General features: G+C 44.9%; 2 protein-coding genes and 1 pseudogene across 3 annotated transcripts; 1 reads left to right on the top strand and 2 right to left on the bottom strand.

The window, feature by feature from the left end:
- The first annotated feature begins 8,725 nt into the window (after positions 1-8,725).
- On the top strand, positions 8,726-103,019 carry LOC134610317 (zinc finger protein 239-like). 2 transcript variants are annotated; one of them, XR_010090849.1, is made up of 3 exons: positions 8,726-8,761; positions 10,380-12,218; positions 103,005-103,019. XR_010090849.1 is itself a non-coding variant. In XM_063453263.1 (2 exons), the coding sequence occupies exon 2, from the start codon at positions 10,445-10,447 to the stop codon at positions 11,573-11,575; it is 1,131 nt and encodes a 376-aa protein (XP_063309333.1). In that variant the 5' UTR covers positions 8,726-8,761; positions 10,380-10,444; the 3' UTR covers positions 11,576-12,545. The 2 variants fall into 2 exon arrangements, 1 of the variants encoding a protein (XP_063309333.1); XM_063453263.1 differs by lacking the exon at positions 103,005-103,019 and having other exon boundaries at positions 10,380-12,545.
- On the bottom strand, positions 28,660-66,266 carry SAMHD1 (SAM and HD domain containing deoxynucleoside triphosphate triphosphohydrolase 1). Its single transcript, XM_063453262.1, has 16 exons — positions 66,021-66,266; positions 59,727-59,793; positions 58,747-58,819; positions 56,491-56,651; positions 51,588-51,703; positions 46,051-46,121; positions 44,737-44,916; positions 43,593-43,693; positions 39,300-39,408; positions 39,013-39,104; positions 38,389-38,504; positions 37,506-37,645; positions 34,009-34,104; positions 29,827-29,931; positions 29,089-29,226; positions 28,660-28,991 (listed from the first exon to the last, which is right to left on the bottom strand). Exons 1-16 carry the CDS (start codon positions 66,220-66,222, stop codon positions 28,848-28,850), a joined length of 1,911 nt encoding a protein of 636 aa, XP_063309332.1. The 5' UTR covers positions 66,223-66,266; the 3' UTR covers positions 28,660-28,847.
- Positions 73,392-85,444, bottom strand: LOC134612255 (zinc finger BED domain-containing protein 5-like; annotated as a pseudogene).
- Positions 103,020-121,736: the final 18,717 nt, after the last annotated feature.

The following is a 121,736-nucleotide window of genomic DNA, read 5'->3' as shown; positions in this document are numbered from 1 at the left end:
AGTTGTTCTGGTGAGTAGAATCATTGCCTTCAGGCATTTCATGCAAACACAGCCTTTTCAGAGAAAATATATTGTTTACATTGCCCCTAGGGACACCTCCAAGTGGCCACTGCTCTGCATCTCTAAGGAAAATTCAGCGTCCCCATGCATTGATTCAATGCATCTCTGTGAGGAGGTGCTGATTGGCCAAAACAGTGTTTGGCCCCGCACCCTCGCTGATTTTAGCCAATCCAATGCTTTCCACATGGGAAAGCATTAAATTGGCTAAAAATGGTCAATTCTGATGTCACCAAGGGGGTGGAGCCAGTGCCGGCAGACCCATGGCGAGCTGAAAATAAGGTGAGTTTTAACCCATTCTGAGGGGCCTAAAGGGGGAGGAGGATCTAAATGGTGGGTTTTTACTATAGGACCAGGAATAAATTTTTTTTTGTGTTCCTGACCCTATAGAGTTCCTTTAAATACTTTTTTCAAGGACAACTTCCTTGCACAATATTCACTACAATAAGCTGTATTGGTTATGGTGTTTGCAGTGTCCATTGAAATTTTAAAGTTGCCAATGTGCCTTGTCAGCATAACCAGGTGCCAATTTTGTAATTAATCTTGGATTCCTGTGCAAGTAGACACTGCTGGTAAGTGAAGTCCAGCTATGGCCATTCTAATTGATGCCCTTGGTGAAAGTCCCTAGATGCTCTTATACCTTTAATTCCTTTAGTCTATTTATTAAAACCAAGTTATGTTGACAGAACCAAACTTCACAAAACCTTACCTTGCGTTAAAGAGGCAGAGCCATCTTTTGATTAGTGACCACTCCAGACTTACTCAAACCAGTAGGCAACCTTCGGCACTCCAGATGTGGTGAATGACCTCTCCCATAATGCTGGCAAAGCATCAGGGGGGTGTAGTCTTCAATATCTGTGCCCGCGGTTGCTTATTCCTGCAAGTAGGTCACTATTGAAACCTACAAAAATACACCACCTGGGTTTTCTCAATATATGCTTTACTTGCATGCTCTTAATGCTCTTAATTTCCCCATAATTCCCTGTGAAAGCATTTTGAGATCATAAACTGCTCACAGGAAATCATTGGAACTTTTTAGAATTTGCATCATGTGCCAGACTGTGCCAGAGCAACTTTCACTTTGGTGTACAGTGACATAAAATAAGGATTTATTTTATTTTCATATTAAAGAAAAGCACTGTGGCGGAACCAACCTCGCCACTGTGCACTGGAGAAGCCTGGTTGCTAGCCTCCTGCCCTGCTACTATGGCCCTGGGATGTATTAACCCTTTAAGAACTGTATTTGGGCACAATGGATGTGTATAATTCTGTTCCTGGTCCTTTAATTACTTTGGAGCAGTGTTACAACTTTTAAACTGGCGCTTCGGATGCAGCCGAAGTCGTCGAAGTGGCTGCCATTCGACAAACAAACACGTGGTGGCGGCCATTTTAACTTATTCGAACGCGGTCAGCGGTGTGTGCAGCCAAATCTATGGAACCGTTTGCGGCTACCCAATTGCACGAACACCGCTGACCCGTACCTGCTTCGACACCGCGGCTTGAGACTAAGTCCTGTTCGAAGATTCGTACACTCGTTCGAATGGGACTTAGTCATTTTCCCGGTGTAAAATAGACTGACCGCACAGCCCAAATCCATGGAACGGTTTTGAAAATGTGCTTGCGGTCGGTCATAAAGGACGTATACCTATCTCCCGAACGGCTGAACGGAGTCGAATGATTTTTGGGTATGTTTGTATTTGGAATGTGCTGATTAATAATATGTAACTGTTATTAATATTGGATGTATGGTTTTAGAGTTATGAAAGTTGGGTACAAAGTATGTTTAAACTGTATAAATGAAACCTTAAGAGACCAGAAGACAGGAAGGAAAACCTCAACTCTGTCGCCGACTCAAAAGGTGAAAAATGGTCACCTAGACTAGGTAAAGAGGGGATAACCCTCGGGAAAATGGCACAAAATATAAAGAAAAAAATCTCCTTAGGTTGTCTAACTAAGGGACAACCATATGGAGAGGTACCCAGTCCAATTCCGTAAGTATGATAAGAAAAAAATAATAAATAACTTTATTTGGTAAATTGTATATAAAAGTACAAGTCTAAGTAGATAGAGAATTGCCCACCATCAGAACATAGAAAAAGTGGCTAAAAATTAGCCTACTATGACTATATATATAGTCCTTCTAACCAGAAGGAAAAAATACTGAATAGTACTCGGGGTACTCCTGGAAAACCCACAGGGGTATATAACTCAGGACTCTATCTAACATAGAGAAAGGCACACAAAATTAAAACGTAATAACTAATGGAAAACGATCTCAATTAAAGGAGCCAGAGAGAACAGTGGGGAGACCAGGCACCATACAAAGGGTGGCTAAAGTAATAGCCTACCATAGAAAGTACTCACTTGCAAGACTCAAAAGGGAATGAGTACACTGGTGCTGGGACTAATGTCAAAGTAATAAATGAATAAATGACTAATATAAAGCAGTCATGAAACATATATACCTCTCCCCCCCACTTGCCAACTCCCACACAACCATCTCTGTGCTTAAGCCCTATGCTCCTCAGATGACACCTTCGAGGGTGTCCTAATCTTAGCACAAAGCTACAGGAATAATGGAGAAACCAAGCGAAAGAATAGACAGTGGCTAGACCGCCTACTAGAAAAGCTGCTACCTTTCAAAAACGAGAAAGGAGATTAACTCACTAATGCTATGGTGTAGGGTATATAGAAAGACAGTGAGAGAGTAGTAGGAGAAATAGGGGAGAGAGGTTAAGTGAGGACGATAGGTATAAAACGACCAAAACTAATAAACCTCTCCCACCACTTTCAAACTCCTGACAAACAGTCTCACGCTGTGCTAAACCCTATGCTCCTAAGAAACACCTTCGAGGGTGTTCTAATCTTGGCTCAAGCTAATAATAGAGAGGGTCCAATAGTTAGAAATAGTGTCAAATCATTTGTGCAGGGTGCAGGGTGCTCAAGCGTGAGTAAAGTGAAGGCTAAAACCCATGTTTAAACTGTACGGATAATTGGGTTACCTCTCAGGCTAAGGGGAATCTGTGGGATGTAACCATTGTGTGATTGGGTAATGTATAATTGTATGTGGGCGTCTCCCTTCCAGGGGAGAATTGCATAAAAGCAGAGTGTGTGCCATTAAACCTGAGTTCTACTTCACCCTCAATTTGGAGTGCCGTCTATTATTGGGGGAATCTGCTACAAGTGATTGCTATGCTTGTCATACTCCCTTGCTACATCACTGTTAAGCTCTTTTAATAGCTGGTTCCGTTTTTGCTCTCTGGAGGAGTCTACGGTGGTTATGGTGTCTGCTGCAGTGCTTGGAGTCCTCGGGAAGCGCTAGGAGCATCCTTCAACGGAGGTACTCAGTCGGGGTGCCCGTCGATCCGTTACAAGCACAACTAATCGTTAACTGCTATTACAATGTGTCTTTTTGGCACAATGGTCAATGACCTGCCATAAAATGGTTTTTTTTTGTTTTGTTTTTTAGCCGGGTCTCATGGGAAAGTTGTATACCTTGATTTATTGTAATCTATCAAGTTAAAATATGGTTTAAAGATAACTTTTATTGTTGCAATAAATCCATGTTTTCATTATATTCTAAATATTTTTTCAACGTTATCATTTCACCAACACAGTTATTGAATGGTATAACTCGTGAACAAATCCCATGTCTGCTAATGGCTGGACAAACGATGGATACGTTCGTAATTTGCCAAATGAATATATTTGTTTGTCCAACGATTAAAAGGTATTTGATTTGTTTAGCACAGCCGAATAGAATTTGTGCAGAACGTCATAATTTATAGGATATTTCATGCACTATAAAGACCACTATCTGTTTAGTTTAGTGTTTTTATGTCTATAATGGCTTTCCATAGGTTGGACAGTCAAAGGAAATACTACTACTTCTAAAACAAGGGATTTGTCCTTTTTGTTACAAGATAGTGCTTTGGACTTGTTAAAAATATATTAATTCTGTTTGAAGCTCGAGTTGGTTTTTTAGTGGTATTATTTTTTTCCTATTTTGTGAACCTTTTATTATTTAGTCATGGAAATTGTGTCAGTGTTCTGTGACTATAAATGTTGAGGATAATGAATAGGTTTTGTCATTCGGTCAATAGGTTTTTGACTAGATCAACCGATGAAGAAATGGTTATGCCTCTTTATTTATTAAAGGAAACATTCCAAGCACCATAACCACTATAGCGTGCTGTAGTGGGTATAGTGTCAGGAATGCCCTGGCTTCTTGCCTCCACTACAGGTTTGTGAGAGCCAGAAGTTCTCTGTCTGGGGTAAGCCTGGCTGGAGAGCGATTAGCTGACACTTTCAGCCAATGCAGGATCATTTATAGAAGATCCTAACAGGGCCTCCCACTTCCACCCACTGGACTCCAATTAAGTATTTTAAAATGGTTTAAACAATTAAAGGAACACTATAGCATTCGTGATATAAACATGTATTTCTATTGCTATAGTTTTATAGTGCATATTTAGATTTAAAAAAAAATTCATTTTGGAGGTTCTAATTGCCTTATTGTCCCTGGCACGCTGATCTTCGTCCAGCTGCCCCACCTATCGTGATGATCTCAACTAATCTGTTTCTCTAAAGGCAAGCATTGAGAGGCTAGTGCAGATGCACATCAAATTGACTTGCTGCGCCAATCTGAAACTCCTCGAGGAGATGCATGGAGTCCATGCATCTCTTTGGGGATCATTCAGTGTATCCATGCTGAATGTTGTTTCTGCAATCTTTGCAGGTCCTAACCTAGGCCATCACTGGCATCAAAACCACTACAGTACAGCACGAGGGCATATTCTACAGGTCCCATACTTAAAGGACCACTAATAGGAACCAAGACCATTTCAGCTCAATGAAGTGGTCTGGGTGCCAGGTCCCTCTAGTGTTAACCCTGCAGCTGAAAATGCTATGTTTAACTGAGGGTTAATCCAGACTCTAGTGGCTGTCTCACTGACAGCCGCTAGAGGCACGTCCGTGCTTCTCACTGTGAAAATCTAAAAAAAAAAAAAACACTTCTTCATAAAAGTGTATCAATTAAACTGTTAATAGCTCCCGACTGCTTCCTCTCTTGCAACTGTCATTAGTCTAATACTATCCTTACCTTTTGTGTCACTTTACCCCACTCCCTCTAGCATGTAAGCTCATTGAGCAGGGCCCTCAACCCCTCTGTTCCTGTGTGCCCAACTTGTCTGGTTACAACTACATGTTTGTTCATCCACCCACTGTAAAGCGCTGCGGAATTTGTTGGTGCTATATAAATAATAATAAAAAAAAAGATAATCTAGCTGTGTCCCCCATGCTCACTGTGCCAGAATATAGTCCATATTTACTGGGCTGATGTGGTCTTTGAGTGGCCAAAATGATTATCTGGTTTTGCTGTCTCTTGTGTAGAGTCTTGCCTGGCATATTAAATATGGACTTTCACTACATCTAGTTCCAGTCTGATAACTGTATATTAAATTTTTGTTCTGCAATGGAACGAGGGAGATTAAACTTAAAATCGCAACCCCCGCCCCTCCCCCCAGCCGTATACCATATATAATACACTGCCTTAATGAGGTTGTGGTCGTGACTTAAATATGAATATTAATCTCTTAATACATAATTAAGCAATACGGAACAACATTAATATTTTATAGTTCATGGTATTATGGTCGAGTATGTGGATAGAAAATACACAAAAACGTAATATTAAATGTATATTTAATATAACTATAATAAATAAACAGATGCTAGCAGAATGTCAATTTACCACAATAATTATACAATATTACTTACAAAAGGTTACTAAATGTTTTACAAAAGGCTATTACAATTGCTAAATGTTACAATGGATTTATATTACTTACAAGGCCCCAGCCCTTTGGCTGGGGTTAAGTCAGAGCTGGTACTACATCTTAGGTCCAGTCAGGTACAGGCAAAGAGACAGAGTTTCTCATACATCTGGTTTTTATTCAGTGTAAGTAGGCTGGCCTGTGATGTCACTGCCAGAAGCACATGTCTTCCTACACACTGCCCCTAGTGGTGCCTCCAAAGCATTACACTAAATATGCTTTCTTTATGATGTAAAGTCATTAATTAATAGATACCATTACAATGAAAAATGTTTTTAGAGCACAATCAGAGATATTTACTAAACTGAGAACAGTCATGAATGCAATCTGTAACTCAAATGTAAGGCAAAAGTAGCTGCACTGGAGCCATACAGCTACTTTTAAGAAATTATCTGTGAGTCAGAGCCAGGGAAGGTGAGACTAGGGCTGTCTAAACAAAGTGGTTTAATTCATAAATTGCAGATAATTGAGCAGTGAGACTGTAGGGGCATAATCTATACACCAAAAACCATATGTAAATTTCACCCAACAGGTTAACGACACACATCTGAGTCAGAAAAACTAGGCCAGATCATTCCAAGATAGTTCCTTTTTATTAACGTCATGATCTCTGAGGATCAGTCTTGAGGTTAACTAATAAAACAAAGCATAACTTAAAGGAACAATTCAGGCAGCAACAAAATTTCACTGTAGGGGGCAGGGCCTGACTGTCATGGAGGAGAGACACGTTTAGCTCAAGCTCTTCTCAAATCTTGGCAACTAGGTGCAACTCTACAGGCTCTCACTAACTCGTTCTGAGCGACAGCCGGCAACACAGCAGCCCCTCACCAGACGGGCACCTATTGTGGCGGTCAGCTAATCATTTAAAGCCCACTTACCACCTGTTGAAGCATGCAGCCTTGTACGCACCAGGCGGGAGAGGCGGACGATCTATTAGCCCGGTGGGGCTTGACAACTGCTCACAAGCAGGTTCCCCATTACACCCCCCACCCCACCCCGGAACTGTTGGGGGTGATCACGGTCTACCCCAGGAAGGCTGCCACGACATGAGGGAAAGGCGAGATAAAGCCGGACAAGAAGGCGACTAACGCAGAGGTGCACCCATCATGGCGACCACCACATGTCCTCCCAGTCCCCAAGGAACATCATATTTGTTATCCAGGCTGGATGCCATCTTTGAAGCCTTCTGGCGAAAGCTAGAGAACAGAACTAAGGTCAGCCTCAACCCTGGTCATCCCCCCTCTCCCTCAAATCACATTCCCTAAAAATAAAATGTTTCTCTTTTACCATATGAAATGTTGGAAGGTATGCCAGTGTAAGTTAAAGGAACACTAAAGAGTCAGGAACACAAACATATTCTTGACCCTATAGTGTTAGAAACACAAACTAGCCCTCCTTACCCAATAAATATAGCAAAATCTTACCTTTATTGCAGTCTGCTGCTGGTTCTGCCCCTGATCTGCCTGCTTGCCTGACATCATGGCTCAGACGTGTTGTTCTAAGCCAATCACAATGCTTTCACATTGGATTGACTGAGCTTGTCAAGAAGGCATAGCAGGGGCAGAGCCAGCACAAGTCAAACACAGCCCTGGCCAATCAGCATCTCATCATACAGATGCATTGAATCAATGTATCTCTATGAGGAAAGTTCAGTGTCTCCATACAGAGGGTGGAGACACTGAATGTCAGCACTGCTCCAGGAAGCACCTCTAGTGTCCATCTGAGGAGTGGCCTGCTCGAGCTATCCCTAGGCTGTAATTTAAACACTGAAAAAAACGAGAATGATTCTAATGATACAATAAGCTGTAGTTGTTCTGGTGACTATAGTGTATCTTTAAAAAAAAAAAAAAAAGCTGTTTTCTAATGGTTTGGCTTCTTACCTGGGATCAGCTAGATTGCTGCAGCTGGAAGAGCTCTCATAACTGAGCTAAGCCTGGCGGTGCAGGGGTTAGCCTGTGGCTGAGAATGATCAGCTGGCCCTCTCAGCCAGGAGAGGTAGCAGGAGGTACCAGCTGCAGAAAGGCAGGGGGCAGTGCCTGGCAGAACCAAGTTAAGAAATAATTTGACTACTTACATGGGGAGAGGGGGCTGCAGGGAGCCAAAGCACTCAGCACTGTAACTACTACTGCGTAGTGTAGTGGTTATGGTGCTTAGAATGTTCCTTTTTTCATTAAAAAAAATCTCTTTCTGACAAAGTTAAATGTGATAGCGCTGCTTTAACGGATCTAAAGATGGCTATATTTTCATTCACATCACAGCAATCAACAGACAAACAGGGTTATTCAGGCGAGCGAAAATTCAAAGTGAATTTAAACTTTAGAAACATTTTTTTTTTTTATTAACATATTTGAATTCTACAATTTGGGTTTAAAAGTCCCAGCAAAAATTCCTAGATTCAAATTAGTCAAAAGTAAATGAGGAAACCCATATTTGAAGTTCCTGCATTTCCTAATAATTCCAGGCTTAACAGCTGATTGGAAATATGAAATCAATATTTTTCCCTTCTAATTCACAAGACTAAAATTTGGCACTAGAATAAGCTTCCCATGATGCTCAGCTAGTCATGGCTGGCTTAGAGTCATGGAAAAAGTAGTCCACAACAATGCCAAATTTTAGTAAAATCCTGCAAAACACGAGTGGTCATTCCTATAAAATCACCTATAAAATCACCACTAAACACACATTTCTCCTAGCCAAAGCAGGATTCGCGTTGCATCATGGTACTTGAAGTTCTATCATCCCACTCGCTGCTGGCAGGTATGAGCAAATTAACTACATATCACAGGCACCAGAGAGTGCCGGTCATGTGCAGAGGACAACCAATTACCATAGAGTATCAGGCTGAGCTCAGGCTGCTGATCTGGTCCCAGGTAGGCCACTTCTGGGGAAACATGGGTTAATTACATATCATGCTGCTGTCATGGCCTGTGTGATGTAGGTTACTGTTATAAAGCACACAGGCTGCACATGTAAAAGAGAGATCATATTCTGCATGTTTGTGAGTGTTTAAATATATGGGCATTATAATATAGATAAAATGCTGTGTATGATATAGATATAGAAAGACATATAGATGCACAACAGATTTTACACATAATATATAATAGCAGAGTCTAATTTATACATTTACACCCACCCAACATATGTGGTTTTATGAACACAATAAGTAGTGTTAGTCACTAAAGAGTGAATTGTTTGTATTTCAATGTCAATATTACATTTAGGCTAGAATGAGGGGAAGGGGGGTGATATCTCTAAATCAACAATGTATTCAATTCATCTGATTTTCCTAAAAATATGAAATTCACTTGGAAGTATTGACAACTCACACCTTAGTGAATAACCTGTAGATTTTACGGGAGGCTGCTGCATTCTTTGAAAACCACACGGTTATTATTCTTCTTCTTCTGATTATTATTATTGGCGTTTATAAAGCGCCAACACATGCCATAGTGCAATACAATATTATAGGAGGTGGAGATTTAACAATAAATGAGACAATTACAAAAACATACAGGAACAATAGGATGAAGAGGACCCTATTCAATCGAGCTTACAGTTATTAGGCAGCCACCAGTGGATGACTTTTTTTTCCCTCTTGGCAAAGGCGGAGAGTTAAAGGACAACTTAAGTCACCCAGAACACCTTATCACAGTGAAGCTCACCGATTCGAGTGGACCTGTCATTTTAACTGTTCAAGGTAAAAATACATTTAAAAAAATTTACTTTTGAAGAAACGGCAGGGTTTACCTTGAAGGGTTAAACATACCTCCACTAGCTGTCTTCCACACAAAATGTCAGCAACCACGCTTAAAACCCAATATTGCTCTTGTAAACCAAACTTGTCTTATTAAATTGACTTTAATAATGTCTGGTCTAACTATTGTACAGCAGCGCAGAATATGCTTGCACTTTATAATAATAATAAACATTTTTACATTGGTTTGATTATCATCGAACAATAGCCAACATTTTTGGTGGTTCCCATTTTTTTCACTCACCCTATAGTGTCCTTGCTACGTTAGTTTAAAGGGTCACTATAGTCACCAGAACAACTAGGCTTAATGAGCCTGTCCCTGCAGGCTTTTTCATTCAGAGAAAAGACTGTTTGCCTAGTAACACCTCTAGTGGCAGTCACTCAGATGGCCACTAGAGGAGGTTCCTGGGTCAGTGGTGCACAGTGTGCAGCACTGACATTCCACGTCTCCACACTCAGTATGGAGAAACTGTACACTCCCCATAGAGATGCATTGATTTAATACATCTCTATATTTGGCGCAGCATTTTGCCATAATGGGCAATAGCCTCTCAATGGGGGGGGGGGGTATCTAAACAGCGCATTGAAAACTAAAGTATAAGCAATACATGTTTGTATTCCTGACTCTATAGTTTTCCTTTGATGTTGGAGATTTGCACCATACTGAAACAAGTTTTAAAATTGCTTTTATTGTATAAATAACGTTCTGTTATTCTGTATTATCATTTTAGATGAGTTTCTTAGTGCCATGATGCCCGAGAAAGGATAAGGTTATAGTGTCCAGATTATATGTAAAATGGAAGTGGCTGTGACTGGAGAGACTCTTGGAGAAGAGACACTAAGGGCCCAAAATGTATCAATCAAAAACAGCACAAGTTCCAAAGCAATTTTGCCAAATGTACGTTCCACACGTGCGGGTCAAGACTTTACAGCAGACCACCTGTATGACTCTAGAGCAGATGTTGTGTGCCAGCCTATCTCTGCTCTGGATGACAGTTGCCAAGATTGGGAATTCAATACAGCTGAACTCCAGGCCCAGTTACAGTCTCTGGCATTTAAGATTGGGGATTCTGAAGCACCAAGGCATAAGAGAAAATACAGATCCCATCACGGTCCAAAAGAATACGTCTGTCAAGACTGTGGTAAGAAGTTCACTCACAGTTCAACCCTTGCAACGCATCAACGAACACACACAGGGGAGAAACCCTATGCGTGTGTTGATTGCGGAAAATGCTTTACTCGTAGTTCAACTTTAATCACACACCAGAGAATCCACACTGGGGAAAGGCCTTACGGGTGTGCAGAGTGTGGTAAAAGCTTTATCCAGAGTTCCCATCTTGTGTTACATCAAAGGACCCACACAGGGGACAGACCATACTCATGCAGTCAGTGTGGGAAATCTTTTAGTAACAGTGCACACTACGTCATACATAAGAGAACTCACACTGGAGAGAGACCGTATTCTTGCGTTGAATGTGGTAAAAGCTTCAGCAGCAAGTCATATCTGGTAACACATCAAAGGCTTCACATGGAGAACACAATTTACATTTGCAATCAGTGCGGCAAAAGCCTACGTAACCATTTAACCTATGCAAGCCACCTGAAGACCCACACCGCAAACAAGCCATTTGCGTGCAACGATTGCGGGAAGAGCTTTGCGCGCAAGTTACAGCTGGTTTTGCATAAGAGAGTCCATACTGGAGAGAGACCATATGCTTGCGATGACTGTGGGAAAAAATACACGCGCAAATCGTATCTCAATATACATCAGAAAATCCACACGGAAGAGACGCTGTATGTTTGCACCTGTTGTGGAGATAGCTTTGAAGACAAGCTTGCGTTACAGTCCCACCGAGTAAGTCATTCAGAAGAGACAGCTGATAAGAAATCTGAGTGCTCTGTGACCAAAGACTTACTAACTTCTTAAAGTAACACAGCAATCATCATAACCAGTACGGTACAGTACATCCATTTTAGAATGGTTTGACATCTTGGGTCCACTGGTTGCCACTCCCATCCTCTGTTAAGCAGCCAGGACAGCCGTAAACTCCTGTTTTGGATCAGTTTATTGCACCCAGCCAATGAGCTCAGCCTTGCACCATTGGGCTTAGTTCAGAGAGCTTTCAGTTCTCCTATAGGCTATAGTGGATAAAGAAGACCACACAAGAAGTCAAACTGCTTCTAAAATGGTTAGATCAGGAGTAGTTATGTGGGATGTAGTGGTTATGGTGCATGGGGGCATTCCTTTATGAGGGAGCGGTCGTGAACACTAACTATATATGGAAGTAAAATTTCCACTTTGTTTTTGTTTGATTGTTATCTGCCAAGGTTTCTCAATGAAATGTTTCGTTTTTCTTCCACTCATTTTACAGAGCATACAACTTTATCTATACTTTGTGCTTGCAGAATCGCTAACACATGTATAGATTATCAGATATTTCTAATTTAAATATTAAAGTTCCCTCAATCATTTCTCAGCATACAGGGCTATCCTGAGGGTTGAGTGACACGAAAGAAGCAGGAGAACCCTTCTTACAGACAGGGACAATCATGTTGAGGATGATAGGTTTGTGGAGCCTGAGTGGCTCGTATATTAGTCTGATCAGTGCTAAATTATATGTTCATGGTTTGATAAAATATTAGGGCTTAAAAGTTACATCATGACAGGTTCACTTTAAAGGAATGCTTCAAAAACATAAAGCATTTTAGCTTGCTAGCATGCTTTGTGTGCCTGGAGCCTGTGCTGTGTTTTTTCTTCTTCCAGTTTATTAAATTTTTAATAGACTTCGCCGCAACACCTCCCTAGCTGTCAGTCAAACTGTAAGTGGGACTTTCATCCTCTGTGGAGTGAATGGATCTGGCAGGGGTGCTAAACAAGCCGTATCCCGTATACTCACGAAGAAAACATGCATGCTTTCTTTGAGGATGTATCTACTAAATGGTGAAAAGGAAAAAAATCACGCTAATTCTGTTCCAACCCTGGAAAGATATTAACGGAGGTCTCCATGTAGGCAGAGATTTATGAAAGTGCAGCGTTCTGTAAAATAGAGCAAAGTAGTAAAAATGAGACAATCACCGTAGAAAACAATTAGAGCCAGGAGGAGAGGAACATACCATGGAGGAAAGACGAGACGGGGGGGGGGGGGGTATGATAGAAACATTTAAATACATAAAGGGAATCAACACAGTAAAGGAGGAGACTATATTTAAAATAAGAAAAACTACCACAACAAGAGGACATAGTCTTAAATTAGAGGGACAAAGGTTTAAAAATAATATCAGGAAGTATTACTTTACTGAGAGGGTAGTGGATGCATGGAATAGCCTTCCAGCTGAAGTGGTAGAGGTTAACACAGTAAAGGAGTTTAAGCATGCGTGGGATAGGCATAAGGCTGTCCTAACTATATGATAAGGCCAGGGACTAATGAAAGTATTTTAAAAATTGGGCAGACTAGATGGGCCGAATGGTTCTTATCTACCGTCACTTTCTATGTGTGACACCTCCTCTTCTTACAATTAAAGCATGGTTTTGTGTTCCACAAATTACTGCATGAAGTCCATCTTTGTGCTACGATGTTCCTGCCCTCTATCATGCTTTTAATACAACATCAGTGCCTCCAACCCAACAGACCCTTCTCCCAACCTCTATCATCAATGGCCAAAGTGTAAAGATGTATTTTACCTATGTGAAGCAGGAAAGTGCTACACTTGGACCAAAGCATACGAATGACAGTGACATATTTATGGGACTATCCCCCTCGTCAGACCAAAGTGTATTAATGACATTTAAATTTTCCTGTCCTGTCTTGGGCCACAGTGTACCAATGACAGTCATCTATTTAAAGTATCACACTGTAACAAGTGACACTTTAACTATATTTATGGTTCTAAAATAAATAAATCTTATAAAAACGGCTGCAGTTCTATAACATTTCTATTTGTGTGTGAAAGTGATATTGTTTAGATATGTGTGTATAAGTTAAGGTACCTGTAGTTATGTACCACCATAGGAAGCTGTTGGTTGTTCAAACTTTTAGTTGACAAGCCCACAAAATCTCTATCTTCCGACCATTGCCTCTTGTAGCGGAGCTCCATGTACCGTGGCTGGGTACCTACGCCAAGGACTGCTTCCTAGCTGTAACCAGGGAAAACCTCAGCGCTTCTACCCCAGTTGCCGTGGCTTGACTGGGGTCCTCCTGGAGCCTCTGTCCCAGAGCAGGATAGTGGACTAGCTCTATTCCCTCCCAGGGACTGTACGACAGACAGTCCTGGGAGCTTTAGCCCTTACAAGGACTTTCCCCGCTGAATCCTCCACGAGCTGGAACAAGGTGCTGAGCAGTGATTAGCCCTTTCCCTTCCCAGTAAGTAGAAGACAAATAGTTCTGGGAGTACAACTGGTTTTAATTGGTCAAACCCAGCCTTTTATGCACAGACCACAGCAGGGGGTCTCTATTGTATTCAAAATAAGCTCCTCCCAGGAATCTCTGGGCCTGGGAGATAATTGCGTTAAAGGCCGGTCAGCTAATTATCTCCCAGGAACACAGAGCCAAACACATAAATATAAAAACATTAAAAGTACCCCAAAACATAATAAAAACCATAAAATAACCCCACAAATAAAACATTTAAATAGTCCTGATCTGAGCGCCCAGGTTTTCCAAATAGCACTCAGATCCATGCAGTGTAGGGGAAACGCCGTGTTAAAGTTCTGACCAGCCGCACACGTGGTCCTATGCCCAGAATAGTTCCAGGGCATTTAGTGCTTTTGCCAGTTAACTTACGGGAGCTCCTACGGCCGCAATACTGGGTGCTCTGCCTGGCTATTAGGTAGCGTTTGTTCCCCTTAGTCTCAGACACCTTCCCTTCAAAAAACGATGATCTGGCGGATTTCAAAGTGGTTTAAAACCGCAAACCAAGTTGTCCGGGAACGGGACGGTCACCTAATGCCGAAAACAGTTCCATAACATTCGCGGCTAAGACCCCCAGAGGTGACCGGGAACCCACAAAGTTCTCATGCCAAAATTAGTTTCATAGTGGTCGCGGCTGAGGACTATTCGTGGGTTTGTTTTATGCAAACGGCCGCCAGAGAGCTACCGTTTCGGTTCCAATCGCATGAAGGGAAAGTGCTGAACCAGGGGCACCCAGGGAAAGCTGCTAAAGGCGGCTGGGCAGGTTAACTCTCAAACAGTGTTCCAGACCTGGAGCATAGTTAGAGGGCAGGAGGCCGGTTTCCACACCCCTCCAGGAGTCTGTAGCAAATATTTGTGGGAAGGAGCGTTTGTCACACCTTTTTTATAGGTTTAGAAAGGAGGGGTACCTCCATATCATTTGGGCTGCCTTTTGGAGTGTTCCAGCCAAAGAGGAACCAGTCCCTGGGTAAGCTAGGCATGACCTTTTAGAAAATGTCCGATAGGAAGGTAGCCAAGCCTTCCTTCTAAATTATTAGGGAACTATTAGAGAACAGTTCTAGCCGTTCTCTGTGTCACAGCAGGGCCGTTGCTACCGGACAGGCAAACCAAGCAACTGCTTGGGGCCTCGATCTGGCCTAGGGCCCCAAGCAGAGCCAGTGCTTCCTATAAGGCTGCAGCCGCCTGAGCACTCTATAGAGAGCCTCAGGCGGCTGCAGCACTTCTCGTCATTACCTCCCCTTCCCTGTAGCGTGGCCGAGCTCTTCTTCCTCCTGGCTGTCAGTCTGGCCAGGTACTGTGCGGTACAGGAGATTAAGTTTCCTGTTCCCAGCCAGACTGACAGTAAGTGCACACTGAGTGCTCACTTCCTTTCAGTCTGGCCGGGAACAGGAAATTGAATCTCCTGTACTGCGCGGTACCCGGCCGGACTGACAGGAGGAAGAGGAGCTCGGCCACGCTACAGCCAGAGAAGGGGAGGTGAGAAGAACATGGGGCGGGGGAGGGAGTAAAAAGAACATAGGGAGGGGGAGAAAAAAAAAAACATAGGGAGGTGGATGGGGGAGTAAAACAAACATAGGGAGGGGGAGGGGAGTAAGAAGGACACGGGGGAGGGGAGTAGTAAGAAGAACATGGGGGGAGGAGGAAAACACAGGGATGGGGGAGGTGCAGAGATGAGGAGAACACAGGAAGGGGTGAGGTGGGGAGAGAATACGGGGGTGGGGTGAGAAGAGACTGGTAGGGGAGGGTGGGGGGAGAGGAAAGACCACTAAGGGGCAGGGCAGAGCTCTAAGCAATATTTGCACTGTAAACCTTTTATTTATATAAAGTGTGGGTGAACTTAAAGTGTATGGCTTTGCGTCCGTGTGGGGGGGGGGCCTCCATGTCCATTTTGCTTGGGGCCCCCAAATTAATTCAAACGGCCCTGTGTCACAGCATGATGAAATGAGATTCATTATGATATTGAATTGAATATAGTGATATAAAAACTAGAACTTTCAGAACTTATTGATCTAAATCAAATACAACAAGAATGCAAAAGAAAAAAATAATTGTACCTCATCAAATTTTGACATTGCAAGTCCAGATCCTCTGTGCTGATTAGCATTGTTCCCAAAATGGCAAAATATAAAGTTAATAAAAGATGAAACGGGGGAGTGGGGAAACACACTCGGGAGTACTCTCAAAAGTATCCAGGAAGAACTTTTGCCAGTACAAATTTATTAGTACAAAATAGAATATGGCAAAATGTACAGATGCAATATACATGAATAGACCAAAAAAAAAAAATTAAGAAAAAGAAAAAGCGCTATGAAAATACCGGGTTTCGAGTCTACAAACTGAAGCTTCCTCAACACTTCGCCATGTTCATTTTTCATTTTGTACTAATAAACTTGTTATAACAAAGGATATGCCTCTTGGATACCTATGGGATGGCTCCAGCGTGTGTTTATTATTTTATTTTATTCACCTTCTATGATATTGAATTGTTTCAACATTATCTTTGATGTCCAGTGTCCTCTAGCCCAAAGCATGGATTTTGTTAGATATAGTTTGAGAGTATTTAATCAAACATTACCACAGGCTAATACAATCAAAAAAACAAACAAGAAAAAAAACACACATTAATTATCACTAGAGGTGGCTATAGAGTTGATAAGGTCTTCGGCAAAACTAAAACAACCAAAAAAAAAAACAATTCCCTGGTTGATACTCACTGTGACAGCAAGGATACAAGAGAGGAAAGACTACAGCATGATGCCTTAAGAGGTCACCTAACTAATCGAGAGGTAGCTCTATAGTTAGGCCAGGGCACTATTCAATCTAAGCATTTGTTGGCCAACAATCCATATATTATTTTGTTCCTATTACAGGAAGACTTAGGGACAAGAGAGGCAATAGTCCAGTATTATACAAGTATATGCTTGGGCCAGTGCCCCTGATTGCAGGTCTCCCCAGGCCTGTACAGGTTCACTGGACTGTTTCAGTATATAGGGCAGTCTGGGCAATTAAAGTATAACATATCTCCTAACATTGGTAGGTATGAATTATCATAACAGTGGATGGGCAGGCTTTTTGAGGTGTACCAGTGGCACTAGGACAGACCATTCACAGAGCTAGATTTGTACTTGGCCCCAAACCAAAAGTAGCTATTCACCACCCACCCTTTATGCGGTTACAGGATGATCTCCAGTACCTTTATATTGCCACATGGTGGCACTAACTACTGGAAATTCAAAGCCAAAACTGCTTGCATCAGGGAGCCTATTTCATTGGCATCTCACTGTCATCCCTTTCCACAGGAGTGATACTGGGACAGGTTGTTTCAAACTATTAAATGTTGCAATGTCTCCCTCACCACTAGAACTACAATTTCCTAAAATGCTTCTGAGTTATACTGCCAGTTTCCTATTAGCCAGACTCCCAGTAACAGAACTGCAGCCACACAGAGATCCAGGTAGGTTATTGATGCAGTAAGAAAAATGACACTATACCTTTCCTTAAGGCAGGTGTGCCCAAAAGGTAGATCCCCCAGATATTTTAAAACTACAACAAAATTAATTAGCACAGAAAAAATAGGGGGGCTGTCACCCCCTGATGGCGGCCCTGGTCATTAATAATCCCTTCAGTCACTTACCTGGGTCCAGCACAGATGTCCCTAGGCGCTGGCTCAACTCCACCCACGCTCCTCAATGGCTGCACTTGCATTAGGATCTCCCACTAGGAAAGCATTATTTAAAAAAAAAAATATCTGACGCTGGAGGTCCTCATGCAGAGTGTGAGAACGTCCAGCATCAGATAACGGACCAAAAGTCCATTTGGATTCAGGAAGTTCCTCTAGTGGCTGTCTGGTAGACAGCCACTAGAAGAGGAGTTAACCCTCAGAGGTAATTATTGCAGTTTATAAAAACTGCAATAATTACCACTGCAGGGTTAAGGGTGATGGGAGTTTGAGACCAGAACACTGAGGAGCCGAAGTGGTCTGGGTGCCTACAATGTCCATTTAAAGAAGAATCCTGCAACCTAATTAGAATGAATGCTGGGAGGTAGAAGGTTAGATCACCCCGCTCAGATCTCATCTTTCTGGTCAAACCAAAATATAAGGGGCACAGAGCTTTTAGGTCTACAGGGATTTGAGAACTCTGCGTTACTCCTTTTATACCAATAATTCTTAATGTTATGCCTTTACTTGGTTTCATTAGAATTACCAAAATGAATACCGCACACTCCTGCATCTCAGGGTACAACCGGGCCCAAGGTTGGCCAATCCTCACAATGTGATTTGCAGAAAAGTAATAATGGTCCAAGCACTCAAGTTAAATCTAGTGAGCAGATTTATTGGAGCAGTTGCAAAGCAATGTTTTTAGCCCACAACAGGGCCTTTGTCAAGCTTGATGAAGGGCTTGTGGGCCTATAATATTGTTTTGCAACTGCTCCATTAAATCTGCTCACTGGATTTATTTGAGAGTCTGGACCATCATTACTTTCCCACTTATTTACCTGGTTTCATGACTGCTTTGATGGATTGATAAAGGTTTTAAAAATTTACTCACATGGCAGGACAAAACCACAGATGGCAGTCTATACATGGTTACCAATGAATTTACAACCAATGCATTTATTTCCTTCAAATAGTTGATTGCAACAAGGTTTTCAAGGTTATATAGACCTTCTCGATTCCTAAACCATCTCTGCAAATGAAGGAATTTAATTCTTGGGTCGAAATCACAAAGGTCTTAAAATACTCATGGTGGAATCCAGGAGATCAGGCAACAAGTCATCGGATGACTCCTACTCATTAGATGTAGACAGGGGTGGAGTCCTGCAGGAACGCGTGGGAACGGCGTTCCTGCACTTTTTTTTAGAGTAGGAACGCCATTCCCGTTTGTGGTCCTGCAGGCACTCGGGGCGGCAAAAAATGCCGCCCCCAAATGCCCCCTGCGCTCACAGTCATGCGGGGGCCCAAGAGGTGGTCTTATGGCCACCAGTTTTGTACAAGGTTTTCATCAACCTGAGCAAAATAAGTAACTAAAGGCACCACAGAAACATCCAGCCAAGGTAGATCTGCAAATAGAAGTTTGCCGTAGCCGGTTTATTATATCTCCGTTGGCTACCACTTAAAAAATCACTTTTGAATTACTCACATACCATGATTGATGCTGAAACAGAAATTATTCCTTTTAAAACCAGAACCAAGGGGGCGGGACTTGAGCTCCATACTGGCAGGTTGCACATAGTTTAAGAAAGATCAGGCAGGAGCTAAAGCTATGTTTAAAATCAAGCTGTTCAAGACGAAAATTTCTCAAAGCGTGGCTCAGACCTACAGAAAGCAGATCTACACCCTTCACACACTGCTTCTGGCCTGGTTCTACGTGAGCTTCTGCTGAATTTATTATTACCCGCATCTGAGGCGTACTGGGGTAGGTGCACGGAAGGTCAGGAGAAGCGGCCAGTCTTCTGGTTCTGAAAGCCCTCCTCACAGCGGACGACCCACAGCCCCATTAGGACTAGTGGGTGATATCCTGGTCCCAACTGGGAGAGCTAGTGTCCCTGCCATAGCTACTTGCTACACTATCATGCAGCGTGTCCAATATGGCCTCTGCACTGAAGCCTTCACAGATCCAGGGAGGGACCAACATGGAAGGAAAGATTTGAAATTAAGTTTGAGATGCTTTGCCAGGTATTCTGGCAACACAAACAGCCGATCCACCACCTCTGCCTTGCCTGTTGCACTACTAACCCAAGCCAACGACTCGACGCACAGCATGTTATCTGGGCCGGGGACCCATGTGGAAGTACCTCCACCTAAAAAGTTCTTTGTGCACAGAAGCTTTTTCAAGTCCGCGATCCTGCCACCGTGAGTAGGGGGATCCCTGGACAAAAGGCTCCCACCAAAGCCTGGGCTAGAGGAGAAGCGGAGTTGTGGCATTGCGGATTTAGTCCTATACGCTTAAATAGAGCACAACAAAATCTCAGGCATGGTGTGGAGATGGAGAGAAGAAACCTACCTGACAGACTGGATTAACCCAACCATCTGGCCTACCTGTGGTGTCCGATGACTCCGGGCATCTGTGCTCATTTTGGTTTTTCACGTTATGTCTTATAGTTTCTACCCAGTGGTATCACAGCTTGTTGTTATTGTTATTTGACCTAGATGTTTTAACCCTTTTATAATGCGTGGCCTTTCCCAGAAGCTACAATTATTATAGCCCAACATTGAAAATCATACTTACCTAGAGGCTCCTAGTCTGAAACGCGATGTCTGAGCAAATGGCCTGAACATCTTACTACTTACATGTTAGCATGGAGTTATTGGCATGTCTATCATAAGCTAGATAAAAAGTGAAGCATGCTATTACTTTTGTTTGACCACCACACATGCCAGTTTAACACGACCTTTTATTACTAACCATACTTACCTTCTGGCATGAAAAGCACCATATCCTGTTCACTTATAAAAAAAAAAAAAAAAAAAAATGTGCAATTTATTCCTGTCATGATACAGTTTGCTTTGATATGCCTGTTACTGCTATCATGGCACGGCAGGCTTGTTTGTAATCCCTTTTGCACACAAAAAATAATGAATCTTTTTTTTTTTTTTTTTTTTTAAACCAAACACCAGAGCCAAATCATTATACAAGCAACAGCCTGATGCAAGTAATCTATTCTATTTTGACCAGCAGCCAACCTCAAATATATTAATTTTGGCACAAAATTAAGATTTTCATCATATCAAGTAAACAGTATTATACACATTGCTATATTTATCTAGTCGATTACAAGGCAAAATATTACTGGCAATATTTAGAGCAATGATACCGCACTCACTCAAATATTATAACAGTACAACTCATAAGATGCACTAAAAGTTTTTCTTTATTTTTGTGCAATAAAAGCAAAAGATAAAATTACAAATAATTCTCCCCTCCCACTTGGGGAATATGCCTAAATAAAGGGCGATTCCAATAATATCAGTGCCTACAAGTGCCACAATGAATCCAATGTTCCTAATGTGATAATATGTACAGATATAATATTTGGAAGAATTGCTCCAAATCAGATATTAACGTCTCTGCATTTCTCAGGGAATGCGATTCCAAAAAAGGAAGTTTTTATCTTTCAAAGTTCTTGGTATGCCTTTATGTACTCCACGGTAATAAATATACTTAACCAGCACAAAATGGAAAACAAAACATTTTGTTGGAAAAATGCCTTGTTTTCATTATTTTGTACAAAAAAAAACCCCAAAAACAAATGCTGTGTGTACACTCTTCAATAAGAAATTAACCCCCCCCCCAAAAAAAACCCAAAACCTGCCAGCTAGCATATATGTAGCTTACAAAAAGGTTAACAGTTTTACGAGTTTGTATGATAAAGTGTTACTTTAACCCTTTGGAGCAGGGTGATTTTTCTGCCCTTTTGGGCACTATGGAAGAGGTTCCCTCACTCCAATTGCACCAAAATCTGAAAACAAACTTACCTGGAATCCAATCGTACATAGAACCAGAAGCAATATAATGAAACATATTAAAGCAACATGTCAGTCAGTCTTGTAAATCAAGAGTTAAATTTGAATGTAAGTAAGTCCTGCGTGAGGCTGCTCCACATGGTCATGTTACCCCAACAAGGTGCTACAGGAGTGCTTCTGAACAGGAGAAAACATTTGCAGCAAAACTACATGCAGCATTGCTTCAAAGACTTAAAAATGTAATCAGTAATTTTACAAATCTTCACACCGTGATTGTATAGTTGTATTTGCACCCCATTTCCATAGCTCTCCTTTATTCACTTCTCTCATATGTTTACATATGGTTCTTCCTGACATAGCGATGGTTAAGACCTGACTTATGGGTCTGTGAGAAGTTAAGACATATGAATAACATTAATACACAGATGGACATAGAAAAAACAGACTAACCTTCCTGAAAATGAAAAACTCAAGTACAGCTCAGCTACATGCCCTTATCTACAATGCATACATACAATATACATCTAGAGTAAACAATGTGATATAGGACTTCTAAAAGAGCTGTATTGTTTGGATAATATTATAAAATCATACAATACCTTTAAGATAAAAGTTAGAACAATTATTAACCTACACTACTGTATACTAGGACACGTTGCAGACAGTAGTAAAGTGAATGTTGGTGTCATTGAGAACACAGGCATTCCAATTCAAGAACAATAAGTGCTCTATGAGGTCAGCACTGCTCTACGGAAAAAGTTAATCATGAGAAGCAAAATGCCACCATGATTCATGGGCAACATGCACCTTCCTTAATAACTCTGCGTGCTCTAAATAACTCATACTAAATCTCCCATAATGTTTGCAAAGCATCATCTACTGCACTAAGAGCTTATTGATTGAACTTAAAATTGTGGGGAATTGAAAACTGGCATTACCCATTTTAGGATCAATCACAAAAATTGGAAGGTTATCTGTATTTTACAAAACAGTTCTAAATCATACAACATAAAGAGAGGAAAAAGATCATATAAAAGCTTTCAACATTTTTATTTGCCAATCTTAAACAGTGTTTATTCTATACAAATATATACTATATAAACAGCAAATGATAGAAAATTGCCTAATTGTTATATTTAGTATAGATCTATTTTATGGAAAAAACAAACATGATTTTAAAGGTGCACTGAAGCACCATAAACACTACAGCTCATTGCATTGGCTATGAACGCATAGCCCAATCCCTCTACAGCAAAATTACACATATTTGCAAGCTCAAGTATGTCTGACCTTGTATAACATCAACCAGAATGCTGAAGGTGAGTTATGCCAGCATTCCCATCAAAACGTTTTGTTTTTTTAACTTTACCAGTGTATTTGCAGAGGAGTGGGGCAATGAATGCTACGGCCATCCACTTGTTTTATCAAAAAAATCCCAAACAGACTACAAAATAAAATAAAATCATGAGAAGCACAGCCTGCACCCCAATAACCCCATAACTACCAAAATGCGTTGTAGTGTTGATGGTACTTCGATTACTTTGTTAAGCACAGCTTCAACAATGATTACATAACTCAATGCAGTGATCAATAAGCCCGTTCAGATGTACTCTGTACATTGTGATGGACGCCAACTGGACATTATTGTAACTTGACAATGATAAATTATACAGGTTACAGTGTGAATCCAAAGTACGCCTATTTGACAAGAGTAAACTGTACAGTAGAAAAAAGGTCCAGGATCTCAATGTTATCCTACTGCAATATAACTGGCTCTTCATCATTACGACCTTCACTTTAGCCTGTTTGGCAGCTCACTGGGCTATTAAAAACCAGTGCTAGTCCACGCATTGCTTAAATACTATTGCTTGTTCAGAATTACAGCCAACACAAGCCAGAGATTTCCAAATAAACATTGGACATTAAGTAAAATAACTTGAACACAAAACATTTAAAACATTATTTATGACTGGCTACAATGCAACTGCCAACTAGAGTTCAAGGAGAAAGTTGTATCCATAAGGTCATAAGACAATATAAAGCAAGTGACCCCGATTTTTCTTGCAGTGAAAGATTATGTGGGGGGGGGGGGATATTTACATTTAGCATTCCAACAATTGTAATACCCATTGCAAATCCTCAAATCAAGAGTCTCTTATTCAGTTAAAGGTTTTATCCCCCCTAAACCAGCAGGACATATATAACATTGCATATATACAAAGTTTGAGTTTGTAAGTTCAATGGGAGGGCAATTTCACATTAAGGTCACTTATCCAAGTCTTTCTTTGTAAAGGAACACTCAAAGCACCAATGACACTACAGTGCTCTGTAGTGCTTATGGTGCCTGGACTCACTCCCTGATTAAGTAGACAAACCATTTGCACATGTTTTTACAACTTATGTGGGGTTTGTTAGGCATAAACACCTGTGTAGCTGGAAGCTCCTGCAAAGAGCTATCATTTGCAACAATAAAAGCCAAGTCCTGCTGTGCAAGGTTGGCGGCTCATTTATTGAAAGTCAAATGATTGCGCTCAGCCAATGAGAAGTTCTGCAACACTGGACAAGCTCAGTGCAGAATATATCCAGCAGCCCAGGAGTAGGTGACTGGCAGATCACAGGCAAGCTATCGAATCTCTGCATTTAGTTTGACTACTTATCTGGAGAGGGAACCAGGGCAACCATGGCACCACATTGACTACAGTGTGCTGCAGTGGTTAGAATGCTCATTTAAGGTTTCTAGTATAGCATGTTGAAGAAGTGTTAAAAGTGAAAAAAACATTTTGTCTAGTCAATAGCAGGCGAAAAGATCATATATTAAGAACTGGAACAAATACACTGAGTGGGTATGGTCAAAAGGTTATAAAACTACCAATTTTAATAGAAACTAGCACAGAAATCCATCCCCATCTGCCACTCAGCCAGCCAGGAAGGTTTTCATCCACTTCTGTCCCCACCACAGAGTGAACTGAAGTGGCAGATGCACTGCCTACAGCTCACTGACAAGCATTGTAAAGCTAGGATTGAGTGCATGTGCGCAGCAGCAGCAGCACAGAGGCTTCTGACTGGTCAGCTAACTCGAACAGACAAAGTCTGTGCTGGGGGAAAGAAAGGTGGGCTTGCAAAGGCTACAGACAGCAGGTCTGCATTCTTTGCATGTGGTTTCCACAATTACCCCGCCAAGAAAAATCATGTACGTGTACACTTTTTTGTTGATCTATCTATGAAATGGTTAAAGGAGGACTACAGTGCCAGGAAAACAAACTTTTTCATGGCACTATAGGGTTATTAAGGTCCCCCCCCCTCTCCCCCTTCAGCCACTTACCTTAATCCAGCGCCGGGCTCCCACGACATCTCCTCCCCATGCAGACATCCGCTCCGAATGCGCAACAAGAGTTGCGCATGCATTCAAACCACTATAGAAAAGCATTACTCAATGCTTTCCCCTATGGACATCCAGCATCATCTCAGTTTGATTTTCACACTGAGAATCGCAGAAGCGGCCTCCCTGGCTGCCATGGAGACAGCCACTACAGGCTAGATTAACCCTCAATGTAAACATAGCTATGTTTACAGCTGCAGGGTTAAAACTAGGGGGACCAGGCACCCAGACCACTTTATTGAGCTGAAATGGTTTGGGTGCCTATAGTGGTCCTTTAAAATAAAAAATAAAAATTGTGAAAATTAAAGGAACACTCCTTTGATTTTCACTGACATTTAAAGACAAACACAAATATGGGTATACACATTACTGCCTTAAAAGATTATCAAGCAATCTCTCTCGTTACTGACAACAGTAGTATATGGGTATCAAACATTTGACTACATTTCTATTGTAGAATATGAACTAATTTGGCAAGACATATCTCCAAACGGTCATCTATTGTGCAACAGCACATGACTCTTGGGAATTTGAAGAGACATCCAAGGTTTCTAGATGCGTAGTCTAACTGTAAAAACTATTTTATAACTTTCCAAATAAGCGAAAACCAAACATTGCACAAAACACTTTCATGTAAACAATATGACTGGATGTCCGCTGATCTGAGCAAGGCATTCAAACAAGTATATTTTTATTAGCCACTTTAGCTACTCAGGTTACAAAATTAAACTTGCACGCTTGTAGGCTTACTCCAAGCAGCATTGTCACTTCAGTGTGATTAAGTGGTCATTTTGCTTGGAGTATTTACGTGCAGCGTTTCACAGAGAAATACAGCATCCTGCTGCCGGAGATGCAACTTCTCCTTCAGCAACATCATTAGTCAGCCTGGAAGTTCTAATTAATGTGAATTATCTGCATAATTGGGCATCGGTCCTCTTACCCATCCTACTTTACTTCCCCAACCCATCAGTAAGGGGAAGTGACATTACCAGAGGACTGGGCCCCATGGAGAACATTGCTATGGTGCGGGAAATGGAACCAAACCGGAAATTTGTTTTCAATTTCGCTGCAACTCTACCGTTTATGAGCTACTGAATTAGGCAAGTTTTGAGATTCAACAGATTTGAAATTTAAATAGAATTACTGAATTTACAGTTTGTGAGTAGCCGAATGTTTAACGTTCACCAAGGCTGAAAGTTAAAGGGATTTCCATTCTTGCCTTTTCTATATAGCACATAATCTACAAATACTAAATCAAAAACAAAAAATGACAAGGTGTCACTGGAGATGGAAGGAAGTTCTAAAATGATTGACAAATGTTCTGAGGAACCATGTTGCCGGATGTAAAAAATAAAATAAAAAATTATATATATATATATATATTCTAGGGTGAAGCATCATCCACAATGACTAGAGTGCAGCATTGTAATTTGCACTATGGCACGGGGTAAATCTATACTTCTTTTGCAGCCATCATTTTTGAAGAGGTAGAAGTAAGCTTTAGGCAACTAAAAAGGAACTTGTATCCAATACAGCTCCATACTTCCGGGAAACAGAATCAAGCTTCAATGAAATAAAATAACCAACTATACATTCTTTGTGTTAACACTGTTCACTTTAAGATGTTCCAACTTGAACATCAGGAAAGCATGTTAAATCACGGCTATACACTGGGTGCAAATATGGATATAGGAGTACAGAGCTGTGATTTGTTGCCATAACTGAAAACACTTTGGTTGTACCTCCAGGGGCTTGATTTGAATCTAGTGAATTGTTCTGTATAAGCTACCAAGTGGACTTATCCCTGGCCACGTTTGGTCAGTCCCAACCACTATACACTATATAAATAAGATCAGTTCTAGTGATTGAACAGAATTTGATTTTAATCCTTCCATTAACCAGAAATAACTTAATTCTGATATTTGCAGGAGTGAAAACCAACTTAATAAAACAAATTTAACTTGCCCTATAAATTATTTTTTTAAACCCTAACGTTTGAAAATAGTCAATACTGTTGTATATAAACAAACATCTAGCACAGTGGTTCCCAAACATTTTAGGTTTAAGGCGCCCGTAATACTTCAATATTTTTCCAAGGCGCCCCAAGTCAAACAAATTTCTAGGTTATATACATGTACAGCATATACTGGGCCCCTGTTCAGCAGAAATATTTCCCTGTCAAAGGCAGATCCAGAACCTAATCTTGGGAGGGGGACTGGTAGATTACTTAAAGAAACAATCCAGGCACAAGAAGCACTACAGAACTCTGTAGTGGTTACGGTGCTCGTGTGTGTGTGTACACAGTACGTGTCTATGGGGGCAGTGTGTGTGTGTGAGGGGGTACAGTGCACGTCTATGGGGGGCAGTGCGTGTGAGGGTTACAGTGCACGTCTATGGGGGCAGTGCGTGTGAGGGTTACAGTGCACGTCTATGGGGGGCAGTGCGTGTGAGGGTTACAGTGCACGTCTATGGGGGGCAGTGCGTGTGAGGGTTACAGTGCACGTCTATGGGGGGCAGTGCGTGTGAGGGTTACAGTGCACGTTTATGGGGGGCAGTGCGTGTGAGGGTTACAGTGCACGTTTATGGGGGGCAGTGCGTGTGAGGGTTACAGTGCACGTCTATGGGGGGCAGTGCGTGTGAGGGTTACAGTGCACGTTTATGGGGGCAGTGCGTGTGAGGGTTACAGTGCACGTCTATGGGGGGCAGTGCGTGTGAGGGTTACAGTGCACGTTTATGGGGCAGTGCGTGTAAGGGTTACAGTGCACGTCTATGGGGGCAGTGCGTGTGAGGGCTACAGTGCACGTCTATGGGGGGCAGTGCGTGTGAGGGCTACAGTGCACGTCTATGGGGGGCAGTGCGTGTGAGGGCTACAGTGCACGTCTATGGGGGGCAGTGCGTGTGAGGGCTACAGTGCACGTCTATGGGGGGCAGTGCGTGTGTGTGTGTGTGTGTGTGTGTGTGTGTGTAGGGAGGGCGGGGGGAGGGAAAGAGTTATTGTGGGTCTGTGGGGGTAGGAGGGGAGACTAAAATAAATATAAAATATATATTGATATATTGCAGAGGAAAGAGAGGCATGGTTCCCAGTGCTATAATCAGATGATCATAGCACCATTGAGAACATTTCGCAGCACCCCTGTGGGGTTTGGGAACACAGTTTGGAAACCACTGATCTTGTAAGATTATATACCCAAGTGATAAGTAAAGCCGATGTAGCCAAACTTACGGCTTAAATTTGACATCCACTTTGATTCACAACACTTTTCACTTTAGTAAATAACTGTGTAGATGTTTCTAACAGCCTATAATTTGACAGTTGTTCGTGAACTGTCACAATTTACACATAATATTGAGACCTGGTTGTGCAATTACAAAAACAAAAAATAGAAAAAAAATTAAAAATAGATTTAAAAAAAAATGAGAAATAAAATGAGTCTTCATGATTCAACTGCCCAATTTTAGCCCCTCATATACGAGTATGCAAAGCCTTTCACCAGCAATTTGCATACCAATACAGGAGCTCCAGGTTCCATTAATAGATACATTCACAGTATGCTCTAGTGCAGAATTAGCAAACATTTAGCATGAACTATATTTTCCCATGTTCCATCAAGGTCAACGATCACTGCACTGAGTAACCAAATGGGGGATGGATACCACAATCTGGTATGTGTATGAAAATACACAAAATTATGTGGTTTTTTAAAAAAAATCTAAAAATATATATATATATATATATATATATATAAAACGTTTTTGGTTTGTTTTTTGGAAGCATTAGCAAGTCTTTTGTCACAATTCTTAAATCTAGGAGACTGAACGAGAAAAATCACAGATATCCTGTTACAATGTCCACAGTACTCCTGCAGAAGGCTCTGTAGATCATGGTTGAAGGAACAAACTGAAGAACCATAACATTCTCATTCTAAACAATTTTCCTGGAGGAGTATTACTTTACAAAAAGTTTGGTCCTAGATTTCATTGCATCTGCCCTCCTCTGTTGTAGTTCATGGCCATCCTCTTCATCATCATCATCATCATTGACCCAGCTGGCCTTCAGTGGAGTCATGTCTGGAGCAATTACATCTCCATCCTGCAAAAACAAATGGTGGTCCTCTCAGTTGTGGTACTCCTGTGATCCCTGGCTTCTTTTCAATTACAGAAGGCTACACACAATTACAGTAACAAACCTGAGGTTTTGAGAAGTCCCTGTTCATGCACCACTGGATGAAATATCTCTTCGCCGCTTCAAGGCTCTTTTGATCGGCTAGCTTGCAGTAAACACGTATAATTTGCTCAGCAAATTTCTCTGGCAACAGCTGTGAGACCTTTTAGAAAGTTACAAGACATTTAAAATATTACTATTTTAGTATAGGCTACAAATATGTAGAAAATAGGACATTCTAAAAAAATAGATGGAAGTAGTATTTATAATGATAGCAAAACAAATATAAAGTTCAGCTACCTACATTTTTTTTTATTATCATCCGGTTTATCAGACATAAGGTAAAAATCGAGAAACAGCCTAATTCCATGTAGATTGTATTTATTATTTTTTTTTATATAAAACAATTCCAAAACCCATAATACCACTACCACACATTAGCCTATGCTCAACCGAGAATTAAAGGACTTATGGACAATATGGTTTAATACTACTCTACTTTGTGCAGTGCACAAAATACATGCACATTCAGAATAACACTGGCACAAAGTTAGTCTATCGGCTTAAAAGGGCGTTTCGTGCAATCACACACTAGGTGCAATGTTTAGGCTGGATTACATATAGGTATAATGGCTAGTAGTCCATTGCTTATGTTTTTACTTCTGTATAATTGTTCTTTACATTACAAACAGTAGGGTGTAGCACATACCCCCTTTTTTCTCCCTTATCAATAGCCGCTCATTACACAGCACCTTGCACTAACCTGATCTTTTCTTATCTTTATAGCTTGCAGTGGGTCAGATTTGCAGTAAAAGCGCACGTTGTTGATGGGATTTTGCTCCTTCATCCCATAATCCATGTGAATCACCTGTATTTACAAACACAGCATCAGCTACATCTGAAGAAATTCAGCATGAAGATGATTTAAAGAGGTCTGGCAACATCATGGGCAAGACTGTATTGGTATACTTTAAAAAGGTGAGATATTCCATCTACACATTAAGCTAACCAAACCGATCTGCATAACTCGAACACAGTGAAATAGGGTTATAGAACCAAGTGATGTCTATGTTGAAAAGTTCGAATAACGTACGGATGGGACGGTAAATACTTTACCCTTATGTTCTGTACTCAATATACTGTGCGAGTATGATTAATGTATGCATTCCCAGGGTATTTCAAAAGGCATATTTTGAACCTTAGTGGGGGATCATTTTTCCGCTAGCTTGTACCAAGTGTAGGGGTAAGCATTTTTTCTGCTTTGACACACAGTGAGTTTGTACTGTGTATTTTGCAAACCCTATGTGTGCTACGGCAGTATAATACTTCCTATCTTGCTCAGCTATGTCGTCTGAGCACAGCAATACCCCCATATGTATCTTTGCCAGGTATATGCGGACATTGAAGGGGCACATATGAGACACAGCCATTTAAGTTTTTTCAAACTTTACATTTTTACGCTGTGTCCATATCCCACTTTGAAGTTTTTTTTGTAGGTTAATTATTCCAGCTACCCCATAAAGGCATACAATTTCTTAAAGAAGACACCTTAAGGTATTTCAAAAGACGTATTTTGAACCTCAGCATGAAATAATTTTTCTGCTTCCTTATACCAAGTGTAGTGGTAATAGGCATTTTTCTGCCTTTTTTACATACTGAATGAGTTTGTAATCTATATTTTGCAAACCTTATATGTGCTACAGCAGTATAATACATCATATGTTGCTCCGCTATATCATATGAGTACAGCAATACCTCCGTATGTACCTTTACCAGGTATATGACAACGTTGAAGGGGCACATTTGAGACACAGCCATTTAAGTTAGAATTTTTATGCTGGATCCATGCCCCACTTAAGTTTTTTTTTTTTTATTATTCATTTTCGTGCATCAGGATCACATTTTTATACATTTGTGCATTAAGTTTAGAGAGAATTTCGTGTGATATTTGCACCATTTTGGGTCAAGCATTAAACAGTTTGATACAACAGTAACATTTTTAAATATTTTTAGCGATCTAGGCAGAGATGTTCGACTGTTTTGTGTCATTGGGTTTCAGGTAAGGCATGGCTTGTTCTAACAATAGATATATTCAGTAGGCTTGGTGGTGATTGTAGAGGAGTTGGGCTGTTCGTGAGGGAGCAGGTGTGTTAGAGTCCAGCTCTGTGGGCTAGCCCTATGTGCTGAATTATGCATGGGTGCTTGTATGCCTTAGCGAAGTGGTGCTTGTTGTCTTGAGTGGTTATCTAGCTTGGGTGCCCCTGACCTAGGGGGCGGCATGGTGGCGTGGCGGACGCCAGGTGTTTGGCTTTGTAGTGTGTATGCTCTTGTTGCGTTGAGTTGCATGGGTCCCTATGTGGTTGGGTTGGTCATCCACTATCCTGTGTGTGTGTGTGTGTGTGTGTAGATCCTATATAATGGGGAGAAAAGAAAGAGGAAAATATGCGTTTGTACATGCAAACGCCTGACTATAAGTTAGTAAACATTAGGAACTCAAAGGCACGCGTGTGCAACAGTTATGTTGGCTAGTCTTGTGGCAGTTCACATCATTTATGGATCTGGGTGTTGCGACCCGCTGGGTCCCGGTTCAGACTGGGTGGTGCTCTCAGTGTCCAGTGTTGCCTCGAGCAGGCTCCGTTGTGGTGTAGTCGTTAGGTTAGACAGTCCCAGGGTGGCCAGGAGGGGAGATGCTTCTACTGAGGTCAATATATGGGTAGATCCCTCATGAGGTACCTCTAGGGTCCCGTTGGCGCCCCATCTGTAGGCGATGCCTGCTGATCGGAGTCGCGTGGTGAGCGGTCCATAGGATTTGCGCCATAAGAGGGTGGCTTTTGAGAGGTCTTGGAAGAACGTTAATGAAGAACCTTCAAACATTAGCGGTGTCTTTCCTTTCAGGCTCGCCAGTATGTGTAACTTGTCCTGCACTGTGACGCATCGGAGGAGGACGTCTCTGGCTGCTTTGTTCTTTAGGTGAGGGGGTCCTGGCAGACTGTATACCCCATCTATGATAATTTTCTTTACTGTTGCCGGTCTTCCATGGTTGACATTTTGACTGATAGGTAAGTTTGTTGTTGTTGTATTTGTTTAATAACTTCGCCCATCGTGTTCATGTGAGTGTGGACCGACACCACCTCCTTCTCCGTTAAGTCCCTTTTAGTGGTTGGAGCAGAGTCATCTGCCATTTCTATTAGTGGTGGCAGTTGTACTTGTGAGTGCCTGGGTGAGTCAGGTCTGGGCTGCGCTGGGGAGCGTGTCCCTTCAGGCTGTGCTGCTCGGGGGTGCCCCTGCGGGTCGGAGCTTGGCTTTGCCAGCGTGTGTGGCCTTTCAGGCTATGGCATTTGGGAGTGTCCAGGGTGGTCAGGCCTTAGCCTTATTGCTCTTGGCGCTGTGTCTGGCTGTCTTGTGGGGGGCTCCCCGTTTAAACTGGACACTGCTGGGTGAGGGCGGGCGTCTGGGTGTATTCCAGCTGGGCTGCTGTGGAAGCAGGCCTGGGTTAGGCTGGTTTGTGGAACATGGTTCCTATATCTCTGTCCCCGTTCATACCTTGCTGCCTTTGGGAGCGGCGCCCCATAGCTGGAGTGTGTTCCGGAGTGCCGGGTAGTTCCAGCTCGTACGGGTATTCCGTGTGTGCTGCAAGATGTCCGCACAGGATCTGCTCGAGGCCTAAGCATGGAGGTGTGCGGTAGGCCCCGGCTTTGCGTGTCCGCTTCTGCAGCCTTTGCGGCTGAAAGAACGGCATCGACCGGTGCGGCTTGTTCAGCTGCTGTCGTCTGGGTGTGCGTTGTGGCTGGATGGGTACAGGGTAGTTGGATAAATCGTGGATTTGATTTGTACGGTTAGGGAGCTATTGGAAATGGCGTCCGTTCATGTCAGGTTGCAGGCTCCGCCCCCCTTTGGAGTTTTTTTTTTTTTTTTTTAACTAGGTTGTGTTTTCCAATTACTTCACAAAGGCATACCATTTCCTAAAGAAGACACCCCAGGGTGTTTCAAAGGGCATATTTGAAACCTTAGCAAGGGATCATTTTTGCGCTAGCCTGTACCAAGTGTAGAGGTAATATGCATTTTCCCCCTTTTTAAAACATTTTTTAAACTTTTCAAAAGTTTTATTTAGCTTTTAACAACTTATTTTACCATTTTAAAACTTTGTTTAAACTTTTCAAAAGTTTTTTTTTTTACTTTTTATTGTTTTTCACTTTTAACCCCTAACTAACCTAACTGTAAATCCCCCAATTTCCCCACTAACTTCTACCCACCCTAGCTAAAATAAATATTTTTTAATATTTAAATGAATTAAATAAAAATTTAACCCTGGAGGACTCAAAAAAAAAAAAAAGTTAACATTTAGAGGTTAAAAATTGTTTTGTTTTTTTAAATCAGATAACAGTATTTTGATCACTGCAGGTGAGGGAGGGGGATTTTGTAACTTTTTTTTTTTTTTTTTTTTTACAGCCAGAGACAGATCAGCATTGATCTGTCTCTCTGCAGTTCACAGCTCACATGGAGCTGCAGGGAAACAGATCAGGTTTCACTGCAGCACGTGTGATCGCTCTGACTCCCGGTTGTAAAAAGTGAAACTGCCCATGGTAGTGTGCGCCTCCGATATGGAGACACACACTACAGGAAGATTAACCCCACGATTGCAGCAGTCAGGGGTTAATTTTCATTTTGAACTGAAATTTCCGTCCAGCGTCCTTAAGGGGTTAAAGTCTTCTGTGAAAGCCAGGACACAGGATGTATCTTGTGGTTAAGTTTGCAGCTATTTTATATCCAAGCGGTTTGGCAAATTATGTTATTTCTCATCTTAGAATAGTTTAACCCTTTCGTTGAATGCAGAAAAAACACACAGGCACCATTTGGTTTGTATGCTAGAGGATGAAGCTCTGAAAATTGGACAGTCTTTCAACTGGCAGCCAAACCCCATTTTGTTGACGTGTGGCATACTTACATCTACAACAAAATCTTCTGGATTAAGTTTAACATCACTTATGGATGTTTGTGGAATCGAATTAGCCAAGTCACCTGGTAAAGAATCATATTCATCCTGAAAAATAAACAAATAAAAATGTGTATATATATATATAAAAAAAAGTTCTAAAGAAATGGGGCAAAGTCTAAAAACAATCCATTGGAATCAAGGCGAATTGTTGTTTTGCATTCCATTTGTTTCCATGACGATTGTTCTGTATTTAACACCTTGCGCTCCAAACTTTCACTTTAAATATATGGTCAACTGTATTAATTAAATGAATACTCTTGTATCATAAAACATTTTAAAAGGTATAAGAAGACTAATGCACTACACTACACTTTGAAAGCTAGCTGGTTTAAAGTGAAAAAACGTTAGCGGTGTATTTTATAATTTGTGAACATTGGTTTTATACTTTTTTGGGATTACACGTTTTCCTACCTACTCTGCTCATTAATATCCTTGGTGGGGATGGTACCACCTATGCCTACGGAACGGAGCACCAGAGTGCTCAGCACACTGTAAGAAGTTTATGTGCCATTTATTTAATACGCTACGCTCTACAGCGTAGAAATAGCAACGGTCAGAATGATAGAAATACGGATAAAAGAACAAACAAAAGCGGGGGCGGGGCCGGACCGCGAGGCTGAATGGTAGCACACTGGCGTGGCTCCTGCAAAAGTCTCCAATTTTAAGCCCCTAAATATCACCCAAACGCTTACCTGGAGACCGGCAGCTGTCACCCGGCGTGAGAAGCCACCCCGGTCCCGGGGAGAGGCTCGCTGCGAAGTTCCAGTCCCTCGGAGGAGCGATCCCTGTCGCACAAGATGGGGGCCGCTCGGGCAGTGGGCTGGGTGGACGGCCGCCGCCCAGCTATCCTGCCCACCGGTGGAAGGCAGAAACGCGAGGCTAGGCGGGCCTGTCCCTGTCCCCCCCCCTCTGGACCGGCAGGGGTGATCCCGGTCCTCACCCTGAGGCCCATCGGAGTGCCACAACATCGGCGCTCTGAACAGCGATGGAACAAACCCAGTACATGGAGGCCGCTTCCAAAATGGCGGAGACCTCATGACAAGCGCTGCATGCACCCATCTACCCTGACGCCACACAAGCGGATTGCAGACTTGATCCCAGCGGGAGCAGCGCGTAAGTGCCGAGACCTCACTTACTTAACTTACTTAACCAACGAGCAGCAGCACGAACGCCTGGCAAGCCGGGGACTAACAATAACAGCGACAACCCTACCGCACACCGGCCTAACCTGCCACACTGCACAGCTCACCACAAGGGGGCCGCAACAAGGACTGACCACACGTAGCCGCCATGCTGCTCCTAGCAAACTGCTGGGACATCCCAAAGCAAGCACCCGACTGGACTACCCACAACGAGACCAGCTCCCTCCTCCAGCAGTACCCAAAGTACTACAAGTCTACAAGCATTAAAGCAGTCACCTACTCGTTGATCATGGAACAGTTACCCTGTATATGAAAAAGGAAGACCTGGCATAGAAACGCTGATCCTCACCTGGCTGGCATGGGATCTCCTTGGGGTGGACACTTTAAACTAACCTTTAGAGCTTATTATCTGTTGATACTGCCTATATGTCTCTCACATGTTTTTGTGTAATTTACACACTAGCATAAATGTAACCTAACATAACATGCAACGTTGCCAAGCATAACATGAACCTAATTGAATAGCTAAAATTACGATTGCACATGTCCTGTCTGCACCCTTTGTCACTCCTCTGCATATTCTTTCCTGACAAGTGCATTATGTTAACCCTACAACTTAACTTAACAATATGTGCAGTAACTATCTAGGCCATAAGCCTGTTAAACGTTGCTTTCTACCTTGCTTGTTTCTGCGCTAAAGTAAGACTTCAAACAATTATACTCCTTAAAAATTGTGCATGTTTTCTCACTGCCCTACTGCTTACAAGCTGTGTATTTTTTGTCTCCTGTCACAAGCTGTTGGGGCGTGACAAGTTGTATGTAATTATCTGCACTTCAAAAATAAAGAATTAAAAAAAAAAAAAAAAAGAACAAACAAAAGCAAAGTCAGGATTCCAGAAGTTCCCCAAGACAATAAACAAGCCAGGGTCAATATCATAAATTCAAGAGAGACTTACTAAACGTACTATACCAGTATCAAGGTAGATACCACAATAGGACACTGAATAAGGGCCTAAATAATCATTATACATGCTTAAAGCGGCACGGTCATGCCGAATCCAGTATTTTTTTAACCCCCCCTCCCGCCTCCACTACATCCAATTGACCCCCTAGTCACCCCCAAAGGCCCCTAAGCCCCCCACATTACCTATTTTTTATTCTTTATCTTCTGCCCCGATCTTTATTCAGGGCACGGCCATCTTTGTGTGGGTAGGTGAAGTCCCTGTGGGACACGTCATCTGCCCACACTAGATAGACTGAGATTCCCGCACATGCCCAGTGAAACACCTGGACATGCGAACGGGAATTTCACCTATTCATTCATTCATCAGACAGACGAATGAATGAATAGAAAGAAAAAAAAAAAATCAGACGAACAAACTAACACCGAGTATCAGTGTTCATTTGTTCGTTCAGTTTATTACAAGGAGGGAGCTACCGGCGTGCAGCTCCCTCCCTGTAATATGCAACTATAGAAGCGGCAGGGAGCAGTGCTCCCCACCACTTCATAAGCCCCCCAGGTCCCCCCCTCACTCTATGGGGGTCAATATGAACCGCATAATAGCACAAGGGAGATTAAAATCTCCCCAATGCCCCTACTCGCTATACCGCGAGTAGGGGCATGTCCACTAAACAGTGAGCAGCCTGTGGCTGCTTACTAAAAAAAAAATGGTAATAAGGGGGGGGGGGGGGGGACGGGACACGACCTACTGTCCTCCCCCCCCCGGCCCCCACCCCTGCGCGGTGGGTGGGGTCCCTAATAAAACAATAAGGGGGGGGGACCTACTGTTGAATTTTTTTCCAGAGTATATAGAACTGCATCTCAATTTCACCTTAAAAACTTAAAGTAACTTATCCTATATTCGTACATATACCAGACACACACCAATTTATTTACTTTAATTCACATAATTTTAAGTACATTCAAGGCTGTACACCTTACAACTTCTCTGCACGTGGACTCACGTTTTGCAAAACACACTTGCACTATCCTTTCCATTGACATAAAAATATAAGGAGTCAACTGCACCTTGGGTGTTCCCGTGTTAGTTACCACAAGACCAGGAGCCCAATATCCATCCATTGAACTGCCTCTCTGATGATGTGGAGATTAGAGCAATTTAATTATAATTGCAGACAATCTGGGGTGCACCCATTAATAATTTCAGTATACAATAATAATAATAATGACACTTCAATATGTGGAAGGCAAGAATAAGTGCCATTGATTTGATGTGAAGAACCAAAATATAAGAAACATGATCAAGGATGTAATTTCATGGGTGACACTATTTATTGCCTTACCGGTTTTATCCTGTTGCTAGAAGTAGGATGCGTCTGCCCCACGTACTTGTACAACTGGCGGAGTTCTACTTTGCGCAGGATGTCTCTGGATTCGGACAGTTTGGGATCGCATGAGTAAAGTATCTGCTGGAGAATGTTATCTGGAAATAGTGCAGTTAACCAGTTACAAGCTCATCTTTACACTGCACACTAAAGATAATTGTTACAGCACCGACAGACATTTTGGTCCAGGTAGATTGCTCTCTGAAATATACTCAATTATATTGGGTTTCCTTATTCCCTCCCTCCCCCCCTGAGATGGTATGGGCAATTAGAAAAGAAAAAATTAACCTGGAAACAAATAATGCATTGTTGGCAATTAAGGATAAGGTTGGGGTTAATTTCAGTCCAATTAGCAGTAAGTGTTGCCAGAACTCTAATTTTAATATTCACACTGATGGGCCTCTGCAGTATTTTTTGTATATTCATCGTTCTAAAAATTCACCCTCGGTAAACTGATCTAATTTCTGCAGCATTTGGATTTTAGTTATTGCAGGACAGCACTTTACATATTCTGATCATTATGTGCATCAATGAAAATATGGTGTATACAGAAATCCTATTTGTAGCTCACTTGATGGGGCATGTATATTTAGCTTAACTCCTCAGCTAAAACCAAAACCCATGCAATTTCAATACAAGCCCAATGCAGGTCCCAGGCAACTGGTCATAACACAACACACTACATCATACTGTAGATTTCATATACAAAAAAAAAAAAAAAAAAAGTGGTTTTCCAAAATAATGAATGCGCAGACAAACAAGGCAAAAAGCCACAAACCATTGCATTGTGACTCTGTATAGAACTGTAAACCTGGTAATTGTGATATTTTAAACAACCGACCTGTGAGCTTAGTATATGCCTCCATGTCGTCCACAGACCCAGAGATAGTATAAAATTTGCCGCCTGAGCCCTCTATTTTGAAGTGTGAGTCAGCTTTTAGGAAAGCATCTGTAATCCTAGTAAAAACAAAACAGAAAGAGTCAAGGTAACTCCTGTAAATCGACTCATTGTAGGTAAAATTGCAATTAAAAAAACCACATAAAACATCTAAAAATTGTAAAGGAGAACAAAGCCAGAATATTGATTAACTCCGGTCTCTCATCATTACATCTGAACGTTGGTTAACAGTTTATTACATTAAATAATCTACAGCTACAATGCAGGGATGTTTTGTGTACACATTAAGTCAGCAGCAGGACAGCAGTGGTGAAGATTGCTTCAGCTTTCAAGTACATGACACCAAGCAAACTCCGAAGACATACTTCAGCTTCTCTCTATCACATTGTAACCACAGGAAGTAGGCTGCAGGTTTATCTAATCATGTCGGAGCGGGCTCGCTGGTGAGCACTACACCACCAATCTAGATTATTGAATTGTGGAATGTGGCTCTTACATTCAAGCAACTGAAGTTTCACTAACCAGTGTTGTAAAATATGTCAAATAAAAACCTTTATTTCCACTTACATTGTTTCTATGATGTTGCCAACTTTGTGCTGGTATGCCCTTCGATGCAAACAGTTGCGCGTGTGAAACATGTCATACAGGTTCCCAACTTCCTATTGCAGGAAAAAAAAACTAATACATGAAATTGGCAAAGCGCATTTGAAAGACAAAAAAAAAAAATTCATTTAAAAAAATATGTGTGTATATATATATATATATATATATATATATATATTTTTTTTTTTTTTTTTTTCTCACAAAACAGACAAAACACATTTAGAAAAGGTGTTTAAATGAAAATATTTTACCTTGTCTCGGGTACAGATGTGTTTCTTGTTTCCAACTGCGCAAACACGGGCAAATTTAAGAAATCTGTTATAATCAAAGTTATTTTGAATGCCTAGGTGATGGCAGTCCCTGTTAAAAACACAAGAGTGCAACTCTAGTTAATTATTTCAAAATTTTACACTTTTAGCTTATTCCAACAACTGATTTCCGGCTCAAAAGGTGAGCTATTCAAACGGTCATAAGAAAACCAAAAACATAAAACACACAATTATATATAGTAAAGACTAAATATAAACATTTTGCACAGTGCTTCAACAACACAAAACCACAAAAGCTTTTCTGCACTTTTACGATGTTCTGTCACTGCTTATACTGAAATAGACAGAAATGTCGCCTCCTAATTTCCCTGTAGACATAAATGTTCTAGAGATATGCAAAGCAGTGCTGCAAATCTAAGTGCACTTGCTGTTCACTGGAGTATGGCTGAAGAGACTTTGACACTTTTCCCAGCAGGTTTCTAGGGCTTTCTAGCAAGACCTATTAAAGGCAGTTAATCTTGCCCTGGAGGTAAAGTTGCAAATGGTCTCTGTAATGACCATTTCTCAGCTTTGAAACACAATTTAAGAAAAGATCCAAAGCCAGTAAACCACTCATGGACAGCCGTTTCATTGTTAATGCATATTATCAGCACGAGGTTGGTTACAGTTTTGCTTAGAGGCTTGGTAGTGCTTGGGAAGCGAAAACCAAAAAGGTTATGGTGGGGAACAAATTGTGAAAAATAAAAAAAAAGTTGTGTTTCAAAGCGGTTGTATACAGCGCAAACAGACTCAAAAGGAATCCATGTTTAAAATTGAATGATGCAAAAATGTGATTCTTTGTTAAACTAATTTGCATATGCCCACCCAGAATCCTTTGCGGTAGTAACATCACTGCAAGTTAGTGATTTCTGTGGGAAAAGAAAGTCTTATGGCTTGACTGTTGTGCCGATTTTTGTTTAACATTGTGTGTGTGTGTGTGTATATATATATATATGCAGTTATTTGTATTTATTTATATAGAAAGTCATTCTAAGTGTATTTTAATACTAATATATCTAATTATATTAATAAAATACACTATATATGACGAGAGAATATATATATTCTCTATCTACACATGTAATTTATTTTTACATGTTTAATGTTGTGTTTTGTTTTTTTAAGCTCTTTAAAAAAAAAAAAAAAAAAAAAAAAACACGTTTCAAATCACTCTGCAAACTGCAGCCAGACACAATAACAAATGATACAATATTAAGGGATCACCATATTCGTGCACATCTGCAAAAACTGGCCTTGAGCTGCATCTCAGAGTGAATCTACACAGACAATCAAGAACCACAAGTAAAACAGATATTGTACCCCTGGTGGTCATCACTTCACCCAGACTGGTCACTCCATCCAAAACATCAGGGTTAAAATTCTTAAAAGGGAATTTCAAAGACTCTCATGAACAAAAGACAATTGAGATGAAAATGATCACACATTTCAACACCAGAAACGAAGGACTTAATGTAAACTCTGGCTTTCTGACAAAGTACAAACATTTTTTATAAACACATCTTAATGTCTTCTGGTTCTTTCAATATTCGCACTTCACCTTTATTGGAACTATCTATATAGATATATGTGCAGCTATATACTTGCATGCTCTTGTTTTCTTTTTAAAATAGCTTATTGACTACTCTGTTTATTAACTTTTTTTCTAGCTATTCTTAGCCAACCTGCACCTTTCACTTTTCTGATAGAATTTATCTTGATTCCAAGGCTCAAGCTTATAGGTGTTGATAAGGGAATCTTTTACGCAAACAAAGAAGTTTGAATGACTATCTGTTCCTGTCCAAATTAGAGATGTTTAAATTGCGTATACGCAGAAGTAAATTCACACGGACACACGGAGTTCAGGTTAAAAGCACTTCAGGAAATTTATTAGCATCTGGTTAAAAGCAGGCTTGCAAGCCCTTTTTAAAGGTAAAATTACATCATTGCAAAATATCAAGATATAAGCAAATAGACATTGTCAATTGGCTTAGAGAAGAAGGGGTTAGTTAAATGCCCTCCCTGTTGGGTGTTACGTCTTACATCATAACTGACGTCATAAAGTTCTCCTCCAGATTTCAGCGCCATCTTGCTAGCACGAGGAGTTCTCTCGATGGGAGGGGGCATTTTGGCAGCTATCCATAAAGAGTAGCTGGTACCTTTAGTCTTTCAAGGTTAGTATCCTCAGTATTCTCAAGGCCTCTTTGGCAATTATACACTATCAATACTATCTGCTACAGTGTGTTCTTTGAATCAGAAGATTCTAGCATTTTCTGCTGACATGCTGTTTCTACGAACAAAGGAATCTTGTAAAGTTTAAACTATGAGGCCTGAGAGCTGAATATGAGAATATAGTATTAAAAGGGGCCCAGTAAGGATTATATCGTTTATAAGGGGCCTAATAATGGATATAAGTTATAAGGTGTTAATAATTCTACAACAGTGTCATAATGATATCCTATATTAAAATTGGCTAACTTAGACTCAGGAAATGCTTGATGCTTAACACGACACTTAAGACCATATAGGTCTAGTTCGGGAGCAGAGAGCCCCCACCTGAGAGGTCTCTTCTCTAAATCTTTTTGTTCTCCCTTTTTCTTGGAACTTATTTGTTATGTGTACATGACGTTCATCCCTATGTCTTATCTGTACTCCCTTCCTATTACTGTTCTATGAGTATTTGCACGTAAGCACTTACTTTTTAATGTATAAAAACCCAGCTGATGAATAAGACGGAAGAGACTTATTTTGAATACCAACAGGTGTCTGGCGTCTAATTCTCGCTTCTCCAAGTGCACTTGTAATAATAATTTGGGCTTCCTCTGAATATAACAAAGATCAACATTTGGATCCACAACACTTTCAGGCACATCTTCGGCTATTTATGACACCCTACTCAACCCCACCCTTCTGTAACATCAGCTGATTTAAAGTGTTAAACTCTATCAGATTGATCAGTATTGCGTCACATCTGAGGAAGAGAGGATAACTCTTGAAAGCTTGTCTGTGAAATATTCGGTTAGTCCAATAAAACAAACAAAAAAAAAAAAAGGTATAATTGCATACCGCAATACTCTGGTATTTTGGCATCTTGACTACTGGACTAATACGGCTAATCCAATCTATTTATATATTTTTGTAACAGTTCAATATGAAAGGGAGGGGGTGGGGGGGGGAAGCAAATAACACTTCTGTTCGCTCTGACATAATGGCAAGAAAAAAAAAACCCTGTTTGCAGAGGTAAAATGAAGCTGCAAACTGGTGCCATATATTTGGGGGGGGGAAAGTGTTGATTAATTTGTCCCTTCCACATGACATGCTACATAGAGCTTTTGAGAAAGATTGCTACCAAACATGGGGTGCAGTAAATTATTAATGTGTGGGGCTTTTGTTTGCTAAAGCCATTTTGATTATTATTATTATTATTTTTTTATATAGAGATGTTTATTAACAAAGGGAGTATTATTGTGGATTAAATGTCATGGTACAAAATACTTTTCAAGAAATAAAAGAAAATAAATGTCTGCATGGTGTTACAAATAGATTCTGGCAAAATTATGGATATTTTATCGTTAAAGAATGGATATTTTATCGTTAAAGAATGGATATTTTATCGTTAAAGAATGGATATTTTATCGTTAAAGAATGGATATTTTATCGTTAAAGAATGGATATTTTATCGTTAAAGAATGGATATTTTATCGTTAAAGAATGGATATTTTATCGTTAAAGAATGGATATTTTATCGTTAAAGAATGGATATTTTATCGTTAAAGAATGGATATTTTATCGTTAAAGAATGGATATTTTATCGTTAAAGAATGGATATTTTATCGTTAAAGAATGGATATTTTATCGTTAAAGAATGGATATTTTATCGTTAAAGAATGGATATTTTATCGTTAAAGAATGGATATTTTATCGTTAAAGAATGGATATTTTATCGTTAAAGAATGGATATTTTATCGTTAAAGAATGGATATTTTATCGTTAAAGAATGGATATTTTATCGTTAAAGAATGGATATTTTATCGTTAAAGAATGGATATTTTATCGTTAAAGAATGGATATTTTATCGTTAAAGAATGGATATTTTATCGTTAAAGATATGATTGTTGGCTCTTGAAAGGAACCTCAAATTTCTGTGGTCCATACAGGCTATCCAAGAACCCTCAAATGGGAAGTTGGGAGGTTGCTCAAAACACTAAGAAAGCAGGAAGCAAGAAGGTTTGCAGGTACCTTGCAAAGTAGTCCCATTTGTCCACATCAATGCCATTTCTTTTATTAGCGACAATCTCATAAAGGAAGCATTTCTCTTCTGTTCGTCCTCGATACGGCCACTGCAAGATGTGAAATATTAACCTGAATTCATACTCAATGAACCCACATAAAACTGTATTTCAAGGCATAAAAAGTACATTAACACTGGTAACCAGCCAAGTGCACCTAATATACAATTATTAACCAAATTCAATTTCATATTTAAAATTGATTGGTTAGACCAGGCTTCCCAAACCACGGCCCTCCAGATGTTGCTTAACTCCCATGATTCTATGAATGAAGTTGATCGGCTGAGAACCATGGGAGTTTTAGTTCAGCAACATCTTGAGGGCCGGGGTTTGGAGAAGCCAAGGTTAGACACTGACCAAATAAAGAACTCCTTGCCAGAAAATTTATTTTGACTTTGAGACCAAGGTGAGAACCACTTTGGAGTACACAGCATGATTCTCGGCATAGGTGATGGCAGATCAAAACCCTTTAAGAATCAATACCATACCTCGTGAGATGTTTATTTGGTGACCTCATGGTCACTGTTAAATGATGTCCATGACCTTGTTATGATGAAAAGAGTTTTATTAGATATTTGTTAGTTTTACTTATGTTACTATGTTAAATACCAAACTCTGAATGTAACTGTTTACGTGCACTATTAACACTGCCGTTAATCTAGAACTCATTTACTGCTGTTGATACTATGCACAAGTCTTTTGTATGTTGCATTCACAATGAAAAATGGTCTTTGGAAAATAAAAAATAATTTAAAGGTCAAAAAAGCCAAACTGAAAAATAATTCTAAGTCAGCTATGCTTTCAGTTCAGCAAGTCTGGCATCAATTTTTAAATTCACTTTTATTTATTACTTTAATATTTGAATTTTGAATAAACCTGTTGGTCTACAGGTGCTTAATATTATGCTACCGAACCAGATATTCTCATGTGATGTGAAAAACAAGAATGACTACATTCTGTAAAAAAAAAAAAAAAATACATAACCCCACACAGAATAACATCAAGCACCCAGATAAATTCCAACCACATGCAAATATAGAAACACAGGATGCTAGTAGAACCAAAAATAAGAAGAGTGCAAGAAAAATACTTACTGAAGAATTATTCTGACTGGAGTCAAATTGTTGTTCTTCTTCTGATGACAAAGGTCCTGCAATTTGCTCTTTTATAAATATTAAGTCCTCAGGCAAGCAAAGACCATATTTCGTCATTATACCCTCCAAGTTATTGGATTCAATGAGATGGTCAAACATTTTTACAGAAGCAGTTTCATGCTGGGGGTAAAGAAATATCAAACAAAATTCAGAACATTGAAATGTATGCAGTGCAATACTGAACAATTGAACGTTTTTTTTTTCTCTTGACATAGGTTGACAGAAAGCAGAAATGGAACGGATGAATGAGGCAACCAGTCTGCTTTACAGGCACTACTGCATAATTGCAGAGACACATGGCTTAAAGGAACACTCAAGCTTGATTAAGTGCTTTGGGCGGGTGTTTTTTTTTTTTTTTTTTTTTAAAACAAAATCATAGTAATGCTAATTTAAAAAAAAAAAATTGGCAACTTTTATAGTTGAGGGTAGAAACACCTGCATGTGTCACACAGACAACCGAGGAGGTGTATACCTGCTTTTGTGAGATTCATAGAGCCAACGGAAGTGGCAGGTACGCTAGTGCTCATTGAGAAGCATTAGTAAGCGAAGACTGCAGTTTTTTTTTTTCCCCCAATGAGAAGCGTTGATTGGGTAATTGCCTGCCACAGACTTCTCGTCTGTGCAGGGGATAAATGGGAAGGCCCGACAGCAGGTTTGTAGTTTTTGCAAACTATTTCTTTCCCATATATAAAAAAAATTTATTCATGTTTTCTTTGGGTATATATCTACTATACAGTGAAAACAATCCAGTGGAGCGTTCCTTTAAGTTTATTATTTCTTAAAGGGATACACTAGAGCAGCGGTAAACAACCTCTGGCACTCCAGGTGTTGCAGACTACATCTCAACAGACACTGTGCCAGTATTATTGCTGCACGAGCATTGTGGGAAATTTAGTCCAAAACATGTTGCCTAGCCCTGCATTATTTTATTTTTTTCCTTCTATCACAATATGTAGTACGACAAAATAAATGTGTGGGGTGGGGGATAAATCCAATTTACAATGTGATAATGGATATGAAAGCCTCTTTCTAAGCTTTTAAGGTCAATGTTTGAGTCAATAGTTATATTAAAAAATTGTGCCAAATTTGCATAAACATATAACACTGACCTAATTCGCCGCATTATTAGGACAATACTAAGATCTCAGATTTTTTTTGTTTAATTATATGTACACAAAATGATACACACTGAAATTTGTAACAAAAAACAGACATATAACTAATAAAAATAACTAAGTATAGGGACACACACACCTTAAAATTCCTCTTTGGACAGGCAAGTGGCATGAATCTCCCATCAAACATATGGGAAAATGGCCCATGACCTGAAAGGGTGACAGAAATATAAAGTTTCAATTAAAATGGACAAACATAAGACACGCAAACCATGTTAGCCATTATTGGTGTATATTCAAACATACAAAAATCGAGGATCATAAAATGTAACTTCCTGGATTTCTTTTAAAGCTTGAAAAAACATAAATTTTACTTACCGTAAATTTCTTTTTCCTGAAGATTAGAGGCAGTGCTTATACCACAGGGATATCCAATCTGGAGGGAAAAAACAGGCAGGCAAATCTCCAAACATTTAAACCCTCCCCTAATTACCTCCTTTCCCATAAGTAGCAGCTCCTCCTGATCATACCCAGAAAATACATAAGCCAAATAGCTGCAAAATTACTGAGTTTATTAGAAAAAAGGGGCGGGAATGTAGCACTGCCTCTAATCTTCAGGAAAAAGAAATTTACGGTAAGTAAAATTTATGTTTTTCCCTTCAGATTAGAGGCAGTGCTTATACCACAGGGATATAATAAAGCAGATCCTGAGGGCGGGTTCATTTCACTACAGCTTGAAGCACCTTGCGCCCAAAAGCAGCATCCTCCGAGGCCAGTATGTCCAACTTGTAGTGTCTTGAGAAAGTATGGAGAGAGGACCAAGTAGCAGCCGAACAAATCTGAGAGGGAGATGCAGCTGCTCGGAGAGCCCAAGACGTCGAAACCGCTCTAGTAGAGTGGGCCTTTATAGGGCCTGGATGTTCCATGCCATTCTTGGAATAAGCCAACAGAATACAATCCTTCAGCCATCTAGCCAGAGAACTCTTCGAAACCTTCATGCCTTTCCTAGTGCCTCTGAATAGGACAAAAAGACTATTATCCTTCCTGAAGGATTCCGTAGATTTTAGGTATTGTAACAGACATCTCTTTACGTCTAGGCAGTGAAATTTGCTTTCCAAGGCATTAGATGGATTCTGACAAAAAGTCGGTAAGACCACTTCCTGGTTGACGTTCGAAACCGAAAAAACTTTAGGTATAAAAGAAGGATCGAGCTTTAGAACCACCTTGTCCTGATGGAAAACTAAAAAAGGAAAATTCGCCCGAAGAGCTTGAATCTCACAAATTCTTTTAGCTGATGTAATAGCCACCAAAAAGACAGTTTTTAACGAAATAATCTTCAGGGAAGCTTCCTCCAATGGTTCAAAGGGCGGCTCACAAAGCGCTGAAAGAACCAAGTTAAGATCCCAGGGAGGATAGGTTTCCCTAACATAGGGCACCAAACGAGTTAGAGCTCTGAAGAACCTCGAAATCAGAATATTAGAGGCCAAGCATCTGAGGGAGAAGAAACTGATAGCAGAAACCTGCAATTTCAATGAAGCAGGTTTAAGACCTTTAGCAAATCCCATCTGAAGGAAACTTAGAATCTTCTGGATGGATGCGGAAACAGGGTTGACTTTAAATCTACAACACCACTGACAGAATATCTTCCAAATTCTAGCGTAGATCTTTGAAGTAGATTCCAGACCGTTGCTCTCTAGAATCTGGCGTTCAGAAACCAGGCCGTCAAATGGAATCTTCGAAGGGTCGGCAGAGGCACCATGGCGTCCTCTAGTATTTCTCTTGAAAGTGGGAGCTTCCAAAATGTGGCCCCTGGAAAATTCAGGAGAACCGAGAACCAACTTCTTCTTGGCCACCATGGAAGGATAAGGATAATACGTACACTTTCCAGTCTTACTTTTTGAAGTATTCTGGGAATAAGCACTACTGGCGGAAAGGCATAAGCCAGGTTGAACTTCCATGGAACTGACAGGGCATCTATGATATCCGGCCTGTCTGTTGGATTTAGGGATGCAAAACGTCCTGTCTTCCTGTTCATTCTGGAAGCCATCAGATCTATCTCCGGAACCCCGAAGCGGTCTGTGATGAACTTGAAAGTTCTGCATGACAGGGACCAATCTGCTTGTTTCAAATAATGCCTGCTCAGGGCATCTGCCACCACATTGAATTTCCCTGAAATGTGAACTGCTGAAATTGACATCAGGTGCACTTCTGACCACAGCATGATCATTGAACAAAGGCTTTCTAACTTTGTTGATCTCGTACCTCCCTGTCTGTTCAAATATGCCACTGTCGTTCGATTGTCTGAGCGGATTTGAATATGTCGATCTTTGATAAGCATCTGAAATGCCAAGAGTGCCATCCACACGGCCTTTAATTCCCTGAAGTTCGAGGAATTTTTCATATCCTTCTCTTGCCAGGACCCCTGCTTCTTGATGTCTCCCAGATGGGCCCCCCAGCCCAGGGCAGAGGCGTCTGTCGTAATTATAGTGAAGGACTTCATCCGGAATGACAGACCCTCGTGCAGGAATCGAGAAGATGTCCACCACTGCAGACTTCTCAAAGTTAGCTTGTTGAACCTCATAAGCCCATCCAGGCCGAGTTCCTGTCGATTCCAGACTTGCAGAATGTTTCTTTGTAGAGGTCTCATTCTGGATTTTGCCCAACAGACTGCCGGGATTGAGGCTGTAAACAGACCCAGTAAGCCCATGGCTTCTCTGATTGAAAACACAATTTTTCTTCTGAGATTCCGAATTAATCGCTTGATTTTTAGTTTCTTCTCTTCTGGCAGGAATATCTTCATTGCGATAGAATCCAAAATCAGACCCAGGAACTGGATCCTTTGAACTGGCACTAGTTCCGATTTGTTGAAATTTATTAGCCAGCCATGCTTTTCTAGCGATTCTATCGCTGTCCCCAGGTCTAGCTGTAGTTGACCTTGGGACTCTGCAATCAACAGCCAGTCGTCCAAATACGGAATGACAGAGATGCCCATACCTCTTAGAAAAGCTGAAACGACTACTAGCAGCTTTGTGAATACCCTGGGTGCTGATGACAGGCCGAAAGGTAATGCTCTGAACTGGTAATGTTTGATTACTGATCGGCAGCACACAGCGAACCTTAGAAGACTTTTGCTGGATTCTGCTATGGGCACATGAAGATAGGCATCTTTTAAATCCAGGGACGCAAACCAACTTTTTGGATGAATAAGCAGAGTAGCGGACTTTATTGTTTCCATGAGGAACTTCTTTTTGATAATCCACCTGTTTACGGCTTTTAGATCTAAAATGGGTCTGAACGAACCATCTGGCTTTGGAACCAAGAAAAGTCTTGAATAGGTGCCCCGAAAACTTTCCTTGAGAGGAACTTCTTCCACCACTCTTTTCAGTAATAGAGTCGATACTTCTCGCATCAGAGAGAGTTCCATCTCTAGAGAATGAACCTCGGAACATAGAAACATTTCCATTGGGGCTTGTGATAATTCTAGAGCGTATCCGTGTTTTATCACTGTGAGAACCCAGCGATCTGATGTTGTTCCTTTCCAGTGCTCTAGGAAGTGACTCAGCCTTCCACCCACAGGCCTGGAGTCATAACTTTATTTCTTCTGTCAGAAAATCTTTCCTTCTTCCTATAATCAAAGGCTTTTTTATGCTGACCCCTGAAATAGTTTCTACGAAAGGAACTTCTAAATGAGGGAAGCGACTCCGCTTTACGTCTTCTAAACTGCTTCTTAAATGATTCTGGTAAAGCTTTCCTTCCTTCCTTCATCTGTTTTAACAATTCATCCAGTTTTGAACCAAAAAGTCTTCCTGGTTCAAAGGATAGGTCACACAGTGAATTCTTAGATGCTGTATCTGCTGACCAATTTTTGAGCCAAAGCGCTCTTCTGGCGACTGTTGAAGTACCTATACTCTTGGCCGAAATTTTTAGGCTTTCTGCAGACGCATCTACCAAAAAATCAGATGCCATCCTGATATTCTTTAATAGCTTTACCGGGTCTTCCTTAGTTTCTCCCGTATAAACTTTTTCTAGTTCTTCCAACCAAAGTCTTTGGGCCTTGGCAACAGATGACCCCGTAATCAAAGCTTTAGCTTGGGCTGCAGAAGATATGAACAACTTTTTTAAGGAGGAGTCAATGCGTTTGTCCATGACATCTTTGAGCCCGCTTGTGTCTCCAATCGGTAAAGTAGTTTTCTTAGAGATTTGAGCAATAGGAACGTCCACTACAGGGACCGTATCCAGCTTACAGTCTTGTTCCGATGCTAAGGAAAAAAGAGTTTTAAAATGTCTAGACAGAAACGGCTTGTGACTAGGGAATTTCCACTCTTTTAAAATCAATTCCTTAATCTGTGGGAGAAAAGGAAACACTTTGGACTTTTTCCCTGTTTCCTCAATTCCAAAAATGCACTGCACTTCTTTAATCAATTTCCCAATTGCTTCATCTGGGAAGGCAAACTCCTCATCTGAAGAATCACCACCTGAAATTTCCTCATACTCAGAACCACTAGTTACTGAACTAGTATCAGAAGCTTCCCAAGATCTCAGTCTTTTCTTAGCATGTTTTACAACTTGCGAATCTTGGGCAACCGAGGCCTGGACTGACTGTAATGCAGCCGACTGCATATCCACAAATGTTTGCTGCATACTATGTTGCAACCAGCTGAGGAAAGTAGACATTTCTGTTCTTTTTGCTTCCTCTGAAGCTTCTTTAGAACACACTGAGCAAAGTTTCTTTTTATAACCATCTGGCATAGGTTGGCTACACACAGAGCAGATTAAATGCTTGGCTTTAGATGAACATTTCCCCTTTTCAGCAACTTTATCCAAATTTTCCGGATTAGACATACTGAAAAGAGAAAACAAAAAAAAGGGAAAACAATCAAATTTTTCTCCTTATCGATTCAGGCTAGGACCCATTTAATTAAAAACTTAATCAGTCTTACCTTAAATGGCCTGAGAGTGTGTTGGAGGGCAGGTGAGATAACACTCTTTACAACCGATCTGAGAGCTCCTGGCAAACAGAGGTTGCTGCTGGTAAATGCTCATATAAGTCCTGAAACCAAAGAGAACGCCCAGTTCAAATTTGGCGCCTGAATCAAGGTTCGCATTGCGCATGCGCATAGCGCTCCGCGACTCCCTAGTGGAACGCAACGCAACCTGTGTGTGCGTTCCACCGCAGGACTTCCCAGCCGACGCACGCCTGCGTCCTTCGTCAGACCGGCACCTGGCACGGCATTTAGACGGCAACATAAAACTTGAGGGACCACGCCGTCCGGCGTGTTAAAGGCTACTTACCCGGACATGAAGGAAGCAGTGCCCCCAGAGCCTCAGCCCTTCTCACCTGCTTCCTGGAGAACCTCCTGTCTAACCTCCCCTGCCGGAGGCAGGCAAAGAACTGGGTATGATCAGGAGGAGCTGCTACTTATGGGAAAGGAGGTAATTAGGGGAGGGTTTAAATGTTTGGAGATTTGCCTGCCTGTTTTTTCCCTCCAGATTGGATATCCCTGTGGTATAAGCACTGCCTCTAATCTGAAGGGAAAAATATATATATATAAAATGAAATAAAAAGTGTAGGCTTTTTGGGATTTTAGACAAAACAAAACAAAAAAATACAAAACACAGCCATATGAGTTATAGTACAAAATATTGTGCATTGACAGAGATAGTGTAGATAGTTACCCAAGTCGTGACAAAGGCCAGCAATCTGGACACAGAGCATGTCTCTCTTGTTGATCTGAAGTTCTGGTTGACGTTCATGCAATGACCTCACCAGACAGCCTGCTAGATAGCCAACACTGTCCAAAAGATACACGCGATGATTATAGAGAAACACTTGTTTTTTTAAATTTTAGTTTAATTTTCATAAAACATACTTGAACAACTTTTAAATACTCCAGTACATTTTTGTTAGCTATAAAATTGCAGATCAGTATAGGATGGTCTTAATTTTTTTTATGGATACATAGACCTGTTTTCCCATACACCCAACTGGGTGTTCTTTGTGTCTACCTCATTCTCTGGTCCTCTAACAGAATATAGAGTCCAAGGGTTTAGCATAGCATCTTACCGGTTACTATAACTACACAGTTCTCAACAGAGATCTCTGGTGTCCCACATGAAATTTGCTGAAGCCAACTTTGGCTTCTATCATCACTGAAACTACTACAGCCCCCATTTCCCACCTTTTTAGCTCCGCTCTTGGCCCTAAGTATTAGCCCACCTTGTCATCAACTCTTCTAGAGGTTACAGTTTACAGTTACTGGGTATGGACACATTCACCACTGTCGCCACTTGAGGTGAATGTGATTAAAGTAATTTAGAATTGCATGACTGACACTGTCACAAGCCAATTTGCTTTGTGGGAAACAAAAGAACCGATCCAGACCTTGTGTAAATATCTATAGGGATATTATTTAAAGTTATTTAAAGTTAAAATTTTGGTACACAACCCAACCCAAATTTTTTTTCAACGTTTAGGATTCTTCTGAAAAAGCCAATGTGCAGTGTAATTTCTCCTTTTTTTTTTTTTAAACAATGCCTATGAGGCAGATAGGGCACAAATTACAACATAATGACAAGAAACAGGACATGTGACTAGTAACCAGATGCTATCCATTGTTATCTTTTTGTGCTCCAATTGAACTTCTGTAAACAAGTCCCTCTTGTCTTATCTTGACAGTGTACACAATTCACAACAAGCAGCCAGAGGCCAGCTAGTAACTCCTCTTTCTTAATATATAGGCTACCATTACCTCACAAAAAAAATAAAAAAAATCTAGTATTAGCTTGGCTTGTAAATCTGGCTTTACAAGACTCAATTTCACAACATTTAAAAAGAGATACCATAAGCACTGCAACATATTGTACCTAAACAAATTTGTAATTTTTATTTATTTATTTATTTAAACCATTTCATTCTCTTTGGTGTCTGCTTCAGTTACAGGACCAACTTAAATGGCATCAGGATCGATCGATATTGATTTTTTTAGAGCTGAAACCGATACTGATAATCTGAACTTTTAGGCCGACCGCTCACTGATACCGATATTCTGTACATTTACTATTTGTAGAGATAGAGAATAGATCTCTCTCACACAAATCTACTGTTAATTGAACATGTTTATTTTTTATTAAAGGGACACTATAGTCACCTGAACAACTTCAGCTTAATGAGGTTGTTTAGGTGAGTGCTACAGCTACCCGGAGCCTTTTTCTTGTAAGCACTGTATTTTCTGAGAAAATGCAGTGTTTACATTGGAAGCTTGGAACACCTCTTGTTGCAGTCAGACGGCCACCAGAGGGACTTCCGAGTTCAGAGGCCCTAAAAAGGCCTCTCGTCCGATGCATTCTGGGTGAATGCATCAGACAGGCTATCAGCACACAAAGCACTGTGAACGCGCTTTGTGTGCTGATAGCCTGTCAGCACTGCTGTGGGCGTGGCTTCAGCTGACAGCTGAAGCCCGATGCTGACTGGCCACAATAGTGGTTAAGGGGGGGGGACCCACTCTCCTCCCCCCCCCCCCACCCCTGGGCGGTGGGTGGGGGCCCTAAAATTAAAAATAAGGGGGGGGACCTACTGTCCCCCCCGGCCCCCACCCCTGTGCAGCGGGTGGGGGCCCTACAATTAAAAATAAGGGGGGCACATACTGCCCCCCCGGCCCCCACCCCTGTGCGGCGGGTGGGGGCCCTAAAATTATCAATAAGGGGGGACCTATTGTCCCCCCCGGCCCCCACCCCTGTGCGGCAGGTGGGGGCCTTAAAATAAAAAATAAGGGGGGGGGACATACTGCCCCCCCCCCCCCCCGAGCGGCAGGTGGGGGCCCTAAAATTATCAATAAGGGGGGGACCTACTGCGCCTCCCCCCCCCCCCCACCCCTGAGCGATTTCAAGCCATCCAATCACAGTGCTCTGTGTCATTTTACAAGCGTGGGAAAATTCCACCAATCAGAGTGTTCTTAGCCTAATTGCAGGGCGGGCAAGGCTTTATAAGCCTTCCCCCGCCCTGCGGAGCTCAGTCTGCGCGGAGCCCTCCATGGGTGAAGATGGATTATTTTTTGTGCGCTCGGGTTTTTTTTTTATTGCGTCGGTTATTATGGCTTTTTATTTGGCCTTTTTTGGGGGCTGAAGAAAGAAGATTTTAGAAGAAAGAAAACATCGAATGGTAAGTTGTTTTTATCTTATTTTTTTCTTTACAGGTTTTTAGTTAAAGGGTCCCCCCTCATTATTTTTAGGGTGAGGGGGGGCCGGGGGGGACAATAGGTCCCCCCTATTGTGAATTTTAGGGCCCCCACCCACCGCTCAGCAGTGGGGGCCGGGGGGGACAGTAGGTCCCCCCCTATTGATAATTTTAGGGCCCCCACCCGCCGCTCAGGGGTGGGGGGGGGGACAGTAGGTCCCCCCCCTTATTGATAATTTTAGGGCCCCCACCCGCCGCTCAGGGGTGGGGGCCGGGGGGGGGGGACAATAGGTCCGCCCTTATTGATAGTTTTAGAAAGCGAGCTGAGCTGTCAGTCAGACAGCTCAGCTCGCGAACGCGCATTCCGCGCACATGCGCGGTAAAGCGCTCCGGTTCTTCATAGGGCGGCTGTCAATGCCGCTCTATGAAGAACGCGATGGTGCAGCGCGAAGCTGCGCATGCGCACCACATCGCCATGACGCTTCTCTCAGAGAAGCGTCCTATTGGGCCCCGCGATTTCGTCATTTTGACGAAAAAGGGGGCGCGGCATGGCTGGGAGCTCGGCGCTGGAACGGAGGTAAGTTTTTAATATAAAAACACCTCAAATTTTTTTTTTATTAAATGTAAGTTCATATAAAAGCAAGAAGGAAGGCTGGGAGACCTGTCTTTCTTGCTTTTATATGTTGACTATAGAGTCCCTTTAAGGTAAACGCACAAAATATAAATGCCAGTCAGAAATTTTTTTTTTCCAAGAATATTTAGTGTTCCTCTACCTTCCCTGTCCCTTAGTGGTCCTCTCCCCACCCTGGTGGGCCTCATTATTGCTCTTGTAATGTATCTGAGCGCAGCCTGTGCTGCCTTATAGACTTGCTAGACCCTCACAATATCGGTATCAATAGTGTCCAATACCGATATTTGTCAAAATCCGGAATATCGGCCGAACCGATTATCGGTCTATCCCTACATGTCATACAACTACAGTACTTGGGTGGATTAACAGGCCAGTTAGACTCCATCATATCAAATCATGAAAAAAAAAAAAAAAAAAAAAAACAATTAAAAAGGGGCTAGGACAGGGAAGCCCGACACGTTGTCACGAGAACTTTGGGACTAATAATGGATAATTTAAAAAGGGGGTTAATTTTCGCTTTTAAATATTACTGGCATTTATAAAGCACCATCAAATCATGCAGCTCTGTACAATTGGGGAAAAAGACAGTACAATAAACACATACTATAGGTGAAGAACCCTGAACATGAGCTCAGAACTAACCATGGACGTTATTTTATACAATTTACTTTGCAAGACAGCCCATGAGTTTATAATCCAAAGATTAAAATGAGTATTCGTTTGATTTTATAAAATCTAATTTTCCTATCCTTCCAAAGTTGCAGTGTTTTTCTTTGATCCAGTAACACTGATGTTATCAACATCAACATATAGACACCATCTTGATATGACGAACAAGGTTGTTTTTAGCAATTTTGCTAGCAGAAGGTCTACAAAAACAGCAGCTGTTTTTTTGTTTTAGAAAATGCAGAAAACACATCAGCAATGGAAAGCATAACCAACAGAAAACTCTTGGCTGTTCTCATGGTGCAGTCAGCAAACCTGTTTTTCAATATATCAATTCGGCAAAACGCATTTACTCAGAAGCACTGACACAGACAAAATGAAGAGGGGAAACATACACCAACCACCCGAAAATAGCAAATTCACATGGTTTGTCAAAGTGATTATTAACAATAAATTCTACAGATGCCAATGTATTTATTCATAAAAAAAAAAAAACAATAAAACAATTGTAGTGCTCTGAATATCAAATATTAAAATTTCAGCCAATGTAGCATTCTATAAAATAAAATAAAAATTGTTCTCGTAAATAGAGGCTGATCAACAAGAGGGCTGCAATTTCATTGTAACATTTCATTACAAATCCCTGCAGTATTGTAAAAAACAAACAAACAAACCAAAATAAGCTATTGAAAGAGTCTGGACCTTTTCTTTAAACCTTGCAATTGTTAATGTGTTTATATCAAACGTAACGTTTAGATTAGAGGTGTCCAAAAGGTAGATCTTGGATGTTGTAGAACTACACCTGATTCTTTTCATGTCTTTGCATGCCTTTAGAATGACAAGGTATCATCTGGGGATGTACCCTTTGGGCACCCCTCATTTAGACTATATTTGATGCACCTGATACCTGGATAATGCAAGGACACAAATGTATTCTGGGAAAAAGATGACTAAGCACACACAACCGCTGCTACACTCTTCACCTGTACTTACCAGGATGAGGTAAAACAATTAACCAATCAGGAATTAAAAATTCCTCATAAAATTGGTTCAGTTGCACCAAATCTTGTGTTTTGTAATAAATTGATTTAGATGATTAGATACATTACCCGATGGAGTGTTCAAATCTGTTATGACAGGCTCCAGGAAACACATAATAGCTGCCACCAAGCTGTTTAATATATCGAAGACGCTGAAACTGAGGGGTATCAATAATGCGTACCAAGAGAGGATGCAGCTCAATATGGCCGTGTATAGGATCATTGAATACCTTCAGAGATAAGGAGAGAGAGCGCACCAGACGATTAAAAAGTCAACCAACACAGTACATCTTTGGATGTATTTTGTGTAAAAAAAATTAAAAAAAGCCAGTATCTACCAAGGAATTGAAAGACAAATGGGACAAAAAAAAAATAGAAATTTTTTAAATAAGTTTCTCACAGCATATCAATTTGCTTGCAAAAGTGCTAGAAGAGTATAGAGATGGAACATAATGCTGTTTTTAAAGGCACTACAGGTGCCATTTAAACACTATAGGGTCAGGAACACAAACCTTTATTTCTGACACTATAGTGTAAAAAAACAAAACAAAAATAAACCCTTGTAACACATTTTACAAAAAACACTATCTAAACCCCTTGGCTCCCCTAAATTCAGTAAAATCTTACCTTTACTCCAGTTTGCAACTGCTGAATCTGCCTCCTTGGCAGACATCATCAGAAGTAGTGATCTCAGCCAATCACAAAGCTTACCCATAGGAAAGCATTGGATTAGCAGATTGTCAAGAAGGCAGATCGGGGGAGAGCAAGCACAAGTCAGCATCTCCTCAGAGATCCATTGAATCAATGCATCTCTATGAGAAAAAGTTCAGTGTCTCCATGGGTGGAGACACTGAATGACAGTCACACTGTGCAGCACTGCCCCAGGAAGCACTTCTAGCAGCCATCTGAGGATTTGCTACTGGAGGCATCACTAGGCTGTTGCGTAAGCAATGCCATTTCTCAGAAAAGAGTGTTTACTGCAAAAAGCCTGAAGGGACCGATTATACTCAACAGAACAAATACAATAAACTGTAGTTCTGGTGACTATATAGTGTCCCTTTAAACTTATTGTTTATAAACTAAGCTTGAAATCATGATTATGTAGGGAAATATGTTTTTGTGTCATTTAAAGGTCATCCCTATAAAACATTTGACAATGTCAGATTCCCATTGACTAAAATAACTTATTTTATCTGTAACTCTTTGGTAAGGCATAATAGAACATGTGATCTTAAGAAGGAAAACACTCTTGGCAGAGTCATCTTGTAATCACAAGTTATTCCTTGGTGACCTTGGGAAAAGCACACTATTATCTATCCAAATTCAAACACAATGTAGGATTATCCCCATCTGCTAGACAGAATATAAACAAAAAGGGATTCAAGGTAATGTGAAGCAGATAAGCAGCACATGTGTTATCTTTGATGATGCTAGCCATGGGCAATCTTTGCATTTTCAGCTAAACTCTGCAGTGGCCAAAAAATAATAATTTCCAATTCGGATATATCATGCACCCATTTCAAACTGAAAACGTAAAACAATGACACTAAACATTATAAATAGAATCATGGTGTCAATGAAACCAAAAGCTATGTTTATAGTTTGCAGCATCTAGTTACAGGTGGTAGGCAACCTTTGGCACTCCAGATGTTCTGGACTACATCTCCCATAAAGCTTTTACAGTCATAATACGGACAGAGCATCATGGGAGGTGTAGTCTAAAACATCTGGAGTGCCAAAGGTTCCCTACCCCTGAATGTAATGGAGAGCCACCTCACAGCTGAACAAAGTCTGACTGCATACACTAACAATCAAAAGCAAGAGTCTGCTTTGGGATACTTTCCTATTTTGCCCTTCATGACACTGTCCTCTCCTGGCACCCATTTTCTCTCTCCTCCTTCATTGTATCTTTTGCCGGTATTCCCTCCTACTCAACTTGTCTCAGTTAATGTTTTTTAATGATGCACATTGATTGTTTTTTGTTTAGAAATGTTCACTTTATTTGACATGTTGAGTAGGAGTTGTTAAAATAACAGTGACTCCAAAGAGCAGGCAGACACTCAGACAATTTATCACCATGACATATCATGAGCCATCAACATATTTTACTGAAGTGTAAGGGACATCAAGCAACATGGTGTTAAGGGTGTCTGTTTTGAACCTAGATGTGATGGAAGCTCTGTACATAAGATTTAAAAAAAAAAAAAAAAAAAAAAAGGATAGATGCCGAAAGATCAGTTTATTTAAAATAAAATAGAACAAATATAAAAAGAGAAGAGGTTAAAATGACACCATGGGATATTAGGCAAGAAGATGAATAAATACCTTCTTTATTTCAGGAGAGCTCTGGCACAGAATTCTTAAGCAGCGAAGTAATTCCAATCGCAACCCCAGAGGCCTGAAAATAGAATGTACAGGTAGAAAGAACAGTTAAAAAAAAAACCAAAAAAAAACCCCCCAACCAAATAAACAAACCTTTTCTATATTAAAAAACGAAAACAAACAAATAAAAAAAAAAACATTGAAAGAGAACCATAGTTAACATATGAACTTTCCTATTGGGTTTTAGCATGTAAAAACCTAAAATAGTTTGTTTTTTTCGATTGCCATGTAAGAAATAAAAAAATAAATAAAAAGCAAAATAAAAAATATCCAAATAAAATACAAACCAAACATTTGGCACTGTTTTGATAAACATATCAAAATAAACAATCAAAGCATCATAACCACTACAGCAGTTATGGTGCCAGGCATGCACTGGCACACCGTGTTAATAATAAAACTGTTTAAACTGTTCTTAAATTCGTACTTGTTCCCCCAAACGTCTCCACTACTTTACACAGAGAACTCTGTCCCCTGTCCAAGCTAAGCCGGACGTTGCAGAGATCAGCTCATTGGCTGACAGCAATCATGTCAAGTCATGTCTATTGGCGATAGACGCGGGAAGCAGTGCCCGAATTGACCCCAGGTAAGAAGTCAAGCCACTGTAAAGTACGCGGTAACAGTTATGGTGCTTGAAGTATTCCTGTAATAAGACTTATGATTTAGTGTAAATCATTTCTTGATTTACTGATCACCCACATAAGGCACAAATTATTGGTAGTTGTATTGCTACAAGCAAATATCACTGTATTGTATCTAAAAAGGAACACCTACCAAGCACCATAATCACTACAGCATATAGTAGATGCTATGGCGCAATCATACTACAGACTCATTTCTCACAGTTTTAATCAAATAAAACCCAATTCAACATTGCATTTTGAACACTTTTTTCCACACAAGATGAAATAAACACAACTCACTCAATTTGCATTTCCTTCAGGCGTGATTCAGTGAGATCTTCCAATATCCTTCCTCTTATTTTGTTTTCTATGGTAAAACAAACAGATTGTTAGATGTAATAAAGCTTTTTTATTTTTTTAAAGCAAATTCACACTAGAACTAAAATACACAAAAAAAATAACGTGTGTAAGAACTTTTGCTTATTAAAACCAGGTATAAGTTATAGTATTTGTTATTATTTTCTTAAAATGTAAGTTCTAACTTATGTTATACGCAAGACAAATTACTAAACTGTGAACCTTGCTTTGTGTAGATTCATAGCAACAACGATATGGCAGTTATCAGTTTACAGAAAGGGCCCTCAACCTGTGTGTCTCTTCGGGGATGAACTACATATCCCATAAACTACTGATAGAGGAATTAGATAGATATAGATCATATCGTCCATAGAACAGCATCCTGATTAAAATGGCTCTTTCTACGGAGGAAGGGATACGCCTGTAGCTACAGACAGCCTCACTAAACAGTGCCGCTGCAGAAATTTTTTTGATGGATTACCTACAGAATACGAATAGAAAAATGGTCCTCTTTACACTCCAGTTTCCCTTTAAAAATACAGCAAGTATAACAAGTTTAGGTACAGCAAAAGTATTTTAATGCAATTTCTCTATACAAAGTGTTTATGATAAACAGAATATATTATGGAGTGTGCCTTTAAAAGAAGTAGTAATTTTTCCATAACTAAAGGTGCACATTTGCTGCGTATGTGCAGATACATAGTTTAAAAACAGCTTTTCAGGCTAAAGATGTGCATTTAAAGCGGCACTGTCATGCGGAATCCCGTTTTTTTTTTTTTAACCCCCGTCCCGCCTCCACTACATCCAATTGACCCCCTAGTCACCCCCAAATGCCCCTAAGCCCCCCACATTACCTATTTTTTATTCTTTATTTTCTGCCCCGATCTTTATTCAGGGCACCGCCATCTTTGTGTGGGTAGATGAAGCTCCCCACCACTTCATAAGCCCCCCACTCAATCTATGGGGGTCAATATGACCCCCATAATAGCATAAGGGAGATTAAAATCTCCCCAATGCCCCTACTCGCTATACCGCGAGTAGGGGCATGTCCACTAAACAGTGAGCAGCCTGTGGCTGCTCACTGTAAAAAAAAAAAAAAAAAAAAAAAAAAAAGGAGGTAATAAGGGGGGGGGGGGGGGAGAGAGGGACGGGACCTACTGTCCTCCCCCCCCCCGCCACCCCTGGGCGGCGGCCATAATGGTAATAAGGGGGAGGGGGGGACCTACTGTCCTCCCCCCGGCCCCCACCCCTGGGCGGTGGGTGGGGCCATAGTGATAATGGGGAGGGGACCTACTGTCCTCCCCCAGCGGGTCAATTCCCCCTCCCCCCCCCCCCCCATCAAGGTGACTAGGGGTCCCCAAGCCCCCTAGTCACCCACCCCCCACCCAAATAAAAATGCCCCTACCTACCCCCCCTCACCCTAAAAAATAGTGAGGGGGGAATAAAATTGCTAACCTGTAAAGTAAAATTAAACTTACCATTCGACGTCTTCTTTTTTCTAAAATCTTCATTTTTCAGCCCCAAAAAAGGCCAAATAAAAAAAACCATCATACCCGAACTAAAAATAAAATAAAAAACCCAAGCGCAAAAAAAATAATCCATCTTCACCCATGGAGGGCTCCGCGCAGACTGAGCTCCGCAGGGCGGGGGAAGGCTTATAAAGCCTTGCCCTGCAGAGCTCAGTCTGCGCTGTGCCCTCCATGGGTGAAGATGGATTACTTTTTTAGTGTCTGGTTTTTTTCCTTTTCTGCATTTTTTTGCGCTCGGGTTTATTTTATTTTCAAAGTCCGACTGGTATTATGGACTTTTATTTGGCCTTTTTTGGGGCTGAAAAAAGAAGATTTTAGAAAATAAGAAGACATCAAATGGTAAGTTATTTATTTACAGGGATTTAATTCTATAATGAATGCGGCGGCTAGGCTCATTTTCCTGTCTGCTTGCATCTTCCTGCTCTGTCAGTCCCTGCATTGGCTTCCAGTTAGCTATAGGGCTCAATTTAAAATTCTGGTGCTTGCTTAAAAGTCCCTAAATAATGCTGCTCCAACCTACCTATCCTCCCTACTACACAAGTATGTCCCGTCGAGGCCCCTACGCTCTGCCAAAGACCTACGTATATCCTCTGTCCGTACTCCCACCTCTAACGCTGACCTCTTCTGTGGAACTCTATTCCCTTCTTCGTAAGGCTTTCACCCAGTCTCTCCTCATTCAAAAAAAATCGTTGAAAACTCACTTCAAGAAAACATATCAACTAAACTGTTAGCAGGTTTTTACCCCCCATTCCCCATGACTCCTCTCCTGCAACTGTCAAATTACCTACTAAGCCCCAATGAATACTTTTCAACCTACTTCGTATCCCTACTTTTTTTTTTATTTTTTTTTATAATTTGTATTTTATTGAAGTTTCAAGGGTAAGACAGAATTTGCATTTTGCATGGGTAACATAAACATTAGTAAAACACATCTGTGCCATTATATGTAAGATATTAGTGGTTGATTTGAGAGTCTCTGAACATCGCTATCATGGGGTCTTCAGGTAGGTCAAACCGTAACGTTGCTGTAGCTGTAACTGCTGCCGCTGCTGTAGCTCAGTGCCAGGATGTAGCCCCCTCTGATGGTTTTGCCAGTTTCTGAGCTTGTCTCTCTGCTGCCTGCTTTCTATTGTGTGGCGGGCGTCTCTGTCCTTGTCCTTGTTGCGGGCTTGCTTCAAGGAGTTTGTACAGCTCTTCGGGGTCATCTGCCGAGGTCATTGTATAGGTCGTGTCGCCGGCTGTCACCTCTAGGGCTCCTTCCACTCCCCATCGGTATTTTATCGAGCGGTCTCTTAGGTTTCTCGCCACCGGTGCGTCGTTCTGCCAGCACTGTGAACGGGATGTCGCTATAGATTGCCACTGTGTTCCCTTCATGGGTTACGTTCCCCTGCGTTCTGGAAGCTGTCATTATTGCGTTCTTGACTGTGATATCACGTGTCACCGCTATGACGTCCCTGGAGGTTCCCTCTGGTGCCGCCGGGGATTTCCTGACTCTGAATACCGAGGAGATCGTTGGTGGATTGGACTCCCCCTTGATTCACAGTGAGTCTATGAGGGTCTGTGTGTATTGTAATAGGTGCTCTGTGCCTATGTTTTCTGGTATCCCCCTTAGGCGTATATTTCGGCGCCTGTGGCGCGTTTCTAGTGCTGTCACTGTGCGGTGTAACTGCTGCACCTGTGATGCTAAGCCCTCCATCTGTACCTTGGTCTCCTGCATCTGGCTGCTTCTGGCTGCCTCTTTTGCCTCTATAGCCCGGATTTTGTTTTGGACCTCTCCCACCTCTTTCTGGACTTTCTGTAAGTCCTCCCTCCATACCTTTCTGAGGTCTAGCAGAAGCCTCTTGATGTCTCCCTTTGTTGCAGGGGCTGAGTCTTCGTCCGACTCTGGTGTGTCGGATTCTCCGCCTGACTGTGGCGTGGAGATTATATCCTCCTCGTTGGAGTCCTCCGACGTCCCTTGTTCTTTGTCTGCTTCCGGCGCCATTTTGTATTGCAGCCGCTGCACAGGCCTTTCAAAGGAGATCCTTATATCTTGGGATCGGGGTGCCTCCGGACGCTGAGCCTTCTTATTTTTTCGCCCCATTATGTCTGCTGTTGGGGGGTGAAGTGTGGATGCTGGGAAGTCTTATGTTTCGGCCGAATGGTTTCGTTATTCTTTCTGTAGCCCGGAGCCCCGCTAGGAGACGTCCGTTCAGTCTCGTAGTTGGCCACGCCCCCTTCGTATCCCTACTTTTAACCTTTGTGTCGCTATACCCCACTCCCTCTAGAATGTAAGCTCATTGAGCAGGGCCCTCCACCTCTCTGTTCCTGTACGTCCAATTGGTTAAAATTACATGTCTGTTAGTCCACTAATTGTACAGCGCTACGGAATGTGGTGGCGCTATATAAATTAGTTTTATTGTTCCCCCCTCACTATTTTTAGGGTGAAGGGAGTAGGTAGGGGGTTTATTAAAACATTTTTGGGGTGGGAGGGTGCATAGGGGACCCCTAGTCATCTGGGGGGGTTAACATTTTCATTTAGGGCCTCCACCCGCCGCTCAGGGGTGAGGGGAGGACAATGCCGCCCCCCCCCCCCCCCATTTTCATTTTAGGGCCCAAATGTCCCTTGTTTACTTTAATAGTCCCCACTCACGGGGCACGGGCGGGAGCTTGGAGGAGTAGTTAAGAGATGCCCCACCATGGGGCCATTTGTTGAGGGGGAAAAATATAAAAAAAAAAATTTAAGTAAGTGAGCAGCCACAGCTCACTGTTTAAAAGACATGCCCCTACTCGCAGCATAGTGAGTAGGGGCAGAATTTACTAATACTAAGTAATATTTTCTTAGTATTAGTAGATTTGGCAGAAAGACCAATTTAGGTCTTTCAGCCTTTTGGTCGATAGCTCCCTGATACTGGAGGAAATAGGGAGTCATCTACCAAGCGGCCTCAAGATGCAGCCGCAGCACGAATAGGATCGGAGTTTCATTCATTCAAATGAAACTCCGATCCGAACAATGTCCCGAATTGCGTCCTAACATGAATGAACAAACTCATTCGGTACTTTCACCGGCGTCCTGTCTAACTGACAGGACCTTCGGGAATACTGACAGGAAGCATCGCGCGAGATCAAAGGTGAGAATTGTGGGAAAATTGCTCTGACCACCGGAAACGAAGCACACTTTGCTCCTCCGCTGGTCACGCATAGGAAACCTCCATAAAACAAAGTAGTCACTACTTTGCCTTATGTTTTAAAGAAAACTAAAGGTAGACCGGAAGAAATGAACAGATCCTGACAGAGGGAGAGAAGAGGAATCGATTTGGGAAAGGTAAGTTCGGCATGACAGTGCCGCTTTAACTGTGGAAAAAAAAAAATTGTAGTTGATAAATGAAGTATTCTAGAGTTATCTGAAGATAAACCCAGGGTCATCTGATATTGTTGAGCAACTACACAATATTATTTGACTTCTGTGTTTCTGTGCCCATGAACAAATAAAAATAAACCCTAAGATAATAGATACTTAATCTAAACAAGCTTTTGTTACTGTCAGTCTAAGATATGCAGTACAAATAACAAGCAAAGTACATATCAATCAACTCCCTATAACAGTGATATGCGATGAAGGCTGAAGTGTCCTTGATTCTCAGCCTGCAGCACAGACAGTGGCACCCCCAGTGCATGGTGCAGACTGGGGTGACCCTGCCCAGCCAGTGGCACCCCTCTGCAGGCTGCACATTGAGAAGATCGCAGTGCAGACAGTGGCACTCACAGTGCATGGTGCAGACTAGAGTGATCCTGCCTAACCAGTAGCACCCCTCTGCAGACTGCACATGGTGAAGATCGCAGTGCAGACAGTGGCACCCCCAGTGCAAGGTGAAGACTGGGGTCACTTTGCCCTGGCGACAGCGACAATGGCACCCCTCTGCAGACTGCGCAGGGAGGAACTTGCAGTGCAGACATAGTGCCCCCAGTCCAAGGTGCAGACTGGAATGACCATGTCCAGCTGGCAGAGAAAATGGCACCCCTCTGCAGAGAGGAACTTGCAGTACAGACAGGGTACCCCTAGTCCAAGGTGCAGACTGGGGTGACCCTGTCAAGCCAGCAGCACCCCCTCTGTACACCGTGCAAAGAGTGTGCCCCCTGGCACACAGTTCACAGGAAGGCACACCCTAGAGAGAAAGGTCTCCAGACATGCCCACACGGGCATATTCACCGAAATTTGTAAAAGTGCCCATTTACATTGAAATCTGCATTTTTAGTAAAATATAACAAACGAGGGCAAACTCCTCAAGCATAAAAGCACTATAGCAACCTTGGGCACTCCAGGTGTTGCAATGCAAACTACAACTCTCATAATGCTCATCCAACCACAACGCTGGCAAAGCATCATAGGATATGTAGTCCACAAAATCTGGAGTACAGTGCCTACCCCAGCTAAACCCCGAACTGTAATTAATATTAAAATACTTAAAAAGGTTAAAATAAATGATATTGAGATGATAAAGGATAGGTTAAAATAAATGATATTGAGATGTCCTTCCATTATATTCAAAGTTATGCTATTAAATATAATTATCCTACATATATTAAAATAAATTCAAATTAAACACATATTAAATATTATCCTGAGATAGGAGTTGTGCCATTGATATATTCAATTCTCCGTGTAGTGACAGCCGGAGGTGACAGCCGGTGGGCCATGCTGGGTGCTCTGCAGACAGTGCTGCCGTACCTCTGAAGGCGGCTTGCAGCTCCCCGAGCCCTTGGCCGGCAAGGAACAGACACACGTCCTCCGTGCTCCACTCCCGGTAATCCGCGCCCGACGCCGGGGAGCACACTCTCACCCGCTTCTCGGGGGTCTGGTAGCCGTCGTCCCTCTGCGGGGAACTGTCGTGGCGAGCCCGCTTGGTCCCATTGGTGCTGTTCATCTTCATCAGAGGCCGGTGTGACACGGAGGAGACGGGAACAGCTGCACCAACGAAGCCGGCGGCAAAGCGACTGAGCGGACCAGCAGAGGGCGGCGTAACGTCACTCATAGACCCCTCCCACCCGGACACTGGAGGGGGGGGGGTCAGAGTGAGGACGGGCATAGCACGCATGCGCAGCTAGTAGTCAGAAAAAGGCGGGAAGACTGCAAAGGCTAGCGGGTGTGTGCCCCCCATAGAGAAGAGAGCCACCACCCTGGCTGGGAGACCCCCAGCTTGAATTGGCCCCTTTCAACTTATTGTGGGGTTAATGCATTTTACATTAGCCCTCTTAAATTAAAGCAACACTTACATTAAAATACATTTTATATATATATTTTAATTGGAGTGTACTTTTAATGGTTTGGATTACTCTCCTCCCCCTTTTTGCCATTAAAATGTTTTTTTAATTCTTTAACCTCACCTTTATTGCAATGCTGGGAGAGTCTCAGTGGTGTCAATGGAGGTGCTGGCCAACCCTGCTGCCATGGCGGAGCCCATCTGCCCCCTGATATATTTTTCTTGTTTACACAAAATATTACAGTATGACCACAACGAATACAAACAAACAGTGTAAACAACAAACAGACCTCCGGCAATAAGATCACTCATCCTCAGTGTATACACATAGATGGAGGATGCAATCTTTGAGAATAAAGTGCCAAAATGTAGCCTGGTGGCTGGTGCAAGTAAGCACCTGTAGGAACCTTAGGTAGGTGTAGATGGAAATAAGCAGGCAACCACATGACTAACATCAATCTACAGAGTGAGAACATGAGATGAACTAAAAAGAAGATACAATTCACAATAAAATTGTGAAAAACACAATTGCGCAACGTTCTTCCAGTTGGATCTTCCTTAGACCTGGACAAGGTCGCTTTTGACACAAATGGTATGATCTTGTCCACGGACCACACGGGATGGTTCACCACTGGTATAGATTCTGCTGATAGGTCCTTGAGGTGCCTCAGAAGGGTGAGTTATAAGATAAGTCTTACCTAGGGTTGCCACCTTTCTTGGAAAAAAATACTGGCCATGCTACTTTGCATAATGAATTATGTATGCGTGATGTCACCATAGGCGTGCGGCACGCCTATGTATATTGAGACCGGCAGGGGAGATCTCAGGATCCCCCCTGTCGGCTCATGCACAGCCGGCGCTATCCGAGCGCCGGCTCTGCTCTCAGCCTTCCTCCCCACTGACCCACATGCAGGGAGGGAGGCAGGAGAGGACCCGGCGGAGCTATTGCCGGCAGCTCCGCCAAGTTTCTCTCGCGAGATATGAGCGTTGCCGCGGCAACGCTCAAATCTCGCAAGAGTGAACTCTAGCCCCAGAGGGGCTAGAGTTCACTCACCACTGGATTACCAGGGAAGGAATCAGCAGCAACAGGATCCCCCCTCCCTACAAAAGGTAAGAAGGGAGGGGGGATAGCAAGTAATGTACCCCCACCTCCACCCCCACAATCACCCACACACATACAGCACACACATACAAGACCCACAGACATACACAGCACCCACAGACATACAGCACCCACAGACAAACAGCACCCACACACATACAGCACCCACACACATACAGCACCCACACACATACAGCACCCACAGACATACAGCACCCACAGACATACAGCACCCACACACATACAGCACCCACAGACATACACAGCACCCACAGACATACACAGCACCCACAGACACACACAACACCCACAGACATACACAGCACCCACAGACATACACAGCACCCACAGACATACAGCACCCACAGACATACAGCACCCACACACATACAGCACCCACACACATACAGCACCCACACACATACAGCACCCACAGACATACAGCACCCACAGACATACAGCACCCACACACATACAGCACCCACACACATACAGCACCCACAGACATACACAGCACCCACAGACACACACAACACCCACAGACACACACAGCACCCACAGACACACACAGCACCCACAGACACACACAGCACCCACAGACATACACAGCACCCACAGACATACACAGCACCCACAGACATACACAGCACCCACAGACATACAGCACCCACAGACATACAGCACCCACAGACATACAGTACCCACAGACATACAGCACCCACACATACACAGCACCCACACACATACACAGCACCCACAGACACACACAACACCCACAGACACACACAACACCCACAGACACACACAACACCCACAGACATACACAGCACCCACAGACATACACAGCACCCACAGACATACACAGCACCCACAGACATACAGCACCCACACACATACACAGCACCCACACACATACAGCACCCACACACATACAGCACCCACAGACATACACAGCACCCACAGACACACACAGCACCCATAGACATACACAGCACCCACACACATACAGCACCCACACACATACAGCACCCACACACATACAGCACCCACACACATACAGCACCCACACACATACACAGCACCCACAGACACACACAGCACCCAGACACACACAGCACCCACAGACACACACAGCACCCACAGACATACAGCACCCACACACATACACAGCACCCACACACATACAGCACCCACACACATACACAGAACCAACACACATACAGCACCCACAGACATACACAGCTGCAACACACATACAGCACCCTCACACACAGCACCCTCATACACACACAGCACACTAACAGTACCCTCACAAACACAAACAGGACCCTAACAAACACACACACAGCACACTACCAGTACCCTCACACACAGTACATTAACAGCACCCTCACAAGCGCACACACACACACAAACAGCACCCTCACACACAGTACATTAACAGCACCCTCACAAGCGCGCACACACAAACACCCTCACTCACATAGCACACTACCAGCACGTCACACACACATCACACTAACAGCACCCTCACACAGCACACACAGCACAGCACAGTGTGTGTATGTGTGTGTGTATATATATATATATATATATATATATATATATGTACATACATACATACATATATATATGCGGCGTGTGCTTGTGCTTTAGGGTGCACACCCTAATGCAATAGGCTGCGCACGCCTATGGATGTCACCAGAAACGACGTCACAGGAGGTTGCATAACATTTGGAAGAGGAAAGTTGCATAATGACATACAGTGAGATACAGACACTGTCATACACAGGCACAGACATTCAGATACAGTCATACAGACACTGTCATACATAGACATAGAGACACAGTCATACAGACACTGAGTAACACAGTCCTACAGAGACAGGCACAGACATTCAGATACAGTCATACAGGCACTGTCATACATAGACATAGAGACACAGTCATACAGACACTGAGTAACACAGTCCTACAGAGACAGGCACAGATATTCAGATACAGTCATACAGATAGTGGCATACAAAATTATACAGAGACATACAGGCACAGACATCGAGATACAGTCGTACAGACACTGACAGACACAGTTATACAGACACTGACAGTCACAGACACAGTTATACAGACGCAGTGATACACTGGCATTCAGACTCAGACATATACGGTAATTAAGAAATAAATATACAACAAACACTTATTTCTATGTCCCTAAGTGCTCCCATCTTCATTACTGAGCAGGTCTGCTGTCCCTCTATAAACCCTCCCTGCAGAGACCTGGCTACTTACAAGTTATATCTCTGTGTCCTGTGGAGAGGGGCAGGGGTGAACACTGCAGAGCTGTAAAAAGTTGCTCTGCCTGATAACCAGTTCAGCGCTGGGAAGCCAGACAGGCGGCAGCCACAGCACACTCAGAAGAACACTGAGTGTGAGAAGACAAAGCAGGGGGGAGGGGGCGGAGCTAAATATCTATCTGAGAGAATCTCCCAGATCTGCAACTATGTATCTCCTCATCTGCCTGAGTATCTCTCCCCACTCTGTCTGTCTCAGGGAGCATGGGGAGAGATACTTGTAGATCTCGGAGAGCATCTCAGAGTTCTAGCAGACAGAAATACCGGCCCCTGCATTGCCGGTATTCCTGCAATACCGGCACCAGTCACAGAGCCACAAATACCGGCTGTGCTGGTAAAATACCAGTCAGGTGGCAATGCTAGTCTTACCACTTTTTTCCAGAAGGAGTCTGTGTGGGCCCCCACTTATAGGATATCTAATGCTTTCTATGCAGTTAAGTGATCTGTCAGAGTGACTGTCTCCATCAGTTGGTATGTCGTGATAGGTCCCTGTATAGGTTAAGTTGGCAACCTTCAAAGGTTACAGAGGATGTTCTTCATTAGGATTCCCTATGAGAGTCCCGCACAAACTTGATAAACACAGCTCTAGATACCTCTGGAGCAGCTTTTTATAACCCTAGAAGACGAACGCAATGATCAAGCAATATCAGTTTTGCACGCATTGGTGACAGCAGAATAAAAAGTAGCTGTGTGACATAGTGAGGTAGTTCATTGTTGGTGATCGTCTTAGGGACACCCCTAAGTCATACACTCCTGGCTTTAGCGCTATTCTTCATTGGGACATGCACGGGGTCGGGTCAGCTCAACATTTTTGTAAGGACCTAAGGGCTGTGTTCATAGTTGTCTGAGCCACCCTTGTACTTCCCAGATCCTCCTCCACTGCAGCTATTTGGCTATTCCCAAAACACCGCTATGTCTTCTTGAAACATAGCACTAGTTTCCTTAATCAAAATCTTTGTCAGCTTTAGTTGAAGGAGCAGAGTTCCCTAGTGTAGAGGTCCCCTGCAAGTACCTGAGACAAGGCTTGTACAATGGAAGACAATCTGTCTTCACCAGAGGAAGCTGATGAATAGGCCTCCATGAATGCCATATTAACATTCGGAGGACCTGTAGTATCTCACCATAGTTGGTATCATGGGAGCATACACAATTATTTTAGATCTTTACCCAGGTGTTATTAGTGAAACAGTGCAGGTTATAGAAGCTGTTTTGGGTATGTTTTGCCAGTTCAATGGACTATTTGGTGTTTCATTCGCAGTAAAACATTGCATAACAATTTTTATTTCCTATGTGGAATTTGATTAGGAAAAGATTGTTAAAGAGCAACCTCTGGGCATGTTTGGATTAACATATTGATTACCTGCGATGGTAACCTGAAGGTTGTGTTCCATAGAGGTGCCAGGAGGTAACAAGAAGAACTTTGTCCCCACGTCAACCTCTGTCTGATTTGGTAGGTGAATATTAGCCAGTCAAGATGGAACCATGTCCCCATCCTTTTGGTAATTTGACTTCCTTGATCTCTGTACTTGTAGACCTCATTGCATTCCTTATCTGATCTACCTGCTTGCAGGTGCAATATTTGCCTCTCTATAGGCATCAAGTTCAGTTTGACCACTCAGTGACTCTAATACATTACTGTCCTCATTTCCTTTTTTTGTTGGGGATTTTTCTAATTCTCGAGCTCTATGAGTTAGGAGTAGTAGCCCATGGTGACAATTTATTTCTTCATTTTATATCAAGAAAGATAAAATTAAAGATTCCTGCTTCCTGCAAATCACCTACCTTGATAAAGGAAGTGCAACGTTTTATGAGATTTAATTGTAATTTAAGGCAAAGAAGCAGTATTCATTTTATGCTATAGGATAGAGCAGGGTTTCCAAATAAATTTTTCCCTTGCAACCCTTTGACATGGTATAGCAAAACTTTGGAACTCCAACAAAAAAAATGTGCGCCGTAGAGTAGCGCAGCGTAAACCTTTCAATGAGCAGAGTGTAATGTTCTCTTTTGCTGGCAAATTCTTTTTTATATCTGGTTTAATTGTTGACAATTGCATTCGCATGTCTGCAGTTGCGTCAAGTCGATTTCAATACTTTGTTTTTCTTGCAGAGTAGAGCGAGAATCCAGTTTCACAAAAGTATGTGCTGTCGAAAGGCAACAGAACTTTGATTTCCCGCTTGGACAATTCTGGGTATTCTTCGCGTAAATCACCCAAAAAAGCAATAAGGGAAACTTCTTTACATTTTTGGCTTGGTTGACTGTCAGAAGTTATATCAATTAGATTCTCAAAATCTATTTCAGAAAAATTGTCTGGCTTGTCTTTTAGAACCCATTCATTATTGTTTTCATTCAAGAATGGAAAATACTGATTAATACATGTGATTAAATGGCAAAGATGTACAATCTTCATTGCAAATTGTAGATTATGCTAGCTTTAGTGTACCTATAATCTTAATTTTATTAATGACAGGAGGCGAGTATTTGCTTAAGTCTCTCTTTACTAGAACTCCACAGCAGCACAGAAAAAACAACCAATCAGAAAAAAGTTAGGTACTATAAAACTCCCCTCCCCATGCATCATTTCCTCTTTCAAGCTGCGACAAAAACAGAATAAAAGGCAGAGAACATCATGGGGAAGAAACGAAGTCCTAGACACGATGAATATAACGACGTCCACCATCCAAGAGTAATCGTCAAACTAGACAGTGTTGATGGACTGTAAGCTGAAACGAGAGAAAAACAGAATCGAACAGGTTGATTATCCAATGAAATGTACTCTGAATAAACATGTGTGCACCCATGTAGCAACCAAAATGACCTTAAATTCTAGATATCCCAGCCCTACTTATGAAAGAAAAGACATAAGAGCATGCAACAGGTAGCAGAGACCACAAGCAGAGTTGCATACGTACCTGATCAAACCAAACTATAAACATAGAACAAGGGAGGGATAAAAATGGGTGGGAAATACTCGCCTCCTGTCATTAATAAAATTAAGATTATAGGTACACTAAAGCTAGCATAATCTACAATTTTATAACATGACAGGAGGCTTCGTATTTGCTGTTTCAACGCTCAGATCACCAATCCAACGCTGGTTGTGTCGCTGGTACCTATTCCAGGAGATAGCGGAGTAATCCTAATTGTACTTACCAACTGCGAAAAACGACAGTAGACGGATCAATGAAGATGTCAGCCGATGAAGCATCTCAAAACACAGAAAAAAACACCATCTGCTGATAGATCCAACAAACTTGTTGTTGTCACCCGCTTCCTAGCGGTTGGGACCTGAGCTTGCAAACTGACCTATCAGCTATATTCCTGTAATTGTAAAAATAACGAAGGCCTTTTGCGGATGCAAGGCCGCGAGAAGAAATTGCCACCTTGTCTCAACTCTTGATCTGTAGGGTGGTTCCTTCGATCGTGTCAGGGTCATCCGGCGACGCGATCTTGCAGGTAGATCCCCAATCACAAGGAATGTGTCTAAGTCCACCACCAAGACGCAATATAACCGAGTATGATCCTTCGTTCACTCCTGGTCTACCTGGTGAGATGTCTCATCCGAGAATAAAACTGTAGTGTTGTCAATTAGCCGTATCCTAAGTGATTCCGACATTCCAAATGGACTGTGTAATCCTCGGAATCTGTAGAGAAAAGATTCCAAAAGGACGTCCAGTCATGGTTCCGAACTGAACTCGTGTGGAGGAACAGTGGTCGACTAGTTTCTGGAATAGAGAATCCCAGAAATATTCAAAGGGATGGAGAGTGCAAACCGGAGTGCAGATTTCCATCCAGGTATGTCCTCGCCTAAGAGTGAAAGGCGTCTGTGTAGGAGTCGGGGTACCCCAGGTACTCTCCCAAGGTCACGTAGGTCTCCTCGACGGTAGTTGAAGAGTAGGTTAGCGTGAATCAAAAAGCAGAATGGCTCCCGCGAGGGGTAAATAGCTAATAGACGGAGAACCCACCAACTCCGAAACCTGTTCGCCAGGTAAGCGTTCCGAGGAGATGGGGCCGTCCTGCCCCCTTCTCCCAAGACCGTATGATCAGGGAACTCAAGCAAACCGGGATGTCCGGTCTTACCATGTGAACCATGTGTGCGGTTACCTAGGGACCGGATAACTGGCCTTCCTTAATCTTGGTACCCGAGCAAGGCAGTGTCCTTTCGCTCCATGAAGGTTTCCGTAGCTCCTGTCATCTTGACATGGGAGAAACGGTCTGTGCGGTTGGTCCGCAATAGTCTGGATATCCAAAAACAGAAAGCAGGTTTCCGATTTATAAGGTGCAGAAAATACCAAAAACCTGCACTCTCGTAATACCTGAGGCCATCCGTTAGCCGTACTATCTCCAGTAGTGTGTGTACCTAAGTGATCCGGACCCAGTAGAGCCCTCACAGGAGATAGAATAGAGGGATCCAGACTAAATTTATATCTTGTATGACTAGGCAGTCCTCTATAACGAAATCAGTAGTACGGGCGTCAGATCTAATCGAATGCAGGAGGGACGCCCCGCTATGCAGTCACCGATGTCTTGCACAGGTACAAGCCTGTGTAGAGTGTCGAGTGTACGAGAGAGCCGCGTTCTCATCTAATGAGATCGACTAACGTGATAGCGTCCGGCCGATAGCCTGAGCGGCCGCGCCTGTTAACAACCAAAACAGTAGGGTTTACATCCGTGACCGGTTCCTTCTATGAGAACGTGTCCTCCGAACATGTACTCTGTATCCAGCCCAGTATTCGGCCGAGGTTGAGGGAGGGCTGCGCCCTCCAATAACAAATCAGTGTCCGTCCTGTATCTGAGAGGGTACGCTCTCTGTTCCTGAAAATAAAGTATTCTTGAATCGGGATGATGGAGGGCCGCACCCTCCTGTGGTCCAAACTAGAGTCCCAGAGAATCAGGGTGACCAATTGCAGGGTACACCCAATACCAATATCAGTATAAGGCTGATGGCAATCCACGGAAGAAAACAACAATGGAAAAGAAAAAACTACCAACTGTCCGCCCGGATCCCGTGCGCGCGCGCGGGGTCCAGGACGACCGTTGGTAGCAGGAGGAAAGCTGGAGACGTTCTCCGCAATCCACAAGCACCCGGGAGGTCGGGGGAGGTCAAGTCAGGCCTCTCGACGACCCGAGCGAAAGGAAAAAGAAGTTACGAAAACAAAAAAATTAACGCAGATAAGAGAAAAATACATAAATTCTTGAGCACCGATCCTTGCCCGTGTGAAGTCTTCCTTGGAGATGTATGACCGGGTACCTTATAAAAAACCCTGCCCTTCAGGCATGAGGTTTAGGGCCTTCACCCTAACCACCGTCTTCAGATGGCCGTATACTGGTTTCCTCTTGGATAGGTTGGCAAAGATGCCAGTCTGGACACCTGCCTATTTCCATGTCACTGGTGGGCACCGGCATTTCCCCAGTGATATTCCCCCAGGTCTGCGGCCTAGCAGGGGTACGGCACCCAGACATAACAGGCCGTCTTAATAGGTACCGACATTCTTAATAGGCACAGACGTAGTCGGCCGTACTTATGGGCACAGACATAGCAGGTCGTACTTATGGGCACAGACATAGCAGGCCGATCTTATGGGCACAGACACAGCAGGCCGATCTTATGGGCACAGACATAGCAGGCCGCTCTTATGGACACAGACATTGCAGGCCAATCTTATGGGCACAGACATAGCAGGCCAATCTTATGGGCACAGACATAGCAGGCCGATCTTATGGGCACAGACATAGCAGGCCAATCTTATGGGCACAGATATAGCAGGCCAATCTTATGGGCACAGACATAGCAGGCCAATCTTATGGGCACAGACATAGCAGGCCAATCTTATGGGCACAGACATAGCAGGCCGATCTTATGGGCACAGACCTAGCAGGTCGATCCTATGGTCACCGACATAGCGGGCCGTTCTTATGGCACAGACATAGCAGGCCGTTCTTATAGGCGCAGACATAGCAGGCCGGTCTTATGGGCACAGACATAGCAGGCCGGTCTTATGGGCACAGACATAGCAGGCCATTCTTATGGGCACAGACATAGCAGGCCGTTCTTATGGGCACAGACATAGCAGGCCGTTCTTATGGGCACAGACATAGCAGGCCAGTCTTATGGGCACAGACATAGCAGGCCATTCTTATGGGCACCGACATAGCAGGCCGTCCTTATGGGCACAGACATAGCAGGCCAATCCTGAATTGTGTATTATTGTTATATTATGATAACCTGTTATTCATATAGCGCTCTCCGATTCCGTAGCGCGTTACAATGGGTATGGAGTGAGCAATGGGGACCTCCGAGTTTCAGCAGAGGTCCCTAAAAAAAGCAGATCCTCAGAGCATCCTGTGACATAGGACCTCTAGACGCCAACCCATAGGCAGCGTAACGCCGTATGAATAACCTGAACCGGGACTCGCAGTCCCTCAATGCCCAGCAAGCAAATAGTGGTATTCCATCCGTATAGGGTATAAGCGGAAGTTGTTCCAGTGACTACCATGTCCATGAATGTAAGATGCACTGAGCAATACTCTCCGTAAACTGCGAATTGGTATGCCCATGTTCACACAGATCTGTGGAAATTTCTTATCATATTATAGATTACCCTCATCATACCACCTGAAGGGTATTGAAACCATGGGCACGTCCAGGAGTGGGCTAACGATAGCCAACTCAATGAATTCCCCCGGGAAACTGGCAAAAAATTATGGTATCAGCGTAGACTGGTCTCCCTTACCAGTTTGAGTCAGAGCCAGGTCTGTAAGCGAGAAAAATATGCCAGGGACAGAGAAATCATACCAGAGTAGTCTCACAGAGACTTCCAGCTGGGCATAAAAAATATATGCTGAGACGGAGATGAATCCTAGAGCTAACTGGCACTGTAAACACCCTGTACAGAGTCTGTGTAACTGAGTTCATATATATCTGCAACTCACAATAACCTGTGACGTATCCCATCAGGCACTCACAGAAACCTGTAGATATACACTGACAGTAAAACTCACAGCGATCCGTGACATACACCGTCAGCAAAACTCACATCAATCTGCGATGTACACAATCAACAGAAACACTCAGCAATCCGCGCTATACACCGACAACAAACCCACAGTAAACCGTGATACACACTGTCGGTAAAACTCACCGAATCTGTGATATACACTGTCCGCAGAGCAAACTAACATGTGATATCCATTGTCAGTAAAACTAATGTGTGATCTACACTGTCAGTAAACCAATATGTGATATACACTGTCAGTAAACTAACATGTGACATACGCTGTCAGTAAACTAATATGTGATATACATAGACAGCAAAGCAAAGCTAAAATGTGAGCTCCACTGTCAGAAAAACTAAATGTGATATACACTGTCAGTGAGACTAATGTGATATACACTGTCGGAAAGACTAATGTGATATACACCGTCAGAAAACTAAAATGTGATAAACACTATCAGAAAACTAAAATGTGATATACCCTGTCACAGGGCCGCCATCAGGGCATGACAACCGAAACGGTTGTCATGGGCCCGGCGGTCCTGGGGGGCCCGGACTGCTCAGGTCGTCCGGGCCCCACATTCAGTGGGAACATACCGGGTCGCAGGGGGCCCTGCGACCCCGGTATGTTCCCACTGGGCCAGCCTCTTCTCCTGGGGGGCCCAGCAGCCGGTCACCTCAGGGCCCCCCAGAGGCTGGCCCTGCTGACACCCGGCGCCGGCGGGCGCGCGAGGGAGCACTCTCCTCTGAGTGCTTCCTCTTCAGCTCCCTCGCGCACCGTACTGATGCCGGAGCCGGAAGATGACGTCATCAGTACGCGGCGCGCGAGGGAGCTGAAGAGGAAGCACTCAGAGGAGAGTGCTCCCTCGCGCGCCCGCCGGGTCACCGGGCGTCAGGAAATTTGAGTGGGTGGGGGTGGCGGGGGGCGGGGGGGCGGGGATTTGAATGAGTGGGGGGGAGAGGGGAAGGCAGGAAATTTGAGGGAGGGGGGGAGGGAGGAAATATGAATGAGTGGGGGGGAGAGGGAGGGAAGGGAGGAAATTTGAGGAGTGGGGGGGAGAGGGAGGGAGGAAATTTGGGGGGAGAGGAAGGGAGGAAATTTGAGGGAGGGGGGGAGGGAGGAAATATGAATGAGTGGGGGGAGAGGGAGGGAAGGGAGGAAATTTGAGTGGGGGGGAATTTGAATGAGTGGGGGGGGAGAGGGAAGGCAGGAAATTTGAGGGAGGGGGGGAGGGAGGAAATATGAATGAGTGGGGGGAGGGAGGAAATATGAATGAGTGGGGGGAGAGGGAGGGAAGGGAGGAAATTTGAGGGAGTGGGGGGGAGAGGGAGGAAATTTGGGGGGGAGAGGAAGGAAATGTGGGGGGGAGAGGAAGGTAGGAAATTTGGGGGGGAGAGGAAGGAAATTTGAGGGAGGGGAGGGAGAGGTAGGAATTTGAGGGGGGAGAGGAAGGGAGGAAATTTGAGGGAGGGGGGAGAGGAAGGGAGGACATTTGAGGGAGGCGGAGAGGAAGGGAGGAAATTTGAGGGAGGGGGAGAGGAAGGGAGGACATTTGAGGGGGTAGAGGAAGGGAAGACATTTGAGGGGGGGAGAGGAAGGGAGGACATTTGGGGGGGGGAGAGGAAGGAAATTTGAGGGAGGGGGGGAGAGGAAGGAAATTTGAGGGAGGGGGGAGAGGAAGGAAATTTGAGGGAGGGGGGAGAGGAAGGAAATTTGAGGGAGGGGGGAGAGGAAGGAAATTTGAGGGGGGAGGGAGGAAGGAAATTGGAGGGGGCAGAAGGCAATGAGAGGGAGGGGGAGAAGAAGGAAATGAGAGGGAGGGGGAGAAGAAGGAAAATGAGAGGGAGGGGGAGAAGAAGGAAATGAGAGGGAGGGGGAGAAGTAGGAAATGAGAGGGAGGGGGAGAAGAAGGAAATGAGAGGGAGGGGGAGAAGAAGGAAATGAGAGGAGGGGAGAAGAAGGAAATGAGAGGGAGGGGGAGAAGAAGGAAATTGACGGGGGTAGGGGGAGAGATTGACATCCAACACACACACACACACACAGGGCCGGTGCAAGGATTTTTGCCGCCTAGGCAAAAGTAAAGTTTGCCGCCCCCCCCCCCCCCCATATGACATCACAATGCCCCATGTTAACTAACGCAAGTGCTGCAGTGCCGCCGTGTTTACATTAAAAGGCCTGCAGGGACAGGCTATAGACACCAGAACCACTACATTAAGCTGCAGTGGTTCTGGGGACTAAAGTGTCCCTTTAATGTGAGGTAAATTAGAGATTAGTGCCACGAATAATATACTAGATTGCCTACTTACAATCAGATGAGGATGGTGATGGGCTCTAGCTGCAGTCTGGCTCCTCTCGTCTAGTGTATAACAGGCTCTCTGGAGGCTGTTTGTGTTCTGGGAGAACGGAAAGCAGCTCCATTTTTTTTAAAGGCCCTTTACACAGCTCATGGTCTGGGCCCCAGGGTCCACCTTCATGTTCCACCAAATAGTTTGTTCACAGGAGTAGGGGATGTCCTGATATGTGTGTAAGGAATGCATTGTGTGAATCTGTGTTTGTATGTGTAAGGGCTGCAATGTGTGTTTCTGTGTATGTACGGGATGCAGTTTGTGCGTCTGTAAGGGGTGCATTGAGTGTGTGTAAGGAATGCATTGTGTGTTTCTGTGTGTGTAAGGGATGCATTGTATGTAAGGGTTGAATTGCTTGTGTGTGTGTGTCTGTGTGTGTAATGCATTGTGTGTTTTTCTGTGTGCAAGGGGTGCATTGTGTGTGTGTGATGGACGTCGATCTCTCCCTCCTCCCTTGTCACTCTCTTCTCCCCCTCTCCCTCCCTCGTCACTCTCTTCTCTCTCCCCCCTTGTCCCTCTCTTCTCTCCCCCCCTTGTCCCTCTCTTCTCTCCCCCCCTTGTCCCTCTCTTCTCTCCCCCCTTGTCCCTCTCTTCTCTCCCCCCCTTGTCCCTCTCTTCTCCCCCCCTTGTCCCTCTCTTCTCCACCCTCTTGTCCCTCTCTTCTCCACCCTCTTGTCCCTCTCTTCTCCCCCCTCCCTTGTCACTTTCTTCTCCCCTGCGTGTCCCTCTCTTCTCCCCCCTCCCTTGTCACTCTCTTCTCCCCTCCCCACTCTCATTCCCCTCCTAACCCCGTCAATTCCACTCCCTGTCAATTACTTTCCCCCACCTTGTCAATTTATTTCCCCTCCCTTTCAATTTATTCCCCCACCCTGCCTGTCCATTTATTCCCCCACCCTCCCTGTCCATGTATCCCCCCTCCCTGTCCACCCTTCCCCTCCCTCCCTGTCCACTTATCCCCCCCCTCCCTGTCCATTTATTCCCCCCCCTCCCTGTCCATTTATTCCCCCCTGTCCATTTATTCCCCCCCTCCCTGTCCATTTATTCTCCCTGTCCATTTATTCCCCCCCTCCCTGTCCATTTATTCCCCCCCTCCCTGTCCATTTATTCTCCCTGTCCATTTATTCCCCCCCCCTCCCTGTCCATTTATGTCTCCCCCCTCCCTCTCCATTTATTTCTCCCCCCCTCCCTCTCCATTTATTTCTCCTCCCCCCCACTCTCTCCATTTATTTCTCCTCCCCCTCCCTCTCCATTTATTTCCCCCCCCCCTCCCTCTCCATTTATTTCTCCTCCCCCCCACTCTCTCTCCATTTATTTCCCCCCCCTCCCTCCCTCTCCATTTATTTCTCCTCCCCCCCACTCTCTCTCCATTTATTCCCCCCCCTCCCTCTCCATTTATTTCCCCCCCCTCCCTCCCTCCCTCTCCATTTATTTCCCCCCTCTCCATTTATTTCCCCCCTCCCTCCCTCTCCATTTATTTCCCCCCTCCCTCCCTCTCCATTTATTTATCTCCCCTCCCTTTATTCCCCCCCCCCCTCCCTCCCTCTCCATTTATTTCTTTCCCCCCCCTTATTCCCCCCACCCTCCCCTACCTATGTTGTAGCGTGGCCGAGCTCTGTACTGTCCGCGGGTACAGGGAGCATTTGTTTCCTGTACCCGGCCGGACTAAAAGGAAGTGAACACTCAGTGTTCACTTCCTGTTAGTCCGTCCGGGTACAGGAGACAAATGCTCCCTGTACCGGCGGATCATACAGGGCTGGCCACGCTACAGTGAGGGAGTGACAGGAGGGAGCGCTGAGCGCTTCCCTCCTGTCAGCTCCTCTCTTCATGCTGCGCCCGGGCGGTGCGCCCTCATGGACGCACCAGCCCGGGCGAAGCTGCAGCTGCCTGAGGCTCTCTGCAGAGCGCTCGGGCGGCTGCAGCATTAGGGGGGCCGGCGCTCCTGGCGGCGCCCCTTCCTAAGGGGCGCCCTAGGCGACTGCCTAGTCCGCCTTAATGGTAGCGCCGGCCCTGCACACACACACACACACACACAATGCACCCCTTGCACACAGAAAAACACAATGCATTACACACAGACACACATACACAAGCAATGCATCCCTTACACACAGCAACACACAATGCACCCCTTCCACACACTCAGTGCATCCCTTACAGACACACACACTGCATCCCATACATACACAAACTCACCTTGCAGCCCTTACACATACAAACACAGATTCACACAATGCATTCCGTACACACATCAGGACATTCCCCCCCCCCCCCCCCCCACCCACCCACACACCCCTGTGAACAAACTCATTGGTGGAACATGAAGGTGGACCCTGGGACCCAGACCTTGAGCTGTGTAAAGGGCCCTCAAAAAATGGAGCTGCTTCTCGTTCTCCCAGAACATTGATTTTTGTGACCACAGTTACAAACCGCCTCCAGAGAGCCTGTTCTACACCAGACCAGTGGAGCCAGACGGCAGCTGAAGCCCATCATCATCCTCATCTGGTTGTAAGTAGGCAATCTAGTATATTATTCATGGCACTAATCTTTAATTTACCTCACATTAAAGGGACACTATAGTCCACAGAACCACTGCAGCTTAATGTAGTGGTTCTGGTGTCTATAGCCTGTCCCTGCAGGCCTTTTATTGTAAACACGGCGGCACTGCAGCACTGTGTTAGTTAACATGGCAGATCATATGGGTGGGGCACTGTGATGTCACATGGGGGGTGGCAAACTTTACTTTTGCCTAGGGCGGCAAAAATCCTTGCACCGGCCCTGCAGACACTGCATCCCTGTGGGCGGACTGGGGGGGGGACTCGGGTGCAGGCGCCGGGGGCCCCAGACCTTGAGCTGTGTCAGGGGCCCCAAAATTTCTGATGGCAGCCCTGCCCTGTCAGTAAAACTAATGTGTGACGTACACTGTCAGTAAAAACTAATGTGACATACACTGACAGCAAAACTAATATGTGAAAAACACTGGCAGAAAAACTATGTGCTATATGCTGTCAGTAAAAACTAATATGTGGTTGTCAGAGAAAAACCAGAGCAAGACAGAATATCCAATAAAAACTCACAATATACAATATATCTGAAGAAGTGAAAAATGCCCTAAGACACACAGTAATCTGTGAGATATATGCTGCAAATACCTAGTACATGGGAGGAAGGCCTGGGATGCAGCACAGAGCCCTCCGTTCCACACAAAACGGAAGGCAATCCGCCGGGGAAAAAGCAGGGCAGCGGTAGCCGCGATCTGACCGCCGTGGGCGGAGGAGAGGCCGTGGGTAGGTGCACACTCCTCCACCCGGTCGGCCGCCTGCGGCTCTGTGAAGAAGTTGAGCGCGGCGGTCGGCCATGTGGTGGACGGGGCGGCCACGTGTGTGAGTGGAACGGCCGGCGGGTACTCGCGTCCGACCGCGAGCACCTCGGTCGCCGGAATGGAACTAGGGGAACGGGGAAATCAGGAGGCAGCCAGAGGCTAGTCTCCTGAAACCCCTATACCGCGCAGGCAGCCCGCGGAAATGGCGGGCAAAGAGAGTGGGCAGTGAGGGGAGGGAGGGAAGACATGCAAAACAGGGAAGACCCCCAAGAACTCCCCTAAAACTACCACATGGAAGGGAAGAAATCCCTAAGACGACAGGGGAAGCAAAGGCAAGGGAAGAAGAAATATATGTAAGCAGACAATGACACAAAAAATAACATAATATATAGAAGTACAGAACACATGGTACTAAATAAAGGTACAGATAACAAATAGGTAAATATACTAAGAAATCAAATATAAATCCTAATAAATCATAATACAACCCAAAGCCACCCACATAAGCAGGAGGCAGTGGTACTCTGACCTGTACTGATGCGGAGCAGCAAAGAAAGAGGAAATGATGCATGGGGAGGGGAGTTTTATAGTACCTAACTTTTTTCTGATTGGTTGTTTTTTCTGTGCTGCTGTGGAGTTCTAGTAAAGAGAGACTTAAGCAAATACGAAGCCTCCTGTCATGTTATAAAATTTTATCTTCAAGTTCAATTTCTGATTCTTCAAGAAAATCCTTAGGTGTTGGCAAACCGATCAAATTATTTTGCTCAACAGATGAGGTCCAAAACTGCAGTTTACGAGACAGTGAAAATATTTTATGTCTTGCATTAAAAATATTAGTGTTTTTTCCTTGAAGTGATAAACATACGTCATTTAATTTTGTGAATATGTCTGCAAGATATGCTACTTTGGATAACCACAGAGTGTTTGTTAATCAATCAGATAATCCAAATTTATGATCCTGGAAATATGCAAACAACTCAATTCGCAATTCAAACATTCTAACAAGGACTTTACCTTGTTATAGCCAACAGATTTCTGAATGCAAAAGCAGAGCAGAGTGGTGACTACCCATATCTTCACATATTATTTTAAATAGTCGTGACTGTAATGGTCGACTTTTTATAAAATTAATAATCTGGACCAATTCAGCTAGCACAGTTTTAAGTGATATTTAAATATTTTTAGCTACCAGTGCATGTCTGTGAAAAACACAGTGAGAACTGGTGCTGTTTTTTTGCTACATTTCTTATTCGTGTCACAGCGCCTGCCACTTTCCCAACCATTGCTTTGGCACCATCACTGCACACATCTACACATTTGTTCCAATTTATACTGTGTGTGTTCATGAACTTCTGGAAACAGTTAAAGATGTTCTCACCAGTGGTATGAGTTTTCAAAGTTTCACACAGAAGCAAGTCTTCTTTAATCTGTTTGTCAAAATTATATCTAACAAAAACTAACAAAACTGAAAGTCCTGCAACATCTGTTGACTCGTCTAAGTGAGTACCCATCACATTGATGCAGTCGAGAAATTAGTTCAGAATGGATGTCATCAGCAAGATCGTGAATACGGCGCAAAATTGTGTTGTTGGAAAGTGACACAGCTTAAATTTTTTTACTCAACTTCTCACTTAAAATACATGACTCTATTTCTTTGGCACATGGTTTTATTAGTTGTGGCAGCAGCAACCATCTTTAAAACTGTATTTTCTTTAAAATGTATGTACCACTTTAAGAACCAAGGGTATGCGTGTGTAATGTATTACAGGTCTATGGCGTTCGTATGCTGGCGGCATAAAAACCCGTCGGCATTCAGGTAATCGTTCCACGAACAGTGATTTCCATCTCTGTTTGTGAAACGAACAAACTGCCGAATGGAGACCACCCTCAGGAGGCCGTGTGGCTCTCGTTAACGATTGCAACATTGTTGCAATCGGTAAATTAAGAGGATTCAAGGTGGCCGTCGTTCAGCTACCGACCACGTGGTGGTCGGCCATCTTGGATCCTTTGTTAGCCCAGCGGTACTTGGTCGTCGAGCGCCTGGAACTAAAATCGGCTACTCGACGGCACGAGTACCGCTGGACTTCCAAGCCGTTCGGGAGCCCCGGTCCTTCAGTAATAGGTTTCTACGGAGTCCTTCGTTAGTTTGAGGGGAACTTAGAATATATGTGTATTTCGTGCGGCGTTTGGTTAGTTGAGCTGGGATCTGAGCGGCACTTTCACGAAATGTGCGCTCCGACCCCAGCTATCTACCGAACGTCCGTTCGTCTAAATCTGACGAACAATATCCAACTTATGTATTTTAATGTAAAATATTGTTTCTGCTGCACGAGGGGATAATCCACTTAACTGTATATGCTGGTAGGAGTGTCCCTCTCGTGCAGCAGTGTATTATGGGAGAAATGTCCAGCTTGTTCAGTTTCCCACGTAGTCCCCTATTGCCTAACCCCTGAATTGTCTGTAGGGAAACCCCTTGCATGGGAAATCCCATAAATACTGTAAGTGTGTGAATAAAACCTCAGTTGACCTCCAAGCTATGTGTCGTCTAGTTCTTGGAGGGAAGGGATTGTAACTACGCTACCTGTCTTGTACCTGTCTTGGATTACCTTTCCTGTCTACCAGCGGAGATACCTTGGATAATACCTCTACTCCGCTACATTAGTGATTGCCCAATTGTGCGTGCTTCTCCTGCAAGTGCTATGCAGTAACTCACTCTGTAAGAAGCCTCTGTGGCTTTTTCATTAGCATTTTGAAATATTTTGCTCATAAATTGTTTACTCATCTAATACTCCTTTAGCTTTCGATTAAAAAAGTCAATGGCGGGGGGCGTGGCCTGACTACTGATGGAGTAAGTCGCACTTCACCCTAGCTCCTAGGCCTCAACCTGCTAAGCCCTTAGAAATAGCGACAGACAGCGATTAAAACCACAGCAAATGGGGAAAACAAAGCGTCTGGCAACTACTGTTCAGCCTGGCACAACCCCAGCACGACACCCGCCCGGCCCGATGGACGGGTTCCTGTCGACGCCGCATGGCCTCGAATAGAGACTCACCCGCGGCGCACTCCCTGTCCCAAATATCGGCGGACATAGCATCAATTTCAGCAAGCATGCTAACGAGGAAGGCCAAAACAGACCTGGTGGCTGAGCTGCGCTCCATGATAAGGGAGGAGATAGCGGCAGTACGAACCGACCTCACCACGCTGGAGCACCGAGTGGACAGCCTGGAAGCTGACCGCCTGCAGGCAGACCAACACCAACAAGCCACGGACCTAGCGACCACGAGGCAAGGTAACATTCTCCTTGACCTCCGCCGACAGATTGAGGACCTCGACAACTGAGGCCGTCGCAATAACATCAGGGTCCGGGGCCTACCAGAGGCTGAGGGAGAATCACCACAGGAGATGCTCTCTGGCCTATTCACACAACTCCTGGGAGATAACGCACCGAGTGATTTCGGCATTGAAAGGGCGCATAGGGCACTGAGAGCCCCAAGAAGAGATGGCCTGCCCAGGGACATAGTCTGCGCGCTGGCCTCCTTTCAGCTGAAGGAAACCATCGTGCTAGAGGCCAGAACACAACAACGGATAACTTTCATGGACGCCCAGATCTCCCTATATCACGATCTTTCCACAATTACACTTGACGCCCGCCGAGCCTTGAGGCCACTCACGCGCATGCTACAGGAGAGACGGATCCCTTATAAATGGGGGTTTCCTTTCAGCCTTCAGGCTAGAGTGAATAACGTCTGGCACATCATCCGATGGCCAAATGATGTGTCCCGCTTCCTCAGGGCTGCCAACTTACCCGCAATATCAGTGCCAAACTGGATCCTGGAGGGCCCCCCGGCAAGAGCGACGGGCCCAACCGAGGCCGCACACAACCTCCACACAGCACCAGGGCCGCAACGACGCAGAGGTGGCCCGGAAGGCCCGGAGGAATAATCGATAGGGGATTGGCGCACCTCCGGTCGAGAACCACTTCTCAACTCCTGTACACTCCTCCACTGGCACTACGATCAGGCCTGACCAATCGTCGCTCTGGCAAGCGGTATGTACTTAAGTTGACATTGTTGGGGGCAGTATAGTATGGGAAGAATCCCCCGGGAACTAGTAGGTTGGGTGGGTGAGGAGGGGACCTGCTGAGGTAGACATCGGCCCGGGATAAGGAGCCACATGGGGGATACACACGGCCCGGGGAACCGCGAGGTTGGGAGGCGGGAATGAGCAGAGGGGCAAGGCAAGGTCACTTTGCGGATCCCGGCAGGAGGCCTAGTGCCAAGTGCCCTCATACAATGGCCCTCATGAACGCACCGCTGACAAATGCCAGATGGACTAGGGATCGGACTCTAAGGCCTCCATTGCCCGTTGGGGATGGTGGGTGTTTGGGAGGCTGGGGAGCGGGGGATAACTGGAAATGTACATAGTTTGTAACCTAACTATCAACGCATTGTTTACGGACTGTTAGGACACACATTTTTGCAACGTATAAAATGGCAGAACTGGTAAACCACTTACAGGCTTATTCTGCTTGCCCCTACCACGATTGCTGAGCGGTTGTAGTGACCAGAATTACCCTGGAACATTATTCCAACTCTGTATCTAATACCCCATGTATTTAGTAACTGTAATTGACTCCTGACAGATCTCTGATGCTGAATCTGGGGTTTTCATATTGCCTTACAACCTACATGACCATTTACCATTTGATACCTTTTGCACTGTTTATATAAATGTTTAAAAAAGGGCTACCTTGTTCAATTGCTTCTCTGCATATGTCCTACGAACACGCCCACACGAGGCTCCCTACCACGACAGAAACCTATGTCGCATACACCCCATGATAACCCAACATCTAGGCCCGAAGGGATTCAGGGGACCCCTGACCGCAGGCAACAATGGCAAAAAACTATATTACGTCCTGGAGCCAACCCCTACGCACCCCCCGAGATGTCGGGTAGGCCCACGTCCGGCTAGCGCCAGTCACCAGCCCCCTCAGGGGCCGTTCTGAATCCCCCCATGTCACGACAGCCCTCCAACTTTCACAGAATGGAGACTTGATCCAATACCCCAGCTATTTAGTAGCTGTAGTCAACTCCTGACATGCCTCTGATGCTGAACTTGGGTTTCTCACTTTGCCATGCAACCTACCTGACCAACTACCATCTGATACCTTTTGCACTGTTTATATATCTCTATGTTAAAAAAGGGCTACCTTGTTCAATTGCTTCTCTGTATGTGTACTACCGACACGCCCACACGAGGCTCCATACCACGAAAGAAACCTATGTCGCATACACCCCACGATACCCAAACATCTAGGCCCGAAGGGATTCAGGGGACCCCTAACCGCAGGTGGCGATGGCAAAAACTATATCACGTCCCGGAAACAACCTCTACGTATACCCCGAGGGGGTAGGTAGGCCCACGTCCGGCGAACGCCAGTCGCCAGCCCCCATAGGGACCGTCCTGAATCACCCCCCGTGGTGCGACAGCCTCACTACTTTCACAAAATGGGGACTTGAGGGATAGAGGTGGCCCATACACTCGCAAGAGGATATGTGGCCATACGCACTACATTCTCCTAGGGTAGGCCCTTACCCACGTGACGCTAACGCTAGCCAGACTGACATAGCCCTGTGGGAACTCACGGTAGAACGTAAAGACTTAGGTCTAGCCAGGAGTAATGCAACACAGGACTATGGGGGAGGCAGATGAGACTGAGCTGTGCGCACAGAACCCTGAACACGAGGGGGGAGAGACAGGGGCACTGAAGCTGGACGTGACCTCAGGCAAATCAAACCAATGCAGAACTGGATGGCACAGGGGGGGGCAAGGAGACCAGTGACAGCTAGACTGATACACGTACCCATGGCAGATATCCCCAGTGCAAACTTGGAACTGACCTACAGCACCCCTTGCAGGTTGGGTGCTGACGGAGGGTATGGGAGACACACCACCAACCATCCAGACAGTCCCACACATACGGTAGCACCACAGACCCTCACTGTGACAGACCCCAACTGTGCATATTACCGGGGTTCATAGGGACAAGCGACAGACGCAACCCTTGAACGACAAATCCCGGTATAGGGTCACAGTCGCACCAGAACCCAACACACCCCTACACCCGTGACACCAGACGAACAGTTACTTTGACCAAGGACACTGCTTACGTCCACTTCCCCGCCCCACCTACCTTCCCCCCCCCTTTTTTCTTTCCTTTTCTCTTTCTTTCGCTTCTAGCGTTTGCACCGTGGCGGGTCGGGACCCCCCCCCCCCCCGAGATGCAGGCGAACAAGAGGGGTTTTACCCCTGCACGACTAACCTATTGGTCCAACAATGTCAGAGGCCTTAACATCCCGGAACGACGATCCCTACTGATGAGGAGGCTGTGGACCGCAAGGGCATCCGTGGCGTTCTTGCAGGAGACACATTTTAGGAACGGAGACGCACCGAAACTCGAAAACCGACGCTTCCTGGTGGGATACTACGCAAACCACCCCAATGCCAAGAAAGCAGGAGTGGCGATACTATTCGCGCATACGACGCAGTTCCAGTGCAGGGCTATACAAGCAGACACGAATGGACGATACCTATTCCTCAAGGGCACCATCGCAGACCACACCTATACCTTCGCTTGCCTGTACAGTCCCAACAGAAAGCAGCATACTTTTATCTGCCGGACACTGGCCAAACTGGGGAGCTTCAGAGAGGGCCTGCTGATAGTAGCGGGTGACCTGAACCTGCCGCTCGACCCACGTCTTGACACCTCCAGGGGCCACAGCACGATCCCCACACTGCCTACGGGCGACGCTGCGATCCCTACACAAGCTAGGGCTGGTGGACAGCTGGAGGGCGAGTCATCCGGAGGGTCGAGACTACACCTTCTATTCTGCCGTCCATGCTCATTACAGCCGAATAGATTACATATTTCTCGCACAAGAATATCTGACACTGCTACATGGGGCAGAGATAGGGACGATGGAACATTCCGACCATGCCCCGATGCTAGCGCACACCAGTTCCCCACTCTTCAAGCCTAAGGAACGTCAATGGAAGCTCAACGAGACCCTCCTGGACGACCCCGAACTCACTACCACGACGGCACACACATTGACCCACTACTTCACAACGAACGACACACCAGACATCGAACCACTCACGCTCTGGGAGGCGCATAAGTGTGTCATACGGGGACACCTCATAGCAGTCAGCACCAAGCGCAAGAAAGACCGAGTCGCACATACGATTCACCTGAATAAACGAATTGCCGAACTAGAACAGGAACATAAACGCACACTAGAAGAGGAAACCTATCTTCTTCTGACGGAGGCCCGCAGGGAACTTAGAGCCATACTCTCCCAAGGACTATTACACACTGCACGAAAATCTACCAGGTTCTTCTACGAGCACTCTAATAAATGTGGTAGACTGCTCGCAAAGATGCTTCAGGAGAAACGGAGGACACAGCACATCCAAGATTTACCCACAAGGACAAAAAGTCACACATCTCCTCGAAGGCATCCTGAACGCGTTCCATAAATACTACGCGGCACTGTATGACCAACACCAACCCGGTCAGACGCGGCATCCCGACACCACCAGGAACGAATTACCGCATATCTCGGCAAACACGTCGCCCGCAAGCTCACCCCGGAACAAGAAGCCGAACTAGAACAACCCTTGACAATCGAGGAGCTAGCCGGTGCACTGAAAGTAACCAAACCCCACAGGGCACCCGGCCCAGACGGCCTGCCCGTCTCGTACCTGCGCACCTTCAGGGAGATCCTACTACCGAGACTTCTGGAGGGATTCAACTCGCTACGAACTGGCGGTCAGTTCCCTGCAGACACGCTGAGGGCGACGGTCACAATCATCCCGAAAGAAGGTAAAGACCCCACTAACTGTGCCAGCTACAGACCAATATCGTTGCTAAATGCCGACCTGAAAATTTTCGCCAAAGCCCTGGCACTCAGGGTTGCCCAGGTACTACCCGACCTGATACATCCCGATCAGGTCGGCTTTATACCCGGGAGAGAAGCCCGGGACAATACAATTCGGGCCCTTAACGTGATCCACGCGGCTACGGCCAACAAACGCGAGATGGTAATTCTATCCACGGATGCCGAAAAAGCGTTTGACCGCGTGGACTGGACGTTCCTCTCTGAATCCCTGCGACACATGGGGTTTGGGCCATATCTACGTACCTGGGTGGCTGCACTATACACGATACCGACGGCGCGCATACGAGTCAATGGCGCACTCACTGAACCATTTAACTTTCTCAACGGTACACGGCAGGGCTGTCCCCTGTCTCCCCTCCTGTTTGTCCTCACTCTGGAGCCCTTTCTGGAGGCGGTCAGACGGGATGGGGGCATCACGGGGTTCCGCCTGGGCCGAGAAGAACACCGGGTGGCGGCATATGCAGATGATATGCTCTTTTTCTTGGACCAACCCAGAATCTCAATCCCGAACCTATTGACAGCGTTCAAAGAATACAAAGCGGTATCCAACCTCACGCTCAACTTAGATAAATCAGAAGCTATGCCGTTGGCCCGAAGTACCGCCTTAACACAGCACCTTCAAACACATTTCCCGTTCAGGACCTGTGCAACAAAACTCCGCTACCTGGGAATTTGGCTACCGAAGGAGCTGATACACATATACCAATTGAACTTCACACCCCTCCTCACGACCCTGCAACAGGATCTCAAAAAATGGACGACCCAATACATCTCATGGTTCGGTCGGATTAATGCAATAAAGATGAACGTAATGCCCCGAATTCTGTATTTGTTCCAAACGCTGCCTACGACCATTCCGCGACTGTTCTTCCAGACGCTAGCAACAAACATACAGCGCTTTGTCTGGAATCAGAGACCCACACGTGTCCGTAGGGCAGTCCTGGAGAGACCAAAGAATGCAGGAGGAGTGGGACTGCCATCGGTACTCGCATATTACCAGGCGACCCACCTACAACGACTGGTGGACTGGCACGCCAACCCGACCACCAAACAATGGGTACGAATGGAGACGCAGCAGGCACAGGGAAAGATCCCCTCTCTGCTGTGGCTAGGAGGAACCACACCAGGTGATATGCACACAGGAAACCCGATGATCGACTCCACACTAAGGGTCTGGGGCAGGATACGATACGCCAACCAACTTACCACTTCACCCAACCCCCTTACTCCCATAACCAACAACCCAAGATTGTCAGGGGGACTTAAACCAGCTGCCCTAAGGAACTTTCAGGCATCGGACTGGACATATCTGCGCCAATGGTGCACCAACTCGACACTCAAAACCCTAGCAGACCTGCTCCCGGATTGTAGACCGACAAGACTGGACAAATATCACTACCATCTGCTGAGAACTTATTACACCGCCATAGCTGGGAAAGACCACATACACCGACCACTGTTACCACTGGAACAACTATGCACAGAGAGACGGCACCTCACACATGGTGTATCAACACTATACGCCATGCTCCAGCACAACGGAGATGGCAGCCCATTGGGCTTCACTGGGCGCTGGGAAAAAGAGACAGGAACAGTACTCACGGATTCCGAATGGGACAAGATCTTCCAGTTGACACACAAGGGGAACATTAGCTCCAAATACCAGGAGTGCAATTACAAAATATTGACACACTGGTACAGGACCCCAGACATTCTCCGACATGTACACGAGACAATACCAGGTGAATGTTGGAGATGTGGTTCAGAGACTGGCACAGGGCTCCATATATGGTGGACATGCTCACTTATTGCGCCGTAATGGCGGTTGATACATCGAACGATTAAAGAAATTACTGATACGGACCTCCCACTACAACCCCTGTCGATGCTGCTTAACCACACGCAGATGCCACTGAAGAAGTACAAAAGGGGACTCACCATACACCTGCTCACGGCGGCAAAAACACTCATACCGACACACTGGAAAAGCACAACGGTACCCACCTTCCAACAATGGGTCGACAGAGTGGAACATATATACAGCATGGAAATGATGACGGCCTCCCTGCAGGGTCGATCGGAAAAATGCACCTTGACCTGGTTCCCGTGGATGGACTTCATGGCCAAGAGGATCGCACAAGCCGGGGGGGATGCCACACCCGCTGGAAGGCCAGCTGTCCCGCCGGACGACCTCGGCCGAGACGGCCCGGGCGCAACCGCCACTTCTACCCCTGACCTTGCTTCCCTTTACCCCTCCACACAAGATAGTAGACAAACTTAGACTACACAAGAGACGAGACGACCGACCCCTGCTACGGAACCACATCCACCCGTGACCCTAAGACACCCGAAAAGGGACTAAAGAGACGGGAACCACTGACCACACGAAATAGAGACAACACCATACTCCCCCAACACATATACACTGACCAAGAACAAGACAGCAGTCTGACAACAAGGACTCACGAAATAGCGACACGCCCAACACCTCACCAGAGTTGAGGGCGACAACGTAGACATAAGAGACGCTTAAGTCACACGAACTGAGAGATAGACAGGGAGAGACCCAGGACGACATAGGACCGTATCTCGACAGGATATAACAGATATATTTCCGGGGGGACCGGTCCCAAACTGGCCACAGGGGACGTGACTACACGTCCTTCCAAACCGGTAGGGAGGATCCCAGACACAAGCCACCCAACTTCTTAAGAAACATACAGATTAAAATCCTGCATACACATTAAATGCCTACAGCACGAATCCCTCCCGCTGGGTCCAGTTCTGGAACCGGCCTGCTACAAACGTGAGGTGTGTCTTCACTTCTATAGGCTTTCTATTTACTTGTTTCTTTCTTTACCCCGGTTAATCTGTAACAACAAGCCAATAAGTACACATCTTAAGCACATTTATTGGAAGTTAAGACATATGCGGCCAACAAGTATAACGAAGTCTGCTGTTAGAATTTCCAAGACCATCAAAAACCAGAGGCAGGCCGAGATGATATACACTGACAATTTTCGGCCGATAGATTTAAAATGAAACCGCAGTTATATACCTACTCACACAACGTATGAGAGGCAACAACCACCCGTAGCAATATATATGTATAAAAACATGTCACTCGGTGATCAACATGACATCAAGCAACCCAGTTAACAGCCCGACAGGTTGGCATACATATATAGCTATACACCTGCTCCTCCAAACGTTGCAATAACTAATCACTCATCTACCATAGTAGACGACTTGATATAAACCAGCACGGTTGGCCTCTCACTACTTTTTCTACCGATCTGATTGAAAATACTTGTTTACAGACGCCCGAAATGTATTACTGCATAACAGTTCTTTCGATAATGTTATTCATTACCCTGCTTTCTCACATACATGTAATATGTAAAATGAAAAATAAAGATTGTCAAAAAAAAAAGTCAGTGGCGGGGCCGGGCGGCCATGCCAGCAGGCTGCAGGCTCACAAGGGCTCCCGAGCAAACAACGGAAAATAGGGTATATAACCACCTTACCCGGCTTATACTGACCCAGGGGTCCATGGCACGAGGCTCTGGAGTGTCCCGGTGTAGCTGGGGCGCCCGCTGCAGGGTGGCTCTAGGTCCTGATAAGAGACTCTGGGGCTCGGAGATTGAGGCCTACCCGGGAGGGGAGTGGGGCGGACGGCCGCTGCCTTGCTCTCCACCCCGACTACAGCGAACCACCATCTACCTGGCGCCTTCCTGGTCCCGTTTCCTCCTCTGTGGGCCGGGTGGGTCGTCCCGGTCCCCACCAGGCGGGCTAGATGGTCCAAAGCTGAAGGAGTGCGGCTCCCACGCGGTGCTATTAAAATGGCCGACGGCTGCACAGCAACTGCACCGACTGAGACGGTGATCCCACTGTGCTCACAACCTGAGCTGCTACCATGGGAGGTCCCTGAAGGCTCTCGAGCACCCATGAAACGACCCTGGAACACGCAAGCTGACAGGCGAGAACCATCACAGCGCACTCTGGGCCACCTTAGACCAAGCAAGCTCCAAGCAGCACAATCAGCTTCACCCACTGACCGCATGGTGCTACAGCCCTCGACAGCACATCAAGACTTACAAGGCAAGGCAAACTTACCCAGCAACAGGGAAGACATAGAGGGACATTAGGACCCAGTGGAACTCATGGGGTAATCTCAAGGGACTCTCCCCACGCCTGGGCATGGAACATGACCCCATTTGCGCTGGGATGGAGCTGGCAGTGACCCCAGCCGTTCACAATAAGAAGCACAATGTATAGTATACCATGAATAGCCATACCAGATATCACTGTAGTTGCAGTCATTGAATAACGTGCACATCCTCTGCATATGACATTGTATATAGTTAATCTTTATTAGAGCTTTATATGTATAGAGGGAAATTGCGGAATGTATGATGCTTTGCCTGGTGGCACCTTGCTTTAATGAGAATCTTAGCTAAGCTGGAAACCTTAATAGAACTACATATTTCTTGTATTATTACCCTAAAATAAAATGTGCGTTTCCTCTAGATGCTGTACAACAGTAAAACAAATAAGTGTTTGTAAATTGATTGCGAATGCTGTTGTGGCATTGTTGATATGCGAAAGTTATTTAATGCACAGCAAAAATAAAGAATATAAAAAAAAGTCAATGTCTTTATCTTTGTACTCTGCGTGGTTTTGCTCAAAATGACAACATAATTTAGCAGGTGCTAATGAACTGTTTGCCAATATTTTATTGCAAAGTACGCATTGTGCTTCAGGACAATCTTCATTTCTGGCACTTGTGAATCCAAATGACAAGTAGCTATCATTGTATTTTCTTTTCTTTGGTTAAGAAGATTGGCTAGCATTGTGTGCTTTTTTTTTGACTTATCTCTGCTATTTGAAGAACCGTAGATACAACTATTTCGGGCATGTTCTGGATTTTTAGTTGTATCTTCTTTCTCAGTTTCTATAAGTGCCAAACAAGTAGAAGTAATAATTATTTTTCTCTAAAGAGTTCCCTGCCTTAACCAGCTTTCCAAATTCATGGTTGTTTATTCGTCAAAACAAAACACTTCGAAAAATACCGATGTCACAACCTCACTGAAAAGGATGCTGATTTTGATAACACTCTTAGAAAGAACTGAACTTAAGCAGGATCTTTGAGTTAGACGTGGAGCAAAAAGATTTGAACACTTTGAAAAACACAGTTAACAGTTTTTTGCCCCTCACAGAGTCTTTCATTGCCCTCGACAGAGCCTTTTAATGTCCCTAGAAGAGAATTTCAATGCCCCTCAAAGAGAGAATTTCAATGCCCCTGACAGTCTTTGTGTGTCATTTTACCCCACTCCCTCTAGCATGTAAGCTCATTGAGCAGGGCCCTCTGTTCCTGTGTGTCCAACTTGTCTGGTTACTAATACATGTCTGTTCATCCATCCATTGTAAAGCACTGCGGAATTTGATGGCGCTATATAAATAACATAATAATAATAATAATAATGCCCCTGACAGAGCCTTTTAATGTCCCTTACATAGCCTTTTAATATCCCTAACAGAGAATTGCAATGCCCTTGACAGAGCCTTTTAATGTCCCTTACAGAGCCTTTTGATGTCCATAGCAGAGAATTTCAATGCCCCTGACAGAGTCTTTCAGTGCTCCTGACAGAGTCTTTCAATGTCCCTACCTAACAGAGCTTACGGCAGGGCTGGCTGACTGATGGGCGGGTTGGCTGATGGCTGGGCAGGCTCTCTCACGGCCAAGCTAAGTCTAAGTTACTTTTAAATAGTGATGTACCGAACTGTTCGCCGGCGTATAGTTCCCGGCGAACATAGCATTTTTTTTTTGTGTAATCTAATTGCCTGCCTGCCTGCCAGCTTCTGTGTCAGGCTCACAGTGGTTACTGGGCCCACTTGCCCAGTGCCACCACTCATATCTGGTGTCACAATAGCTTGCATTTAAAAACAAAACCTTTTTTTCACTGTTATAGATTGAATAGCAGTTAGTTGTCTGCAAGCGTCTGTGTGTCAGGCCAACAGCGTGTACTCTGCCAGTGCACAGTGCCATTCATATCTGGTGGCACAATAGCGTGCATTTAAAAACCCCAAAACTTTTTTTTCACTGTAATAGATTGAATAGCAGTTAGTTGTCTGCAAGCGTCTGTGTGTCAGGCCAACAGCGTGTACTTTGCCAACCTCTGCCAGTGCACATTGCCACTCATATCTGGTGTCACAATAGCGTGCATTTAAAAACAAAAAACTTTTTTCACTGTTATAGATTGAATAGCAGTTAGTTGTCTGCAAGCGTCTGTGTGTCAGGCCAACAGCGTGTACTCTGCCAGTGCACAGTGCCACTCATTTCTGGTGGCACAATAGCATGCATTTAAAAACCCACAAACTTTTTTTTCACTGTAATAGATTGAATAGCAGTTAGTTGTCTGCAAGCGTCTGTGTGTCAGGCCAACAGCGTGTACTCTGCCAACCTCTGCCAGTGCACATTGCCACTCATATCTGGTGTCACAATTGCGTGCATTTAAAAACAAAAAACTTTTTTCACTGTTATAGATTGAATAGCAGTTAGTTGTCTTCAAGCGGGTGTGTCAGGCCTACAGCGTGTAGTCTGCCAACCTCTGCAAGTGCACATTGCCACTCATATCTGGTGTCACAATAGCGTGCATTTAAAACAAAAAACTTTTTTCACTGTTATAGTGATACCGGAGAAACTGACGGAAGTCAAGCACAGAGAGATGGACACAGGTTTCTTCAGGAAGGAAGAGATCTTTATTCGATTCACCGACCAGGACTCAGAGGGACTAATGTCACCAAAAACAGCTAAAATCTGAGCCCTGATCGTACAGTGTAGGCACCTTATATAGACATATAGCTCCTCCTATAATCAGTTCAACCTACACGTACTCTTACCCAATCAACAGAATAGAGACTAAATTCCTGTTTGACCACATGGCTTGCCCAGCACAATGGAGGAGGGGAATACTCGTATATCCTGTATTCCTGCACATGCTCCGTACACTACTGATTGTATCGTTGCCACGTGCAACCAACCGACCGATACATCAGCATATGCACGTGCACATACCACGTGGCAATCTCGGCCTACTAAATTTATTTTTGCCGAGATTCCACCACATTCCCTCCCTTGATGCCTCTGATATTTCATAATTCCAGATGCATCACTTAATCGTGGTTTGCTTACACCTCAAGTTGCCATAAACCAGACTAGACTTTGCGACTCTTTAGAGATACGAACCCCTCAGCATTCCTCTTCCTGTACGTGTTCTCCTTGATTTAGAGCCTCGTACCTGCAAACAGCCATTATCTGTGCAGCGGCCTTTCTCTCTGCTATATTCTCTATAATGCTCTGCACAGACCTAACTACCAAAGGAATCAAACATGGCAGGAGGAGGCACAGCATCAAGATTAGCATGACTCCACCTACCAGTGCCCTGAGTCCTCCAAGCTGCTCGTACCAATTACCAAACCAACTACTCGGATTATACCCTTTCCATACTTGAGTAGGCACATGTGCTAGTTTAACCATATGGCTAGTAAGCTCAGCTATTGCTTGCCCTTCATCATCTATTTGAAGACAACAATTGCTTAGATTAAACTTCCCACATACACCTCCCTCTACTGCCAATAGGTAATCCAAGGCTAATCTATTCTGATAGACGGCTGTCCTCATCCTAGTGTTATGCTTTGCTAGGAGATTAAACGCTGGTGATGTTTCATTGGTAATTATCTCAACCACTGCCTGTAATCTTATGATACGGTTGAGCATGTATATTGGGGTTCTGTGTCCATAAAAGTACCATCCTCTGTCCACGTAGCTGGCCCATAATAATCTATAATACGCTGGGGAGGCCATTCATTATCTTCCCAGGTACCTATCTTCCCAGGCTACCAGGTACCCAGGGGTCCCCTTTTCTTTCTTTGATTTACATCATACACTTTAACTCCCAAAGTCTCTCCTGTTTCAATTGGCAACAAGAAGAAGGATGGTTTGAGCATACCTAATACACATGCCCCTTCCCAGTCCTGTGGTAACTCCGAATAGGCTTTCTTACCACAGATCCAGTACAAATTTGCTGGGGCTTTCTAACTAGATGTAGCAGATAGGTCAATCCACACATCCTTTAAACTGGTATAAATTGCAAACGGATTAGGTGGTTCTGAGACATTTGAAGCTGACCACCAAGTTGTATCTTTTGTACTATCATTATAAGCTTTTTGCCCTAGACAAGTCAATTCTCCTACAGATGTATTAAACATTATTCCTTTCCTTGCTATGCAAACATAACCTATAATGGAGGTCTTTAATCGGTTTGAGAAGATATTAACTGTTCAACTGTCTCAGAACCGGAATACATTACCTCCTTTGCTTCCCATGGCCATTGGTCTCCCATATTTGTACCTCCACACACATAGCAGTTGGTTACATTAAGACTACCAGCAATGCTCTCGGCTAGATCTATAAATAAGTTTTTCGCATTATGGGGGATCTTATTTTCCACACTCATCTCCTCATAGAAGGAATGAAAGACCTGATGAGTCTGGGTTGCCACAGTATCGGTCTCTATTCCTATAAATAATATTGTCCCAGGATCCAAACCTGTTCCATATATCTGGAACCCAAATCAGTTCCCAAACCTATCTATAAATCGTTCTGGGTAGTGATGTACCGAACTGTTCGCCGGCGAATAGTTCCCGGCGAACATAGCGTGTTCGCGTTCGCCGCCGCGGGCGAACACATGGGCGGTTCGATCCGCCCCCTATTCGTCATCATTGAGCAAACTTTGACCCTGTGCCTCACGGTCAGCAAACACATTCCAGCAACTCAGCAGCAGACCCTCCCTTCCACACCCTCCCACCTCCCTCCCAGCATCCATTTTAGATTCATTCTGAAGCTGCATGCTTAGTGAGAGGAGGGAAAGTGTAGCTGCTGCTGATTAGATAGGGAAATTGATAGCTAGGCTAGGGTAATCAGTGTCCACTACAGTCCTGAAGGACTCATCTGATCTCTGCTGTAAGAACAGCACCCCAAAAAGCTCTTTTTAGGGCTAGAACATCAGTCTGCTTTTTTTTTCTGTGTAATGTAATTGAAGTTGCCTGCCTGCCAGCTTCTGTGTCAGGCTCAGTGGATACTGTGCCCATTTGCCCAGTGCCACCACTCATATCTGGTGTCACAATAGCTTAAGCTTGACATTTAAAAATACATTTTTTTTTTCACTGTAATAGATTGAAGAGCAGTTAGTTGTCTGCCAGCTTCTGTGTCAGGCTCAGAGGATACTGTGCCCATTTGCCCAGTCAGTGCCACCACTCATATCTGGTGTGACTATAGCGTGCCTTTAAAAACAAAAAAAGTGTTTCACTGTAAGCTAATAGCAGTTAGTTGTCTGCAAGCGTCTGGGTGTCAGGCCTTCAGCGTGTGCTCTGCCAACCTCAGCAAGTGTAATTTGCCACTCATATCTGGTGTCTCTATAGCGTGCATTTAAAACCAAAAAACTTTTTTCACTGTAATAGATTGAAGAGCAGTTAGTTGTCTGCCAGCTTCTGTGTCAGGCTCAGTGGATACTGTGCCCATTTGCCCAGTCAGTGCCACCACTCATATCTGGTGTGACTATAGCGTGCCTTTAAAAACAAAAAAAGTGTTTCACTGTAAGCTAATAGCAGTTAGTTGTCTGCAAGCGTCTGGGTGTCAGGCCTTTAGCGTGTGCTCTGCAGACCCCTGCCATTGCACATTGCCACTCATATCTGGTCTCACAGTAGCTTGCACGCATAGTACCACTAATCCCCCAAAAAATGACAGGCAGAGGCAGGCCACCCCGCAGGGGCCATCGTGGTCGTGGTGCTGTGATTCCCTTTGGCCCTAGAATAATGGCCAGTTTTCAGAGGCCACGTACCCTGAACTTGAAAAGTTCTGAGGACATAGTTGCAGGGCCGGCGCGTCCATAAGGCGGCACAGGCGGCCGCCTTAGGGCGCACCGGCTCTGGGGGCGCCAGATTTCAGCGATCGGCAGGAGGGAAGCGCTCCCTCCTGCCAGGTCACCTTCTGGACCCCCGGCGGACGGCAGTGTTCTAATGAGTGGCGGCGAGGGAGCTCTAACCTGTCTGCTCTGCTCCCTCGCGCGCCGTTCTACGGGAGCCGGAATATAACGTCATAATCCGACTCCCGGCAACAGTAGACAGCCCGCGAGGGAGCAGAGCAGACAGGTTAGAGCTCCCTCGCCGCCTCTCATTAGAACACTGCTGCCCGCCGCACTGAAGCCCCACTGGACCCCAGGGACAGATCCACACCAGCTCTCCAGGTAGGGAGGCTGGGTGGATATTATTAATAATTTGTGTGTGTCTGAAAGTGTATGTGTGAGTGTGTGTTTGTCTGTGAGTGTGTGTCTGTGTGTGTGTCTGTGTATGTGTTTGTCTGTGAGTGTGTGTGTATGTGTATGTGTTTGTCTGTGAGTGTCTGTGTATCTGTTTGTGAGTGTGTGTGTCTGTGTGTGTGTGTATGTGTGAGTGTGTGTCTGTGTGTGTATGTGTTTGCCTGTGAGTGTGTGTCTGTGTTTGTCTGTGAGTGTGTGTGTCTGTGTATGTGTTTGTCTGTGAGTGTGTGTGTGTGTGTGTGAGTGTGTGTATGTGTCTGTGTGTCTGTGTATGTGTTTGTCTGTGAGTGTGTGTGTCTGTGTATGTGTGCCTGTAAGTGTGTGTGTGTGTGTTTATGCATTTGTGAGTGAGTGTGTGTGTGTTTGTGAATGAGTGTATGAATGTGTGTGTCTGTCAGTGTATGAGTGTGTTTTGTCAGTGTGAGTGTGTCTATCAGTGTGTGTTTGTGAGTGTCTCTCAAATCAGTGAGAGTATGTTTGTGATTGAGTGTGTGTCTGTCAATGAATGAGTGTGTGTCAGATCAGTGAGTCTGTGTCTGTCAGTGACGTCTGTGTGTTTGTCATTGAGTGTGTGTGTGGCTGTTAGTGTGTATATACCACTGAGTGTAGCGTGGCGGAGCAGAGCGCAGTACAGGAGCTTCTGTTTTCTGTACCCGGCCAGACTGACAGGAAGTGCTCACTGAGAGAGCACTTCCTGTCAGTCCAGCCAGGTACAGAAAACTGGAGCTCCTGTAGAGGATCTGCTCCGCAACGCTGCAAGACAGGTAGGAGGCACACCAGGAAGGGGAGTGTGACCGCTAAGAGGGTGGGGGGTGCACCAAGGGACAGAGAGGGGAGGGGAGAGAAACACCAAGGGACAGGGAAAAGAGGGACGGGGAAGAGGGAGGGGCTGGTTAGGAGGCACATAGGTGAAGATGTTAATTTTAGAGGGGGGGGGGGCCGGAAAAATGCATCTTCGCCTATGTACCCAAAAATCCTTGCACCGGCCCTGCATAGTTGACTGGCTAACACAGGACACCCAATCTTCTACAGCTTCCGCTTGGAACCTTGACGCACCATCCTCCTCCAGCTTAGCTTCAGGCACCTCTCAAGATACCACTCACCCACCTGCCGCCACCACCAAAACTAGCACCACAGCCGCTTTACTTGGTATGTCAGAGGAGTTATTCACACATCCGTTTGAAGAAATGAGTGATGCGCAACCATTATTGCCAGAGGATGTAGATAACAGGGATATGTCTCAGACAGGCAGCATTACACAAATGGACGTACGGTGTGATGATGATGATGTTGTACCCGCTGCTGCTTCCTTTGCTGAGTTGTCAGATACAAGTGAAGCGGTTGATGATGACGATGCGTCCATGGATGTTACGTGGGTGCCCGCTCGGCAAGAAGAAGAACAGGGCGAAAGTTCAGATGGGGAGACAGAGAGGAGGAGGAGACGAGTTGGAAGCAGGGGGAGGTCGTCGCAAGGAGCTAGTGGCACAGTCAGACAGCATGCATCGGCACCCGGGGTCAGCCCGAAGGCACGCCAATCAACGCATGCTGTGTCCACCACCAGAATGCCGTCATTGCAGAGCTTAGCAGTGTGGAATTTTTTTTGGTGTGTCTGTCTCTGACAACAGCGATGCCATTTGCAACCTGTGCCAAAAGATACACCCACCTAGGTACCACTGCTTTGCGTAGGCACATGATCTCACATCACAAACGCCTATGGGATCAACACATGAGTACAAGCAGCAGGCCTACTCTAAGCCGCCATCCTCCTCCTGGCCCAGCATCTTCAGCCATGCCAACCACTGCTGTCCTCCTTGCCCCCTCTCAACCATCCGCCACTCTGTCTCCCGCCTTGAGCAGTTCCCGCTCATCTGCCCACAGTCATGTGTCTGTCAAGGACATGTTTGAGCATAAGAAGCCAATGTCAGAAAGTCACCCCCTTGCCCAGCGTCTGACAGCTGGCTTGTCCGAACTATTAGCCCGCCAGCTTTTACCATACAAGCTGGTGGAGTCTGAGGCGTTTAAAAAAATTGTAGCTATTGGGACACCGCAGTGGAAGGTACCCGGCAGAAATTTATTTTCACAAAAGGCAATCCCCAACCTGTACTCGATTGTGCAAAAGGAAGTAATGGCATGTCTGGCACAGTGTTGGGGCAAGGGTCCATCTGACCACTGATATCTGGTCTGCAAAGCATGGTCAGGGCAGGTATAACACCTACACTGCGCATTGGGTAAACCTGCTGACTGCTGCCAAGCATGGAACGCATGGCTCTGCAGAGGAGTTGGTGACACCGCCACGACTTGCAGGCAGTCCTGCTGCCACCTCCTCTACTCCTCCTACTCCATCCTCTTCCATAACCTCCTCGGCTGAGTCCTCTTCTGCTGCTGCGTCTTGCTCCACATCAACGGCACCCCCCCAGCTCCCCAGGTACTATTCCACATCCCGGATATGGCAGTGTCACGCCGTCTTGGGTTTGACTTGCTTGAAAGCAGAGAGTCACACTGGACAAGCACTCCTGTCCACCCTGAACGCACAGGTGGAAAAGTGGCTGACTCCGCAGCAACTGGATATCGGCAAAGTGGTTTGTGACAACGGAACAAATTTGATAGCCTTCCTGTAGCGTGCCCTGCGAAGAGTGCTGGATCAGGCCGTAGATGAGCGTGAAGAGGAAGAGGAAGAGTTGTGGTCACCATCACCACCAAAAACAGCCTCATCAGCATCGCTTGCTGGACCTGCGGCAACGCTGGAAGAGGATTGTGAGGAAGAGGAGTCAGAGGAGGAATGTGGCTTTGAGGAGGAGGAGGAGGAAGACCAACCACAACAGGCATCCCAGGGTGCTCGTTGTCACCTATCTGGTACCCGTGGTGTTGTACGTGGCTGGGGGGAAGAACATACCTTCATTGACATCAGTGAGGAGGAGGAACGGGAAATGAGTAGCTCGGCATCCAACCTTGTGCAAATGGGGTCTTTCATACTGTCTTGCCTGTTGAGGGACCCTCGTATAAAAAGGCTGAAGGAGAACGACCTGTACTTGGTGTCCATGCTACTAGACCCCCGGTATAAGCAGAAAGTGGCGGAAATGTTACCGAATTACAACAAGTCGGAAAGGATGCAGCATTTGCAAAATAAATTAAAAAGTATGCTTTACACAGCGTATAAGGGTGATGTCACAGCACAACGGGAATCTAACAGGGGGAGAGGTGGAAGTCATCCTCCTCCTCCCACGACCACGCCGGCAAGGACAGGACGCTTTAAAGACGTGTTGTTGATGGAGGACATGCGGACCTTTTTAAGTCCTACGCATCGCCACAGCCCTTTGGGATCCACCCTCAGAGAGCGACTCGACCGACAGGTAGCAGACTACCTCGCCTTAACTGCAGATATCGACACTCTGAGGAGCGATGAACCCCTTGACTACTGGGTGTGCAGGCTTGACCTGTGGCCTGAGCTATCCCAATTTGCGATAGAACTTCTGGCCTGCCCCGCTTCAAGTGTCCTGTCAGAAAGGACCTTCAGTGCAGCAGGAGGTATTGTCACTGAGAAGAGAAGTCGCCTAGGTCAAAAAAGTCTAGATTACCTCACCTTTATTAAGATGAATGAACGATGGATCCCGAAGGGACTGACACTGGGCGATACATTCGATTAAAAAAGGCCTGATGAGATGAGCTGCCTTGGGCTAAAAATGGTCCACACGCTGCTGTATTTTAGCTCTGAATGCTGGTTGACTTGCGTGACTTATCCGCCACCAACTAGGGTTCAAGCCGCCATGTTTTAGGGCACTTTCTGCCTGTGAAACAAACATCAATTTTTCTGGCCGCTGCTACAGCAGCGGCTGCAACAATACCGAATTTTTCAGGCATGTGTACATGCCTAATTTTTAGGCCCTCTGGTGCTGCACTGTGGCTTCAAAAACCAAACCAAAAAAAAGGCACATAGTGACCCTATGTAGGGGGAACAGTCCCTATTCTGCTCTGTGTCAGTGTGTATCAGGGATTTGATTATCTTTATTCAGATTCAAAAATTGTAGATTATGCTAGCTTTAGTGTACCTATAATCTTAATTTTATTAATGACAGGAGGCGAGTATTTGCTTAAGACTTTCTTTACTTAAGCTTCACAGCAGCACTTTTTTACTTAGTAACAAGGTAACCAATCAGAAAAAAGGGATAACAAGGTATATAAGTCATTTCAGTGATGTCAGTCAGTGATGTCATTTCCTCTTTCTGGCTGCGAACAAATAGGAACCGGAACTGAATGAACCAGATGAGGAATTCAGGATGTCAAACGAGAAGAGAGATGCTTGAGAGGGAAACAGGAACGTAGACTTGCGTTCTTGAAGAGTAGAGGAGAAGCTTGCGGAGGAACAGGAACTAGACTTGACCTCTTAAGGGAGTTTTACGCTGAAACGAGAGAGCAGAGTCGAAACCAAGGATTAATCCGTGAATTGGACTAGGAAATCATGATAACCGGTTGTTATGAAACATATGTTATAATTCGTTAGAAAAGTTAATCTATACATCATAGAAAATAATAGCTAACTCCCATGGTAGTAAGGCATAGTGTGTTCATTCTAGTCTTAGAAACTTACCTACAGGGGCAACCCTAGGGTGGGAAAAAAACGAAGGTAAAGTGGTGGGAAATACTCGCCTCCTGTCATTAATAAAATTAAGATTATAGGTACACTAAAGCTAGCATAATCTACAATTTTATAACATGACAGGAGGCTTCGTATTTGCTGTTTTAACGCTCCCCAAGGAGGGCCAAGGAAGTGTGCACAGCTGGGCGAAAGTAGAAGTTGCGGAACGTCTGTTCTCGGGACCAGTCTGCGGATTGAAGAATGTCTCGAAGCGAGGCTCCCGCGTTGAATGCACCCGATGCCGCCGCCCCTCTGATGGAGTGGGCTCCGAATGAGGCTTCAATCCCGGCTAGGGAGAGCAACCACCTAACCCATCGGGCAAGAGTTGTGGATGACACTGGATTATGTGGCTGGACGTAGGAGACCAATAGTTGACTGGAAGACGTAGGACGAAGTGAGGAGGTGAGTAATAAATAACAAGAAAGAAGAGACACTACACACAGTTTTGGGTGGTTAGGAATGTAAGGGTAAAATATAGAAGAGGAGTTCGATTTTGTCCGTCTGGACACGGAGAAGGTGACACCTTCTGGGGAAAAATTTATAGCGTCATGGTCAAATGCTCGAACATCCGATACTCGTCGGAAGGACACTAAGCAAAGTAATAGGGTGAATTTTGCCGAGAGTTGACGGAGGGATAGATCTTCGTTGTCCGGCCAAGCCTCAAGGAAACGAATCATGACATTAACGTCCCACAGATGGGAGTATTTCGGTTTAGGGGGGCGAGCTAGTTTGATGCCCCGCAATAGTCTACAAACCAGCTGGTCCTGGCCCACTGGAACTCCGTCTAGAGGAACATGGGCTGCCGAGATGGCTGAACGAGAAACTTTGATGGATCTGTAGGAACGGCCTAGATCGAATAGATGAGAGAGGAAATTCAAAATGGACTGTCTAGGGGCCGTAAGGGGATCGGTATTCCGTTCCAGGCACCAATTGCACCAAGTGTTCCAGGAAGACAGATAGCATCTTCTAGTTCCAGGGGCCCACGAATCCCAGAGGAGTTCCTTAGATCTCTGTGATAGTTCTCCGAAGTGCCAGGTACCCCTGAAAGAGTCCAGGCTACAAGGTGGAGGTGGCCTTGCATTATCATTGGATGAGGGTTCCCTTGAGGGTCTTCTAGGAGATTGGGCCATGGAGGCAGAAGGAGGGGATCTTGGCAGGAGAGGTCCAGAAGATCCGGAAACCATGCTTGGCCCCGCCAGAGCGGTGTGAGTAGTACGAGTGTGATCTGTTGTCTGCAAATCTGGAGGAGGATTCTGGGAATCATCGCAAATGGAGGAAAGGCATAGGCTCCCGTTGTCGGCCAACTCTGAAGGAAGGCATCTACAGCTAAACATTCTGGGTCTGGAAGCCAGCTGAAAAACCGTGGGACTTGAAAATTCGTCCGGGAGGCGAATAGGTCTAGGGTAAACAGGCCCCTGAGTTTGGAGATGTGGAGGAAGATTGTTCTGTGTAGGCGCCAGTCGCTGGCGTCCCTCCAATGTCGGGAGAACCAATCCGCGGTGATGTTCGATTCCCCTGGGAGATATTCTGCCCGAAGTGTGATGTTGCGTTGGAAGCAAAACTCGTAGATGTCTTTTGTCACTTCGGAGAGGATGCGGGATCTGGCCACGCCCAATTTGTTGATGTATTGGACAGCTGAGACATTGTCCATCCGAAGGAGAATACAGCAGTTCGAGAGGTGATTGGTCAAACTGCGAATTGCGAACGAGCCTGCGATTAACTCCAGACAATTGATGTGGAGAAAGTGTTCTGAGGTGGTCCATGGTCCTCCGGTGGAGGTCGTATGACAGGTTGCACCCCAACCCTGGAGGCTCGCATCTGATTCCACTACATAGTCCGGGGTGGGACCGAAAATTGCCTTGCCATTCCAGGCCGACATGTGGCGGAGCCACCAAAAGAGTTCCTTCCTCACCTCTGTAGTAATCGGGACCCTCTGGTCGTATGATGGATGAGACCGGAGGAATTGAGCTTTCAAGCGTTGCATGGCCCGGTAGTGAAGGGGGCCTGGGTAAATTGCCTGAATAGAGGCAGAAAGCAGGCCTACAATCCGAGCTAAACCTCGGAGAGGTAAATCCTCTTGACGAAGCACTTTGCGTAGTTCCTTCCTGATCGCAGTCAACTTGGACTGGGGTAGGCGAAGAACGCAGGTTGAAGAGTCGATCTCGAAGCCGAGAAATTGGATGACTCTGGACGGGGACAGCGACGATTTCTCTTGGTTTATGACAAACCCCAAGGATTCGATTAATCCAGATGTATAGTTCGTCTGCGAACGTAGCCTGGATGCGTATTCGCAGAGAAGTAAGAGGTCGTCGAGGTAGATCAAACAACGGATGCCCCTTTCTCGAAGATGTGCGGTGACTGGTTTGAGCAGTTTGGTGAAGCACCACGGGGCGGAACTCAGGCCGAATGGAAGGCAGGTGAATAGGAAAATCCGGTGGTGCCAATGAAAGCGGAGAAAACTCTGACTGGATGGGTGTACTGGTACCGAGAGGTAAGCGTCCTTGAGGTCGAGACGGGTGAACCAATCGCCTGGTCGTAGAATGTCTCTGAGGAGGTGAATCCCTTCCATTTTGAAATGTCTGTAGACAACAAAAGAGTTCAGTTGACGGAGATTGATTACTGGGCGAAAGTCCCCTGATTTCTTCTGGACTAAGAAGATGGAGCTGAGGAAACCTTGAATCGCTCCTTTTGTTTAGAAGAGAACGTAGTTCTGAATCTAGAAGAAGGCTCTGAGACTTTGACATTTTTGGATATTGAGGATAACCTATTTGAGAAGGGAGAGAGTGAAACTCTATGGAATAACCCTGAACTGTGTTCAGGACCCAGGTATCTGAAGACAGAGTCTTCCACATGTCTACACAGTGTGACAACCTGCCCGCATGATAAACAGTAAAAAGGTGAAGGGTAGGAAATTGCACCTGTTGGGTATCTGTTGCGTCCGCGGGATCTGTATCCTCTTCCTCTATCTGCCCTTTGGGTGTAAGAGCCTCTTGTTTGATAGTTGGGGAAAAATGATGAAGTTGGGGTTCTCTGGCGTTGGTTTGTGGTCCAGAAACGGCTGACTGTACGACCCCTTGTACGGCCAGTCCTGCCAAAAACCCGTGAGGGTTGATGATGAAATACCCTTTCCATGGATGACTGCGCCTTGTTTAGTGTGGCGTATAGGTTTACATGCTTATGTAGTTCTTTAATATATGGTTCTCCAAACAATAGACCCTTTGCTTTGGGGCCCAATTCTTTGGTTCCCAAGTCAGCCAACTTGGCATCCATACGCAGCAGCACTGCTTTTCTACGCTCAGTACAGAGAGATGTATTAGCATTGCCCAGCAGGCAAATAGAGCGTAGTGCCCATTCTCTAATCACAGATGGGTCTAGAGGGCCTTCATTAGATAGGGCTTCATCAGCCAGTAGAAGAATTTTAGCTAGTGGTCCAAGGATATCTAGCATTTTGTCTTGGGTCAGGCGTAGGCTGCGCTCGATGCCCTTCTTTGGGTCACGGCCCGACCTGGCCAGATATATATAGAGCAGCGTATCAAACTCCGGGGTCACCGCGACTCTATCCGGCAAAGTGGGTCTAGGGCATTCTGCTCATAGTTTTTTTACGGATCTCCCGCTCTAGGGGTCTTCTTATCCAAAAATGAATGTACTGGGCAAGATGGTCTGGTAGTGACCATTCAGATGATCGGGGATATCTAATTTGCCTCGGGTCAAACAGAGGCTGGCCAAGTGCATCCAGAAAAGATTCAGCGTCCCCAGATGGGTTCGATCCGGGTATCGTAGTTTCGGTTGGGAGATCTCCCATGATAGATTGAGGGAGAGGTGCTCCTTTAAAGGATGTCTCGGGCCAGTCTTCCTCATCTTCTGAGGAGTGGTCAGCCTGCCATTCATCCAGGATGGCTAAGGGGTGTAAGTCGAAAGAGTCTTCCTCCTCTTCCGACAGAGTAGGCTGGATGGAGTGTTTCTCTCTAACATCCGCCTGTTTAGGGCGTTTCGCCGGTTCTTTCCCCTTACGTTTGAGTGGTTCAGGCCCATTCCCTTTCCAATAACGTTTACTGGGTTTGGAAGGGTTTCTTTTAATGGAGTCGGAATCCTCTGCATCTTCATCAGAATGCGGGGTTTCTGAATTTTTTGGCTCTTTTGATTCCACGGGCAGCACCCGAGCCAGGGCCTTTTGTAGTGAAGCAGCCACTGCTGCATTAATAATTGCTTGCAAATTTTGGTCTTGATTTGAAGCCTCCATAGCAACAGTGTTGAAACCTATGGGGCAGAATAGGCCAGTGTTAGAATGTATTTAAAGGCCGTCACGGAATATCACAGTTTGTTAAAATTCCACATTGCAAGCTGTAATTGGTGGTCACCCAGTATAAATCACCTCAGGGAATACTTTTTCACACCCGTATGGAGGTATAGTGGCACAGACAAAGCGGGCCAATCATGGGCTGTATAAAATGACAGCAATCATATTTAATTGGTTCATTAACCTTAAACACATGAACTGTGTAACTTTGAGATGTATCAATCATAAATTGTATATGTGGGGGGCGTGGCCTGGCAGCGGAACGGAATGGCCGCATAAATCTTTAGCTCCTCCGACCAAGCCCGAAAACAGCTTACAATCCGCCGCCTCACCCCGTTATGGGAAAGCACTCTAAAGCAGGGAGTACCCCCAGACCCTCGGGGACTCGCCAAACACAGATGCATGCCTCTATGCGGCAGTTTCTGGCCGCGACACCGGACCCGACCTCCCGGACGGCCTCGGAGGCCTACACGCAGTCTGAAGCCTCTACTCCCACCTCGCAATCTCCAGAGAGAGGAGACCACATGGCAGCCCCACCACCGGACTGGCTAAGCCTCCTGAAAGAGTTACCCACCCGGGCAGACCTGGCGACCGCCAACACGGCCCTTCAGGCATCCATCAGGGCAGACCTTCAATTAATGAGGGCAGACATACAAGGTATGGCGGACCGCATGGCCCAAATAGAGGCAGACCATGATAAATTGACAGAAGCGCAAACCTCCCAGACAAAGACCCAAGCTATCCAAATGACCCAAATGCAGGCCATGGCACGACATATAGAGGACCTGGACAATAGGGGCCGCAGAAATAACATACGGATAAGGGGCCTACAAGAAGGGGACGAGACCCCCGCGCAGTTAACGGGCCTGCTCACGACCATATTTAATGGCCTACTGGACCGCCCCGAAGAGACCCCCATAACATTTGTCAGGGCACACAGGGCGCTTAGACCCAGAGGCCCACCAGAGGCCCACCAGAGGCCCCGCCAAGGGATGTGATTTGCTGCCTGGAAGTCTATGCCCTGAAAGAAGAGATCCTGCACGAGGCCCGCAACAGAAGAGAAATCACACACAACGGACAACAGCTTCAACTGTTTCCAGACCTTTGCCCTGCCACCTTGGGATATCGCAGAGCTTTGAAACCACTGACCAGAGCTCTGGCCAACCAGAACGTTAGGTACAGATGGACATTCCCGACAGGCCTTATTGCCAGTACTACCGGCGGCCCTAGACAGATCCGTACTGCACAAGATCTGAAAGATCTCACAGACGAACTCCATTTGCCCCCGCTACAGATGAACTGGCCGGACCCACTCGACTACTATAACAGCCCTCCGCCACCACTACGGGGACAGCCACAATCACAGCGCCGGCAGAGGACCCGGACAGAAACTGCGAGACCGGCCGGAGCGATCCACTAGCCGCGTCAAGCGACCATGAAGACGAAGAGGGGCCGGCGGAACACGTAACTATAACCGCAACCAACTGGGCCCTAAGCCACACAAACACACAGACATTACATAGGGACACTGTTCTTTGTTTTTTCTCTTTTTTTTTTTTCCTTCGGCCCTTGCTGTATTTCTGGGGTGGGGGGAGGGTGCAGGGGAACATGTAGGGGACTTGATCTATATCGGGGACTCTTTTTGAAATGGGACTACCGGGGCCTGGACTGACCAATGGGGCATCTTGGCTGTTTGGGGAGGGGGATCTGGAGGGTGGGAGTAGAAGGGAGAGATGGTTCCCCCCCCCCCCTGAATTCGTAAACCGGAGAGGTCACCTCCATAACCTGAGCTACTAGGCCCCGTATTCTTGCCCTTCCCCCCCCCCCCCCAGGGACCCCACCGAGGGGATCCCCACCCGAGCCCCAAGACCAAAACCGCATGGTTACCAGACCCCTGGGCCAGAATGGGGACGGGCGATGAGGGGCAATCAAAATACACAGACTACCCAAAACCACTCTGGCCACGCAGACTAGGCCAGATACTCTAGTAGTAACGGGACACCCGAGGGAGGGGTCTCCCACACGATACTGACCGCTGAGGCTGGCAAGACAATCTCCTAGAGGGGCGAGGAAGGAGGACATAGGACAGGCAGAGATTTCCTAAATACAGTCCTCTGGAAGGACACACTCTAATACCACCTAGATTCCCGACCCCTAGACAGAGATCGACCTTTGGGGAAAAGGAAGAGACAGGTCACGCTCCCACCGGACGGGGGTGTACAGTTTACGGCAGGGGGACCCGACTGGACCGACTGGTACGGCCGAGTCGGCTCCCACCTAGCCCACACCTTTACCTTATTAGGTTGTATAGTTAGATAAACAGTTAATTGTTCACGGTTTATTTTGTTGCTTTTTTGAGTGCGCAGCTCTCGTCCCGGGGACCCGGGAGGGAGAGGGGCAGCTGCAGGCTAACGCTGGTAGCGTAACCCTTCCCGTCACCCACGCCCTCTCATTCCCAACCACACCTACCCACCCCTTCCCACGAACAGACAACCCGGAGACGACATGACCTCGCACTCATACACCGCTCACAAGAGAGCGGAGATTAACCTCCTATCCATTAACGCAAAAGGCCTGAATGTACCGGAAAAGCGTTCCACAGCGCTCCGACACTTTCACAGTCAAAGGGCACATGTTGTCCTAATCCAGGAGACACATTTTAAGGAGGGTCAAGCCCCTAAACTCACAGACCATAGATATACTCAATGCTTCCTCAGTAACAACCCGGAAGGGAAAACTAAAGGCACGGCGATTCTGATACACAAATCCCTACATTTCGACCTCACCGACGTCCTCAGTGACACACAGGGGCGCTACGTCTGTGTCAAGGGAATGGTAGCAGACCGACCCTACACGTTCGCATGCCTCTACGCCCCCAACAGACGCCAACACCGTTTCTTAAGCTCCGTGACCAGAGCTATAACAAAATTCGCCACGGGTTGTCTGGTTATAGGGGGAGACTTGAACGTAGCCCTGAACCCACACCTAGACACGTCAACAGGCACCTCCTCAATACCCCGACACATACTGAAGGACATTGACAAAACCCTACACGTCCACCGACTAGTAGACTGCTGGAGAGCGACCCATCCAGGCGACCGTGACTACAGTTTCTACTCGACCCCTAATGGAACGTACTCAAGAATAGACTACTTTCTAATACCACACTACTATCTGACAGAAATCCGACGATCCGCAATAGGCACAGCTACCTGGTTGGATCATGCCCCAGTCCAACTGACACTGACATCCCCGCTATTCAGACCCACATGCAATAACTGGAGGCTAAACGACTACCTTCTAAACGACCCAGTAGCCCAGACAGAAACTAAAACACGACTGACACAATACTTCACGGAGAACGACACACCTGACACCACTCCCTTCTGCCTGTGGGAAGCCCACAAATGCGTGATAAGGGGACATTTTATAGCTAAAGGAGCTGCCCTTAAACGAGCAAAAACCGCCAGACTCACCACCCTACTGAATGACATACGCAAGCTAGAGGACACACACAAGCAGTCCCACCTCCCATCAGACGGGGCGCAACTGACAGCCCTACGCAGGGAACTTTCCTCCCTCCTCAACACCAACTACCATAGAGCATACATTCACTCCAAAGCGTTTTTCCATACTAACGCCAACAAATGCGGAGCCCTCCTTGCCCGCATGATTGCCAAAAAGAGAACGACAGCATACATCCCCAAAATCAGGAACAAACAGGGTCACCTCCAGAGCATGCCACGAGACATGGCCGACACCATACGGACCTATTACGCAGACTTATACTCACTAGAATCACACCAGACAGAGAGGGAACTAGCAGAGAAGAAAGCCCGCATAACACACTACCTACAATCACGCATAGGCACTAGCCTGACACAAGAGGCAAGCACGGAACTAGACGAACCAATCACACTACAAGAACTAACAGGGGCCCTTAAACAAACCAAACAGGGCAAGAGCCCAGGTCCGGACGGACTCCCGATTAGGTACTATAAATCTTTCTCTGAACTCCTTCTCCCACGCCTTTTGGCAGCCCTCAACGCGATCCGCGACGGGACCCAAATTACACCGCAGTCCCTGGCGGCGAACATCAGTTTAATCCCTAAGGAGGGGAAAGACCCTGAATCATGTGCCAGCTACCGGCCTATATCCCTGCTTAACTGCGATATTAAACTCTTCACCAAGATACTATCGCAGAGATTACAGGCCTACCTCCCGGACCTGATCCACGATGATCAGGTGGGTTTCACCCCACATCGGGAAGCGAGGGACAATACGACTAGGACACTTGCCCTGATCCATGCCGCTACAATCAGTGACACGGGCCTTCTTCTGCTCTCAACAGATGCAGAGAAGGCCTTTGACAGAATATCATGGGACTTTATGTTCCAAGTGCTAGAGCAGCTGGGGATGGGCCCATTCATGATGTCCTGGATCAGAGCCATCTACTCCACACCAACGGCGCGCGTATGCGTAAACGGAGCCTTCACCGACCCCTTCCCGATAACGAATGGGACTAGACAGGGCTGCCCCCTCTCACCCCTCCTGTTTATACTAGCCCTGGAACCATTCTTGACCTCAATCCGCAACAACCCTCTTATACCAGGTCTAGTAATAGGGAGGAAGCGGCACTCAGTAGCAGCGTATGCTGATGACTTACTATTCTTTGTCACCAAACCAGAAACTACGATGCCAGCAATACTACAGGAATTCGACGCGTACGGGGTACTGTCGAATTTCAAGATAAATTTCTCTAAATCCACAATACTCAATATTTCAATCCCATCACGCACAGCCACAACCCTGAAGCGGGAACTCCCGTTCCAGTGGTCAGACACCTCCCTGCGATACTTAGGGACGAACATCACGAGAGACCTCACCCAGCTCTACACAGCTAATTTTCAACCGCTACTTGACATCTTCCGAAAAGACTTTCGGGACTGGGAGCAGGTGCGGCTCTCGTGGTTCGGGAGAATAGGGGTACTCAAGATGAACATCCTGCCACGGGTGTTGTACCTGTTCCAGGCGGTCCCATGCGTCATCCCGGAGGCCTTTTTTACTTCCCTCAGGTCCATGGCCCTTAGATTCGCTTGGCACAAACTAAAGGCACGGATAAAGCATGATACACTTACGCTACCGAAAGAGAAGGGTGGGCTAGCCTTCCCTGACTTTAAAAGATACTATTATGCCTCGCATATTCAACGAGTAGTAGAATGGACCAAAACAGGAGTGCCCAAACCCTGGAAAGACATAGAGACGGTGCAGATAGGCAAACCCATCTCGATCCTCCCCTGGCTAGACCACCCACAGGGCAGACGACTGGCGGCTCCACACCCCCTAATCAAAGCCACAATGCAGGTATGGCACAGGCTAGCCATACCACTGACACTCACCACCACACCATCCCCACTACTTCCACTGACCCACAATGAGAACTTCCCTCCGGGGAAGGAACCGAAGACGTTAACTAGACTCCTGAGACTAGAGACCCCGAGACTCCACCACGCGACCACCAGTGGACAACTTAAAACCCTCGAGGCAATGACAGGGAACATACACAACTCATTTATGCTACAGTTTAGGTACCGCCAACTACACATGTTCACGCAAACACTATTCCATACACATAACGCCACCAGACCATTGACGGAATTCGAAGGTATCTGCATGGACCCCGATCCCCTGGCGAAGGGCATCTCCATTCTCTATGGTATGCTTATGCAACTGAGGAGAAGACCACCCCCAAGTTTCATGGGAAAATGGGAAGCAGCACTTAACACCACCTTCACAACAGCCCAATGGGACAAGATGTGCACACTCACACTCCACTGCGCTCCGTCAAGTGGGACACAGGAGACAGCTTATAAAACATTGAGCCTATGGTACCGCACCCCGCTCCAAACACACACATACGACCCCACAACAGACGACACATGCTGGAGGTGCACAAGTCACACAGGGACCTACCTCCACATCTGGTGGGAATGCCCAATTATCCAACCCTACTGGGATCACATACACAAAATCATTCAGAGATTCACAGACACCCCACCACCGAAGGACCCTGCAGCACTCCTCCTCCACCACACCAAAACCAAAGCATCCGTATATAAGAAATCCCTCACGGTTAGAATCCTCAATGTGGCTAAAAGTCTGATTCCAGTATTCTGGAAAAAACAACACGCTCCCCCGATGGCAACCTGGTTCCAACGCATGGAGGAACTCAGAACGCTCGAGGAGCTCACCCTACAGGCAGAGGGGAAATCACAGACATACCAGACGATCTGGACCCATTGGATTCTGACGACTGGAAAACCAGACTTCCAAGACTTGATACGCTAAACGTCACAAACACGGACGACACTATTGACACACACCCAGAGACACGACCCCCCCCCCTCCTCCAACATACCTGACTCCCTGCTCCCCGCCCCCCCCCCCTCCCCCCTCCGGGAACCGGGGGACGAAGACGCGTGCACAGACTATGTAAGAGGAATATGTTAGATTGCATAGGTAGACAGGAGTAAGCACGACAAACTAGGCATTTCAGGCAGAGGTTGATTACTAGGTGGGGAAAAGTGCTTCGTATCAAATCAGTATAGGGGGAGGCAGATACACTGATGAGCTACACTGAGCCCACATCGCAGAGAGATAACGGGGAATGGGGACTGACTGAAGACGTGAGATAGGGACGACATCCCGAGATTCCCTTAGTCATCAGCCGATCCCGACAAACAGAATCTCCCCCCCTCCTCCCCCCCCCTCTACCCCCTCTCCTCCACATCACGAAGAGAGGGGCACCCACCCGTGGACCGGGAGACCCCGGCTGTACATCCCTGAAATCCCCGAGTCAGCTAATAACATAATCACTGCAAATGTAAGGGGAAGCCGGAGAAATGCCTTACTCTATGCCTATGCAAACTAAAGGGACCTGCAAGTCCACCAATGTTGAAATAAGTACAGTTGATAGGGGTAGTGTGTACCCTCAGTTTATATGTTGCATATTCTTTAGTAACTGGACCTGCGAGTCCAACAATGCTGAATCCTGACATGTCGGAAGGGGTCCACTATACCCCGGAATATATGCTATTGATACTCTGCTACCGGGACCTGCGTGTCCACAATGTTATTTTCGCTTCATGAAACTATATGCAATTCCAAATTCTAAATAAAAAGATATTTACAAAAAAAAAAAAAAAATTGTATATGTGGAATTATTCAAAATAAATATTTAGAGAAATGTGACTCCAGTTATAGATATGAATATAATGGGTGTAACTCCAAGTAAAAACAATATGGTGTTGAGAATAAATGTGCAAGGTAGTTTGTATGCAGTATAAATTTCTCCCCTAGGGGGAGGTAGACAAAGATGCACTATTATTATTGGTGACGAAACTCTCCTCTCTAGTGAGGGGAATATGCAGGAAGAATATGTATAACTTTAATTGTATATATAAATTTAGACTTGTATAATTCTATAAGACCGCTGTGTAAAGCGGTATAATGGCCGCCGCACAGCCGGAGGAAAAGCATATCGCGGCTCCAAGAAAATGGCCGCCGCAATCTCGCGCGTGCGCACTAGAGAGGAAGCCGTTTGGATCCCGCGGGGGAGCGCAAGATCCAAGATGGCCGCCGTGCGCACTGCGGACCGTTGGAGGCGTTCTCCACGGTCCGAAAAGCCCGGGAAAACGGGGCAAAAATGCCGCCGAAGAAAACCGGTCTGGAAACAAGGTGAAAAGTAAATAAAACGGTTTAACAGTGATAAAATAAACAGGACAAATAAAGAAATACCAACTAAAAAATTATTTTAGGAAAAAATATATAAATAAGTAAACATGAGTTTTAGGAAAGTAAGGTAAATGAGTAAGCTCAAAGTATAAGTAGAAAATATAAATATATAACAGAAAAATATGAATAAAGCAGATGACAGATAAATAATAGATAATAGATAAACCACAGAAACCCACAGAAGTAGGAGACAGTGGCACTCTGACCTGTACTGGTGTGAAGCAGCAAAGAAAGAGGAAATGACATCACTGGGAGGGACTTATATACCTTGTTATCCCTTTTTTCTGATTGGTTACCTTGTTACTAAGTAAAAAAGTGCTGCTGTGAAGCTTAAGTAAAGAAAGTCTTAAGCAAATACGAAGCCTCCTGTCATGTTATAAAATTAAAATTCCAGGAAAAATTTAACAAACATTTACAAGAACATGTTATGCACATCATAGAAACAACGTGAATTCTGCTCTTTGTCAGTGTGTATCAGGGGCTTTGAGGACGGGGAACAGTCTCTATTCTGCTCTGTGTCGGTGTGTATCAGGGGCTTTGAGGACAGGTGTCAATCCATATCTGCCAAGTGACCCTCTGTAGGGGGAACAGTCTCTATTCTGCTCTTTGTCAGTGTGTATCAGGGGCTTTGAGGACGGGGAACAGTCTCTATTCTGCTCTGTGTCAGTGTGTATCATGGTCTCTGAGGACGGGGAACAGTCTCTATTCTGCTCTTGCATTTCTATTTCTTCTTAGATAACAAAAAAATTCTGAGACGACGTTGGCAGGGCTATTCACTTGTGTGATCTGTCATGAATTGTCATTTGAATGTTAATTTGAACTGTGGGGCACAAGAACTTGAATCTGACAATTTTTATTTTATCAGAGAACTTGTTCGGGATACAGAAAGGAAAAAAGGAAGGGTAAGCGGTTAAGGTACATCGATCTTATTCACATCTTATACATTCAAGAGCAAACTGGTTATTCATTCTCGTGGGAGTTTTTCCGCTGCCCTTGTGCCTTCGGTCTAGTACCATGTCAGGGTTGTCTTTCTCTCCTAAACCTGGGTTTGGTCCGGGGTATGGGAAGGGGGAAACCTGGGGACAGGCTACGGTAGGGGAAGAAGAACGGGGGAAATAGACGTCGGAAGCCCCTCATCTCCCTTTGTCTCCTTCTTAGTTAGCACGCTGTGTGCGGTCACCAGGTCTATTCCCTTATCTAACTACTTAACTATGTACAATGTGGGTGTTTGTTCCGTTATGCCCTGTAGATTGTTTAACCTCAGCTTGGTATACCTCAATGTTGGCTGTTGTACCATGGTGTTTGGAGTCAGTTAGGTCTTAGGAGTGGTACTATTCATCCTTTGTGTATATATATATATGTGATATGTTATTGTTCTAACACGACCCCCTCCTCCTCCTTCCTCAGATACGCCTCCCATATGTTCCTGGCTTCCACTATGTGGTGTGGGGGGTGTAGCCGCTGGCAGGATTTTGTTTCATATGCTAGGTTTATGGAGATCTGTTGGAGAAGGCTAGATCTCTCCGGTGGCTGTTGTTGTTTCCACCCTCTGGCTATTAATAAGTTGGCAGCAATCAAAATATGATATGTTAGGTCGGCATGTGCTTTTGGGAATGGGTCAATCGAGATGAAGAGTAGGGCATTTTCTGGTCTCAGGTTGGTTCTCGTGACCAGTGCCCCTTGTATCACCCCCTCAACTGCCTTCCAGTATCCTCTGATGGCCGAGCAGGCCCACCAGATGTGGAGCATTGTGCCCTACTCTATTAAACATCTCCAGCAAAGTCTGGAGGTGTTGGGATATATGGTCGCTAGTCTAGTCGGTACCAAGTACCACCTATATAGTATCTTGCGCATTAGCTCTAGGTGGGATGCGCATCTGGATCTACCTTTATGGGCTATGAAGACTTGGTTCCATTGTTCTTCTGAGAAGACTGTACTCAAATCCTGATGCCATGCCTCTCTGAATTTGTCTAGCTGCGGTGGTGGCTGTTGGGTAGGATTATTTAGAATTGCATACATGAATGAAAGCGGTTTCTTGGGCATTGTTCTAGATTTGCATGCTTTCTCGATACAACGCATGTGGGTCGGGGTTGTCAGGATAGTGGAGTTTGTCAGTGCTCCCTTTAGTTGTAGGTAGGAGAATATCGCTCTTTGTGGCAAATCGTAACTCTGTTGCAGGTCGGGGAATTGTCTCAGCTGTCCTTGATTATAGAGGTGTCTAACCAACGTGCATCGTCGCTCGGTCCATAGTCGATGGTCAAATGTGGGATTCATCATGTGTATGCAGTATAGTGGTGTGGCCAGCGCCCATTTATCTGTATAACCTAATTGTGGTTTAATCGTATCCCAGGTTTTCAGCAGGATTGCGGTAGTGGCTGGTGTGTCTGGTAGTCTATGTGGGACCCAGAATAAGTACCTAAGGCCCTTGGGGCAAGCCCACGTTGATTCCATGTCCACCCATTGTGGTGTGTTGTGGGCTGTGTGTGCCTGCAGGGCGGTGGTCATCAGCGCTGCCCTATAGTAGGTTCTCACCTCTGGTAGTCCTAGCCCTCCCTGCTCTAGGGGTTTGGTGAGTATGCTAGTGGCTACCCTGATTTTTTTGTGTGCCCACACGAAGCTAGTGAGAGTCCTTTGTAGACGTCGCAAGTACGCATTGGGTAATGGGATCTGTAGCGTTCTAGTCAGGTATTGGAATTTTCGGCAGCAGCAGTTTCCCCTTTTTTTTTTAAGAATTACCCAGTAATCTTTTTTTGAAGTTGTTCCCCTCCTCTTGACACGATCAATGACCTGAGAGTCTCCGTAAGCAGGGTTGACCTGTTAGTCCCGTTTTCCATTCAAGTTGTGCATGATGTCCAGGCTAGGTTTCCAGGGACAAATGTTGTAGCCTGTTGAATGAGGTGACCTTGCTCGGGTCCCAGGTGTGCGGTTCCTAAAATCGCTGCCATATACACGTCCACTGATAGGAGACGCAACAGGTATTAAACTGATAAGAATAGTACTACGTAACACACCACTCCTATCTGGTGGCACATTAGATTGCACGCGCAGTGCCCCAAATTTGAAGTAGGAGGACCGACCAAGCATCATTTTCCATCTCCCTGTTCCAAAAATCGCTGCCATATACACGTCCACTGATAGGAGACGCAACAGGTATTAAACTGATAAGAATAGTACTACTTAACACACCACTCCTATCTGGTGGCACATTAGATTGCACGCACAGTGCCCCAAATTTGAAGTAGGAGGACCGACCAAGCATCTTTTTCCATCTCCCTGTTCCAAAAATCGCTGCCATATACACGTCCACTGATAGGAGACGCAACAGGTATTAAACTGATAAGAATAGTACTACTTAACACACCTTATAATAACGCAGAGAGAGGCAACGCAGAGAGAGGAGTCTGAAGAAAAGGAGTCAGAGGAGGAAGGTGGCTTTGAGGAGGTGGAAGACCAAACACAGCAGGCGTCCCAGGGGGCTTGTTGTCATCTTTCGGGGACCCTTGGTGTTGTATGTGGCTGGGTGGAGGAAGAGACCTTCAATGACATCAGTGAGGACAAGGAACGGGACATGGCTAGCTTGGTATCCAACCTTGTGCAAATGGACTGTTTGCGGTTGTTTGCGGTGCGTTAAACGGTTAGTTTGGTCTGTCACTGTGAAGCGGGCGTAACCCTTACACTACCTGACCGATACAACATCATACCTGATGTTTTAAAGCACGTTATTCCAAACAATTTAGGAATGTTAGGTGATTTATGCCCTTTATGGATTAAAACTAGACTCTGCATCAACTATGTAATTTCCCATGGGAGTTTTGCCATAGATCCCCCTCCGGCATGCCACAGTCCAGGTGTTAGTCCCCTTGAAACAACTTTTCCATCACTATTGTGGCCAGAAAGAGTCCCTGTGGGTTTTAAAATTCGCCTGCCTATTGCCTATAAAATTCGCCTGCCCGTTCGCGAACATTTGCGGAAGTTCGCGTTCGCCATTCGCGAACGGAAAATTTTAT

Source organism: Pelobates fuscus, chromosome 5, assembly GCF_036172605.1.
Source record: "Pelobates fuscus isolate aPelFus1 chromosome 5, aPelFus1.pri, whole genome shotgun sequence".
In the NCBI taxonomy this organism is placed as follows: Eukaryota; Metazoa; Chordata; class Amphibia; order Anura; family Pelobatidae; genus Pelobates; species Pelobates fuscus.
This window is presented reverse-complemented; position numbering and strand designations above follow the sequence as displayed.

Excerpts from the sequence above, each read along its gene's own strand:
- SAMHD1 (XM_063453262.1), bottom strand. The coding sequence starts at position 66,222 with ATGAAGATGAACAGCACCAATGGGACCAAGCGGGCTCGCCACGACAGT. Across the intron at positions 58,820-59,726 it reads CTGAAGGAAATGCAAATTGA|GCCTCTGGGGTTGCGATTGG; the intron begins GTGAGTTGTGTT and ends TTCTATTTTCAG. Across the intron at positions 38,505-39,012 it reads GGCAACATCATAGAAACAAT|GATTACAGATGCTTTCCTAA; the intron begins GTAAGTGGAAAT and ends TGTTTTTACTAG.
- LOC134610317 (XM_063453263.1), top strand. The coding sequence starts at position 10,445 with ATGGAAGTGGCTGTGACTGGAGAGACTCTTGGAGAAGAGACACTAAGG.